The sequence below is a fragment of the Chrysoperla carnea genome, chromosome 4 (genome assembly GCF_905475395.1).
Source record: "Chrysoperla carnea chromosome 4, inChrCarn1.1, whole genome shotgun sequence".
Classification (NCBI taxonomy): domain Eukaryota; kingdom Metazoa; phylum Arthropoda; class Insecta; order Neuroptera; family Chrysopidae; genus Chrysoperla; species Chrysoperla carnea.
This window is the reverse complement of record NC_058340.1, coordinates 56,253,600-56,397,778: the sequence shown is the minus strand read 5'-3', so window position 1 is coordinate 56,397,778 and position 144,179 is coordinate 56,253,600. Positions and strand designations below refer to the sequence as shown.

The 144,179-nt window shown below is 29.8% G+C and overlaps 8 protein-coding genes across 16 annotated transcripts; 3 read left to right on the top strand and 5 right to left on the bottom strand.

Moving 5' to 3' along the window:
- Positions 1–50,217: 50,217 nt before the first annotated feature.
- LOC123297784 (serine/arginine repetitive matrix protein 2) lies at positions 50,218–87,413 on the top strand. Of its 4 annotated transcripts, XM_044879565.1 has the most exons (17): positions 50,218–50,312; positions 50,380–50,719; positions 51,551–54,396; positions 54,493–59,671; positions 60,536–60,777; positions 60,934–61,045; positions 61,110–61,229; positions 61,622–61,780; positions 61,847–62,019; positions 77,484–77,588; positions 77,656–77,731; positions 78,170–78,280; positions 84,327–84,383; positions 84,639–84,747; positions 85,046–85,178; positions 86,383–86,534; positions 86,744–87,413. In XM_044879565.1, exons 1-17 carry the CDS (start codon positions 50,250–50,252, stop codon positions 86,868–86,870), a joined length of 10,104 nt encoding a protein of 3,367 aa, XP_044735500.1. In that variant the 5' UTR covers positions 50,218–50,249; the 3' UTR covers positions 86,871–87,413. The 4 variants fall into 4 exon arrangements, with proteins under 4 accessions (XP_044735500.1, XP_044735499.1, XP_044735501.1 ...); XM_044879564.1 differs by having other exon boundaries at positions 51,551–59,671; XM_044879566.1 differs by lacking the exon at positions 78,170–78,280 and having other exon boundaries at positions 51,551–59,671.
- Positions 87,414–87,745: 332 nt separating this feature from the next.
- On the bottom strand, positions 87,746–90,362 carry LOC123297785 (telomerase Cajal body protein 1 homolog). The gene is made up of 3 exons (XM_044879568.1): positions 89,504–90,362; positions 88,654–88,931; positions 87,746–88,549 (listed from the first exon to the last, which is right to left on the bottom strand). The coding sequence occupies exons 1-3, from the start codon at positions 90,256–90,258 to the stop codon at positions 88,002–88,004; spliced, it is 1,581 nt and encodes a 526-aa protein (XP_044735503.1). The 5' UTR covers positions 90,259–90,362; the 3' UTR covers positions 87,746–88,001.
- A 3,944-nt stretch (positions 90,363–94,306) lies between these two features.
- LOC123297686 (lysosomal-associated transmembrane protein 4A) lies at positions 94,307–99,853 on the bottom strand. Of its 4 annotated transcripts, none has more exons than XM_044879437.1 (7): positions 99,753–99,853; positions 99,281–99,411; positions 97,331–97,532; positions 96,838–96,976; positions 95,981–96,146; positions 94,936–95,215; positions 94,307–94,630 (listed from the first exon to the last, which is right to left on the bottom strand). In XM_044879437.1, the coding sequence occupies exons 2-7, from the start codon at positions 99,395–99,397 to the stop codon at positions 94,422–94,424; spliced, it is 1,113 nt and encodes a 370-aa protein (XP_044735372.1). In that variant the 5' UTR covers positions 99,398–99,411; positions 99,753–99,853; the 3' UTR covers positions 94,307–94,421. The 4 variants fall into 4 exon arrangements, with proteins under 4 accessions (XP_044735372.1, XP_044735374.1, XP_044735373.1 ...); XM_044879439.1 differs by having other exon boundaries at positions 95,981–96,137; XM_044879438.1 differs by having other exon boundaries at positions 96,838–96,973.
- Positions 99,854–104,413: 4,560 nt separating this feature from the next.
- On the bottom strand, positions 104,414–110,900 carry LOC123297414 (kelch-like protein 18). Its single transcript, XM_044879062.1, has 8 exons — positions 110,672–110,900; positions 109,542–109,672; positions 109,319–109,459; positions 107,758–108,114; positions 107,064–107,200; positions 106,362–106,751; positions 106,081–106,300; positions 104,414–105,974 (listed from the first exon to the last, which is right to left on the bottom strand). The coding sequence occupies exons 1-8, from the start codon at positions 110,810–110,812 to the stop codon at positions 105,755–105,757; spliced, it is 1,737 nt and encodes a 578-aa protein (XP_044734997.1). The 5' UTR covers positions 110,813–110,900; the 3' UTR covers positions 104,414–105,754.
- Positions 110,901–111,845: 945 nt separating this feature from the next.
- Positions 111,846–117,953, top strand: LOC123297367 (eukaryotic translation initiation factor 3 subunit L). The gene is made up of 4 exons (XM_044878999.1): positions 111,846–112,005; positions 112,340–112,609; positions 116,070–117,029; positions 117,541–117,953. The coding sequence occupies exons 1-4, from the start codon at positions 111,979–111,981 to the stop codon at positions 117,931–117,933; spliced, it is 1,650 nt and encodes a 549-aa protein (XP_044734934.1). The 5' UTR covers positions 111,846–111,978; the 3' UTR covers positions 117,934–117,953.
- Positions 117,954–118,037: 84 nt separating this feature from the next.
- LOC123298813 (pentatricopeptide repeat-containing protein 1, mitochondrial) lies at positions 118,038–122,915 on the bottom strand. Its single transcript, XM_044880910.1, has 6 exons — positions 122,888–122,915; positions 120,513–122,125; positions 119,363–119,493; positions 119,119–119,293; positions 118,562–118,793; positions 118,038–118,051 (listed from the first exon to the last, which is right to left on the bottom strand). Exons 1-6 carry the CDS (start codon positions 122,913–122,915, stop codon positions 118,038–118,040), a joined length of 2,193 nt encoding a protein of 730 aa, XP_044736845.1.
- A 348-nt stretch (positions 122,916–123,263) lies between these two features.
- On the top strand, positions 123,264–140,393 carry LOC123297228 (DNA topoisomerase 2). Of its 3 annotated transcripts, none has more exons than XM_044878809.1 (18): positions 123,264–123,399; positions 124,316–124,547; positions 125,627–125,859; positions 127,510–127,800; positions 129,057–129,188; positions 129,650–129,820; positions 130,311–130,842; positions 131,710–131,952; positions 132,908–133,442; positions 133,503–133,853; positions 134,917–135,219; positions 135,902–136,111; positions 136,189–136,325; positions 137,113–137,375; positions 137,467–137,490; positions 138,185–138,346; positions 138,706–138,892; positions 139,345–140,393. In XM_044878809.1, the coding sequence occupies exons 1-18, from the start codon at positions 123,295–123,297 to the stop codon at positions 139,965–139,967; spliced, it is 4,734 nt and encodes a 1,577-aa protein (XP_044734744.1). In that variant the 5' UTR covers positions 123,264–123,294; the 3' UTR covers positions 139,968–140,393. The 3 variants fall into 3 exon arrangements, with proteins under 3 accessions (XP_044734744.1, XP_044734745.1, XP_044734746.1); XM_044878811.1 differs by lacking the exon at positions 123,264–123,399 and adding an exon at positions 123,802–123,920; XM_044878810.1 differs by lacking the exon at positions 137,467–137,490.
- Positions 140,394–142,078: 1,685 nt separating this feature from the next.
- Positions 142,079–143,103, bottom strand: LOC123298258 (mitochondrial inner membrane protease ATP23 homolog). Its single transcript, XM_044880215.1, has one exon. It carries the CDS (start codon positions 143,035–143,037, stop codon positions 142,252–142,254), a length of 786 nt encoding a protein of 261 aa, XP_044736150.1. The 5' UTR covers positions 143,038–143,103; the 3' UTR covers positions 142,079–142,251.
- Between the last annotated feature and the right edge of the window lie 1,076 nt (positions 143,104–144,179).

Here is a 144,179-nt window from a genome sequence, read left to right as displayed (position 1 = left end):
TAAAATTCGGGTCTGATAGAGCAAAATAAAATTTTTTGGATTTTGATGACGTCATAGAGTTCAAAATTTCGATTTTTTGACAACACAAGCAAATTTTATCCGATTTGGTTGGAATTTTTTTTGAAACCCACTAATTTTGGGTCATTCTTTTCAGCTGTGATGTCAGTTTTTCGCTATTTATCACTAATGTGCTTAATTCCGGAACCAGGACACCACATTCTTGAAACCAATTAGAGCTAGGATAATTTTCATCACAAATTTGAAAAGTATGACCCAAATTTAGTAGGATTACATACTTTGTTTATCAAAATTGGATAAAATTCGTGTCTGATAGAGCAAAATAAAATTTTTTGGATTTTGATGACGTCATAGAGTTCAAAATTTCGATTTTTTGACAACACAAGCAAATTTTATCCGATTTGGTTGGAATTTTTTTTGAAACCCACTAATTTTGGGTCATTCTTTTCAGCTGTGATGTCAGTTTTTCGCTATTTATCACTAATGTGCTTAATTCCGGAACCAGGACACCACATTCTTGAAACCAATTAGAGCTAGGATAATTTTCATCACAAATTTGAAAAGTATGACCCAAATTTAGTAGGATTACATACTTTGTTTATCAAAATTGGATAAAATTCGTGTCTGATAGAGCAAAATAAAATTTTTTGGATTTTGATGACGTCATAGAGTTCAAAATTTCGATTTTTTGACAACACAAGCAAATTTTATCCGATTTGGTTGGAATTTTTTTTGAAACCCACTAATTTTGGGTCATTCTTTTCAGCTGTGATGTCAGTTTTTCGCTATTTATCACTAATGTGCTTAATTCCGGAACCAGGACACCACATTCTTGAAACCAATTAGAGCTAGGATAATTTTCATCACAAATTTGAAAAGTATGACCCAAATTTAGTAGGATTACATACTTCGTTTATCAAAATTGGATAAAATTCGGGTCTGATAGTATGTTACATAGTACTTCTACCCTGTATATATGTAATATATATCAAGGTATACTAAGTTTAGACCAAAAATTATAGGTGTTCATGAAATTACCTAATTACTAATTAGTCCATTTCCTATCGATATCTAGAGCTATTTACAAAATATCGAAAAGTGCAAATTTTGTTTTATTATTTAGCTTTTGATATTTCGAAAACCAAGGAAAATATCGAAAAATTTTATTCTTGTTTGTCGTCTAAATTAATGAAGTTTAAACAAAAGTTGAAAATAAGGTACAAATAATTTCAACCCTAAATATAAAACTGCCTTGGTTCTCGTACTATTTTAATTAAATGTAATCAGAAATATTCTTCAATCGTTTCAAGGAAAATAAAGTAAGATGTTCAGTTAGAAAGTTGTTGATCTGATCTTTTAGACAGTCTTACCAGCTACAATTTGTTTTTAAATTCATTTGCTATGATTAGATGCATATTTTAATAAGTGGTCTGTACTGCAAGTGTGTGTTTTATGTGGTGACAACCTGATAACGCAATTAATTATATTAATTAAAACTATTTATTATTATCAATAAATTTTAATATGTGATTTATTTTAATTGATTCAAATAATAATATTAGAAAGGATCGTACATACTTTTAATGAGAAAGTGGTTCTTCGTGATGCTGATCAAATCGGCCTAAAATTAGTTTCGACGACAGGGAATTACATCGTCTTTTGGCGATTAAAGTTCAGATCTCCATCAAGTATTTTGTTTAGTGTTGTTATCCCGTATTATTACCTATTCTAAAATAGAATTCCGAAGGAAAACATTCAAAAAGGAATAAAATAACATTTTCTTGGGATCTTTCTTGAAACATAGTTCTTGAAACACTATCGATCAAGTTACATTTCAAACAAACAAAAATAAGATCAAAATCGGTTCATCCTTTTAATAGCTATAATGCCACAGACTAACACACATATACTCAGATACGCAGGATAAACTCATAACAAACAATGGCAGGTTAAACTCCTACAAAACACTTCTAAATTTATAAACAAATCTTTTATATCCCTCATGAATCCCCTATCTCTCGTCAAAATATAAGGGAAGACCTTCGATTTCAGAGCTCACATGAATTTTTTGTTTTGTTTTGTTTCCTTAACAAAATTTTCAAAGCCCCGAAAGCATGGTCTTAAAAGCTGAAAAAATCTATACCATAATATCTGGAAATCTATTGATTTTTGTGTATCATTCCCATTATAATTCTTATCTCACATGACGAAAGTGGGATTTATTAAAAAATTTTATTTAAAAACATCAGATTAATTGGAGTAGTCAACTTGGCCGAAAATTATTTAGACGCGTAGTTTTCGCAATAAAAATTGCCATATTCGATTTTAAGAAAAATGTGTAATTTTGCCAATCTCTGAGGGAATTCGCTTTGCTAACGCACCTCCTACGCTACGATTTTTTTTTAATTTCAATGTTCAAATCATAATGGGGTGATTATCGCAGACTGTATTCAAATAGGGTATTATCGTAAGTCAAAAATAAATCATGAAATTTGAAAAAAGTTAAAATTTATGTAAAAATATACTTAAATATTCTGATTTCGAGTCATAAAAGCACATTTTTCTTTTAAATATTAAAATTAAAAATCGTAATTTTTAAACTGTATATCACGTGACCTAAAACGCGGGTAAGCCCTGCTGTGATGTCATAGCGGTATGAGTCATAGACCATCAGTTAGTTCAGTGTAGACAGTTGAGTATAATATATACATAGATTCATATTTATATTATAATCAGATGTCTATGAATATATCTGTCAAACTTATTTGTGGTATTTCGTATAGTGATACCCATATTACGTCATCAAATTGGATGCCCGCGTTTTTGACAGTTTAAAAAAGGTTTAAAATTTAATTTAACTTTTTGGCAAGAAAGCGTGTGTATTTTTCCGAAATAAATTTTAGGTGGCTTTTTATTAGCAAAATCAACATTTTGAAGTACTTTTTCAAAAATAGTGGAATACCCTATTATCTTTTTTTACAGACTGTATTCAAATTTTTAAGTTAACTGAGGTAGGATGTTTTCGGTACTTAAACCGTTTAATTAAAAATTAACTAATAATTAGTTGGTACATGAAAAAGTGTCATTTCTTGTTTGAATAAATTAACAATTTTTTTTTTGCAAATTATAAGTAGGTGAAAAAACAAGTTCACGACCGTACCACACATTATGAATCAATAGACAGATAGACTTTGTTCTTCACTGGTGACCGATCATTTTGACTTAATCACTAAAAGATACACATATACATATATACAGGAGATGCCACCTACATTTTGATACTAAAGCGTTGGCGATATACTTTATATTTTTTTAGAGTAACTTTTTTTTTTATAGATTTATAAAAATCAATCATTAAAAAAACAAATTTTACTCTAGTTTTTAAAATTATTGACCTCCAATCACAATCACTATTTACTTATATAATTTAATATTAACGTCAATAATAATAAAAAATCTATGTGTGTTTTAAATTTGACCTAAAACAATAATTTTTAATATTAATTATAAAGAAAGTTTTGATATTAATTATGAGGGGGTTCATAAGTGAATATACAATTTTAAAAAGTATCAGTACGGGGTATTGATTGGTAGCGAGTTCTATCGATTTTTAAACTATCTGAATTTAGTTCTATTGATTTTCACGAAGATCGAACTCACAATGTAATATTTATAAACAATTTCATTATTTCAATTATTTGTGAATATTACTAAAATAATGTCTACTTTTGGTGTTGGTGCAGAGAATTTGGTTTTAGCATTGCAACTAATGCTTAGCTTAGGTAACTAATATTTAAACCAATATATAAAGCTGAAGAATTTGTTTGTTTGGTTGAAAGTGCTAATCTCAGGAACTACAGCTTTGAATTTCAAAACTGTTTTGGTGTTGGATAGCCTATTTATCGAGGAAGGCTTTAAGCTAAATTATACCACGCACTTAGCAGTTACCCAGAAAACTACTGAATGGATTTTAATGAAACTTTAAAATATTATTGGTTCTATCAGAATATCACATGGGCTACAATTTTATAAACATAGCAGATACCCACCTGCTTCGCTGGGCGATTTGACGCTAGCCCAAGATGTTATATAACCTATAGACTTCCTCGATACATGGGCTATGAAACACTAAAAGAATTTTTCAATTCGAGCCAATATTTCTTAAGATTAACGCGTTCAACCAAACAAACTCTTTAGCTTTATAATACAAGCAAAGATTATGCAAATATGCGTGTGTACAATTGATCAAAAAAGAATTCCTATAAATACCATAAAGCACTTTATCTATTATCTATGAATATCCTCAAGATTTTCACATAAAGGAGTCTCATACGGAGATCGAAAGGTCTGGTAACATTGAATGATGTAGGTAAAATTTATTAGTTCTATTTATAAAAAAAGACTATTTTTTTAAATACCCACACATTTGAATAATAAATTATTTTTTATAAATACAAATTGTCAGATCTATTAAGCTAACCGAGAATAATCAAATATATGCGATATTATTCAGCTTTTTCTTTCTATTAGCAAAGATTATAAAGCTTCAAAATAACAATTTTTTAATGTTCAAATTGAATACAATTTGAATAACCAGCCCATTTGAACTTTAACTTCTTTATTACTTTCTCAACCCGGTTTGTTCTTAATTAGCAGTTATATCTATATTTTTAATTCTTTCTTCTTTCCGTATATTTAACAAGAATCTTTGCACTTTATTTTGGGTGCTAGATAATTTATTTTCGTTAGCTTGAGTTAAAGCTCATGTTTGGAACCCATAAATTAAAGTTGACAGGATACATCTTTGTAAAACTTGCAATTTTATGGGTTGTCAAGTGGTTGCGCTTAACTATCTTCTTATAAGTGACCAATATCTTTTCCAATTGAACGTAATTCTTCTGTGCGTTTCTTGCGCTTGTCTGTCCCAGGTAGATGCACTCATTCACGTATTTCATTATTTGATTATTCAATAATATAGGCTGCTTCAGCGAATTTGGCATGACCTTTGTTTTCAATGGATTCATTTATAGTGCTCTCATTTTACTGGACTTGCTCAAATTTAGCCTCAATCAATTTATCAATCCTCAAAAAAGCAGACAAAATTGTCTTGAATATTTCGCTTCATTATGGGCTAACGATGGACCACCAGAGAGACGGGCGAACTGATTAAATGAACAGACATTTAGAAATGGACTAAAAATACTTGTACTTAAATTTGGTTTCTGTCATCAAAATTTCTTAGCATGTCACCCTCTTCCCCGCTTGTCTTACATATACACACTGTTATGAAAGATCCCTCATGTATCACAAATACGCACGGTTAAAATTGACTCAAAGTATATCAAAACTTTCGTTTCTCAGATCACGTCTATAACAAAAGCCATCCACATCATTATTTTTAATCTATATTAATTTAAACTACATTCAAATATATTACATAAAATTAATTTTATGATGTGGGTGGAGTCGTTTACTTCGTTCTTATCCAAGCCACGACAGTGTGATTACCGGCTCCATTAAATATTTTTGTTCACACTTCCGCAACGTCTTAGCCAGTAGTCCAAGCAAGTAAAGGCGCTTTAGATCACTCGGCTACTGGCCGGTTTCTGATTTTATTAGCTTAATGGATCTAAAAATTTACATGACTTAGAAAAGAACAACAGTCAGATACATTACATAAACATTGTAACAGTGATATCACACCACTAATAATATCTACATAAAGTTTTAAGTGTTTTCTTAAACACCACCACCGCATAAAATAACAATATTACTACTCAATAATTTCATTCAACAAATTTTAAAAAAATTTGTCAGATGTAATTTGAAAAAAATAGATAAATTTTATGTGCGGAGGTTTAATTACATCCATCCTAAAAAAAACAAACCAAATCATACTTTGAGTTGAGAGATTCCGCCTTTTTTAAATATTTTTTAATTCATAAATCACATCAATATAATTTTGACATATTATTTTTTTTTTTTGACCGGAAAATCAAATTTCTTTCAATATAAATCGTCTGTATCACCTGTTGTTATTGAAGACTAATTAAAGCCTTCAGGGTCACTATTAATTTATTATGAATTTTTAATCAAAGCATAACATTTTTATATATACCTACAAAATTTTTGGTGTAATTAAAGTATAATGAACTTAATGCGTAATATGACATAAGATATGAAAATTTAAATTTGACTCTAATTTAGGAATGCAAATGATTAAAGGATGTTATTGGGGCATTTTTTGATTTTAAATAAGAATAAAATAGATATTAAAAAAAGGTTAGAAAACCTAGTTTTTAAAAAGCGAACTTAAATAAAATTAAAAAAAAAAAAAGATAAAAAATTTTACAAAGTTGAATATAGCCCCGATTCCCAAATTTTCGTAGTAACTGCTCTTACCAGCAGATCAAAATTACTCCTGAAAATTTAAAATGGAGAGGCTAACGACGCGTAGGTTTTCTATTTAGAAAATCAGTTTTTCCTTCAAAAAAATTAGTTATCAGCTTTTTTTACTTGAAAATGCGTTAGCTAAACGAACGAATTAACTTCAAACCAAAAAATTGACATGATTTTGCTCATTTCGTTTTCTTAAACGATTTTATAGCATGAAATTTGACCAACGTATGGTAATTTTAAATGTTGATTTTGGATGACAAATGATTTTTAGCGAAAAAGTCGAAAACCATACATTTACCGTAAAACATAACATTGGAAAACTAAAGACCATAGAAAAATAAAGAATATCACAGTATCAGCAAATCCTAAACTACATTTTTGAGGCCTTCTTCAGACGAAGAAGCTCCCCAAGGTTTAGAGTCTAGTACAAGACCGGATTTAGAATGGATCAGTTTAGAGGCTCTATCAATTCGAAAAAATCAAAAAATTTTCTTATTGTTTGTCAATTCACCTTTAATCCAATAGAAACCAAATTTTTTACCGAAAGATTTCATTTCTTTTAAATAACATTTGAATTGCCCACGTTATGCTAAAACTCACTCAGTACAGGTTAAAATGTTATGAGTGTGTTATTGTTTTGTAAAGACTAGAAATGGTTCTGAGTTTGTTTAAAATGGAATTGCAAATCGATTGTAAATGAGCAAGGCTAAGAATAAACTTTTGAAATGTATCATACATGCTGTCTAGCTTCAGTTCACTTATACCTAAACAGTTTGAAGAGCCTGAACCAAATGTTGGTCCCAAGGCCTCCGAATGATAAATCAAGCCCTGGCTTAGTAATTTTTGGTACATGCAGGCTATTAATTGATTTACTCTTGTTATGCGACTAATACGGCACTTAATTTATTGGAGGGTAACACAATGAAACCTGAAGCATATATAGGCGCTCTTGTTTTGCCAATTTTGAAATAATAGAGAATAAGAGAATATTAAATAAATTTTAAACATCCTGAGATCATCAATAAAAAAAAAAAAACAATCACATTAAAATCACCTTACACCACTGTGATCTAGCGTTTGTAAAACTCCTTGAATGCACCATGTTTGACAATAAAAATGATTTGAATTTTAAATGAATCTATAACATATGTGATTTCTTAGAATTTATTTATAAAATTGTAATTACAATTATCACCATAATTAAGTTTTTACCATTTTTGTAAATTATAGAAAGTGAAAAAAAAAAACTTGGTCAAGTGCGATTTGATATATACTTTAAAGTATTTTAAGTCAACGAACTAAAATATATGGCTAAATAGAATTGTGTGTGTTAGAGTAGATCTAGAAAAATAGATAAACTCTTCAAAATTTAGGTACATGTATCATTTAAATTGTTTTTACTTTTCTAAATTCTGAATAACTTACTTTAAAGCAGAAAACTTTATCTTTTTGAAAGCCACTTAAATTTTTTTTTTGGATCTAACGTGGTGAAGTCGAGTAATAAATAAAATATCTAGGTACATTCAATTTAGAAAATTTCTACTATTTGTTTTAACTCTTTAAAAATCAATAGATAATAAAAATCTGAAAATTGCACCTCATTTTTTCATCCCTTCGACATTTGCAACCCTTTTTTAAGATTTGTTTCTGGATAATGAGTAAAAGGGGATAAATTTTAAATCGAAATTAACACTTAAACTTAACAATATAATCAATCGCTAATTGGATTCGTTAGAATGCTAATTTTATGCCATTTGTGCTAATATCGTATCTGACTGGAATCACGCGTAAAGGTGTGCATAATGGAAAAACCACCTTTAATGCACATTAATTCTTGTGGAAATCCATGTGACAAATGGCAAATGATCTGTACTCAGTATCATTCGTTACTCGGCCGTAAATATGTGAAAAATTGCTGTAGGATTAAATTCATATGTAAACGCAAAAAAGCATAAAATAAGCTTTACAATTAACCCAATTTCATGGCGATTGGTATTATTTCTTAGGGTTTAGTTTCGATTTAAAGCTTCTCCTTTTAAAAATAAATCCTCTGTTATAGAAGCGATAAGTATGAAAAAATCTTTGAAATACATACCTACGCCATAATTGTGTTGGTTTTTTAAACTCTTCTAATTTATAAAAAATAATGAACACATAAACACTGACATTCAACACTTGTTACACAGGGTATTTCAACAATTAATTGAGTCAGTTGTTTCTTTTCACTTGTTATATAATATGTTTAGTAATAATAACCTTTAAATTTTATTTAACGATTCTAATAAAATGTCATTCTTCTCAATACCCTATATCAAACGTCCTATGGCCTCTGTTCGCTACCTCAAACATGTTGAATTTTTGAACGTTCTATGGCCTCTGTTTTTTGATACAAAGTAATTCTTCTTGTTCCTCATCCCTTGTTTAAGCTCTAAAACGCCCTTTAATTATAGCTCACTCCCCCTTCTTTTTTGAGTTATCGCGTTGATAGACAGCGACGTTTGGATTTATAAAACGGGAAAAGGAATGCTCTTTGTCAATAAAAGTATAAAAATTTTAGATACAAGAAGAATCACTTTTCAAGGTTTCAACAGGGTTTTCGTCTCGTACAATAAAATTAAAAATCCTTTTTAACCTTTTTCAACCTAATCTTTTTTACAATGGACCATAATAATTTATATTTTTAAAATCTTTTAAATATAATAATAAAATCTGTTAGAAAGGGCGATTTTAATAGAAAAAATGCAATGACAGAATCCAAGCTGGTACTGGTCATTTGAATACTCAAAATATAGATGTTTTTAAGGAAGTCCTTTCGTTTGGGAGAAGTAAATTGTGCATTTTTTTTTTTAATTAACATTGGCGACGAAAGAATTTCCTTAATTCAATAAAATAAGTATTTGACTTCTTAAAAAGAACTTCTCAGTAAGAAAACCAACTTCAAAAGAAAAACTTTCCCAAAAATAACAATAATTTTAACTACATTATATTATCGTTATTTTTTTACTTTTTAGTGCATATTAATTTGTTTTGGAATAGTTTTTCTTTTGAAGTCGATTTTCTTCGAAAAGTTTTTTTTTTATTTTGTGATTTTTAGTGAATCTGAAGTACACTAACTAATTTGTCACTAAAAAAAGAACCATCGAAATCGGTTGGCTTGATATTGAGTTATTCGTCCTCTTTGAGTTATTCGTTTTCTCATGGATGCCGTTGTCAGAACTAGACCAAAATAAATTGGGAACACACGGGAAGCATCAGCTTTTAAATAGATAAAAAATCATCAAAATCGGTTCACTCAGTCGAAAGTTCTGATGTAAAACACGTAAAAAACAGTCGAATTGAGAACCTCCTCGTTTTTTGTTTGAAGTCGGGTAAAAATATGGCTTATCTCCTACCAGAAACAATTTAGCTATATGCAATAGTTTTTTTAAGCCTGCTGCATTATTTGAAAGCATAAAATTTCGCATTCCGCTTTAAAAACTGCATTCTCTATTTTGAGTGTTTAAAAGGACAGACTGTATTATTATTCCCTTTATAATAGGGTATTCCACTATTTTTGAAAAAGTACTTCAAAAACTTAAATTAAATTTTAAACCTTTTTTAAACTGTCAAAAACGCGGGCATCCAATTTGTTGACGTAATATGAGTATCACTACACGAAATAACACAAATAAGTTTGACAGATATGTTCATAGACATCTGATTATAATAAATATAAATACTTATTATCTATGGATATATTATACTCAGGTGTCTTCACTGAACTAACTGATGGTCTATGACTCATACCGCTATGACATCACACCCCCGTTTTAGGTCACGTGATATACAGTTTAAAAATTACGATTTTTAATTTTAATATTTTAAAAGAAAATGTGCTTTTATGACTCGAAACCAGAATATTTAAGAATATTTTTACATAAATTTTAACTTTTTTCAAATTTCATGATTTATTTTTGACTAACGATAATACCCTATTGTTTTTTTTGTTAAAATCGCCCGACCTATGTATTGTATATCATTATACACTACAGTAAAACTGTAAAACAATATTCATAAAATTGAAATGAAATGCAGTTCACATATATTAACTACACATAATAATAAAAGAAGGTGTACTTAGTATTTATACATACATGTGTGGTAGTTACTTAGTTAAGCCTAGAGTTCTTTCTTCATCTTCTTTGGGTGAGAGTTTGTTGTTATATATGTTTATGACCACGGACCACGGTGGTGATGTCGACCAGCGGTCAATTCAGTCTTCATTCCGGCGCGATTCCAACCACAACAACGAACATATTATTATTATTTCACTCTTGAGAGACTTCATTTATAATTATTTAAATATTCTTTTAAAACATTCATATATATAAATATTTATTTATTTCAAAAATATTAGTTTTTTTTTTTGCTTAGTTTTGCATGTTTTTCTAATTAAGTTTTAAATGTGATTTTGTGCCATTTAAATTTGAAAAAAAAAATTCGATATACCAAAATTTTAATTAAAATTTAAAATTATTGTGTAAAATTATTGTAAATTTGTTCGTTTTTTCTGTTTTTGTTTTGTTTTTTCAAAAGGTAATTTTTGGATGTTTATTTAATATTTGCTTTATTTTAATTTAAGGCTTAATTTTATTAATTTAACTTGTTTTTACAATTCCATGATTTCATGAAAAAAAATCCTGATTTTATGACGAAAATCGATCGAAAGTATCCCCAATATTTTTTTAATTTAAAGGTTTTGTTTCGCTATTTCCTGGATTTATTATTGAGATGCACTTATATTTAAAAACAGTTATTTAAGTAAACCTTCTTTTCTCGAAGTTTCATTTTTTAAAATCCCTTTTCTGTTCTCTTAAATACTCTGCTCTGTGCTTTGAGCAACGGATCAATCATAAATTGCCTGACTCAATTTTCAAGATTTCATACCGTTTTACACTTTCATTGAACCCTTCCTTGCTCTTAAAATCCTCTTACCTTCCGTTAATCTCCCTTTTTGAATGAGAATCTCTCTTGTAGGTAAAAATAGTTCACGGATTTGAGCACCAATTTTCATTTGTGACATGAAAAAATTAAATACCATACCACCAGCTTCCCCGTCCAATTTGTGTCAAACATTAGAAGGGTCCTCCTCTCCTCTTTAATGCGAAATATAAAGAGTGACGTATAAGGAATATAATTTAGTTTGGGGAAAAAACAAAAATAACATGGTAAGATATATATTTTTCGTACTTCGAAAACGCCACTGTTGGGAGGTGTGACATTTTTCTCTTAGTACAATTTTTGCTTAAGGTATTTCCAGCATGGTATCTGCAGTTCCTATGCTAAAGCTATGGTTAAAATTTTTTTCGACATAATTTAACGAAAAATTAAATTTAAGAATTTAATAATGCTTACTATTAATTCCCAAAGTTTCATAAATTTTGACCGTTTAAAATGGGAAATAATTATGCCAACGTCCCAATTTCGATCAATTTACGTCAAAATTAATATCTCGAAAGTGAAAATTAATTTCTAAATTTTTTTTTTAGAATTTTATTGTATAAACATTTTTTTCTACTTTTTCTTCAATATATAATAATATCATAAAAAATAGTTGGAGAGACCGGACATTTTACATGCTTTAAATGGGACATGATCCTCAAAATCGCGAACTTTGTCTTTAAATATCTCGCGATCTAAACGGCCAAAAATTATGAAAGTTTAGGAATTCATAAATAAAGCTATTATAAACCCGAGAAAAAAAATTCGGCTAAATCTGTCGAAAAGTGATTTCATGCTGGAACTACCTTAAGAAATATTTGATTTATGTTGCATTTTTTGTGAATCTCGTTTATGTGCTTCTTTTGAAACTAATTTTGACGAGCTTTAAGAATTGACTTAACTTAATTGTTAACAAAAACGATTTTTATTTTCGAAACGAAAATTTTTTGACAATTTTAGCGAATGAATTGTGCAAGGAAAAAAGTGGATTTAGTAGCTTTTAAAATTTTATGATTGGTTATATTTGCCTTGCGGACATGTATAGAAGTGGTGTAAACGTATTTTAAGCTCTACAAAAAAGAGGAGTATCCCAATCATTTGACTAACTGTGCTCCTGTTTATGGTATTTCAAATCCCAAACAAATAAACCGATTTCAATACAGTTTTCTTAATTTGAAGACTAATTCAAGCATTATTTCTTTTCCTTAAAGGTGGGAGCGCAAATTATTGATTCAAACATATCTCCTTATTACATAAACTGGATGTACCCAACTCTTCCACCATCATTATATGCAGATTGTACTTTTCTAAAGTTGCCTTTTTTACGTCGACGATTGTTAAAATTGTATCTATCATAGCTAAAAAATGTTTAGCCGTGGTATATTGGCATTTTGAATGGACTGCTGGAATTTAGGACTACTGTAATATTTAGTTGTAACCAAAGAGTATAAGATAGAGTAGGTCGCATATACCGACACGAATGCCATCTGGTATTATGGTCCTGTAAATACTAATGTATTTACAACAGAATCAGTGTTATTACGTACATGATATTACGATATTATTACACAGAGCAGAGTGGCGCAAGGAAGCGCGCTGGACTCTTAGCCCAGAGGTCCTTAGATGAAGCTACGCTTTGCTAACAGAATTATGGGAATAGGAAAACAAATTTATGGAGGGGGAAGAGCATTTATGACTGAACCCAATCCTTAGAAACGTTGAAACTCGTCTACTCTTTTTTGTCACTGTCAGTAATGGAAACCTTTTTCTCTATCTTATACTCTTTGGTTGTAACCCAATTAGTTCACTTCTGTCCACTACACTGTCCATTCGTACACGATAACTCAAAGTGAAAAGATATTGCGTGTTTTAAATTTTAACAATCTTTTCTATACCTAATGAGTGACTTCGAGTACGTGATGCAGTAAAATCGAATAATTGGTGATGTATACATGGTGGTCTGAACTATAACAGTAGTACTTCATGAAGTGTTATATAACGTTAAAAAATGACAAAATCTCAATACTACTATAGGTGGGAAAGCATACTTTTCAAGAACCAGGGTGCTTAAATTTTAGAAAAAGGGTTTTTATTGTAAATATTATCAAAACCGGCTGCTTAGAAAAAGTTTTATTTTGGCAATTAATGGCCAAAGCATGACACATTGGATTACGTTATTGTTTTCAATAAAGTGAGTGGTGCTAGAGCTTTTTATTTCGAAAGAGGGCGCACCACTATCTCTACCACTGGTTTTCTCTGCCGATTATCTTATAAGCAAACGTTTTCACAATATTCACAAATTAACATTTTTCTTTCAAAATTTTCAACATCTTGTATCTAGAAAAGGACGTTTTCCGTCAGTAAGAGTATTGCGAAATTTTATTTATTTTATCGTTATCTACATTTTAATGAAATCTTCCTGTTATAACTTAAACCACTCTGTATATTATATATTATTATTAAATCCCTAATACAATCATGGAAATGTTTTTGGTGCTTGGTGCTTATACGTTCTAAAGCGTGAAACCGCGATTCAAACATTCATCCTTAGTTTTTTTTTGAGTATTTAAACAATTAATTGTGTTGGTTATTATTTTTGCTTGATTAATTTTTAAAGTAAAAATCAATTCATTCCATTACTCCATTCCAAACAGTCCATTATCCCCTTTTTAAGAAAATCTTTACAAAAGATCGTAAACAATTGTTAGGAAGTAAAATAATTAAATAAAATCTATATTACAAATTTTTTTTTTTTCATTTTAAATATGATTATCACCGTCTGAATGTCTAGACTTTTTGTTAAGTACATCTCATCTATGTACAAAAAAGATTTATGTGTTTTGCTGGAGAAAGGTTTTATATAGAATTATTATAAATAAATTGAAATTATAGCAATGAAAAAAAACTAGCAACTTGTTAAAGTTGTGAACATTGATTTAAAAAATTATTTATTAATGTGACAAATAAAATTGTTTATTTATTTTTATTAATTAATGTCTAATTTTTTTGTAAATTGTTGGATAAGTCATAGAATACATTTTAATTAAAAAAAAAAAATGAATCAACTCGAAATGATTTCGGGTACAATAGTTTTGTTCGGATTCAATAGTATGGTTTTTCTAAATCTGTATTAACTATTGGCAAAATAAATATTTCCGAATCACTTATTATTATAGGCGAACATAGCCTCTTCGTTTAAAAGAAATTTTGGCTAATAATAGTATGAGAAAGTACTGAACATAAAGGGTAAAAAATTAAAAAGTTTTAAAATTATTTAAAAACGTAGAGTACTTAAAAAAAACTGTCTAGGTTGATTCATTGTAGACAATCTTAACGATTTAACGTCATCCGACAAATTTTTCTCGTTATGCTGATCGGCTTTTGTTTAATCCGAAATGTATCGTTTAGTTAAATTACAATGTGAAATAAATTTTCATTTTTCACGACGTTTTGTAGCATGGAAAACTAATGAATCGACTCGAAATAAAACAATGGTCCGATAATAGTTTCCAAGAAAATAGTTAAAATTAAAAAAATAAAAGGTTTTATACTTGTACTATTTTTAATATTTATCATTACATATATTTTCTACAAATATTTTTACATTTATTTGCTATTTTTATTGATAATTTGCTAAAAACTAAAGTCTTTTTAAAAACAAGTGAAAACAAGCAATTGACTGAGTTAATTGTTAAAATACACATACATACATATCACACATACATAACTAATATTCCCATATAATACTACATACTATATAAGTTGTGCCTAATTTGCGCTCTCACGGGTAAACAGTGATGTTTACGAAAAAATGTTTCAACCAAAAGTTGTTTATTGTTTTGTAAGGAACATTTTTTACATTTAAACTTTTATTCTATCTCTAACGGTTTACAAGATGGGTCCTACGGACCCAAGACCCAATTGATCTATGTTGCTCATTTACGAATTCGACATTCATTTACGAAGTACCTTCCTTTTTAATAAGGACTTCACATTTCTGTCCGAGCAGTGAGATTTCTCTATCAGTGATTAAAAAAATTTTGTAAAAATAGAGGATGTCGAATTGGCCCTATTACTCATAAAAATGTAGAACTCGACTTGATACCATGACAAAATTTGAAAGTGAAATTAAAATTGATTAAAGAAGTTATAAGCAATCAAAGATTGCATTCAAAGGTTGCCCATCTCCTTTTAGCAAAACAAAGTTTTATATGTAATTACCCACGTCGATACCCACGTATGACGTCACTAATGAGTATCTTTATCTTTGTTTAATTAGGAATTTTAAACGTTCATATCTTGTATACTATGAAATATTTTTAAAAACCAATTTCACTTTTCTATTCGTGAAGTGAGAATTCTTCATCAGTGATTAAAAATATTTAGTCATCATCCCAATTCAATTCTGATCCGTGAAAATGAATGCGTTTCTATACTTTTCTAGTTTTCATTTAATTTGATTAAAAGTGTACATCATAAACGGAACTTTTAGTTTTATTTTCATTCTTTTTTTTTGCAAACAATGCAGCCAGGCTTGGTACTGGACTTTTAAATTTGTATGATACAGCAATGAACTTGTTTTTAATAAATATTTTCTATAAGTTAAGACCATGTTTATACGTATTGTGTGTACCTGTATAAAAATGTATTTGTGTATGTTAAAGATTGAAGATAGTATGATGTCACGATTTTAAACCCTTTTAAGCTTCATTAATCTCCTTTACTAAATATATAAAAATAGTTGCAATATCGTCTCTTAAACGTCTTAATCCTTATGAATATTGATGAATGGGTAGCACGCTTTTTTCATTCGAGCATAATATCTTCGATTAAATTAATCGTTCTATGACGAAATTGCCCAAGGTAAATTTGTCCCATCAGACATCATAAACTAAAAAAAGTGTTTTCCAACTTTTTTTTTAAATCTTTATTTACGAATACTAATTCATAGTATGAAGTTTATCGGTTAAAGCTTACTTCTTTTTTTAACATTCAGTTCTACACAAGTTGTGCGGTTCGTTCTACCAATTTATTACAGTTCTAAGTTATCTTCATATTTACACTGAGCAAATTTATTAAAGGAACAAAATTTTTACATATAATCTTCTATATTTAAACGAATAAATTCTTGTATATTTAACAATTATTAATTTAACCAAATTTTCAATTTTCGATATTTTGAAAACACTCCAAAAATTTCCACCGGCATGTTATGGAGAAATTTATGAAAACATATCATCCATCTTACCGTTTTCCCATAAGACCAATGTTAAATATGCCTACTTTTGAAGTCATTTATTTATATTAATAATCGGGCAACCTCCATAAAATTTTCAGAATTCATTCAGACTTCAACTTCAGAGTCCAACTTCATATAAACAAGTGAAAACAAACAATTGACTGAGTTAATTTTTGAAATACCATGTATAGACTGTGTTGATGACGCAAACGTTTGTTTTTTGACGTCTCGTAAGTACCTAAAGAAAGATATCCACTCTTAGATAGCCACACATTCATAATTGATGTTTCCGTATAATATATACTATATAATTTGTACCTAATTTGCGCCCTCGCGCTTAAACAGTCATGTTTACAAAAAATGTTTCAAACAAAAGTTGTTTACTAAGGAACATTTTTTATCCAAGACCCAAATGACGTATGTTGCTCATTTACGAACTCGGCCTGACTTTTTACGTTTTAAATACGCTATAAAAATTTTAGCTTGAAACCTCTTTTCCTTTTTGAGTTTGTGTGCTTACAGATAGACAACCGGAAATGGACTAATTAGGTGAAACTATGAAAACCTATACCAAAATTTTGTTGGTAGCATCAATAGTTTTAAGCGTTACATATTAGACTAAACTTAATATACTATGATTTACTGTGATATTTCATATATACATGGTATAAAAAGTCAAGCCTTTTATCCAAAATTGCCCTGGCACTCGTACATTCATAATCCATTTTTACTAACTTATAAGCGTTTCTAAGCGTTAGTCTTGTGGTGATCCCAACAAATTTTTTAATATTTTGTAATTTGATAATATTGTAATCAGAAATTTGAAAACAATACGATTAATTATTTATGAAATGATGTAAATGCCAACATTTTGATTCTTATATTATTTTATAGTGTTTTGAAATGCCATATAAATATCGTTTTGTGCATTGTAAAACAAATGTCATCATCGCATCTCGTTTCTCGTAGTCGTATCGAATGAGACAATAAATTTACCTGAATTCACCTGTATTAGCTATAAGTCTGTCAGTCTGTGAAGAATACATTTTATTGTTTGTATATTTGTGGTTTAACCAGTTTTAAAGGATTTTTTTTTTGTATATTTTTCTCACAATCACATTCAAATGTATACACAAGAAATGTAAATAAAATGTAACCAAAATAGAGATTAAACATCTTACAATATATTTAACTGAATCATGCAACTTCTATTTATAAATTACTAGTTATGCGGTGATTCACAGCTTTGCTGAATGGTAAACCTTCATTTTTTTGGTAAAACCTAATTACTATACCAAAAACTTAACCCTTGAGCTAACAACGGTACTCACATATACCACTTTTTAACACTTTTATTTTCCACAATGAAACACAAATAAAACAAGTAATTGCCTGAGTTAATTGTTGAAATACCCTGTATAGAAAGTGTTTTCAAGAGTTTTTTTCTGTTTTTCGGGAATGTTTTACAAGACCACTAGTTGAAGTTAGTTATTATATAGTTTTGGAGAAAACGGGCATCAGGCCAATGGCAGTTTTGTCCTAATTTGTGCCCTCAGAGGTAAACAATGATATTTACAAAAAAATTACAAAGGTTGTTTATTTTTTTATAAGAAACATTTTTTACATTTAAACTTTTGTTCTCTAACAGACTGGCCTATTTTGCTCATTTAAGAACTCACTTTATACGTTCTGAGTACACTATAAAAATTTCAGCTTGATATCTCTTTTCGTTTTTGAGTTATCGTGTCCACAGAGTGACAGGCATACAGACAACCGGAAACGGTCTCTTTAGGTGATTTTATGAACACCTATTTCAAACTTGGGACTAAACTTAATATACCTTGATATATATTGATGTACATGGGTATAAATTTGAAAATGAATGATAATTATTATTTAAAATTTGTAATGGCTTTTTGAGAAAAATACAAATTTAAAAAAGTTACTTTAGTAACTAAATTTACTACCGCCCTAGTGCAGGAATTAATTCATTATCAAACTAGGGCGGTAAGTGAGAATAGACAAATGAATCTCTGCCTGAATACTGTATGCCTATGACTTATATACCTATATTATACGAAATAGAATTTCTTGAGATTTTGAAACATAGACTGTTAAAGTGGCTGGTTAGATGTTATAACAATTAACACGTCTGCGAAGAGCGCTTCGGGCTTAAATTGGTAGTATATCAAAACAGTTAATTAAAGGTTTGTAAATATGTTAAATTTATTTTATTTTAACTTTAATTTCTTTACAATTAAGCTAACTTTGTTTAGATTTACTAAATTAAATATAACTATATAGAAAAATGTATATCAATAAAGTTATTATGAATTTACTCTTATCGATTATTGGATCTATTTTTAAGATATAATGATATATTTTTTTAAATAAAAAACATTAATTTTGTGCACAAAATACAAATTGATAGATTGTGCACTTTTTTTTGGTTTTACCTCCTAACCAGCAAACAAATCCAAACGTACGATAAGGAACAAGGTTCCAAAAATATTTGAAACCTAGTACAATTTATGGTTAATTTTTGGAACCACCAAGTGACGAACATCGATATACACTTATTTCTTAATTCTTATTCCTTACTTCAAACCAAAAAAGAAATTTCATTATTTTATTCTTCCTTGCGCTTCCACATTTTATTATCAGATTCCTAAATGAGTAATCCGATAACTTTCAAACGATCGAACAATGTTGTTTGGAGATACAATAGCACCACCAACAATATACTGAGTTTTTTTAAATTACTAAAATGGAAAATCCATTTTTCTGTTCTTCCTAGCGCTTAGAAACTTTTACAATTTATCGGACTCCAAAGTAATAATAATAAATAATAACTTGCACACGATTGAATTACGTTAAGATAGATTTCATAATACCTATTTAGATAAGATCTTAAAATTATGGAATCCATTCTTTGACATTTTCAGGTTTTCGTGGAAACACCCTTGGAAACAAGTTTTGATGGACACTGCTGTACAAACATTATGAATTTTTTATTGACTATTTATTTCGGTCAATTATAACCAATAATTTTTAAAAAAATCCACAAAAGCTCTTGTTTATTTAGTTTACAATTTCCGAGTATTAAAAAATAATTTATTTTTGTTTCTTATATAATTTATGCGATTCTCATTCTTGTTTTTAAATAAATTATAGATTTAAAAAAAAAACACACACACACAAATTAAAAATTATTTTAACTAGATTTTCCAGAATTTTCTCAAGAAGCAGATTAACAAGAATATATCTATTTTTATGATAAATGAATCCTTGACTAATTTTTTCGTCACGGTCGCGTTGTTATTAAAAAATTATGTACTTTTTAAATTAAATGACAGATATTCATCAGTTCCTTAGTAAGTGCACAATATTTACTTTTCTTTTTACAATGGATTACTCATTTAGGAATCAGATAATAGAATGTGGAAGCGCAAGGAAGAATAAAATAATTTCTTTTTTGGTTTGCAGTAATACATTTGGTTTTTTTTTTAAATTTTGTAAATTTCACTTGTTATAAAATTTGATGTATAATAATTTTTTTATCAAAAAACCGCTCATCAAGTGATACCAAGTTTACTTCCTCACTATTTTTTTAAGTAAAAAAACCCATGCGCGACATACCTTACTCACTAACGTCATATTACCCCTTCATTATATATTTCTTATTAAAATAAGCTTTTTATTGAAATGAGATTTCTCATTTTATTTCCAGTTTTTCGAAAACAACAAATATCTATATAAAAGAGGGATAAGATTGGTTGGAAAGTTCAGACCTTCGAAAGGTACATCTCTGACACTAACTCATCCTACATACCGATTTCCAACTACTAAAATTCAGCTTAACTAAATTTTAAAGCCATAAAAACTGCGAAAAAACATATTATTTCGACATAAAAAAGGAAGAGACTGGAAAGTTGTCCACCACAATATACTGACTTTTAGCCCTCTAACTCAATTTGGGGGTTGTTTTGGAGTTTAAAGCCATAAATACGTCGAATAAAGGAGTAAACAACACTATATAATATATAGGTACCGAACTCATCTGAATAAACTGGAGATGTTCATAATATACAGAATGTTCGATTTACATCTAGGCATATCAATATTACGAATATGACAGAATACATGCGCTAAGCAATGCATCTAAGTAAGAGGTATTATAGGTGTTATATGAAATTGCTAAACTGGCTTGTATCGTTGCTTATCTGCTGTAGTTCATCTTTTCAACTTAGAAACTCCCACTCTCCAAGCGTCTTGCACCTATCTCAACGCATATCAAAGCTTCAACACATGTATATAATACCTCTCATTTAAATACATTGCTTAACGCATGTATTCAGTCATACTCGTAATATTTATATGCCTAGATGTAAATCGAACCTTCTGTTTATTAGACACCTCCAAAAATCCATAAATTGTGTTCCGGGGTCAACTAGTCGCTGACCGCTTCGATACAACTCATAAGTCTTTATTTTCGGGGGAAATATGGCTAAAAATACAATGTTTTTTTAAACAGAAAAAAAGGTGTCGTAAACTACATCGTTAACCAGATTGTGTTAGTTCATACGACATATAAGGAATGTAATTTGAGATATAAATATATAACGCGCATAACATAACAAAACATAACACTAGAATAATTATGCTAAAAACCTGAATTGCAACAAGAAGATGAGTTGTTTTCGAAGGTTATAACTGAACCATATTTATAATATGTTATTTAAATACTACCTATTATTAAATAAACTGTTTTAATATACTTAATTTTACATACCTTTACCAGTTACCTACACTGTTTGCCTGCCTCAGTGAATTCTTATGCGCTATGTTTTTTTTAAACAAAACACTAAACACTGCTGTTTTAAGAAAAAAAACAACAGAAAAATGATGTTATTTAACATACAGCGTGGGTCATTTTAAACAATAGGATATTCCACAATTTTTGAAAAAGTACTTCAAAATGTTGATTTTGCTAATAAAAAGACATCAAAAATTTATTTCGGAAAAATACACACGCTTTCTTGCCAAAAACTTAAATTAAATTTTAAACCTTTGTCAAACTGTTAAAAACGCGGGCATTCAATTTGATGACGTAATATGGGTATCACTATACGAAATAACACAAATAACTTTGATAGACATTATTCATAGATATCTGATTATAATAAATATAAATACTTATTATCTATGTATACATTATACCCAGCTGTCTATACTGAACTAACTGATGGTCTATGACTCATACCGCTTTATTTTTGACTAACGATAATACCCTATTATCACTAATAGCTCGTTTTCTAGTTAACCAATCAAAAAATAACCTGAACAAAAGTTGCCGAGCATGATGGGGCACATCATGTTCTAACATCAGATTGAACGTTATTTTTCGGGTTTCTTTAATAGCCAATTTGGATCCCAAACAGTAAGAGATAGAACAACACTTTAAATCAGAAAGTTGATTCTCATAAAAAACTAACATTTTTTAAACTAACCTAAATCATTGTTTCGAAAACCATTAACTCTCGGAGGAAATGTGGCTAAAAATATGTCATTATTGCATTTAATCGATAGAAAACATGCTAACTACGCTAAAATACTTTAACCAAAAGTTGCCAAGGACACTAGAGAACATTCGCCTAACCCATGCCTTTGACCTACAATTATCGATAAATTTGAATAACATATTTTTAGGTCGCATTTCTTCCGAAAGCTAATGACGTCCTAATTATAAGAACAATTTCCTTATGAGTAATTCAGTATAAGCAGAGTATTTAAATAGTAACTCTGTTGGTTGCTATTTTCACGCGTTTAAAAACAATCTTAGCATACTTAAAGATTCGATTGTAGAGTAAATCTAAAAAATGCATACCTCAGTATACTGAACTTGAAAATTAAATATCAACAAAAATTTGACATTGAAACTTTTCTCAATTCGCTCCGAGCGTGAATTTCGTTTCCATGACAACGATACACTACTTTAATTATAGAATTAATGGATGCATATATAATTGTGTGGATTGCATTGAAAACTTACATTTAAAATTTAATATTCTTGTTTCACAAATTTAAATAAATAATTACGATAATTAACATTTGAAAAATAATATTTGTACAATTTGATTTCTTATTTTCACAATTTTTAATGCATTAAGTTTAATTAATTAGTGTTTTTCAATCATTTTAATTTGACAGTTTCTATATCATTAACATGTAAATAATTGCAAATTAGTCATAACAGCCCACTTTATCTCCAAAATTTTTCACTTAAAGCGCTGGCATCGATTTTATTATCCCTACCATGACTACGCACACAACGAATAGTAGAGATTATGAACAAATGATAAGAAATTACAAGCTTAAATAATTTCGACACTGTTTGTATAATAAATCCACTTCAATATTTTTATTAGATTCAAATTTTCAAATGATTTTTATCAAATTTTGAATAGATTTTTATCAAATGGAGAAGGTTATCAATTCGACTGTATTTTTCAATTCAAAAATTTTTATCGAATGTCAAATTCTTCGAAAAATTACAAAATTCCGAAAACAACCCGAAAATTGAATAAAAAAAGAACGATAGGTCTCGTGGTACATCCGATAGGAATTATGTTCTTTTCGTGCAAATAACTGCAGGTATTAGTAATGAATTATAAATATATAAGTTTTGTGGTACGCTACCTTGCAGATTTAGTGTAATTAGTTTCTTTTAATTGTTTTTTTTTCTCTCTCGATACTTTTTGCATTACTGTGCGTTAGTAATTTTAGGTTTAATTTTTTTTTTCACTTTCTCTCGCATGATACCTTCTGCATACCTGTGCATTGGTAGTTCTGAAAATTTAAAGTATTTATTTAAGAAGTCAAATACTTGTTTTATTGTACTTAAACTCTATATACTTTATAAAATAATTGTAATATTTGTTTAAAAAAGACATACTTCTGATTTACTAGTCAATCCAATATGTGCGTACATTACCCAAAATTTAATTGATCAGGATATTTAATATGATATATTGACAGATTGTCAATATGTCATATAAAATACATATTGGCAGATTGTAGAATGTTTTTGCATATTCTCAAAATTCATGGCAAACTGAATCGATTATTTTTTGTGGTTTTATCTTCCAACCAGCAAACAAATCATAACGTGCGATAAGGAACATAATTCCAATAAGTTCTCAATATCTATAGAACGGTCGATATAACACATTAATAGAGTAGGTCCACTCATATCATAATTAGAAAAAAAAAATCGTACAAAAAAAAACTATCTAGACACAACCTTTTTAAAACAAAAGAATTTCATGTAACAAATGAAACAGAATTCTTATCACCAAAAACAAGACACAGAAATATGTTATAGTTTAAATGACCCTCAAGATATACTTACCCATACCATACTATATTTAAAATATTTTAAATAATGTTATCACTTAAATAATTTAAAACTATAAACAATATAAAATTAAAACTATTGTTTTATAAAAGAATATTTTTCCATACAATTAAATTACTTAGGTACTACATACAGAGAGAAATGTTTTTAAAAACAGTAAACTGAATCATTTTAATTTATTCCATTCTTAATTAATTATTTTACCTAATTAATAACAATAAATACGTTACTCAGTCATTTATATTTAAAATAATAAACTATTAAAGACTTTAAAAGTGATTGTTTTAGGTCAGTTTATTTTATTATTTTTATTTTTATTATTATACACTACGCTAGATGGTTACATCAAAGATTTATATATTTTTTATTGGGTTATAGATATTTTGTTTTCGTTTATTGTTGTATAAAATGAAATCTGTTGAAAAATCAATAATACCATCGAGGATTGGCAGAATATACTTTACATCATCTTCGTCATCAAAAAACCTTCACAACTTAAGGGAACTCAGGCGTCGATAACTGTAGGGTTCTGCCTTATCAATATCAATACATAGTATAAAACAAAGTCGCTTCCGTCTGTTTGTCCCTAATCCCTATGTATGCTTAAATCTTTAAAACTACGCAACGGATTTTTTATAATAGATAGAGTGATTTAAGAGGACGGTTTTTATGTATAATACATGCATGATATAATAGAGTAAGGGGTTGAAAAGGATGTACTTCAAAAACTTTAAAAGTTGTGCATCGATTAAGCTCAAATATTGACAAGCTATTTTTAACCTTTGGTGGGATGGAAAGATGGAGCGACAAAATTAGGATGAATAATCGAATTTTTTTCAATTATACCCAAATGGGATATCAAATAAAAGAGCATGACGTGTACATTACAAAACTGTAACCCCTACGCAAAGGTACATGGGGAAGGGGTGAAAGTGGGAATGTTGCCTAAAAAAAGCGTTTAGTTCACAGCTAGTCATTGATATAAGGTTGAAAATAGCAAAGTAAATTTAGCAAAATGAGCTTTTTGCCCATTTTTAAAAACGCCGTTATTTTGCTTAATTGTAGTATTGGTTTTGGAGATTTTAAAACCAATCAAAAGTGTCATCCTATCTGCTGTTTTGCACCAAGGCTCAATCTTTCAGACCTAATTGGAAGAGAGATTTAAAATTCAAATAACTGATATAGGTTCATATTCTTATCTATCTGCTATGTATTACGATATAGCCTTATCCAAACACCTTCCCGGTATTTATTTAATTTTTGAGACTAAGGGCCTCGCCGTAATTGGTGCTACGAGATCGAATCTTGATGCAAAACATCAGATAGGACTAAATCTTTCCAGTCTACTTTTTTCTAAATCCAGTTTTTAACATAGCTACGTATATTTATAGTTATTATGACCATTAGACAGAGTATAATCATGAAAATTGTACAAAAATAATATTTTTTGGTTGTCTAAAAGGAATTTTTGTTTAATAAAACTACATGAGTATTTAATTTAAGAAAAAAAAATGTTTTATTACACTCTCTAATTAACTGTTGTTTTTATTATAACGTTTATTCATGAAATCATTCGAGCATATTTTTTCATTGACTGTGCGAATGCCAATTAATCGGATATAAATACATTTGAATAGTCCACCATTTATTTCATAGATTTTAATTTGTTGGTACGGAACCCTCAAAGGCATTTTGTAGTGAACCGAATTTGTGTATCTAAACTATCCTCGCATCCACTTGAACACAAAAAGTTTCATCAAAATCGGTCCATCCGTTTAGGAGGAGTTCAATTACAAACGCGCGATGAAGTGAGCGCCATCATTTTTGTTCGCTCAAAAAGTGCTCAACGTGCCAAACGAACCTTTCACTTCAAAAAACGCATCTAGAGTTACAATATATATCAGGAAATAATATCATTATTCGAAATCTATCACAAATATTACTTATGCCGAATAAAAAACCGTGGAAAATTCTTCGTCTATAAAAAATAAGTATGCCAAATTTTTTTTGTACACACATTAGAAAAAAAATTGTTTTTAGGAATTTTTTTTTTTATTATTAAATTAAATTATTAAAACATAATTTGATATGATTATGATCTTAGATCATATGATATTATTAACTAATAATAATTATAATAATTATAAAATGTTTTTAATTAATAAACAATTTAAGTTATCTACCTACCTGATGTAAATATATAAATTGCTAATAAGATATAATTATTATTAAATCTATAAAAATATGCTATGTAAACAAATTACTTTTTTTTTATGCTATTTATTATAAACTATATCCCTAAGGCGTCTTTATTCATCTGGATTCTCTATAATTCTATTCATTTAATTCGTTAATCCCTACCTACTTTACTATAGATTCGATGTAGGATTCGATAAAATTTGAAATATGTGTTTGGTTAATACGTTCGGTATAGGAATTTTGAATTGATTATTCGCAATTAATGTATTATATATTTATGGTTGCGGAAGTAATTAGTTTACCAGATTAAATACATGAATTAATAGAGTATTATCGTTAGTCAAAAATAAATCATGAAATTTTAAAAAAGTTAAAATTTATGTAAAAATATACTTAAATATTCTGATTTCGAGTCATAAAAGCACATTTTTCTTTTAAAATATTAAAATTAAAAATCGTAATTTTTAAACTGTATATCACGTGACCTAAAACGCGGGTAAGCCCTGCTGTAATGTCATAGCGGTATGAGTCATAGATAATCAATTAGTTCATTGTAGACAGCTGGGTATAATATATACATAGATAATAAGTACTTATATTTATTATAATCAGATGTCTATGAATATATCTGTCAAACTTATTTGTGTTATTTCGTATATTGATACCCATATTACGTCATCAAATTGGATGCCCGCGTTTTTGACAGTTTAAAAAAGGTTTAAAATTTAATTTAAGTTTTGGCAAGAAAGCGTGTGTATTTTTCCGAAATAAATTTTTGGGTGCTTTTTATTAGCAAAATCAACATTTTGAAGTACTTTTTCAAAAATAGTGGAATAAGCTATTGAAATGAAATTTTGACACGTTTTTTAACTTTTATAAACATTTAATCGATAATATAACAAAATATCTATCTATGAATGTTCTGTATTTCCCGGAAGTTCTCTTACAAGTACATTATGTATTTATGCTTTATTTTTAAATGTATAAAATACAATATTTATTTATAATTATTATAGTATTATAACAGTATACATAATATTTACCTGACTAAGCAAAAATTATCAAAATACATGAAGACATTTATGGCGCCTAAATGATATGAATTCTATCATTTATTATGAATATAATCACGTATTTTGTTTAATAAGAAAACATATTTGTATCATATCTCATTAGTGAATTTTAATCAGTATAGTCATCATTCAAAATATATTTATAAACATTATTGACTATTGATCTAAATATTAGAATTTGTTTGTGTTGTATTCATTATTATCCTATTCCGCCCGTAATGAGCATTTTTTCCCAATTTAGACAAGTCGTGAAGTTCAAATAATTTTGAGTTGAGTGATACTAAATTGACTCTTTAACGATGTACGAACGTCAGGGCCATTTTGCATAAAAAACTTGTTGTTTATTTTTATATGAAGTTGGACTAAATCTAAATAAATTAAAAAATTTTTATTGGTGGTTGTCCGATTATTTAAATAAATAAATACCTTCAAAAGTGGGTATATTTAACATTGGCCATATGGGCAAACAATAGATGGATGATATGTTTTCATAAATTTCTCCAAAACTAGTCGGTGGCCAAAAAAACCATTTAAATTATAGTTAAAACCTTAATGAAATATTGAAAACAAATAAAACCGTTGTGCTCGATTAATTAAGGATGTAGGAGTACGGTAGTAGGGATAAAAATTTTATAAAAATATATATTTTCAATTTTGAAGGCATTAACTTGAAAATATAAAACGAAAAGTAAGAATACAATTTCTCGATATCTGGAGTAATTTTCAAAATATCGAAAGTTGAAAATTTTGTTTGATTATTTTGCTTTCAATATTTCGAAAACCAAGGCAGATATCGAAAAATTTTATTTTTCGTCTACATTCGTGAAGTTATAACAAAATTTATCATCAAAGTTGAAAATAAGGTACAAATAATTTCATCCACAAGTCTAAACTTGCCTTGGTGCTCGTACTACTTACCCAAAAAAATGAGTGTACGAAAATATTCGAAACTTACGTTTCAAATTTTGAGGGTGGATTCTGTTAGAACTTATATGTCAATAGTTTATTACACATCCAGAGAGCAAAAGTAAATAATGTCTCAGATCTCATGTTTCTTTGCCCGAGGCGAAGCCGATGGTGACAAACAGGAGATCTGAGACATTTTTTACTTGATCTCGTGATGTGTATACTATTTTTCTTCCCGGCGGAGGCAGAAAACGGCTTAACTTCGTTTTGCACAGCGGGACGAAAGTTGACACTTTCTGCACGGAGGTGAGAAAATATTTTTTACCATATCAGGTAGAAGGAAGTATTAGGCCAAAAAGTAGATCAAACTAATCATGAATGTTTGTGTTTTTATTCATAGATAGACAAAAGATAGCTTTTGGTGAGATATTTCTAATATAATTATTGATAAAGTAAATGAAATTTTATTTGTTTCAGAATTAATGTCTTCTTTTCTTAACTGTAAAGAATTAAAGATTCAGTATCCTTTGTATTCAAACAATAAGTTCATAAAAAATAATACCTATTAAATAAAATTAATAGATAAATATTCTCTAATGACCATGAATTTTAAAATAAATGACTTGAATAAAAACGATGGTTTTAAAAAAGACCCAGATACTTTTTAATTTATTTAATAAATATATTTTGATTATACTTTAATGTTGTCACTCAATAAATAATAATTCAAATAACGGGTGATTTGAAATGATTGATTGTCTACTAAGAGTTAGAACTTTAAAGTTAAATTTAACAATTTATGCACGAGATATCATAAAAATGATTTACTTAACGTATACTACATGATTTTCGTTGTATCATATCTTCAACATGAGTCAACATTTCTCGTTTGTAAGAAATTTTATAGTAAACACAAACAGTACCATTCTGACACAATGTTCAATAATTTCAACTCTTCAATGCTTTTGAATGAGAGATGATCGATGGTTAATTTGAAGAAAAAAGATTTGGTTAATTTTTTTCCCACTTTGTCACTTACCTGGTAACTTAGAGACTCATAAAAACGATAATATAATTGTATTTACGTCAACGGTTCACCATACTGTTAGATTTAAGGTACATTACTTTGCGTATGAGACTTTGGCTTTTCAAAATTTAGTTATTTTTTTAACCGGAATATGGGAACAACTTACTCACTAATAACCGATGTTTTAGTTTGAGTATGATTTATAAAAAAATATGCAATGGCCAACTTGTAAACAGAGAATCGGAAGAATCAATTTTTTTTTCTTTTTTCGCAAATTTTTCAACATAATTTTACGTTTCATGGTCAGAACAAGGTATTAACACCAATTAATGTGTGTGTGTGTACGTACTTACGTGCGTGGTCATTTTTTTCGAGATCGTTATCGTGAGAACTTAAAGTATTATCGACTGCGATTGGTGTCGATCAAAGCGTATTAACGGCAAAATGATCCAAAAGAAATTTCACTACAGTCAGTCGAGTCGGTTAAGTTTTTTATTTTTATAACTTTTTATTATACTGGAAAGTTATTTGTGTGGACTTCAAGGGTCGCACCGGACCCACCCACGGCTTGTTTCTTTTTAATTTATTTGCAAAGAAAACCATATTAGCGACCAGTCTTCAGCTTGCCTGCATTCTGATAAAATACTCGTGTAAATATGTCGAGAAACTACAGAATGATTTAAGGAGTCGTTCATTAATTATTTAAGCATTTTGAAGATGAGTTTAAATTTATTAATTTGCTTATGTTGAGGAGAGGAAATGGTTAAAGCCATTCTTACGTAAGATTTTATTAGTTGAAATTGAATATTAGAAATAATATATGAACAGTCACTCAGTCTCTGTGCTAAAGAAAAAAAATCTTTAATTTTCGTCAAACTGTGAGTGAGAATCTTACATAAGAAGGGGGTGGGGGGTTCGAGAAAGGGGGAGTTCTTATGTATGCTTACATGGAGTAGGGGGATCAAAAATCGTCAAAATTAAGGCGGCCCCTAAGATACATTATACTCTAGAAACTTTATCTTACCCCTATACCTTTGATAATAATAATCTCAACTTTTTGTAATCTCTCTGTAATAATTTGTTTGTTTGTTATGTGATTGTCCTATGGATATAATATCATACCTGTATTATTATTATGATATGTGTGAATTGTCTATACCTATATCTATAATATTAGATATTATAACCTTTAACTAACGCCTAATAGTACACATATACATAACATATGTATGTATACCTTACAAAAAAAAAACTTTATTTAAATTCAAAAAGCAGCTGGATATAAAAAAATTAATTTTATAATATATCAAATTATAATAATTGAAAATAATTGAAAATAAATTCTTTCATTCAATTTATTGTATATATGCTATATGAAACAAATCTTTATATATTTAAGGAGGTTATTTAATCAATCAAGTAATTATGAAACGTGTATGTATAGATAAAGAGTGGATCACAATATCCTTACTTGCTTATAAGCCTTCAAATATATAAAAATTTTGTATTTTATTTCAATTTTTACGATTTCACATCTCTTTCATCCAAAAAAATTGATAATTTATTGTATTTAGCAAAATGTAGGTATAAAAGAAGAATAAAGTGTATAAAGGTGGCATCTTGTCTCTTTCCTGTCTGTTAGCATATTGTCTTCCCTTTCTGTTCTAGGTTACTGACTAGATTCCCTGCGAGCAGCTACTGCTCACGATTGTTTTGGAGAATCTGCGATTTGCTTACTCACCATCCACCTTCCATTATTATTCTCTTATCAGTAGTAATAATCTATCTATATTCAATATGCGTTGAATGTCCTTCAATCGAGCATGTGTATTTTTTGATTTCTCTCAATCCCTGTGGTCAATCAGACCAATGATCAAGCTTCTTTATTATCTTAAATTCTAATAACCGTAATATTAGGTATAAAAACCTGAAATTCGACTAGTTATGATTGCAAAGAATTAATAGTTCAGCAAAAAATTCTTTTAACTGTCTTTTGGCAAATTATATATATTTATTAGAATGCTGAATCCAAAAATAGTATTCATTTCCTTCTATCACGGCAGATTTTCATGCAAAACTAATTTAAAATGCTAAAAATCGGAAATTAACTAAAAGGATGTGTGTAGGAATGATGCGATTGTCAATAGAGGATAATCGTGATGTCAAATTGACCACATTAATTATAAAAGTGTAAAACTAAACTTGATACCCTGACAAAATTTTAAAGTGAAATTAAGATTGATTAAAAAACGAAAAAGTTATAAGCAATCAAAGATTTCATTCAAAGGTTGCCCATCTCGTTTTAGCAAAATAAACTTTTACATGTAATCTCTATGGCGATACCCACCCAGTGGGTATCTTCCTCTTTGTTTAATTAAGAATTTTAAACATTCATACCTTGCATACTAAAAAAAATTATTAAAAACCAACTTCACTTTTCTATTTGTGAAGTGAGAATTCTTCATCTGAAGTGATAAAAAAATTTAGTCCGATACCCTATTTACCTTGTTTGTCTTCCAAACAAGTTTACCCTTTTTTATCTTTAAATCATTTTCTTCTTCTTCTTGAGGCTTCTCCGGGCAAGTATTCGCTTTCCATCTTCTGTTTGATCACAAACTACTGTGGATTATCACCCCATATGGGCTATCACAAACTAATTAGGTATCGTTAATTTGTTCGGATAATTAATTCCTCTAATCCCTTTAAATTCCTCGATTTTTCAAATAAGTTTTGTAAAAAAACCCTGACTTTATCCAGTTTCAGTATGTAAAAATCTATTAGAAGCAGACCTGTGTTACAGATATAAAGAAAAAACACAAATACCTCCTCAATCTTTCGAATTGAACCTCCTTAATAAATATAAATACAGTTATTTTATTGCATGTTACACAAAAATCTATATCACCAAAATTTTTTTCGAAAATATCCACTTGTTCTTATTTGTGATATATATTACTTTGATACCAGACATTAACATGTCACATAAAATTGCTAACACTCCAAATGATTGATATTACTCAATCACAGTGATGATGAATTTCAAATTAAAAATGAGTCATTTTAACAACTATGCCACAATATTAAAAATATTCATAAGGTAGTTATTATTATCAAATTTTTGATTAGGTATTAGGTTATTTTATTAATGTGATGTATCATTATCTATTAAATCGTTTCCATAATATTATGCGTTCATAAATTTCCATTATTATTATTAAGACATAAATATGATTTTAAATTAGTTAATGTTTATTATAAACAATAAAATTCCTAAATCTAGGGCCAGATTTCAGCGGCAGTAAGAACTATAAAGATTGCCGGGGCTGAAATATAAGTTTAAGATTCCTTGTCTTCTACAATGCCTCTGTAACTCCTCAATTTTTTCATTCTGGCAACAATTATGGTATGAATATACAGTATACTCGCGATAATCCGGCCCCTGTCTAATCCGGCACCCCTTGTAATCAGAGATAACTATAACGGTAATTTCAATGCAGATTTATTATAAATACATGTATTCTTCCTGGCTGAAATTAGAAAATGATTGAAATCTTATCACTTTTATATGTAATTTCTCGGATTACAAAGTAGATATACTTTTTCCAAAAATTTCCGTACTACAGGGGGTTTGTGGCAGTACTCTATAATCCGACAAATTCAATAATTCGATATCACATTGCAAAACGTTTGTCGGATTACTGTGGGTCCACTGTATCACATAACTTCCATACTTTTGAACTTAATCGTTAATATTCAAAATCTGAAAAACATCTGTGCTAGTAATTTACAATTGCCTGGCTTTGGACTAACCCTGCTCCCCACCCAAAAAAAATTTTCGCCATTTTACCCGACTGTCAAGGAATCGTTATGCTTTTCGACTGTATCTTGTTTGTATGTAGGTATATTTGTGTGTATATTTCTTTATAAAGTGGTATCTTCGAAACGGCTGGGTGGATTTCGATAGTTAAAGTATCGTTATATTCGTCATAAAAACCCAAATGTCTTTAGATAGGTGTTAACCCGCTTGCGTTAAATAAGATCTGAAAAGAAAGAAACATGTCCCAGTAGTTAGCCATAGCAATTTTAACAGTCCTATTAAAATCTAGAGCAACTCAAATCTTCCCAATAATGAGCCCCCACTATGAAAGTCGCTATCTAAACCACTGGACTTGTTTCTTTTTTCAGATTTTATTAAACCCAGTCGGGTTTTTGATTTATTAAATTATTTATTATTTCATTTAAACTCTATAGGCAATCCAAAAGTAAACGCACGGTTGATACCAGCAACAGATGTTTTCCAGACTTTTGCATGCTCAATAAAATGCAATAACATGGAAGTTATGAGATATGTTTATAGTAAATAAACTAAAAGACATTTTTTTGAAGGTGTAAATAAAATAAATGACGTATTTTTATTTTATATATATTATTATAATACATCTTATAACACAATCAGTAAAAATAAAAAACCTTCTGTGTTTTATGCAAAACACCTCGCAATATTATGTAAAAACAAAAGACAATATTTATATTTTGCATTTGCATTAAATCTAAGTAACAAGTACTTACTACTACTGCATACAATTATTTATTATTCATAATGACAATAGGCGTTGTTGATTATTTACAGTAGAGTTCCTAAGAGTTCATTCAAATCTTTATGAACACCTGGAAAACACTGGTTTTCTAGAGTCGGAAACTGTTTCTCCTTCGTCATCATTTTCGTTTGGCTATGCAGATTTAGGTTTTGGTATGACACAATCTTGACGACGCTTGGTCCTACTGTTATCGATCTTCAGCCACAAATTTCAAAGTATGGCACAATCACCTCATCCTCATATAAATAACGGAAATTATCAATGAAAACATAAGGAAAAATCTTATATAATAGGAGCCCCAATTTTGAAGCAATTCTTTCACGTTACTAGCCATATGCGTTACTGGCTGTTTTTTTTCATTATACTTCACTTCGAGGACAGGCTTAGGCTTGCATTTGTGCATCTAGCGCAAATGTCGACAGCGCCTTCCAACAACTCGTCGCTATCCGTTATTTTGTCAAATCTGATTCTTAGTATTTAATTGCAAATTATCACGGGTCAAATAATTATTGCTTAGTATGCAAGTTTCCTCTTATATTATACAGGGTTGTTCAACTAGATGTTGTCAAGTGAAGGGAAGGATTTAGTACAAAAAGATGCTACGACTTAAATGGGTGTGATGACTATAGAATATAATATTATAGTATATTGTACTACTGTGCCCAAAAAATAAAGTGACATTGTATTTATTTTGAAAATTTTTTATTTATTCTTTCAAATCAATTTCATCCCCTTCAAAGTAATCCCCTCCCGATGCAATGCACTTATGCCAACGGATTTTCCAATCTTCGAAACACTGGTTGTAGTCACTTTCCGGGATTGCCTTCAGTTCATTTTTCGCTACGGCTTGAATCTCCTCTATCGTATCAAAACGGTGTCCCTGGAGCGGTCTTTTGAGCTTGCTGAACAGCCAGAAGTCCCACGGCGCCAGATCAGGTGAATACGATGGTTGCGGAACGATATGAGTTGAGTTTTTGACGAAATAATCATGAATTATGAGTGCAGTATGGGATGGTGCATTATCGTGGAGTAAAAATGTTGTGTACTATATGCCCATAGCGAAACAACAGCCTTAGGAATGTATTATTCATATTATTCATGTGGGCAATGCCCCATGACTCAGAATTGTACTAAATAGTTCGAGTTCTAAAACTTATTTATGACCAGTGGTGATTACATTTAAAGTATCTATAACTCAATTGTAATAAATGTAAAATATAAAAGTTACAGGTAACTTTTATGTATAGTACTACAAATAAATAAATATAAAAAAGTTAAAAAATCAGTTGCGGTTAAATAATAAAGATTTTTTGTTTCAGATGTATTATAAAATGTTATAAATTGGATTGTAAATAACCTCCTACATGTATATAATTATTATAAAACTTTGTAACTAATGCATATTATATAAATTATAATGCACGGTAAAAGCTTAAATCAAATTTAGACAAAAACCATTTGTTAAGATAAAAAGTGGTCATACATCATGTAAAGCTTTTTATACCATGATATCTTTCTGTACTTACATGATGTAAAAAACAAACGAATGCGTAATCAACACTGCTTATACATATTATTTCAACAATTTACTCAGTCAATTGTTTGTTTTCACTTGTTAGTAATGTTTTTTTATCCTCCCTTACCCTGAGTAACAACACGAAGCCATTCGTATTAACGCCTCTCCACTTTTGTGTAGTAAAGAGAGGTAAAATGTACAAGTTACAGAGGAAAATGTAATGAATCAGTTGATTACTTTATTTTTATACCATGTATATAAAATATATCAAGGTATACTAAGTTTACTCCCAAGTTTGTAACGTTTAAAAATATTGATGCTATGAACAAAATTTTGTTATAGGTGTTCAATTAGTCTAATTAGTCCATTTACGATTGTCTGTCTGTCTACTCAAAAACGAAAAGAGATATCAAGCTGAAATTAATTATATCGTGCTTAAGACATAAAAAGTGAGGTCAAGTTCGTAAATGAGCAACATAGATGAATTGGGTCTAGGGTCCGTAGGACCTATCTTATAAACCGTTAGAGAAACAGAAGTTCAAATATAAAAAATGTTCCTTATACAAAAATAAACAACTTTTGTGTTAAACATTTTTTCGTTAACATAACTGTTTACCCGTGAGAGCACATAATATACGCAAATTGCAGAATTATATGGATATATAAGTTATAAGTGTGTGGCATGTACGTATGTGTAATGTGACAGAGTAATCAACACTGTCTATACATGGTATTTCAACAATTAACTCAGTTAATTGTTTGTTTTCACTTGTTTTTATTGCAAATAAATTTTATGAATGAAATTTTCATAAAAATTATATTTCGTTACATGCATATAAACAGATATTTATTAATGGTAATTATTTAGATACATAAGTAAAATAGTATTGGTATATTAGATGTCTAGTCAAATGATGTTTTACCTTAAACTGATTAAACCTACGACATTTACAAATACGTACTAACTAGACAGACAGACATTACCCATATTATTGTAGAAAACAAACATTTTAATAATTTTATTAATAATGTAAAAATGATCACATAATCACTATTTATAGAATCAAATAATTACTTTTATTATATTTTCTTCAAACAGTTCTTTTGATTGTCTCCAAATGCATTTGAAGGAAACTATGTTTAAGATATTGATTATGTGTCATATAAAAAGGAACTAAGGCGTTCACGGGTTTTTATTGCAGGAATTGCAAATTAGTTGTTCAATTTTTTGTAAAGCTGAAATTGCAGAAGACGAAATTATTGAAAATATAGATGGTGGCATCGATATCACGTTTGAGGAAATATAATAACACCATTCTTCCAAACTTGTGGTAATTGTCATATATTCCTAAATAATGAACGTAAAATATCTTTTTTCATTGAGTAAAACAATTTTCACAATAAAATGTGAACAAGGAATGAAATGCGAAAAAAGCCAGATTAAAATGGCTATATCTCGATCAAACTAGAAAAGCTTTTCAGTATACTATTTAAAAAGAGTTTTAAATTTTGTCTTTTTTTTTCCTTTTTGTTTCAACTGTTTTGGCATGAAAATATCATTAATTAATTTTGAAAAATATTAATCCGATGGAAAGTTTAATTCTTCACAAAAAGTTTCATTTAAAATTTCTCGGAAGTTTGCTTAGTTTACGAGATATTTGGGAAAAATCAAAAAGGATACTTTTTCACCCCTATCTTCAATTTCCATTCTACCAATATCCACTCTACTCTTCCAATAACCCATTGAATATTTCCTGCTGTGAACGTCTAGTTATTTATGTCCTGTTTTGTAAGACATAATCAATACCCTATTTAAGTAATGGGGATGTACAAGGGTTTAAATAAGCAAATCAGGTATGGCAAAATTTGATTTTTTTTAAGGGTGTGTCAGCATTATTAAAGATCATATTCCCTTGCATGGCAGAAACCTCCTGATAGAGCATGAAAAGGAATAATTTTTAACTCGTTCAAAACATTTTCAAAAAAATTTTTTTTTTTTAATTTTACTTGAACGTATTAATTCTTAATAAGATGGACTCAATAATTTAGCTGACGCTCAAAAATAAAAGAGCGTACAAGATTAACTTTAATAAAATAATAAATAAATGAATTTGCTATAGTAAAATATATGAAAAAGAGTTTTAATCATTAAGTTATTTTGTTTCTCTTTCTATGTAACGATACGTTTTGAAAGCCCTTATATAACTTGAAATATAGCGAAAAATTTTTGGATCGGGCCCCCAAATTTGGTTTTGGTCTGGGGCCTTTTCAGTTCTACTTCTTTTGCTATAAAGGAGTAGTGTAGTATACACCACCAGATACCAATAATAATGGCCTTTAAAAAATATTTCCTTTTGTGATTTCGTCACTTCCAAAAAAAGGAAACTCAATATCACAAAAAGTAAAAATAATGATTAAATTTAATACCATACTTATTGTAATTCATAAACGCAATCAATCAACTCAAATAACCTTTAAAAAAGTGTATTAAAAATTATTAATTAATTAACAACTCACTTAATTTAACAAATTATCATTAATAAAATGAGTACACGATAACTGGTTACAGATATTATTTAAAAAAATTAATAATAAATTAGATCTTGTCATCATTTAAAACGATGTATTGATTTATATAATTACATAAAAATAATTATTATTAATCAAACCTTCTGTTTAATTTTTAATATCAAATAACTACTGTATTTATTGTGAGAAATCATATTTTTGTTTATGCAAGGTCATTTACATTCATGTAATATAAATTGCGTTTATATCGTAATATAAAACTTATTAAAAAATTAATTATCAGAAAAAAGACGAGATACACGATGTAACAACTTAGCAAACTTTTCTATTGAATTCTAAGGCTTATAGAGTTATGCTATATATCGAGAATTTTCGAAATCGCTACGAACAAAGAAGCATTTGTTGATCAACCAGGTAGAATTAAACTCTCTTTAATGAATATATAGAATAGTATCAAAATTTTTGAATTGTTAGTTTATTATCAAAATTATTCTAACTTGCCAGAGCAACTTCATCTCTAATAAACGTGTGAATTATCGAATTTTTTACCACTTTATTCGAGAATCCTGCTTATGAAGACATTCCGTGCCGATTTTAATTGGAACCGTTTTATAGGTCACTTTATAGGCATAGAATGTTATACAGATGTAATGTTTCGTCATAATTATGATTGTTAATTATAATTTAGGTTGGCTGTATTTGAATATATTATTTTTGGCTTGTTTTGGCAACCAAAAATATTAAAGAAAACACTTAAATTAAAAATATAAACAATAAAAATTTGTTAAATCACTGAAGATTTCGCTCGCTTTAAACACAATAATCCAAAATTTTTACAAAATAAATAAATATATCAACGCATTTTATAATCGTTCTATAATCTTTTTATTCAATGAAAATGATCAGCTGATGAAGGTTCAATATCTGAATTTGCTCGGTATTTTTTGAGTTAAAAAGACACAAATTTTATCACTGATATAAGAATCGTTTAAAATGTACTTTATTTCGTTAACTACAATAAACGCCAATAGATACGTCCCGCAGCGTCATATTTTGAAGTTTATGTGTCTGTTTTTCCTGAAAACGAGTTTTTTTTTTTAATGAAACCAAGCTAGATCAATTTTTCGCCCCAAAAAATTTCTGCATACTGAATTTCTGAATTTTATGAAAATCGTCGGAGCCGTTTCCAAGATTGCTACTTATAATACTTCCTTTACTTATAGTAAAAGGAAGTCATAAGTCAGTTTCATAATTTCTAGTATTGTTGTTTGATCATATTTATCCAAACTGTACGGCGATTATAATTTCATAATTTCGAGCGAACGAAAAGTGTTCCGATTACTAGACGTTTCCGATTATTGAGACTCGACTGTATTAATCTGTTAAATTAACGGATATGCTTGATTCACCACTACGATAACCTCCTCATAATTTTCTAGAATTAGAACAACGATAATAATTCTTCTTACGCAATATTTGCGTGTGCTCAAATAACAAATTATTATCAGACTAGCGTGGTAATAAATACGGTGTGTTATTAGTTGTGTTAAAAGTTTAATAATTAAAATTGATAAACAAGTGCATTTAATTTTTTAATAATTATAATTATATATCACCGAGAATTGCCAGGATGACAAGAATAAATCAGATAAATCTTTTAAGGTCAACCATAAAAGATGACAACATTGATAAATTGATGAAAAATTAAAAATGGTGCTCACCTATATCTATCTATTAAAACATGATGTCATATTCGTATTATTATTAAATGAACATATAAATGACTTCCATTAGATTTAGTATAACAACTGGCAACGTCATGAAAAAGTGGGTTTAAGGTCGGCTCTAAATTTTGTATATATCTTATTGAAATTAGTTAGGGCTGAAGTAGGGCTAACATCTGAGAGCGGTTACTTCACAACTCTCTAGTGTGTTAGACGGGTAGTTGTAGACTAGGAGGGAGTTAGTCGGAGGATGGGGCGTAGGTTGTAAAATGAAATATTTTCAATCTCATCAGTTACATAAAATTAACATTTCCCTAAGTTTTCGAATGAACAGAATTATTAGAGACCCATATTGAAGTAATTATTAGAAATATGACCGTCTTCGATCTTAACGACTGAGGGGGTAAGTCTATGAACAGGAAAAGATATAACATGGTGAAAGGAAAGAAATTAACAAAGCTGGTTGCCTTACAACAGGCTGAAAGCAATTCAAACTTGATTACAAGGTCAATTTGGTTGACCCATCCTTGTTTATTGGTTCATTGACCTCAACAAATGGAAAATATATTGTCCTTGCGCTTTCTGGCAGATTATCCCCATGAAGTGAAATGATGTATATTCGGTTTGACCAATATAATGGAACATGAAGTAAGAAAAACTAAAATAGAGCTTTATTCGGTCAGTTTCAATAATTACGACTGAAGTAAATGAAAAGAGCCAGAATTTTTAGAAGGTAGATAAGGTTTAGAGGACGGTCACTTAGAATTTTCTATTTGGAGATACATAAACTTTTTTTGATAGGTATATTTAAAATTTTTTACAATCCTTTTGTAGCAATTTTTTGTTGTTGGTGGTGTATTTTTCATCTATGCCTGCAGGAGACTTTATCAAGTATTGAAATCAAATATGCAAATAAAAAACAATAAAAAAAAGTTACTTCTACATAAATCTTATGAAACGTTTAACCTCTAATTTTAAATAATGACACTTCAATTATAAACAATATACATGACATGTGTATGCTATCATGTGTGTAGGTGAGCTTATTAAATTTGAATACCTATAAAATAACAAATATGATCCGAAAGAAAAAATCGTTGCAAATAAGTTACACGAGAATTTATCATTAAGTATACTAGCGTTAGACCATTAAGTACATGGACTGAGCGTCAAACGATTTAAAGTGTACCAACATCTGAGGTAATTGCTTGGGTCAAATTCATCATGGCGGCGGTGTGGAAATGTCAATACAAAGTGTTGTTGTCATACTTGTCATAGTAAATTAATAAATGTATTTTTTTGATAAATGTCCCTAACTGACCCAAGCAATTACCTCACACCTCTTTGACACACCTCTCAAACTACGGAAGATAGGTGATTCTCAGTTTATGTACTTAATGTCTAAAATACTAGCTGTTACCCACCTGCTGATCAATTCCAAGCCTACAGGTCTTATAAGTGTTTTCCACTTATCATATTGTTTTCCATTTTTATTTATCATTCCCTTGAGAATATTGTTATTATTTACAGCTTGTTTATTATTTTAATAAAAATGTGCTAACTAAAAGCTTGCTTCCAAAAATCTTAGCTGAGAAAACTAACTGAGATATTCGGTTTTCGGCTGCTTGAAGGGATGGAAATTATATTAACTATAAACCTAAAAGTGTATGTACACCAAAATATGGTGGAAGCGATGGGAAAATATCAATTTAATATTACAACGATTCCACTTCCACTATATTAATATTATTTTTATGTCACATGTTCTATTTTCAGCCTATTTACACATATCCTCCCATTTTCAGCCCTTTATCTCACCCATAAGTACCTTAATTTTCCAATACGTGCCGTTAATTTTCAAATTTTCGAAAAATTCACATTTAAGGTGATATTTTTCGGTTAAACCTATCCACCAAATTGGACTGTAATGATTTTACATCGAAGTTTCAGTTCTTATTAACATTGTATTTCAATAGTTTATTATTATTTATAACTGATAAAATAATAATAAATTATAAAAATTAAAAAATTGAGCAAAAAATTTTCAACAAATTACCATACATATTGATCATACACATGAGTTAACACTAACTACTTCAACAGTCAATTGATTAAAACATTTTGTTGATGTATTCAATCAAATAAAAAAAAATTATAATAAATATAAATGATATACTGTAAAGAATCCGTGAATTAAAAAAAATTAAAAAAATAATCAATAAATTATCAAGAATTTTCTTTCTATTTAACATTAATAATAATAATAATCAAATAAAAATCATTGACTTACAAAATATATTTTAAAGAGATGGTCACAAACGGTATATATAAGATGTATACACAAGGTATACTAAGTTTAGTTCCAACTTTGTAACGCTTAAAATTTTGATGCTACGAACCAAATTTTGGTATAGGTGTTCATAAAATCCATTTCTGAATGTCTGTCAACACGATAATTCAAAAACGAAAAGAGATATCAAGCTGAAATTCAAAAGCTGAAAAAGTGTAAGGACGTAAAAAAGTTGAGTTCGTAAATGAGCAACGTAGGTCAATTCGGTCTTATTGTAAACCATTAGAGGTAGAACAAAAGTTTAAATGTAAAAAAGGTTCCTTATAAAAAACTAACAACTTTTGTTTGAAACATTTTTTCATAAACAGCACTATTTACCCGTGAGGTTGCAAATTATATTAGAACATTATATAGTATGTGTTATGTATCATATGGGAATTTCAGTTATGCGTGTGTGACCCCACAGTCGTGTTATATATACACTACTATGGCTATGTAAGAGTGGCTATTTTTCTTTATTTACATGAAATAAAAAAACAAAAGATTGCGTAATCAATCACCTATACATGCGGATTTCGGCATTCAACGCGTAATCACTTAATTAAAACATGCGGAAAAATCGTAAACTTAAACTTTTTCAACACCCCCCAAATTACGTATTTCTGTTCTTTACATGCTCCGAGTTTGTTTTAAGATTCTTTGTAATGTGAATGTGTATTGTTTGCATTGTCTCATTTATTATTATTTAATTCTATTTTTTGTTCCAAACATTTCTGAAATCTGTTAGTCACCACACATATACAATATTAAAAAAGGGGTGAATGCACTTTGTACGATAATTCTTTGTATTTTATAAGTCTATATAAGAAAACAATAATATTAATCTATCAAAAAAACTAAAAAAAAAACCATACATAACTTAATTCATGATATCGTTAGAATAAAAATTTTGACAACTTGTTTTTATAATAAATAATAAATGTTCAAATCTTAATTTTAACAATCATAATCAAATATTGGCACAAATTTTTTTATAATATAGACCTTCTTAAGGATGCACGAGCGCCAAGGCAATTTTAAGGCCTTGGCTATTATAAAAAGCTTGATTTTTTTATATGAACTTGGACTATCACTAATGTGCTTAATTCCGGGACCAGGACACCACATTCTTGAAAACTATTAAAGCTAGGTTAATTTTGATCACAAATTTGAAAAATATGACCGAAATTTAGTAGGATTACATACTTCATTTATCAAAGTTGGATAAAATTTGGGTCTGATAGAGCAAAATTAAATTTTTTGGATTTTGGTGACGTCATAGAGTTCAAAATTTTGATTTTTTGACAACACAAGCAAATTTTATTCGATCTTATTGGAATTTTTTTTGAAACCCACTAATTTTGGGTCATTCTTTTCAGCTGTGATGTCAGTTTTTCGCTAGCTATCACTAATGTGCTTAATTCCGGGACCAGGACTCCACATTCTTGAAAATATAATAGCTAGGTTAATTTTGATCACAAATTTGAAAAATATGACCCAAATTTAGTAGGATTACATACTTCGTTTATCAAAATTGGATAAAATTCGGGTCTGATAGAGCAAAATTAAATTTTTTGGATTTTGATGACGTCATAGAGTTCAAAATTTTGATTTTTTGACAACACAAGCAAATTTTATCCGATCTTGTTGGAATTTTTTTTGAAATCCACTAATTTTGGGTCATTCTTTTCAGCTGTGATGTCATTTTTTCGCTAGCTATCACTAATGTGCTTAATTCCGGGACCAGGACACCACATTCTTGAAAGCTATTAAAGCTAGGTTAATTTTGAGCACAAATTTGAAAACTATGACCCAAATTTAGTAGGATTACATACTTGGTTTATCAAAATTGGATAAAATTTGTATGTAATACATCAAAATTAAATTTTTTTTATTCTGATGACGTCATGAAGTTAATAAATTCGATTTTTTTTGATAATACAGGCAAATTTGTTCCAATCTAATTGAAATTTTTGTTGAAAACCACTAGTTTTGGGTCATTCTTTTCAGCTACGATGTCGCTAGCTATCACTTATATGCTTAATTCCGGGACCAGAAGTAGAAATTCTTGAACCTTATTAGAGTTAGGTTAATTTTTATCACAAATTTGAAAAGTATAACACAAATTTAGTAGGATTACATACTTGGTTTATCAAAATTGCCAATATGGTACTTTTTGATACCTTTTAATGAACAGTGAATATATTAATAATAATTATAATTTTAATCCAATTTTTTTTTTTTTTTTGATTTGGTTTGTATTACTTTGTATTATTTATTCGATTTTGGAGGTTAATCAGTTCCTTATTCAAAATACCCCAGTATCATTTCGGAGAGTAATGAGTTCCTTGTTTTGCTCGGAAATGTAGGTAGAGAGAAATCCATACTTTAATTTGATAAGTACTCTATCATTTGAAAAAACTTAAAAAGTTTAATTATTATATTATTATGGCGACTCTCCTCCATTTTGCCTTTACTCTTATGTTAAATACTATCAGTATACGAATTTTAAACAAAATTGTTAGAGCCGATCCCGATATATATAAGGCGCAACCTAAATACTTGCCACCGGTGCTATTTACCCTCGTTACGGACCTGCTAATACTATAACTATAATATGTGTAGCTTAAAAATTTCTAAAAAAATTGAAAATGTAAATAAAATGCATTTGGCTATTATTTAAATATCTATTACATATTCTATTATAACACCTATGTCCGCACGAAGCTAAATCGTTTTGTTAGATAAGCATTCAGACAAATAATTTTAACTTGTTATCTAAGATAGTTTTATGTTTTTATAATTTATTGCTCATAATTATGTATAAATAAAATATTGTTCTTACACTTCATACAATACCTAAGAGAAAGAAATTTTATCTAGTAAATATGTAAAAGAATCTGGATTGCCTCAAGATAGACACAACACTTTCAGTATCCCACACGGAGTTTTAAATCAAGATGAGAGGAATAAATCATAATTGTCAAAATATCTATACGGTAATATAAATAACGAAAGTTCGAAATTATAAACTTGAAATCAGAAACAAAAAATCATAATTTTTTTAAGAGATATAAATGAAAATATGCACGAATTGCTATAGTTAGTTGTTTTTAGGCTTTGACGCTAAAAATAGAAGCACTACAAATTTGAAGCGTTGTTCTATGTATATGCAGCTTCCTTGTACTTTTGTAAAATATCTGTCTTATATTTTGTAAAACGAAAAAAACCTTAACTGCAGTGCGGTCGATGAAATTCTAATCAATAGGTTACTTTCGGTAGTGAAATATAAATGATGAAATCTGATAAAAATTCAAATGTATGTAGAAATTTACTTAAATATTCTGATTTTGAGTCATAAAAGCATATTATTTTTTTATTATATTAAAATTAAAAGTCATAATTTTTAATCTGTATATCACGTGATCTAAAACACGAGCCGCCATGATGTGACATCATATAGGCAAAAATAATATGCATTAATTACTAATTTCATAGTAATTGTAGGTTATGTTACTATCAACTTATTTATACATAGAATAATTACATACACGACTGTCGTTTTTACAAATATTACATCTCCAAAATGGTTGACCGCGTTTTTGCGAGAGTAAAAAAGGTTCGAAATTTAATTCTATTTTATGGCAAGAAAGCGTATTTTATTTTGCCGAAATTAATTTTTTGTGGCTTTTTAATAGAAAAATAAACATTTTGAAAAACTTTTTCAAACAAAGTAGAATACTCTATTGATAGAAGATCATAAACTCAAATTTTAACTTCCAACAAAAATGAGAGATGTATTGACTTCTCATTTTGTACCTGTGAATCTGCCTGTGGCATCGTTGCTACAAATGAATCGATTTCAATTTTTTTTTTGTTTTAATGTTTATAAAAATTTTTGCCAAAATCCAATATACTCAACGTCTGTATGTTCATGGCTTCTCGCATTTCTAAATTTTAGCACTGATAGTTACGCGGTAAAAGTAAAAAATTATTGTATATCCGCCTCTTCTAACATCACTACTCAAACTCTAATATCCCAAAAACAACTTTAATATCCGCAAAATCCATAACATCTTCTTTAATCCATCAGCTTCAAGCATTTTCAACTTAATTCGTAGTTCGATATATTTTGCATAGTTCGATATGTATTTGTCACTAATACCTAGCTGCTTCCATTAAAATGGAACATTTGTTTTCCAAGGCAGGACAGTGGCGCAGCAGATTTTCCAATTTTAATTATTCACTCTGCCTAGACGATGACGGGGAAGTTTTGCATGCTTAAATTTTCCTCGTAACATCACTATACTTTGCGTTTCTACACGACTTATCGCTACCTTTGATCAAACCGTGTTTAAAGATGTGTTAGTTTCATCAGACGCTAGCGCATTTACATTTTATTCCAGGAGAATGATTATAACAACTTCGTTTTTATGTCAATGCTATTCGAATAACAACAAATCAAAAAATTACAAATAATTTAAGAATCAGGTTATTTTATTGATTGACATAATCAATACTTGAATAGTAATGTCAATATAATCGAATCTTAAAATTACTTGAAAAGTTTCAATTTTATACAATAAATCATTTCATTTTATTACAAATGATTATTATGTAAGTCAAGAAATTATATAGATGTGATGGTAGATGAGTCATTTACAATCTATTGGTTGACTATTAAATAAATTATAGAGAATAACCATATCAAGAATATATTTTATTTATTTAAACATAAATATAAATGTTTTTCTTTTATTTAAAGTAAAATTATTGTATATTTCTTATTTAAGTTAAACCAGTTTTTGGTTTTTTTTATATGACTTTTTTTTTTAAATAAATAATAATGTCCCTATTTTAGTACCAAATATAGAAATAAAAAAATAAATTATAATAATATTTATTTGTCACATTTACAAATACAAATAAAACAGGTGAATTCCATCTTTTATAATATGACTAAAAGTACAGATAATCACGCCAGAATGCTCGATTTTATCCTCAGACCATGAAGTTACATAGACTGAGCGTCAAACGATTTGAAGCGTGCCAACGTCTGAGATAATTGCTTGGGTCAAATCCATCATGACAGCGGTGTAGAAATGTCAAAACAAAGAAATTGTTGTCATACTTGTCATTGTAGATTCGTAAGAAAAAATGTAAAGTAATACGTGATAAGTATTTTTTAAGACAAAAAGCGAAAAAGTTCAATGAAATCACGATGGTTTATGTAAAATATTTAGTGATATGAAAATTTGACATTCAATGTATGATTTTTTGATAAATGTCCGTAACTGACCTAAGCAATTACCTCAGTTATTGGCACACTTCTCATTGTACGGAAAGGTAGGCGATACTCAGTCTATGTACTTAATGGTCTAAGATTTTTTCCTAGAGCATACCAACACTTAACGGTTATAGGATAAGAAATCCTACAACTTTTATATGATTTTCTGTGCTCCTTTGTGTGGCGTCAAATTGTCAAAGTTGTCAACTTGTTGCCAGAGCTTGCGCAATCAAGCGAAAAGAGAGTTTGTTCAATCAACTTTCCTATACACTTTGTAAAATCATGGTAGTTTTTATACGATGAGTGTTTTCAATTATATTTCCCTAAAAAGGTGAATATTTCGATAAACGTTATGATATCTCTTAGTAACATGGGGATCTCTAATGATACCACTTGTAGATCCTGTATGGAAGATGACTAAACCTCTATATATGTTATTTTTATCTGCAGGGCGTCAGATTCAGAATGTTCGGGTTCGAAACCTTGGATTCATCAATCCTGGGAGGAATCCCAATGGAGAAGCTGTGGGCTTTCTAGCGCCTCGTACCCGAAAACATCTCGTCTTCGGGTGACAAGTCTTTCTCAAGGAAGGCACAGAGGATTTTTAGTCTAGTTGCTAGGGACCCTTGCGGAACCCCTCTTTTTTATTACTGTTATTACTGAGTTTTAACCATTCCGTTGCCTTTTTCTATCGTTTTTATACGACCTTTTTCCATTACCTTGGGCATAAGTATTTTCCCAAAAACGGTTGACTTCATGAACCGCCTACTCTTTTATATTGGCGTTGGATATCTTATTGGAATCACATTCAGTTTAAGTATCCAATCAATAATGATTGAGTGCCTTGACATTCTTCGGGGAAAGTAGAATAGTTGCATGAAACTCGAAGCGGCTCTGTAAATCGTTTGTAATTAAAGGTTGTCCATGGAGATAATTAAAAATTGCAAATCATACTATACGAAGTAACAAAAAACATTTTTTAAATATCAAGAGTATTTTGAGCTCATGGCTTATGTAATCACAATAATATAATTATTTTAAATTCGAAAGACAACATATTTATTTGATCAAGGTGAACAATATTGTGCACAAACACACACACATATGCACAGACGTCTTTTAAGAGATGTAGGTGCGCTAATGGTTATATTCTGTATGTGGTACGGTGTAAACCTAACAACCTAATTGACCGTAAATGGTATATAACCAAATACGGTGTTATTTTTTTTATTTCAAGTAAACTTCAATTTCATCAACATATATTTTTACTAACTGAAAATGACTTGAATGAATAAAAAGAGATTAACTCTTTTGATCATTGTTGTAATTTATATATTATTATGCAATAAATTATCAATCAAACAACAAGTTGTTTTAACATTTAAAAAAAACTAAGAGGTTGACATGTTTTTAATTCTGTAATATTTTTGGTATTGATATTTCAATTGCCTAAAAGTTACGAAAAGTACAAAAACTTATAATGGAATATTCGATAATAATCATAGATAAAATAATAGTAATAATTTACTACTCTCTATCTGTTCAAATTTTTGCTACCATTTTACGGATAATGATTTTTTAAATCAAATAATACGCAAAATTCTCGTTAAGTGTATTATATGTACTATTGTACCTATCCAAAATGGATTGCATAGCTTTTCTCACTCCATGTGGGTTTCAAGGATATTGTGCCTCGGACGTGAGTTAAGCTCGCTGCGCCACTGCCTCAGATGTTGGCACCCTCTTGCTGCATAAAAAGATAGGCGATGCTCAGTCTATGTGCTATAATACCAATGATTTAAATTAAAAAGTTACGCCTTCGATGAAAAATAATTTTATGAACCCCTAATTGTCACACACAATCATAGACTTATACTAAATATAAATGTAGAACAGCAAATTTAATAAACAGTCGACGTCTATAATTAAAAATTGTCATACGAACGCCGCGGCAAGTTACTCGGACGCAAATGTCCTTTCTGGGCATAGTAAAACTCTCCCTCCTGAAAAGTTTTACTATGCCCAGAAAGGACATTTGCATCCGAGTAACTTGCCGCGGCGTTCGTATGACAATTAGTATGGTTAGTATGCGCGCCGTAACTTTTTTGATGGTTTAGATAATAACGATAAGTTACGATAATTCAGCGAATCAAAGATACTCTATAAAGAAACACAGTAAAAGAAAGAATCTTAAAACACTATGTCTTGACGAAAACACTAACATCACTAAATATGCACGTTTAGCTGCGGATTCCAATAATCACGAAGTCAAAATTATTTGACGGCACGTCTAAACCTCATTTAGCATTTCTTTAAAAAAAATGACACGTTGATATATAAAGGTTTTCCAGCCCAGGTTTATATCATTATATTACCCAAGTTATATGTGAATATATACTCTATATTTTGAAATATTATATTACCATTTAGCGATCTATATTTCATTAGTCTGTGGATGGAGCACAGAATTTCAACAGTAAAAGCAATAATAACAATAAGAGTTTTTAATTTGCGCTGAATTCGAAAACGTTTTTTTCTTTAAAAAAAAATTTAAGCTAAATAATTTGCTTGATCCAATTCACCGCATACATCATTCAATGAAAAGTGAAAATGACAATTTCGTGTATTTGATCTTTTTCAAAAATTCACCTTTCCAAAAAAACCGTGAACGAGTCCATTCATATGTCAGTTGTTTGCAAAAAAACCTTAATCTTAGTTCCGGCCGGCTTTATCCATCTGTTTTTGAAAGTCTGATTAACTTTAGAACTTTCCATTACTCAAACCGGATTAATGGCATAATAAATGGCATTCATAGAAAAAAATGTCATCAAGGAAAATTTATTGATTGTGTGGGCTTTATATTTACATTTTTCATCACTAACTTATTTATCAATGTTTTTCATGCGACCACGTTTTGAATATTTAATTAGATATTGCACAATTTATAAAACCATTGAATTAAAATACAATTTTTTTCATTTACAGTAAAGTGGACTCCAAAAACAAAAATGGCTACCGAAGTTACGGGTGATATCACCCAAATAACAGATGAAGATCTCCTACGACGCATGGTATATATAAAAAAATAGATTACATTCAAAACAAACAAAAATAAGCTACAACGATATTTTGTTTCAGTGGCAACAAGCAGAAGATTTTTCGCGTAAAAAAGAAATTCGAGCTCATATGTATAAAATTCGTGAACAAAGATTAAAAGATTTTTATACATCCGGTGAAGTATTACGCGATGTGCAACGTTCAAACAGTTCACCGGGATTACGAGAAGGAACTCCTACGGATGGCATTGGGAAATCGAACACGACTCAAAGTTATACTAAGACAACACAATATACTCGAGGAGGCGAATCTGGTCTGACACATGCTGATTCATTAACCGATCAAAGTTTCCTCTCATTAAAAAGCAAAGAAATTCGTGATTCAGAATCACCCACACGGGATATATCATATCGAACACAAGGTAATTAGGAAGACATAATGTAACAATCGATTGAATTAACTGTTTGAATAACTTGTACTTATATATTTAATCTTTATCAATAAATGCAATATATAAATAGCTACCCTGCGACAATGCATAATTTATTACTTTCACTGATATATGTTTGTCTAATACCACCAAGAATGGGTTAAAGTCCTTAAAGGATCAATTTCGCCGCAAATTTTATAATATGCTTCCTTGTAATATTTACGTTCAATCATGAATTCCAATATTTTATTAGGAATATTCAGAATAATAAAAAATATCCAATTAGATGTCAGATAACATGAAGTCCCCCATCAACCTCTGCACTATTGTTATAGTTATTTTTTGATTGGTTAATTACAAAACTTGCTATTGGCTATAGCAGATTAAAATGGTCCACCCTGTATACTTCAGAGTTAATTAAGATATTTGGTTTATATTGAATTATTTATGCACAATTTGCTCTTTTTCACATGATAATATTAAACAGGAAAACGCACACAACTTAATTAATAGACCCAAAAAAACTTGTAGCGAATACTTTTCAACTGGTGGGCGAAAAGAGTAATTATCAGATACGTCGAAAATCAAAGATAAATGATTACACTAAAACATTTTTCTACAGTCAAAATTCCTAATCGATAATATAAAAAAAATACAACTTTTTTTACACATATTTGTCTTAGATCGAAAGGGAACCGAATTATACCGCTTTTTTATATTCCAATCCGTTTTCGAAAAAATTACCTGGAAGCTTTCTAGAAAATCGTTCTGTTAATTAGGATTATGATAACAGTAAAATGTTAACTCTTTCTTAATTTTTAGACATTGTCCGTCAAGGTGATCATGATTGGAAAATTCTCACATCAAAAGAAACAAGTGAAGATGGTAAATCACATTTAGAATCTCTAATTGCAACAACAGCAGGAACACGTGAAATTGATGGAGGCACAAATAAATTTGCTGCATTAAAAGAGGAAAGTAAATTCGAAAAAAACGATGGCGATGAAAATAATTTTTCACGAACTGTTGGTGGCAGTTCAAAAAGCGTAGCCCAGGAACATTTTGTTAGTGGAGATGATAATAATTATCGAACAAGTTCTAGTAAAACAACCTCATCAAGTTCGCATGTTGTCAAACACTTTTCAACGAAATCCGATGAACCACAGATAACATATGACAGGGAGTCAAATTTTGGAGATGATTATGATGAACGAAAATCTACTAGAGAAGAAAGTCGTACCAATTACTCAACAAATCGACAAGTCATTGACAATAGTGAAACCGATCATTTATATCGAAAAAATAATCGTTATCAAGATGAAAGTTATACTAACAGAAATGATTCCTCAAATTATCGCCAATATAAACAAGACACATCTGAAACAAATCGTAAAATTATTGATACAAATACATCACAATTTCAGCATGATACAACCACCGATAAAACAGTTGAAAAAGATGGTACAGTTGTTCAGCGTGTTGTTAAAATTTATAAATCTAATGATCCAAACTTACCAGAATATGCTAAAACTAATATTGTAGACGGAACAACTAAAATTGTAACTGAAACACGTACCATGCCCGATGGAAGTTCCGTTACAAAAACTAAATATGAAACAGTCGGTTCAAAAGCATCTTCAGATATATCTTGTGCTCAATCGAACAAAACATCAGAAAATCGACGACAAACGGAGGAAAGAACTTCAAAGAAATATGATAGCCGTGATACCACTTCATTAAGAAGTAACAAGGAAATTGATGAGAAAACTTCTCGAAAGTATCAACAAAATGAAAACGATTTGATTGATAATAATATTAAATCCACAGTTCGAATTACACGAACTCAATATGAAGACGAAGTTGATGATCGGTCTACGAGAAATAATCTTCGCAAATCAGATGAAACTTCAACTACAGATAATGTTCAAATTAAAACATCAGTTCAAAGTCACCACATCGATAATACTAGCTCTAATGATCAAAACACAGAATTTATAAATGTTGAAAGAACAGTGGATCATAGGAAATCACCGGATAAGTATACTTCGTCAAAACGAGAACCGGAATCGAGCCCGCCTGGTGACGAAACCAAAGTTTCTAAAGAGCATTACAAAACAACCTATCAACAAGAATTTACAAATAAAAAAATTTCGGTGGAGGTTAGTCCACAACACGATGCATTCGCAAGATCTTTGCGCACAACTCCTGATCGTACTTCACCAAATCGAAGTACAAAATCTCCATCGCGTCAAGATAGATACGGTTCGAGTGATACATTTACTCGAAGTCAGACTGATATAACAACAACACGGCGCACAACAAGTCCTCAAAAAGATTCGCGTTCAAGTCCAACACGAAAGCCATCATCAAAAGAAAGTTCTCCATCGTCTCGACAAAGTCCTGATCGTAAACCAGATAGATATCGAGAAAGTCCCGAGCGATCTATGTATCCAAGTCGCATAAATGAACAAAAAACTGTCACTAGTGAAACTAAGAGATACACTAAAACGTCAAAAACATCGCCAAGTCCTGAACGGAAGGAAGATTCACCAAGAGAAAGTATTTACACCACTGATTATTGTACTGATACAATTAAAAAACGTAAACAAATTACAGATCGAGAATCACCTGACCGAACCAGAAAATCGCCAAGATCAGAATCCCCATTAAAGTATTCTCGAGATAAAACCAGTCCCGCAAAATCTCCATCAAAATCTCGTTCGAGTCCAACCAAAGACTTTCCATCTAAAACCCCATCCTCCAGAGAATCAAGCCCAAACACTGATACATTTACTCGACCACGAAAAACAAGCCCATCTAAAGAAACTCGAGAATCAAGTCCAAATACAGACACATTTACTCGTCCAAGAAAGACAAGCCCATCCAAAGATTTTTCAAAAGAGCCTAGCACAAATACGGATACATTTACTCGAAGAGGAAAATCAAGCCCTACAAAAGAACAACCTAAAGAGTCTAGCCCAAACACGGACACATTTACACGACCTAGAAAATCAAGTCCTTCCAGAAACGACAAAAATTCAGAACCTAAAAACTATCGCCCGCAACCAGATGCTGATGAAGATGATATCGGAATCAAAACAATAGAATCATCCAGAAATACTGAAGCCACACAAGAAACTGTAACTACTACAGTTGATACGAAACGCAGGACATCTGGGGGCATTTTGAAGAACACAAAAAGACCATCAGAAGATAAACCTGAACCAGAGCCATATCAGGAAACAACAATAATTACAACTGATATTAATTATGTGTTACCAAATACTCAAATTATAACCGATTTGGATTCAAATGAAACCATAACAATTACTATACAACCTGAAGAACGTCCTTCAACCTTAAACTTAGAAGAGACGAACTACATAAACGAATTAATACTAAATGAACGAAATATGGAAATTAGAAATCAAACTACCGCTTATTCTCCTGAACCAAAACCCATCCCGGGTAAGGATGCCCTAATTTCACCAAATCCTGATGAATCAGCTCCGTGTGAATTTTTGGTTTCTCCAAAAGAACCAGAGCCAAAATCAAGTGGTCCGGTGTCACCAAAAAAAGATCGCCCACTACGTCGAAAAGATACGTATGCAGATAAATGCGCTGAATTGCTTGGTTTAGTGAGTACTAAAAAGGATAGTACAGAAATTGTTGAGACAAGCAAGACAATTAAAACGAAAGTAGAAAACACAACGGATTTTATTACAAATGAAAAACAGAATATTGAAAAGACAACTAGTGAAAAGGAAGTTCAACGCCAATCTCCAAAGACCAGCCCTGAACGAAAATCACCATCTAAAAAATCCCCAAGTAAAGAAGTTCCAGATAAAAGCAAAAAAGGGCCAGAAGTTCAAGAATTCCCAGCACAGCGTCGATCACCTACAAGTAGCCCTGAACGAAAATCACCTTCTAAAACACCAGACATTTCTAAAAAATCCCCAAGCAAAGAAGTCCCAGATAAAACTACAAAAGGACCCACCGTACAAGAATTTCCTGCACAACGTCGATCCCCTACAAGCAGTCCTGAACGAAAATCACCATCCAAAACGCCTAACGTTTCTAAAAAAAGTCCAAGTAGAGAATCTCCGGATAAATCTTCTAAGGGGTCAATACAAGAATTTCCAGCACAGCGACGATCTCCGACGAGTAGTCCTGAACGAAAATCACCTTCTAAAACATTTGATGTTTCAAAAAAATCTCCAAGTCCAGATAAAGGACCAACAGTACAAGAATTTCCTGCACAACGACGATCACCTACGAGCAGTCCCGAAAGAAAAACATCAAGAAACATTCCAGACGACAAAATTTCTCCTATAGCTAATAAACAACCCAACGAACCGTATAAAAAGACAAACTTACAAGAATTTCCTGCTCAAAAACGTTCACCTGAAAGTAGCCCAGATAGAAAAACATCGACCAATCAAGAAATAAACGTCACAACTACAAACATTACAAGAAAATCCAGTCTCAAAAAACCGAAGGATACTAATGAAGCTGCTCCTACAAACAAACAATACCCAACGCGTCCTTATGATGCCAGTCCAGATCGAAAAACTTCAGAATATTCCTCATGTGACGAAACTACAGTGGTTAATAGAAAATCCAGTCTAAAAAAAACAAAGATTCAAGATACAGTGAGGAAATCGCCAACAAAAGAAACTCCAAATGCACGTCAAACACCTGACAGTAGTCCAGATAGACAATCGCCCCAAAGAAAATCAAGTTTGAAAAAACCAAAAACATCTGTTACAGAGTTTATATTAAATGAGCAAATGATTATTGAACAAAATTCAAAAGAGGCTGCTAAGAAAATTTATAAGTCTGAAGATATTACAGATGAAAGTGACACAGACAGTGATAATGAAGGTGGCGATATAAGTGAAAGCGAATCTTATAAGTATATAAAAAATATCGAATCAGAATATTTCCCAGAAAATGGAATTGAAACAGTTCTCACAACAAAACAAACAACAGATTTCAATGAAACTGATTTTATCACAGCAACAGTAACAACCGAAACAGTCACTAGTAAAATTGATAAAGAGATAAAACGTCCATCAACACCATCTAAAATACCTACGAAAAAAACACCTGATTCAAGTCCAGATCGTAAAACTAATCGCAAAACACCTACAAATGCTACGAGTCCTGATCGAAAAACAACAACTTATAATTTAATTCGTAATGAACGAATTCAAAGTAAACAATCACCTGAATCTAGCCCTGATAGAAAATCAACTAAAAAAATTCCCGTAAAATCTCCTCAAACAACAGAAAAGAAAACACCAGCTACGAAACCTTTGACAAAACAAAGTTCAAATAAAGAAATTCCTGCAAGATCAGCTCAACCAAGTCCTGATAGAAAACCTGTATCAAAAACTCCAAGCCGTTCATCAATTAAAACACCCGAACAATTAGCTAGTGGAAAAAGCTCACCTACTAAGTTTTCAAAATCTCCAAGTGATACTAAACGACCATCTATTTCATCGCCCACTCCAAAAGCGACAAGTGTGAGTCCAAAAACAACTAAAACTACACCAAGTAAACCTTTACCAAGAAGACATACTGATGAAAGTTTAACGGGTAAAACTCCTACTAAATCGCAACCCAAAACTAAAGGTACTGTTCGAACTGTTACGTCGACAAAAATAACAAAAACTACATCTGTTTCTCCAGTATTGAAAAAAACGATGAGTAATATCGACAATAAACCCAAGAAGAAACAACCAAACAAAGCTACGACAGAAACTGAATCTGAAAATGAAGAATATTCCGATATCGAATTAAACGAAGATGGATCTTTAATAACAAATGTATCCATTTTAGATGCAGAAGAATTTACCAACGACACTACTACGGTTCAAAATCACAAAACTGTTATCTCCGAAACCAAAACATACACAAGTGATTTGAAAATTAATAGAAACGGTTCACAAAAATCTCCCGTTACAATTAAAATAAAACCAGAAGAAAATACAACGTCCAAACGACCATCGACTCCAAGTAATAAGATTCCTGTACGTAAAACACCCTTAAATAAAAAGAAGCCAGACATTAAAATTGCAACAAAAACTATCACTTTGACAGATACAAATACTGAGCAAATTGTTATAGACATTCAACAATCAAAATCATCCAGAGAACCTTCATCTGAACATGTTTGGCCATGTCCAGTTCCAAACGATACAGATACTGGTAAACCAAGATATCCAGATAATGTTTGCGAACCAGATGATCAAAATACAAAGAAATTCAAAGTAACAGATATCCCATTAACTGAAGGCGAGGATGTTGATTTCAATCAAAGTAAAATAACAGATGTTACAGATGAATATCCAGAAAATTATATACCAAAATCAATTCGAATCACGGATGTTGATAAAGTACAAGAAACTGATGAAAGTTTATTAAGTGTATCTGATAAAGTTTCTAAATTTTTACATACTGCAGAAAAATTGACGAAAACTTCAAAGAAAGATACATCAACGCCAGCTCCAAAAGTAACTCGACCAGAATTAATAATTGACGACGAAACACTTATATCAGATGAATGTTTATTAAGCGTTTCTGATAAAGTTAATAAATTCTTAACAACAGCTGAACAATTGACAACTACTACTATAACCTCAACTGAAAGACCAAAATCACCAAGATGTCGTAATTACGAAGATAATGAAGAAAATTACATTGTGGACGAAACTGATGAATGTCTTTTGAGTGTTACAGATAAAGTCAATCGTTTTACTACAACTGTTGAACAAGTTGCTAGTAATAAACGATCTTCTGATTCGAAACCAGCTCCAAAAGTGGAACGTCCAGATATAATAGACGTAAATGAAGAATTACGAGAAGATGAATGTTTACTAAGCGTTTCAGATAAAGTTAATAAATTTTTAACTACTGCTGAACAATTAACTACTACTACTACTACAACTAAAACAACTAGCTCAACTCAAAAAGAAACTGAACCCAAATATAAACCACAAGAAAAAGAACCCACTACGATGCGGCAAGAACCAAAACGACAATCACCTATTCGTCGTCCACCTCTGGTTACTGAATCCGAAGTTACTACGAAAACAACAACTCTTACTAAGCAATTACCAAATGAAAATGAAAGTCCCAAAAAAATATACGAAACTCCCAAAGCACCACGAAGTAGTGAGGCTGTCCGTAAAGCAAAGGCAATCTTTGAAAACATAAATAACACACAACAAGAAAATGTGAATAAACGAAATGTAAAAACTTGGGAAACGAAAAAAGTGTCTACAAAAGATGAATCTACAAAACTTACGGACATTGGGGTATATAAAAAACAAGTTGACGATAAAAAAGATGAAGTAGTTTCAATGCGAAAAGAATCTTTACCAAAAACAGAAATTACTGTGCAACGTAAGGAATCTTTGCCAAAAACCGAAATTACTTCTCAGCGTAAAGAATCTTTATCAAAAACTACTAAAAATATCCAAGAGGATACATCGCTCAAGAGTACGAAGTTAATTTTGAATAAACCTAGTTCTACTGTTCCAACAAGTCTGGATGAAAAACCGGAATCACCTGTTGAAAAGTATAAAAAACTAATTAGTAGTAAAAATGAAGTAAATGATTATAAACGACCAGTTACGCCTAAATTTGAAACAAAACGTCCTAGTAGCCCACAAAAACCACAAGTGAACGGTACGGTTAAAGAAGATATAGAACTTACCAAGAAAAAGCATACACCTATTCAGGAAACTAAGCCCAGGCAACGTTCTATTAGTCCTTTAAAAGATACAACACCGAGAAAATCAATCGAGGAACCGGTTATTACTAAGAAAGAAATCTCTCAATTAGAAGAAGTTAGTACTACAAAACAAACTAAATTCGGCGTCGTATTAAAACGAACGGATTCAGGACGAACAATCATGACGACAGAGCAACGAAGGCGTAGTATGTCAACAGATCCCAAAGATCCAAATCATCAACCTTGTATTGAAGATATTGAAGACTTGGGTTTGTTAGAACAGATGTTAGAAAAAGTAAGTGGTTATGAACAACGTCGTAGAATTCGAGCACAAATTAGAGTAGTCAAAAAGTTAATTCAAGAAGGTAAAATAAGCAGTTCCACAACCACAAAACGAACTACAGTTTCACCTATTAGGAAATCACCTGAACGGAAAATATTAACATCCAAAGTAGAAAACACTCCTCGACAGGAATCAACGGAATACAATGAAAAGTCATACATGCGTCAAACACTCACCTCGGAGAAAAAAGTGAATAAAGTTACGGATGAAGATGTATTACAAGGATCCACAACACGAACGTCTATAGATAATACAACTACCAATTTCAACAAAAAAATGCGCAGTCCTAGTCCAAAACAAAGATCACCAAGTCCACAATATCGTACACCAAAAGTAACAGACTATTCGCAACCAACGGCAGCGTGGACTTCGAGAACCACAACCAGTACAACTACTAATATTATAAAGAAAGCACGTAGCCCTAGTCCAAAACAACGATCACCAAGTCCAAGCCAACAAAATCGACCTTCAAAAGTAATAGATTATTCACAACCAACTGCAGCCTGGTCATTAAAATCCACAAATAGTCGAACGGATTTCAAGAAAATTGTACCAAAACAAAAACCACAAACAGACGAACAACCTGAATGGGTAACACAGAAAATATTACGAAAAGTAGATAGAAATAATACTCAAACAACAACACAAACAAATCAAAGGCGTGTGACCACATTAAGCGAATTAAAATCAAAAAAAGATGTTCCTAAAGAATATGAATCTAGTCCATCAACAAAAGACATTGAACCTACGGAATGTATTACATCTAGTTATGGTGTAGGTCCCACTGATGAAATTGGTCGACCACTTTTTGGTCTCAAAGCACTAAGACATCAATCCTCATTTAATGAAAAAACACAAGGTACGTTAAAAATCTTCTAAATAAAATTAAAATACCGGTATTCCGAACAAACTCAAGTGTTTGTAGCCCTTTAAAGCAAAATAACATACGGTTAATTCATATGAATTTGATATCGTTAAAAAGATAATTTTTTAATTAAGAGAATAGAAACATGAGTTAAATTAATTACCAAATGTCTTTCATTAGAATAAAATCATCGCTAACTCTAAAACGGCTCAATTTTCAATTTTCAATTGTCTGTGAAATCGTAGCTCCTATACGGAGGAACCTATTTTTATTTTTTATTTTTGGAAGGTAATTTAATGGAAAGTGTTCTTCTATATTTCAAGAAAATTGATTCAGTTTAGAAAGAGCTACAAGGAAATAATCGCATTTGTCGGAGATTTTTTAGTTTTGTAAATTTCACTTGTAGTAACATAGATTATGTGTAAAATTTTAAGTTGTTCGAACAAACGATGATATAGTTTCACTTAAGGTAGTACGAGCGCCAAGGCAAGGTTAAACTTGTGGTTGAAATTATTTCCTACTTATTCAGTCATATATTTATCTAAATAATCGGTCATACCGCAACCCCCCCCCCACCTAAAATTTTCAGAATTGATTTAGACTTAGTTCAACTTCATATAAAAAAAATCAAGTCTTTTATCCAAAATTGCCCTGGCGCTAGTACATCCCGAATTATCTAAGACTGACCAAAAATAATCAGCCCAAAAATGGAAATAAATAAAATTATCAATACTGCAACTGACTTATTTTATCACGTAGTTATTCTAACAGAAGCCACTGATACATATTGTACAATAAATGCGTTACATAAAAACAAATAATATATATTATTTTATTAATTATTTTTACTTGATACAGTACGTGGAACAGTGGTATCAAGTTCATATTATTCTGAAAATGGATCTGAGCCTGTAGGCGAGGTCACCGTAACACAATATTCATCAGATCCAAATGAACTAGGTATAGACACCTCAAGGAATAAACAACGTTTACATGGTCTAGCTGCAATAACAACAACGCAAAAGTTTGGCAGAAATTCACCGGCTGCTGTTAGTAACACGCGAACTACTCCATTAAAAGCAATCACCACCGGAAATAAGGTAATATTTTAAATAATAATGTCTGTAATTATTATTTTAAAAGGATATCTACCGTCTGAATCTAACAGTGAAACTTATTTCATTATTAATAAGGTATTCCGTTTCTTAATTGTTCTCATTATGTAAATAATCTATTAAAAATTTTATTTTTTCCAGGAGACTGAAAATAATGACATAACAAACGATGTAATTAGTAAAACAGTGACATCACGGATAACGAGACGTGGATCTGTAAAGGAAATGTCTAAAAAGTTCATTGAAAATGCAGGTAATTTTATTTTATTTTGAAACAAAATGTTGTAGATTATAAACTAATTTTATAATTTTTGCAGTCGAATCAGTACAAACCGAACGAAAATCTTCATATCCGAAAGCTGGTCTAATATTAAGAACATCAAGTTTTAAAGAACAAATTGCGGGCAGTGATTTTGATAGTCGAGCTTCAACGCCAGGTAAAATGCTCAAAAATGTCTCAACTTCTCAATTAACAAATTAAGGATGTACGGGTGCCAGGGCAATTTTGGATAAAAGGCCAGGATAATTTTTTTTATATGTAGTTGGACTAAGTTTAAATCAATTCTCAATTTTTCGTCTACATTCATGAAGACAGTCGACAGTTTAGACCACAAGTCTAAACTTGCCTTGGCACTCGTATTATCTTAACGGTTAAAATAGTAACTAATATTAGGATTTGTTTTACATCTTCGTAAAACAAATCCTTCGTAAAACTTCGTATAAGCACACTATAAGTATAATTTGAATTTTTTTTAAAACCCAATTTCATTCTGGAACTTAAGAGTAAAAGTAAAAACCACGTAATTAAATTTTTTAATTTTTATTCTAGGTATGAATGAATTTAGTAAAACAATCAGCTTAGAGTCAATGGAATCAGCTAACGAATCAAAAACTACTCGACGGACTGATAGTAAAACTTTCCTAAATTCACAAACAAGAGTTACTGGTGTACAGGATGTAATAAGTCGTATGAAAAATTCTACTAATGGTAAATCTCCAGATAATATTTTTGGTTCGATTTGATTAAATTCTAATTTTTTTCTTGTAATTATAGATAGTGAACCTGGTGAATGTGCCGATGATGCTGAAGCTCGAGCATTATTAAATAAATTTTTAGGAGCACAAGTTTTAATGACTGGTATGGAATCCATGATGGGTAAACAACAGCAATCAACGACGGTTGAACGGCGTAGTATTGTAACGTCTTCAAAATCAACGTCTAAACAGGTAAGAGTATTATTATATCTTAGATCCTGCCTACTAGAAATAGGTTAATGAAGTTGTCAAAAGTAAGATCCTACTTTTTAACCCCTCACGCTAAAAGAAGGGTGTTATATGTTTAACCGCTATGTGTGTCTGCCTGAGGTACCGTAGCACTTAAACGAGTGGACCGATTTGAATGCGCTTTTTTTGTTTGAAAGTTAATTTGAAAGTTTGAGAGAGTGTTCTTACCTACGTTTCAAGAAAATCTGAGAGGGGAGGGGGAGTCAGGAGGTTTTTTAAATTTTGCAAATTTCACTTGTATTACCTTAATATTAATAATTTCTTTAAATAAGTTAATTTAAAAATAAGATTGTCTTTACCATTTGTGATATAAATTTTTAAAATTACATTATCATAAAAAAATTTCAAAATTACAATCGATTCAATATTTTCAACGTGATTAAATGCGTTGTTTGATTTGGCTAATTTATAAACTCATATAATTTGTATACACAAAATAACGTTTTATTATTCTTTAATTATCGATATAAACTAGTTCTTCCTAATGGAAAATATTTCAAAAATGGTGTCAATTTATTTTTAGCTGCCATTCGTTTGATTATTAGTAATTTAGTTTGTGTTTGAATGTACCTACAGTCTTACGTTTTTTAATACTTACGTGTTAGGTTATAGCGTGTTCGAAACTGACACTTTTTTTTCCTAAAACTTAATGGTTGATAGTTATTCATTTTTTTCTAACTGATCTACAAATTTTTACATACAATTACAGACAAAATTGATACTAGGGGTTTATTTAGTGACTCTTTTATTAAAATCATTTTCCCTGAGCAAAATGAAAGCGTTTTCGTCAAAAGGTAAAAGTTCTTTAAAGTGAAAGAATCATAATTATGGCGAAGCCGTACAACTGAAATTCCCATATAACACAAACTATAAAATATGCGTCTAATTTGCACCCTCACGTGTAAACAGTGGTGTTTACGAAAAAATGTTTCAAACAAAAGTTGTCTCTAACGGTTTACAAGATCCAATTGAATGTTGCTCATTTACGAACTTGACCTCAATTTTTACGTCCTGAGCTTATTAGGTGATTTTATGAACACCTATACCAAAATTTTGTTGGTAGCATTAATATTTTTGAGTGTTACAAACTTGGGACTAAACTTAGTATACCTTGTATATTACATATATACATGGTATAAAAAAATGTGTTGTTATAGCTAATTAAATATTAGTTCATTTTGGTACACCCTCTATTTTGTATAGGAAGTTAATATTCGTACTAACATACTAACTAACGTATAACGTTGAATGTTAACGATATCTATAAATAATTTTTTTTATGATTATATGTATACAAATGTTTTTTTTTTTTTAAGTATAGTTTTTATATTATTACAAACAGTGCATGCAATAACGTTTTTAAAACAGTCAAAAACAAAGAAGTCCTTATAAGGTATCATGAGTTAAATTCACAGGTGGGCTAACAAATAACCCAAACTTTTTGTATAGTAGTTTGACTGTGTAGTTTATGGTATTTTATTAAATTGATTAGTGTAAATAACTCTAGGTAGTCGATTTTCACTTAATTCTAATCCTGTTGATTTTAAAATTTAATCCTGCTTTTTAAGCATTTGAAATGTAAGTGCAAGGCTGCTTGATCAGCAGTGTTTACACCCATTTGGAAGCATGACCATTGTGCTGCCATTTATCAGAAAACCAACTTATCGAAAATATTCACTTTCAAGTATTTCTATTAAGTTCTAAATATCTAATTCTGGCGACTTTTCGGTGCCAGGCATTTAAAAAACATCATTTTTCTTCCTCATCGCAATCTACACAGGAGAGGTCATTTGTAATCCGTTATTTTTTGAGGTTGTTCGTGTATATTTTTTGTTTATATGTCTAAGTGAAGGGATGGTTTTTCCCGAAGAGATAATAGATAAAATCTAGTATATTTATCGATAGATGGCTTCCACGTGATCAAATTAATCGTTCAACAAAGTCTTATGGCAATGTATAAGTTATTTCGTCTTTCGTAGCAAGAATATTATTTTACTGCTTATGATCAATGGTAAGACAAATTTCAACGTAAAATTTCTCTTTTTGTGTTAGTTTTCGCCGGTTTTATTCTTGGCTTCTGCTAACTTTTAATAATATTATAACACATTTTGATAGGGTTATAATAAATTTTAAGGTAAATTTTTATGAAAGTATTCAAATATGTCGTTAAGGGGAAAATGATCCCCTTCATATACGTTAAAATGATCTCTATTTTGTGTGTGAAATTATAATACGTAAAATGATTCCATATCATTCGGCGGGTCTTGAATGTCTTGCTTTAGATGATTTTAACAGTGATTTTTGCTTCCATACTAATCGTTGATGCAATGTAAAAGAACAATTAATATTTTATGCGAACCGTTGTCAGTAAAATGATTCCTTTTGGGAAATATTGAATAGTTCTAAAAATTTGAACAAATCAAAAGAAATTGGGATGTCAATATCGCAATATTTAATAAAGAAACAAAAATTATTTCGACGTTTTACATACTTCGGATAGTTTGGCTGTAAATTACATTTTTTCTAGGGGGATCACTATAAGACACTTTTCCCTAGTATTTCAATGCAAAACATAATTCTCCTAATGATAATAAATTAGTGTATAATATCAGTATTAGCGATTTCTTGAAGGTTAAATATATTTTAATGAAGTTGTATTAAAATGAAAAAGTAATATTCGCAGAATTTACTACTATGTTAAAAAATAAAATCTGAATAGATTACACGTATATAACTTAAAAATAGATCTATCATACTATAACATTATTCTTCCAATGCAAATGTTTTAATAACTTGTTAAACATACATTAATATTTAAAATCGTTTTTGAGTAGCATCACCATAAATTTTAATTTTAGATCGTCAGTATATACTCGTATAAAAGCCATGCTAGCGCGTAAGTAAGAAAAATTAGTTGAGTGCAATTTTTGAATCCAGAGCCCAATTTTCAAAGTCTATCTCCGATATCTTCAATTTTCTAAACGTATAAGCGAAAAAATGCCTGGATAGAAAATATTGAAAATCAATGCTTGCATCATTTATTATAAATTAAAAGAATTTAAAAAACCAACACAATTATTTATTTTGTTTTCGAAAACATTCAAAAGTATTTTCTTTTATTTTTTTTATTTTACGAAAATGTTTCACGAGTCCACTAGTTGAAGCTACTTGCAAATTTTCAAAGCTCTATCTTTTATAGTTTTAAAGAAAATGGACACCTATGTTTTGGTCTAATTTCTGCCCTCACGGATAAACAATGATGTTTACAAAAACATGTTTCAAACAAAAGTTATTTATTTTTTTATAAGGAATATTATTCATACTTAAACTTTTCTTATATCTCTATTGGTTTACAAGATGGGTCCTACGGGCCCAAGACCCAATTGACCTATGTTGCTAATTTATGAACTCAACTTCACTTTCTTGTCCTACGTACGCCATTAAAATTTGATGATGTTGAAAGTAATGAACAATTATTTTCTATGATTTTGCCTGTAATAAGAAAATTCCATTTTACCAATAATTATATCCTCCTACAAACCTCGATTTTCTTCAATACAACTACTATATAGTTCCAGCAAAAGTAAATAGTTTCGTCTTTGAGCATTCTTAATTTTCGTGTGGAAAATTTTTGCAGGATCCCGTTTAAAACATGCTCTTGCACGTAAAAGTGCAGGTTGCCGGTGGATAACCCGGTAGGATATTGTTTAAACAAATTTTTTTTAAACAAATAAGTAATATTGACCTAATCGCTTTGGAAAAAATTTTACCATATAATTGGGGTCAAAATTAATAAACCACTTCAGCCGGATGGCCCAAGCTCTAACTGAAAGCAAGAAGAACAACATATCATACAATCAACCATAATAAAATTCTCTCTCGAAAACGTTGCGAGCTCCTATACTATAAGGAGCGTCGATATAGTCAGTCATTAATCCCAGGTATTAGCATTATAAATCCCTTTGTGTAATTTATTTGATTTTGAATGTTATAACCTTTAGAATAGAATAACCTTTAAAAATATAATTAATTTTTCTATTAATAAATTATATTTTCTACATTTGTCAAATAAAACAAAACAATTATTGAATTATTTTTCCCTTGGAAATTTTTTTTTTGTGTTCAAAAAACGCATAAAAAATTCCGTTTTGGAATTTTGTTTCGTAATATAAAAATTTTGGCATTCTATATTTATTAATGATATTTTTAGAGGAAAATGTAAATGATCTTTGTTTCTTACATTTTTTTTCAAAAAAAGTGGAGAAAAATTTAATTAAGATAAAAACAAACAATGAACTGAGTTAATTGTTGAAATATCTTGTATAGAAAGTGTTAAATGTCAGTACTTGCATTATTTTTTATAAATTAGAAGAAAACCAACACAATTATTTCGGCCAAAAGGGCTTTTTTTCGGTTTTCGAAAATTTCAAAAGTTTTTGAAAGTATTTTCTAGGGTCTTTTTTTTTCGTTTTTCGAGAATCTTTCACAAGACCACTATTTGAAACTACCTACCAATTTTCGACTGCCTATCTTTTCTAGTTTTGGAGAAAATGGACACCAAATTTTGTCTTAATTTGCGCCCTCGCGGGTAAATAATGATTTTTACTAAGAAATGTTTCAAACAAAAGTTGTTTATTTTTCTATAAAAACGTTTTTTACATTTAAATTTCTGTTCTATCTCTAACGGTTTACAAGACCCAATTGACCTATGTAGCTCATTTACGAACTCAAACTCAAAAATTGAATAAATAATAAAATTATTTTATTATTCTGTATTTCATTATTTTATCCAAGTCATTAAAAACAACACTCTGTATGAAGCGTTGAATTTAACTATAAACTTTTGTGACATCATTTACAGCTTATTTTGTCTTTAATTATTTACAAATTTAATTGTTTTTTAAATGGATGGATGAGCGGGAAGTATGCAAAAACAATTAAATATGGAAATAATTAAAGCTTTTTAACCGACGAATAAAAACGAAGGAGGTTCTTTAGTGAACCCAATTTTTTTTATACGTAGCCACGCTTAACTTTTTACAAAGTGATCCGATTTCGATCATTCTTTTTGTATTAGGATATATTTCGAAGTTGGTATCATATAAATTAAAAATAATTTTTTTAATCGACTACAAATGAGGTGGAGGTTTTATGGTCGATTGTATGTATTTTATTTTTAACCCTCGACGCAAAAGGAGGAGTGTGTATGCCAGTAGCAACGTAGCTACTAAACGGATGAACCTATTTTGATTTTTCTGTTTGTCTAAATGTTAATTTATTGGAGAGTGTTCCTAGCTATGTATTAGGGGTTTTTTAAATGTTCTAAGTTTCACTTGTTAATGTGTGTTCATCGATTTCTCCACCAATTGTGGATCGATTTAGAATATTTATTTGTTTGAAATAGTATACTTTCGAGGTTGTCCTATAATTGTTTCATCAAAATCGGTTAAATAGTTTTTAAGATAGGGTCATATGGACTAATACGTGTTAGTGGCTTTGTTTATTACGTAGAAATGTATATCTAAACTCACTAAAGAGCATTTACATTCAAAGCGTTAGTGCTGGTAAGATAATTATTATTGATTGGAGTCTAAAATTATTTTTTACTCTTTTTGTATATTTTTTAGAGTTGATTCTATTTTTACAAACAATTTTTATATGAAATCCATCAAAGTGTATTGTCCTTTAGAAAAAAAGATGAATAAGTCTTTTGTTTAAGTCGTTGTTCTCGGTAATCATGTGTAATAGTAAACTTTTATACGACTGCAATTAATGAGGAAATAATTTTCCCAACAAATGATTTTTTGAAGAAACAATAACACAACATGTAACGTTTATGTTTTCATTAGGGAGTACCAAGGCGTATGCACATAACATACACATACATAGGTGTTCGTAAAGTATGTTTTGCAAAATAATCTAAACATAATAGAGTGTCTAATTTTGGATGCCACGACGCGCGATATACAATAACGATGTTTAAAGCGTCTGTTAATTTCCTAAATATATTTAGTCGTCGTTATACGGCACTCAGTCAACATCTTCATGAATGTTATTTCAAAAAAAAAAAATTCATTTAAGAAAAAAAATTTTTAATTAATGAAATATTTTTGGTACTAATTAATAAATGATTCCATAGATATTTCACAAGACAACACTTAAATAAAATGTGCTTTTTTGTTTAAAAAAAATACAAAAAGGAAAACAGTTAACTTTATGTGCTTTAAGTTTAAAAAAAAATTAATAAATTAATAATTTTATTAATTTAAATTAATTAATAAATTAATAAACTTAATTAAGAATATTAAAAGTGATAATTAGTTAATAGTTTAAAAAAAAAAAAATTAATTTTAAGGTAAGACTTTTCATATTGAATTTTTTTTAAAAATGAGAAATAATGAGAAAAATTATTGAACAAAAAAAAAAAAGGAATGAAGTCAATAGCCGATTAATTGACCTATGAACTGATATGAATGAGAAATCTTTTTAGATACAACAGTCTAAATATAAATTATTGGCAACTGTTGAAACGAACCTGATTTGGTTAGATGCGTTGAACGTAGCCAAATTTAGTATGAAACAAAATTTATTTACTTTTCAACATATTTTTAATTATATAAAATTTTTTTAATTTTTCTTGTCAATTTTTAATATTTATCTTTTTAATGAAAATTTTCATTTATAATAAAGAATTTTGTCGTATTTTATACAGGGTGTTTCAAAATAGCACGGAACCATTTTAGTGAACATCTCCCAATTTTTCGCCTTTAGGGGTTTTTGTATAGAGCTCGATCAAGTTTCTGACAATCGGATCCCGGAAGCTATAGAAACAGTTTCTCTGAATTTCATATTGTTAAATTAATATCTATAAGGTCTCTTATTTCGGTAACAGATTAATTTGAGTCATATATTTTAGATAAACTTTTTTAATCACAAAATAATGCCGTACGATTCTAAAACACCCAGTATATAAAATTGTTTCATGCAAGAGATAACGGACAAGCTAACATAGACAAGAAAAACATGAAATCTAGAACATATGTTCCTTAACGGGGTAAGAAAAGGTGCACTAAAAACGATTTTTCGAAATTCATCCACTAAATGGGTTAAAGAAGGGTATGCGAGTTTGTATCTTTTCATATAAATACTTTTGAAATTTTTCTCAAATAGAAAAGTCCATAAATGCCGTAGTGCCAAAGTGAATTATTAATTTTTGAAAATTTTTTAGACATTCTTTTCAATTAAGCGAATTTGAATATAACACCATGTCATTAAGGAAAATTTTGCTCCAAAAAGACATGCAAATATAGGAATGTGACATCACATTGTGGAGAACTTTGGGAATATGGCCAGTTTTCTAAAATTTTCCAAAAATTCAATGACATCCTTTAAATGGATTTTTAGGTACATTTTAAAGGTCCGTCGATGATCATATGTTTAAATTTGATAAAGTATATGCATTTCACACGAGATTTTCTGATTAAAAATACATTCAGAATTTTATCTATACATTGTCCCAGTGACCGTATAACCTTATTTTTGTAAATAACGATGATCAGTTTTAAGTGACTGATAATCACATATAAACTAAATCATTTTCGAGATCAGTTAATCTTTTTCTATTGTATTCACACTTGATAAAAGGAGATAATATCAACAAAAATGTACTTTTTTCAGAAATATTTTTAAAAAAAGGCAATAAACGGAGCAATGAACCAGTTTAGAATAATGCGCAACATACAAACATGATGTTAATAGCACTTTTTCTATTTGGCTCATATCTTAGAACATTAAGTACATAGACTGAGCATCGCCTCTCTTTCCGTACAGTGAGAAGTGTGCCAACATCTGAGGTAATTGCATGCATGGGTCAGTTAGGGACATTTATCAAAAAAATACATTTATTAAAGGAATATAAGGATATTTATCAAAAAAACACACATTAAATGTTAAATTTTCATATTAAAAAATGTTTTACATAAAGCATCGTGATTTCACTGAACTTTTTCGCTTTTCTGACAAGTATGACAACAACACTTTGTTTTGACATTTCTAACCATGATGAATTTGACCCAAGCAATTACCTCAGTTGTTGGCACACTTTAAATCGTTTGACGCTTACTCCACGTACTTAATAGTCTGAGGCTCATATAAACATGATTTTTATTTCTATTGTTTGAAAGTTAAGAAAGTTCTTAAAATCGAAAGACTCTAGATTTGGAACTAATTTGGAATTATTGTTTTGAAATCAAAAAATTATTGGAAAAACGACAAAAAAACGAATTTGTTATCTTTACTATCGTGATCGCACTTGCATGCGTAATCGTATTTCACGCGTGACAGATGTTAATGCATTCCACGTGATGGGAGGCTGCATTGTGCATCAAAACTTGTGGTTGCCCGCGTTGGTTACGGCATTGCCTTGCGCGTGAAAGGGGAGTAATTGTGTGGGTGTTTACAAAATAATTTATATCTAAAGGCAACTGTTTTAACATCTTTGTAATTGTAAATAAATACTTTGAAAAATACCTTTACCTGTCTCTATTTTAATATCATTAATTTAACAGTCATTAGCCAAATGACCTATCTACTCACAGTATCAACTGGCAAATGCTACAATTTTTTTTTACACACATTTACAACTTGAATTAAAAAGTTTTTAAAAGTTTTTTTTTTCACAAGTTTGTTTTGAAATTACTGACCCACAACTCTCTGAAAGAAAGTAATTCTGCGCAGAGCCAAATAGTACAAATCAAATCAAAGCGATTTTATGACGTATAGTCACAAAAACAAAAGAAATCTATGAATTTTATAAATAAAATCTCACAAATGTAAGTGACATTAAAAGTTGATAAATCATTTCTAAAAATAATTCTTACACTTAAAATAGTCTCGATGAAAGAAAAAAAAATGGATAAATCTATAATAGTTTTTCTTTTTTATTTGGGCATTATTTGCGTTGTTTTTTTCAAGTACACAACGCAATTAATTTTGTACTTTGAATAATATATTAAGTAGTAAAAATAGATTCATTTTTTATTTTTTGAATTTTTTATTATTATTGTAAATACGTATATAAAATTCTTGAGAAAACATTTCACCTTTATTTATTTTCAAATATAAATTGTGATGATTTAAATGATCTACGAGAGTACTTTACGTTAACGAAAACAAAAATAAACATTTTATGTGCAATGTCCAGGCAAAATATCACCTTTATTTTAACTAACAATATCAACTTTTGTTTCTTTTTAATAAAGATTAATCTATCTCGTTGCTTTTAACAATTTTATGTTTTATCTACAAGTTTAAGTTAACTTGTGTATGCCACGTGTACGTAAATTAATATGTAAATAAATCTAGGAAGTTGATTTTTACTTACTACTAAACGGCATTTCGTAGAACTGCACATTATAATATGAACCTAAACAATTCTAATGACTATAATAACAGTCTGGCGAACGCTTAACAATGTTTTTACAGTGGTGTCAGGATCAAAGGCTAAAATTGTCCACCTGTACATTTATCATAATATAATTTTAAACAAAGTATAATTAAATTATTATTTGATTGCCAAAAGTCACGTGGTCTGAAACGCTCCATCGACCAATCAAACCAGAGTAACGTCAAAAATATTGACATTTTTCTAAATTACTGTTTTGTTTCTACATTTTGTATGATTCACGATAATAACAATGTTATTAGAAACGACAGTCATTCAGATTTTACTGAATTATTTTTATCCGAATCTAGTTCTTCGGTATTTCGAAAAATTTGCCGGGGCCTTCAAACTAAAATTTTAGTCTACTCTGATAATTTTGATTTACGCTCACTTAGATACAAAATCAATTTTTAATTTTAACAATTTAAATCAGTTTAACAATATTCTTTTAAATCGTAGCTGTAGACTGAATCTGATCATTGTTTATATCAGAACTGATAAATGGCGTCCATATTTGTACATGTTTTAAGACGAGACAAATCGTCTACAGTGCAGAGAGAGGGTATGGTTTCGTAATTAACAATCTTACGAAACTTCGTGAGTTTGGGGCGTACTCAACGTGGAAGACGGAAATCATGTCAATTAAACTACCCATTGAAAAAATATTGAATGCAAGATAAATAAATATAATAAGAGAGAATAATAGTGTCCTACAAAAATATTGGTCTGTTTGGCGTGACCTCCACCCCCAATATGGCGGAAAAACGAGGGTTTGCAAATTTATCAACAACCAGCCCATTTTTACAGAAATGTTTCATAATTATTTTGAATGCTCATACTGGCAGTATGAGCACAAATTTCATGAGCCGTTTTCTCATACCCACGCCTAAAACATGCCAATTTAACGACTATATGCTTAACGCCCAAAAATTCTGCAGTAATATTTGTCTTAATTTTAAAGTGTGGGGATGAAGGAAGTGTACTAACGCAATTAGTCTAAGAAAGTAGTTCAAAATTAATTATTAAAAACATTTATTTTGGTAATTTACTTTGTCCGCCAAGTATTTTGACAGTTGAAAAACAAAAAATGACTAATTAATCCCTTAAATTCCTTAATGTCAACGTATCATATACCTGTCAAACTTTGAGCACATGATTTTAGTGAATATTATAAAGTAAAATTCCATTTTTATATTTTTATGTCCATATACACACTAGAAAGTAAAGTGTAATTTTCTCAAATGAATCAAGCCAATGGGACAGTCTAAAGTCTTTGAAATTTGAGAATATCTCTAAGGAAATGATTATTTAAAGTTTTTTGAAACCAAGTTAGTACTACCTCCAGAAAAACGATTTTCCGAGGATTGCGTTATGGAAAATTAAATTTGTTGAACTTTTCTGTTAATTAGACTTTTTTTTTCGAGAAGTTTGATGAAAGTCCCATATTTCTAGCATGTATAGAACAGAAAATGATTATTTTTGGGTGGTTTTTCACGCGCTCTCTTAATAATTAACAATCAACCAATTTCAATCAAATTTTTGCGGGATGTTGTTGAGTAAGCATTACACTACAAATAAAAATTTTATTCATTTTAAAAATCTGATTTTTTTCATAAACTTTTTGAGAGATGAAAATTGAAAAATCGCGTTTTTTTCAAATTTTACGAATTTTTACTTAAAAACTGGAGGGTTAGAGCAAAATGTCTAGGAACATTTTGTGTTAATTTTTACCCCCAATATCAATAAACAATATCCTATTTTCCATGCGAAAATTATTCATGCTCAATGAAAGATTTTACCGAGTCTAAAATCCGCCTGTGTACTTGTATGTATTTAGAAATATAAGTAAGGCTTTATACACACTAGAAGTCAAGTAACGTATTCTGGTTCTGCAAAATGCTTGCCAGTGGCAACATCGAATGTTCTCGAAACTCCCAATCTCATGTAATGTTTGGAATGTGTCCATACTCCGTTACTCAGGGCTCCCTGATGGGGAGATTTATCGCTTATTGGGCGATTTTTTCATGGATACGCTTAGGCGCTTTTCATTCCTCAGTACAGCAACGATTTAAAAGTATAAAACCGTTACAAAAGATATTATTTTCAATTCATATCCTTGAGTAACGCATTGATTCTGATCTGATATTGATATTGATTGATGATATATTATAAAAGAGTATAAAAAAATTTATTTTGGTTCTTAAAAAATCAATTTCAAATTACGCTGTAAAATGTTTATTGGGCGACTGTTAAGAATATTTTGCAACTTTCGATTACAGATGAGACGATTTGAATAAAAAATTTCTGGCAAACCTGCCGGTACCCGGCAAACTTCAGTGTATTTTGCAACTTTCGATTACAGATGAGACGATTTGAATAAAAAATTTCTGGCAAACCTGCCGGTACCCGGCAAACTTCAGTGTTGCCTCCGCAAGCATTCGAAGGAAACTGAATACGCTAATAGTCACTTAATGTACTATGACCATTTGCTTCCTAGTGTGTATAATGTCTTTATACATCTCATATAGGAAATTCAAAGTAAAATCATTTTTAATTAAATTTAAACATAATCAAAATCCAAACAGATGTTTATGTTGATTAAACAACAAGTTTAAAAATTATTATTATTATTATATATTAGTTAATTTGGCTTCAATCAATATATATTTATTTGGCAAATGTTTATTTGATGAATTAGCATACATCTCATTGGGCTTAGTGAGTAGTGAGTACCGGGGCAGACGTACGGGCGGATTTAATGATGATTGAATGTCTTTAACATTTAAAAAAAACTTTGAACACATAAAAAAAATCATATATTTTTATACTTTAACAACGCTCAAGGGCAATTTATAAATAATAATAAAATACACATCAAATTTTCATTTTACATTTGATTAATTTTCTAAGAAATTATCAATTTTAGCAAATTTTCTTGAGTAGGTATTTTTTAATGTTCTACTTCAATTAATTAGTTCAGAATATTGCACTAATTGTTACAGGAATAACAAGATACATAAAAAGATGTATAAGGCAATCTAGTATAATTAATTTTATTGCTAACTCACTAGCTTGATACCCGCCCGCTTCACTGGACTTAAAAGTAAAAACCACCGCTTTATAGCCCCACCTCTCTTGATCTCACCTATCTCCCTTCCACAACACTTGAAGAGATTGTTTTACGCAGCTAAAAGATATGTACAGTTTTCAATTTTTTAAATTGTTAAATAATCATAATTCATTGAGTATATCAGAAAAAGTATCCATGAATTGTTTGACATTGACTATTTTAAATTTTTACAGAATTCTTTAATTTATGGTTCAAAATGATGATCATAGATCTGCTTATGTATATGTATTATATAAGAAAATCAGTTATGTATGTATGACATGTATGTATGTGTAATGTGACAGTGTAATCATCACTGCCTATACATGGTATTGCAACAATTAACTCAGTCAATTGTTTGTTTTCACTTGTTTAGTATTAATATTGCGATTTATTAAAGAAAATAAACTAACTTTTAATATTTTATTACAAGTTTTTTTATCAAATTAAATATTTTGTTTTTAAAACCCCCAAAACACCTTTTCGATTTCACTGAGCCCCACCATTTCCCTGAGATAAAAATAAAACTCTATTTCTAATAGAAAATTTAATGATTTGTACGTCAAGAAGAAAATATAATTTTCAAAATGACGTCAAGTCAAATTATACATAAATAAAATTTAAAAAATATTGTATAAACATACAATATTCAAAAATATATTATACGTTTTAATAATTGAAAATTTCCGCAATATTTTTAGATAAACAGAGAAAGATGAAAAATGATAGCAAAAACTTATCTTTAAAAAAAAATTTACTAGATGATAGATTTATATTTCACTTTTCAAGGTCAGATTTTCTTATTTTGTAATTTGCGTAAAAATACATAACATATACTACGATTTGAGATTTTAGTTCCAATGTTATGATTATTTTTTCAAGGTTTTTTCCACTAGAAAATTATGTTACCAGAACAATAATTTTACTCCTTTTTTTTAAACCTAACGATTAACGAACCATTGCAAAAATGAGTTTCTATATAAATTCTAACGCCACATTGTAAAATAATTTGAACATTTAATAGTTTTGATATCCTAAATTAACCTTTTCATAAATGTGTTAACCGTTATTCTTTAAATAGGGCTAAGTCAGTGGCGGATTAAAGGGATGGCAAACGTCCAGTTGCCCATTGGGGCTCCACCTAGGGTATCACATAGGGGACCCAAAAAATTTATACACGACAAGAGGGCACAAAGTCCATTAAGGGGGAATAAAAAAAGGTTTTTTGTACGAAAGAACACCACAAAAGCCCTATTTATAGATTGTGCCTTTTTCCTTAAATCCGCCACTGGACTAGCTATTCTAGTCTATTTGCACAAACTCATTTTCTAGAGTAATTATGATCCAATACGAAAATTGGATCTAACTGAAGATTAAGCGAGTAAAAAAGCAAAAACCGCTCTAGTTTTTGGAAAGTTTCATGAAAAGCGCTCATTATTTTCATACTTCCCCCTCAAAAAAAATTACCACGAATCATCCCGTTGCTGCCAAAGTCTACATCTACGTGCCATTGCTTCGAATATAAACGATAAGTCGAAGAGTGTTGAAATTTTGTATTTAGGATTTTTGTAACATATTGATGTCTATCTTCCTTTTCGTTAATACTTCTTATAATACTTATAAGAAGCGGATATCTATGAATTGCAGGTTTCAACGTTTCTGAACAGTTTTGGCGCTTACTCGCTTAAAACTCATACGGAAAGAAAAGCCAAAATGTCGAAATCTGGCAGGTATTCTGATTGAGAGTTTTCACGCTTACCCACAAGGACTATATTATTAATAATAATGCTATAATCTTTATACAATTTAATTAATCACTTTTCTTGATTGAAAATTCTTTGAAACGCAATTCAACAATATTTAAAACAGAATGAATAGTGACCATCTTTGTGACGCCAGACATCCACTGACATCGATTATTAACGATAACATGTCATAGATCTGATTGTCGACATCGTTTATATTCGTAACACTAAATTTTATTGTTTTAAATACCTTAATGTGTATATGTAATACGTCCTTAAAATGTTTTTTTATTCATAAAACTAATAATAATGTAGAAGTCGTAAATGCTAAAATGTCGAAAATGGTTGTCAATGAGTGTATCTTGTTCTAGTGTCTCAATAAGAAAACTATTATTATAAATAGACGAATAATTAAATGTGATTTATTACATTCATCTGTCATTTTTTTTACAATGACTAAAATGTTTATAGTATTCTATATTATAACAAAAAGTATATAGTTCTGTAAATAAATTAAAAAAATAAAAATAAAACTCCTTAAGGCATTTATTAAATTCCGGGACTGATCAAACCCATTTTCGGAAAAACGGAGTTAGTAGTCAATTTACTACTTAAGTCCCACGCATAAATAAGCTATTGCTTGTGTTGTGTTCCTTTGAAAATGGCATTATTCTACTAAGAGCGATTTAATATTTTATTACTTACCATCAGCGCCGAACCAAGGGTGGAGCAAGTGGAGCGGGCGCTCCAGGCCAGAGGTTGCAAGATGCGCCAAAATGACAAATGCGAAAAACAATTTCGCATTTTAAGTGTTGATTATTGAAATACAAGTTAATTTTGAAAAAAAGACGCTTAAAGACGATCTCGCTCTACCTTGATTTGGGGGTAGAGCTGGCGCTACTTACCATCAAGAAATGTGAGCATAAGCAACTAACTTTAATCTACGAAAGGTTGCAAAACACTTCTGATAGCCAAAAATGTTGTATAGCAATTTGTACATTTCTGCACTATTTGATATACTTGTACTATTTTGTTTTTAGTATTTACATTATTTAGTTGTAAACTTCTATCTAAGTTTATTAATTTTCAAATTGTCATATTCATTTTCCAGGAATCAAATACTCCACAAGTAAGTTCATCAATAAGCCATTTCACACGTCCAGTCACATTAGCTGATATTGAAAATATTTGGGACGAGAGTATACTCAGACTTTTGGTAAGAATTTTTCCACAATTTCACTAAATTTAAAAACCTATTAACATAACAGAATTTTCTGCAATAGTTAACAACAAGTACAAGTTACGAAGAACGTCGAATAATTCGTGCAAGACTTCGACAAGTTATGGCTGAACAAGAAGGTAAATACTTTATGCTGTTTGTAATTTTCCTTTCAACACAAATACAAATTATCTTTATGAGACAAACATCTTTCATCTAAATTAAAAAACATATAACTTGAGATTTTTTTATAACAATCATGTGATTAAAAAAAGTCTCAAGTTTTCAATTTTTGTTTTTCATACGCTTCATTTACACGTCCAAATTTTCATTACACACACACACTGATTAATTGGCATTTAAATGTGTTTCAAAGCTTTAAATTAAATTAAGGCGGAAAATAATATCGTTAGGATAATTTTTGAATGAAAAATCAATTAATAAATAAGCAGTTTGATATAAAGTTTTGAAACAAACCAAAATTGGGATAGTTTTATTTATCGCTATATTTCATAATAACAAAAATACATACATGTATACCTATCTCTCTCTCTCTCTCTATGTATGTTCACATGAAGCATGTGCAAACATCGTGGCTAGCATGGTTGCTGAAACAAAAGCAACAGAACTATCCGGGATGGATGGCACAACGAACACAACATCAACAACCAATCGTCATAGTATTCAGGGTGAGTCCCTCTTATTGCCACTACTAAAGGAACTTCTAGATAAGCAACAGCAACAACCACAAAATATTTCTGTGGCACCACAAAATACCACAACAATACTTAGAACTAACTCAAGTCAGAGTAGTGACGAAAGTGGGCAAACAAGTACGGCTATTGAAGATTCCGGTACGGAATCGGGTGAGGATCTGCGTTTATTAGCCGCTGGTATCTGTGATTCAATTGAACAACAACGCACACAAAATGATAATAGGCCTACAACAACTGCAGAACCGTTAGGTCCCGGATTACTATCTGAAGTACTTTCAGCATTAAATCGTTTACAAACCTCTTTACAATCTGATTCACAAGAAGTAATCGATCCAACTCGTAAACTTGGGTTACTACAATTAGTAACACGTTTACAGGCTAGTTTAGTCCCAACAACAGTTTTACCCCCCGTCACAACGGAAGTAAAACCTGTTGAAAAATCATCCAATCAATCACGTTTTGCAAAACGTAAAGATCGAAAAAATCGTCATACTGTTGGAGTCAGTAGTGAAGAATTGGCAGACGCTAGACGGTTAATGGAGGAAATGGTACTACGTGATACGCTAACAAATGCACATACTCCCGAAGATATTGCTACTCCACCTGAATTTGGATATGCCATTCAAAAACAAAAATCAGATGGCAGTGTTATACCACCGCTTAGCGGTAGTAATTTAATCAAACCTCAATATAAACCTGTTAGTTTTAATACTAGTGCGAAACCATTTCAATCAGAAAGTAGTTATGCGCCTAATGTTACAACATCTGAAGATCCTTATCAAAATCACGAGTTCCCACCACCAATTGAACCACTTCCTCCTTCATATCAAATAGGTCCTCCAGCATCGTCAATAGAATACAACGAATCAAAAAATATCTCCGACGAAAAAGCTCAAGTGATTCAAGAAATTCAAAAAGCTGCATTAGTCAAACAAACTAGTCTCTTATCAGAGCAAAATGAAGATGAAACATTTGAAACAAAACTTGACGATGATGAACCGCCTACCGACAATTACACTACACAAGATCATCACCACGAGCCAGAGATAAATGAAGATGTGTCATCAGTTCAAAGGCTTTTACACATTGCACAAGACATTCCCAACAAACCATTAAATCGTTTTAACAACAAAAAATTACGAATGAAACGTGCTAACACAATTGATATCCCTAAACCCATAAATTTTTATCAAAATGATGATGATAGTGATTCTTCTATTCCAGAATATGACGGAAAAGATTCTGCAACAATCAGAAAAAATAATTATTTAGCTCTACGTGGTCCTATACGGGTGTCAAATAATGCATCTAAAAATACAATAGTTCCTAGTTTTGAAGCAAAAACTGAAAACGATAAAAAATTTTTAGCTTTTATTAAAAAACATGAAAATGACACGAATAATCATAAAGTAACCTCATGGATGGGGGGAATAAATAATACACAAGATCATTCTGCACAACCAAAGAATCATTATCTCCAAGCACAAAATTGGAATAATGCATTTGGAAATATAAAGACAATTTTTGAAAATAATTCAGATAACAGTCGATCATCCAGCACAACATCAAATTCTGCTCGCAAATTTTGGCAAACGACCGATGATTTCGCTATGAATAAAAAAAATTTTCATCAGCAGGTTAATAATAATCAAAAACCAATTAATAATACGCAAAATATAAAAAACTTGTTTGAACAAAAACAAGAACAGCCAAAATTACCTTGGACTGCAACAAATCATCAAGAAGTGATAACTGGATCCGTTAAAATTGATCCACATGCAACTTCAGGAGATCAACTTTCGGTTACAAATGTATCGCAACGATACATTCCAAAACCTATACCGGTCAATAAATTTTCACATGCTCCAATGTCTGCTTTTAAACCAATTCCAAAACGTGCACCTCAACCAGTACAACAACCGCCTCCACCGAAAACTCCTCAATTTTCTCCGCCTGTAAATGTAACACCTCCACGCTATGTAACACCGGGAACTGCACAATCTTGGACCTATGCATCACCAAAACCTGTTTCACCATCAAATAATGACTCCCACACAGAATATAATCAAAATATTAAATCAAAAATTCCTGAATTAGCTGAGCAATTTATACACCCCCATTCAAAATCACCAACAAACATTGTACCATGGGCTGTGAATTCTAATCCAAATGAGAAAAGAGTTCTTGCTTTAGCAGCTTCTAAATTTGAACAACCTAAAATTCATTTGCGGCAGGATGAACCTCCAAAAGTGATACACCGAGAAAAAGTTTATGTTCCTCCGATAATTAAAGATGTTATGTCGGGCCCAACTACACATATTGACAAACGATATTCGATGCATGAAGTACCGTATTATGATGAAAATTTAACATCCCCAAAATTGGTTCAAAAGTTCGAGCATAACAAACCACGTAAATTAAGTGAGGATTATCAAGATAATAACTCTACTAATTTGCTAAAATCCTACAACTATCAACCAAATAACGAATTTGCCAATAGTTTTGAGCCAATACAATACCAAACAAAGACTCAGCCTATCTATCAACATCAAAATGGGGTTAATTATGACCTAGACACAGATGACTATTCGCAAGAGGTTACAAACATTCAAATGAAAAATGAACCTCAAAATTACTATGAAACTAAACCTCCAGCATCAGATAGTCAAGTAAATACTCAGATCAATTCTCAAGAACCTCTAAAAATATTCGATTTTCCAAGTCCTGAACCTGAGCCTGAAAAACCGAATGAACCTGAAATATCTGAAAATTCTGATTTAACCTCATTAAGTATGACTGAATACAAAGCTGTTAGTAAAGTTATGAAAGGTCCAGTAGCCCAAAGTGCTGTAACTGTATCACAAAACACACCGAAACGACGGGAAGAAGAAATGCAAATGGCAAATAACTTAAAGAGTTCCTTGCAAAATTTCAAAAAACAAGATGATAATTTAGATCAGAAAAGTAAACAACCTACTACTCAATCGAAAATTGAGAAAATTTCATCACCAAAGACACATAGACGTAGTTTAAGTAATGAACGTCATAAACGATCAAATTCAATTGGCCGTAAATTAGACCGACAAGATTCTAAAGAGAAAAAGAAGGAAAAAGTTCAAAATTATATTAAAAGAGAAGAGAAAATAGTCAAACCAAATGTACAACTTACAACAGCAACCTTTAAAAAATTAAATGAAAGAGGTTTACCTTATGAGGAACCAAAAATTCAAGGAAGCGCATTTCGGCGATTATCTGCCGATAGTGTTATAAAGAAGGATAACGAAATACATAAAATGTACGAAAATCCTTTATATTCACCGACCACAACTAGATCAAATAATATGTTTGCGGCAAAATATGAATTTCAGAAACCCGCTCCACCTAAAGTTCAACCTAAGGAATCTCCTCAATCTAAACCTTCGTATCATATAAATCCTATTCCCAAATACACGCCTAAACAAGAGCCACAAACAAATAAACTATTTCAAGAAAATAAATCAGTTCCCACATATCCTTCTAATCAACCTATTCAAACAAGACCTCAAAATAATCAAACAAGACCCTATCCAGATAAAAATTACGTGGGTTATAGCTCACAATGTGTCGTATCTAATAAACAGTATAATGTACCTCCTGTAGAGCCTGTTAGACCTACATTAGCATCTACTAATCAACGTCAACTCTCAACAGAGTCTATAGAATATAATGAACAGGGGGAAAGTGTAGTTACATCAAAATTACAAATTCCTGTTACCAAAGATAAATTTTTACCACAATTAATACCAATTGATAAATCTCAACCACCTAAAATCCCATCACCAACAAATTTACACCACCATAGATCAGATGTTTCATGGCAGCATATTCCCCAACATCAAATACCTTTAAATAAACCACCTTCACCTCGAGGTTCACCTCGCAGTCGTTACTTATTACAAAAAGCAAAATCTAGTCATAATCTGGCTGTGCCTACAAAACAATTTGAAGCTGGTATTACCAAAGATGAACTTGTTCAGAAGAAAAAAACAGTTGAAGCATACTTTTCTAGTTCAAAATCACCGAATACTTTAACAAAAACATCCTCACAAACCTCGATGATTGAAAAGAAACCAACAAATCATAGTACAATTAATCGAAGTCGTATGTCTGAAAGAATTTCAACACAATCGAATAATTTTAGTGGTGGTATGGCTTTATCACGAAGTCGAACTATGCCACAAGTAGTATTCAGTGATATTCCATTACTTGATGAAAGTAATGTTGACGAAGCCTTTGAAAACTTATTCAATGAAACAATCTCATAATTTTTTGAATGTCAAACAAATGACATTATACAAAAAATTTATACTTGAACCCATTCCATGAAGATTTCTAGTCAGATAGTGTGAACATACTTATATTTTAGAAAAAACAATCAAGATTTAAAATTGTATAGATGTTATTTAGTTTGTAATAGAAACGAAATAATTAAGAAAAAAATGACGAATTTATATCAAGACCAATAATTTTGGAAAAAAAACAGCTTTAATCACGACAATTTTTTGTGAGTGGAATTATTTCACTGAACGAGACATGAGATTTTGTGTTTACTACCATTTAAATAATTTACTTTTTTGTGTGTGACCCAAAAATTACCCAAATATGCTCTGCGCCAAAAAAAAATTAAATTACTTTTACTAACATAGAATTTCCAAAAGAAATTTTTTTTAGTCTAGCTATCAGGAATTAGATTTTTTTCAGACCTGATGATTATTTTTTAAATATTTTTTTTGAATATGATTGATTTTTGAAACAATCAAAATGAATTAGAAAATGCATGCATGTTGCTTAGTTTTATTTTTTTTGTTAAATGTTTTAAAAATTTATATTAGCAGAATTTTAAATTCAAAAACTTTTAAATGCTTTTCTGATAAAAAAAAGAATCGGAAATAAAACCTTTAATCACGACCAATCATCAATAATTATTTTGCTGCCTTTAAACTGGGACCCAATTATCGTCTTACCACAACCAACTTAAACAAAAAAATTCAGTGACAGGATTAGGATTATATAACTCCTAAACGACACTTGTTATCGTTAGAGAACTTTAATGGAATATAATTGATCCTCCATGTAGTGGTGTATTAGCGCCCAAATTATTCATCAAAATCGAACGAACAGTCTCGTAATGACCTTAAGATCGCATCTTATCATCTGTATTATGCTGAAATAGCGATAATGGATTACAATTTCTCGATGTTAACGTCGGCTTTATATATTTTAAATCTTTCGGAATGATCGTAGTCGTCTAAAATGCTTAGACCCCCCTCTCTTGAACGCCTTATTTCGATTGAAAACTTGTATTTCTGATAAACTTGATACATTTTTTGGTGCTTTCCAAATTACAAATTCTCGATACTTTTTTATCAGATACCTTTTTTTACATTAATCTTGCCTGTTATACTTTTTCAAGCAATTAAATTTGAAATTCTGCTTTTATTAAATGAAAAAAGTTTGAAATTTTGTTGTGAAAATAAAAAAACGTGTCCTTGCACATAATTAATATACTTTGTAAATATCTCTAATATTTCAAATTTTATTTAATACTTTTCACCAACACAATATTTATTTCCCAAAGTACAACAGACGTACCTTTTTTAATGTTTTCTTTTGTATATTAATTTTCACTTGCCTCAAAAAAATAAAATTATCCACTACTATGAATGCGATATGATAAAATGTTTTTCTTTTTGTTCGCCGTATTGTTTTTAATAATTTTTGCTTTTTTTTGTATTTATTTAAATTAAAATTTTCTGTAGTATCTAGTTGCATTAAAATGTCTGCAGAATGCGCTGAACTAACTTTTATAAATACAAAAATAGAATTAGAAAATAATTTTTTTGTACATAAAATGTTTGATGAAAAATAGTCGGTGGAAAACATGATATCTTATCGCATAACATAGAAAAGTATTAAATAAAAATGAAAATGATATCAATTTTATAAATTTTAATTTGGTCATTTTTTTAATTATTTTCAGAGCAAGTTGAGACAACCAAAAAAACGGTACAAGAAGGACCCACAACTACTACTGAAGGTAAGACAAACATATAAATATGCTAGCTAATCCGGTAAACGTTCTTCTGTCCTTCCTGGTAAAAAATATCAGCACGTATTGACCACCTCCATCTAAAGTTGGTTTATTTTTCATTTTTCGAATGAAATATCAATTGTTCTATTAAAATGTTGCTTTACAATACAACTTGAGACAAGGAAAAATAACAAACTGGTATTGATGAATAATATTTAGATTGTTCTAAAATAATAATTTTTGCCTTTCTTCCTTTTTCAGTTACTACCACTCGCATTACAACTCAACGTTCAAAACCAGTGTCTCCATTTCAAAAATTCCGACAGCTAGACAAACAAAATAGTTTGTCTTCGTCATCGTCGGCTCCAAAGTAAGTTTAAATTCATGCACATTAAGTATATATTTTTAAAATAAAAACATTTCTAAATTAAAAAGAACAAATAAATATATTACCTTAGGTGATGGGAAAGTCATTAGTGCTTTAAATAATGAATGTCTCAGCTAACATTCCAAAATTTTCGAAACTATTATAACTAATGCACGCTTCAACTAAGAATGTTATACGCTAGAAAATAGTTTGTTATTTATATTTTATAAACAATAATAAAGACCTATCTCCTAAACTTTTTTTATTCTAAGCAATTCTCGTATTTATGCTTGCCCGATAGTTCTCCTATGACACCAGGTGGAGCTGGTGGCCAGCCTCTGTTTAAATTCACTGATCCTACGCTAAGAAACAGCGCTTCGACTGTCAAAGATCGTCTACTGTACTGGTGCCAAGTGAAGACTAAGGAATACAAGGTAGTAGAGGCCCGTTCCGAAACCATGATTTTTTTTTGTACTGTTTGTGTCCATTTAAAATTTTTGATATATACATTGGCATGTATGCAGGCTTTCATATGGCTACTACACACATCGCATCGATATCAAATCTATATTTCATTAAAAAATTTCATTTTGATTGTTTATGATGCTTGCATGAAATAGCTTCTACTTCTAATTTTGGCTTAAGCATATACTAACGTTATTTTAAAAGGTTGCCACAGGCATTATATTATTATATTCTTTATTATGTAGCAAACAATCTGTTTTACATTGTTGGACAAGTTAAAACTATGGATATAAACTAATAATGATGAAGCAGTTATTCTTTTATCTTTTTTCTATATATATTTTCATTTCTTATATTTCCAAAAAAAAGCGGCTATTCGTAATCATTGGCCGTGGTTATCAAATATTCCACACTGTTTCGATACCTTCCGCTAACTTTAAGAATTTTAATGAAGACATTAATGAAGATAATAATAAGTTCATTAACTTTATACAGGATGGATTTTTTAACTTAATATTTGCAAAAAATTTAAGGAAGAAATTTGAAAAAATTCTCAATGATTTCGTGTTTAAATAAGAAATACTTCTTCACATTCTACGAATTTTCTCGCAAAAAATAACAGTTCTCGCATAAGAAATTTAAGCAAATATATGTTATTTTTAGTTCATATAAAAAAAATATATTTTTCGGATAAAAGTTATGGTTCTTCCCTATAAAATACGAATTCTTTCAAAAATAGAGGGTTCCATTTGAAAAATGAAGTTGACCATTTAACATGCATTTGATATTAATCGAGGCTTTCAAATAAACAAACTTTTTTTGAAACTTTTTATTTTTTTTTTGCAAATTTTAAGTTAAAAAAGACATCCTGTATATGTGTTACCTTTTTTTATTAATATAATAGAAAAATATTAATAACAACACCTTATAAGTAGTAGGTATATGATTGATCTTTTCTTAGCTCAAAAATATACCCAAAGACTATTTCTTGAATTCTAAACTCAAGACTAGTTTCTTGAGGACTAAATCGTAAGTTGTAATAATAATCTAAGAATTGACGCCTGTGGCTACTTTTAATATCTAATTTGTTGTTTTAGCAAATAAGTTGCTTTATTTGGTTATTTGTAATATTTAATCGAAAAACATCTGAAAATACAATTTTAATTATTCCAGAACGTTCAAATAGAAAATTTTTCAACAAGCTGGGCAGATGGATTAGCATTTTGTGCCTTAATTCATCATTTCCGACCGGACGCATTTGATTATGATGCTTTAACACCTCAACAGCGTCGTCATAATTTTGCACTCGCTTTTCGAGTAGCCGAGTAAGTACAATTATAAAATATCCATATTTCAAAACATTAATAATTTATCATCACGTCCAAAACAAAAAGTATATAAACAAATTGAATCACAGACAAGTTGGATTTGGAATATCAATAGTAATCAGAACATTAAAGTTGATCCAGTTGGACGTTTCGTCTCTTTTTATTAACTTCTTCAGCAACATTAATAATTTATATTTATTTTACAGTGAGATAGCAGGAATCGCACCGCTTTTGGACGTTGAAGACATGGTAATGATGCGAAAGCCCGATTGGAAATGTGTATTCACTTATGTACAAAGCATATATCGCCGATTTAAAGACGAAGAAATTTAAAAAAAGATTTCAATTTTATATTTTATGTAAAAATTTTGACGTGTTTTTTTTTTTGTACTTTTATATGTTTTGTATTTTGCGAATAAGGCTATTATAAAACGACATAAATCTTCTATACTGCTCAGCTCATAAAAGTTTACTCACTCTGAGTATACTTATTTTCTATTGTTTAATATTTTTGAACATGCGCGCAAATGTAACAAACAAACTATACGTATTTTATATAATTATTGCTTATTTATTAACTATTATTGTTGTATATTTAGGAAAAAAATTGTTTTCTTCAGTTTTACTGTAACTTAATTTATCACTGGAGAAAAACCCAAAAGAAATGAATATGATTCCTTTCTAACCCATTTGACATCACCCGTGTCAAATTAAATTTTATGACTTTATAATTATTAAGTTTCAATTCTGCTTTCTTGACAAAAAAAAAACTATTTACAATTTTTCTGTTATATATCCCCCTTCTCCTTAAAGCTTTACAAGTGTATAATTACTTATAAATAATATATTAAAAAAGTTATATTTTGTATAAAAAAAAAACAACAAACAAATAACAAATTACTTTAAAAAAATATTTTTTATTAATCAAATATATAGCCAGCTTCAAATATTTTATTTACAGTGTAGAATTTTATTGATTTCTGTTTTTAGAACGTGTCTTGTATTCATTTTTTAAAAACGTTGAAAAATATTCATTATATATTTGTTAAAAAAAATAAAAAAATCTAACAATTTATAAAATATTGTTTTATTAAAATTCATCTTTTAACTTTAATTTACAGCTAATTCGTTAGAAATGAGGAAATTTTTTATATTTTAATTTTCTTATTCAACAGTTAACTTCTAGGTATGTATAAAAATATAAGAAAAACAATTGTTTGAAAATTGACTTAAGATACCTCAAATTATTACACTCTTGACTCTATTCTTTAGGCAAATTGTCCAAATTTTGCCATAATAATATTTACAATACAAAGTACATAGAATGTCAGATAGTGATAGAAAAAAATAAATAACTTTTTGCAGTCATTCATTTGAATTTTCCTCGTGTTTAGAAATGAACTTCTTTGTGGATGACTAGCCACTTAAACTTGGTTAAATTAATAACAAAATTTTAAATTAAGTTTATACTGTTTCCGCTTCATCGACTTTACCTAGCCACCACAATTTTACAGAATTTTCAATATTTTTAATTTCAAATAAATCATCATCAATATATTCCTTATGAGTATTAAAAAAATGATGTTGTCCGGAGCCAGTTGCAATAATTGGCCAATATGGATGTACACTTATCGAATTAACACTATCATCATGTACGGGTATTTCATACTCCTTAAATTTCGAACTTCTCTCAAAACTATTTTCTAATAAATTCCATATTCGTACAAAACCATTTGTACCAGCTGAAAAAATTAACGAGCCACATGGTGAAATATCAAAATATATACGTTGATTTGTATCCGATAAACGATATACACTGAATAATGGCCTTCCTGGTGATCTTAAATCCCAACATATTAGTTCGTTATCTTTACGTGCACCACTGTATAAGCATGTACCATCTGGTGAAAATTTTAAATGTGTTATACCTCCAAAGTGCCCGGTCAACTTTTTAATTGTACGTATTGTACCTAAACGATCATCTACTAGTTCAATTGTTTTATTCCAAGATCCTGTAAGAATAATAGTATATCATTTTAGTGATTTAGCACAACAAAATTAATTAAATTACTATTACTATTAACATACTAAAAATAAAAAATATAAAATGAAATACCTAAAGCAATTTGTCCAGTTTGTGAAAAATTTGTTGCAATACATGTAACTGGGTAGCTTAATTTATAATATGTAGAATCTCTACCAGGACGATCCACGTTAAATGTTCTTAAAGCTTTACGGTAACCACAATAAATTTGCTGACCATCTGTGGAAAAATTGACAGATAAGGCAGCCTCAACTTCATCAACCAAATCGTATCCACGATATGTGCAACGCAATTGTCCGGTAAATGCGTCCCACAATTGTACTGGTGCGTGTTGGCAAGACGTTAACCAACTGTAAATGAATTTTTCATATTAAATTATTAAAATAATATGAATTATGTATTAAACTAATTATTTACATTAAGGACCTCTAGTTGAAGCTACGTACAAATTTTCAACTCCCTATCTTTTATAGTTTTGGAAAAAATGGACACAACAAAGTTTTGTTCTAAGTTGTTTCAACACGGGCGAAACAGTAATGTTAAATTTCGAGTAACTTTTTTTAGTAACATTTTGTCAACTTTTAAAAACAAAGGGTAGTTTACCCAAAAAAAAAAAAAAAGTGATACCAATTTTTGGCTACCCTGTACATTATTTAGAAGTTTTAAATATTCCTACATACTTTTCATAATAAGCAAAACTTCTTATAAAGAATGACTTTTTTTCTTAAAATGCATAATAAGGAAATTTACCTCTATCTTATAAGTATAGTTACCTCTATCCGGGAACACACTGTATTTTGCCGCCAAAATGTTATATTTAGTTTTACTTTACCTGTACCAAAGAATACAGATTATGTATCTGTAATCTTTTGAAAATATCTTACTATACTAATTTAAAATAATAAAAGTTAAAAAAAAGTACCAACACGTTGCTGGATCTTGGCTGTCCATTCCTGGATACCAGCAAAAATCGTACAACAAGGCATTTTCGGGAATTTTCAAGACTGGTTTTAATTTAATACTTGGTGTGCTTGTATTCAAACTAGCCATATTATAAAAAGTTGTTGGCAATTCAATTACTGCCATTCCATCACCACGAACCGCATATAATAGACACGTACCATCAGGGGACCATTTACATCCTCGTATATAATTCTGTTGATCATCGTTCGGATACTCGATATAACCAATTTGATTAAAATTTTTTCTGTTCTCTAAATTATACTGAGGCAAATAAAGACTACTGCTAATAAGTTCTTCATTGTGTTCTTCGATAGAAGTTTTTTCATTAATTTCTAATGCAGAATTTTCATTATCTTGGTTTTCAGAAACATTTGCTTTGTCATTTTCGAACCCTTTACAACCCTTATGCTCCATTTCAATGTTATTTTCAAATTTGTTAGACTCACTATCCAAATCCATGACTTTTTCATTATTTAATGACCCTGTATTTAATTTTTCTACACTTACAATTTCAGTTTTAAGAATTATTTTATCAACATTTTCTAACTCTTCATAAGCCATTTGCTCTACTTCACTGTTATTTTCAATTTTATTAGATTCATTGGGCAAATCATTATTTTGTTCATTGTCTAGAGGATCTTTACTTAGTTTTTCTATATTTGCAGTTTCAGTTTTAAAATCTATTTGACCACCATTCGTTTCATCCACTTCCATTTTAATTTGCAATTATAGGATAAGATAAAAGGGGGACGTATAATTGAAACTTTGATTGATGCAGATGTATCAGAAGAATCAAAAATTTAAGATACAATTTTCAAAATAACTATTTGTTTATTTTAAAAGAATTAGGTTATGTTTTACTGACAAATACATAGACTATGGAGGGTAGAGATACATAGACATACAAAAGCTAACGTAATTTGGCCGAACAAAATTATCAATTAAGGATGGTTGTGTGGGTATAGCACTTGCCTAGGATACAAAAGTACGGAGGTTCGTATCCTGGAGGGGTTAGAATGTTAAATTTTAAACTAAATTTTTTCTGATGTTAAATTTTTCCACTCTTTTTATAATTTAAATTATCTTTATAACCCGCCCACTTATCATAAATAACGTCAGTTATACATATGTCATAAATCACTATTCTGTCAGGAGGTGGGAATTAAAATAATCATAAATAAATCATTTAAAATCATGTTCTCCTGTTACAAAATATAAAAAATTTGCACAAAAATAGCTTGGTTCCGCTAAATTTAAAAGTTTTTAATAGGAGAACATGTCATAAAGTTTATCTCACTCATATTCTCCTATTACAAAATATTAAAATTTGTATTTATAATAAAAAATCGATCGTTAAGAACAAAAAATTTGAAATTTTTTAACAGGAGAACATGTTATATATTTTATCCCACTTTTTTTTTATGACATATTCGCCTATTACAAAAAGTTAAAAAAATACTTATTTTGCTTGCTTTTTTGTTTGTACATGCTAAAATTTATTCTTGTTAAATGAAATTTTTTAAGATTTTGTAATAGGAGAATATGTTTCACAAAAAAAAAAAAATTAATTATTTAGTCCCACTTTCCTACTTATGTCATAAATCACTCTTCTGTCAGGGGGTGGGAATTAAAATAACATAAAATATACCTCGCTCTCTTACTTATTTGTCGCTTTTGGTTCTCACAACAATTATCTAAAAAAAAAAAACATTATCTCGGTATAATAACTTTAATAATTAAAAGATAAGAGGGACAATGCTACATACGAACCAAGGTACTCTGTAACCGTAGGCGACTTTGCTAGCCACTACTCCACCCTTGACATGTAAGACTTATAAATAATGTAATATAGATACCTTATACTCACCTTTTTTCAATAAACCTTTTTTTCTTAAACTTAGTATTTATTTTATTAATTGTATTGAGCCATAATTTGTGGAATTCCATAATGATTAATAATAAAAACACAATTTTTATTTGCTAAATTCCGCTTTTTGAATTATTTATTTATTGAAAATAATTGTTAACGATCGTTTCATCTTCTTATTAGTTATTAAGAAATTATCAAAACAATAAAAACTCATAAAAATTGTGTTTTTATTATTAATTAGTATTTTTTTTTTTTACTGACCTTTTTTTATTAAGCTTACAATAAAAAGCGTGTTTGGTGAATGATGCAGTGGAAATGTTTGAAATAAACTTATGAAACAACTCACTCGCGTTCGTTCTTATTACTTCAGAGTGAACTTTGTGATCGAAAGCGTGCCCAAAATATTGCAGTGCCATTGGTTCGCCATTCCTGACATATACAATGATTATTTCAGGTCCCTCAAGTTTTCATGATACTTACGAAATTCAGACTGGCTCCCTGGCTATTACAATGGATGCTATCGTCTTGCCGGTTTTGAATAAACAAATTTTTCTCTTATCTCATAAAATAAATAATGATGTATTGCTTCTGAAATTAATAACTTAAAAAAATGATGGTTTTTAAGAAAATAAAACACCTCAAATAAAACTATATTGAAAATATTTTATTTAAAAAAAAAAAAGATTCCATTCATATATTTAATTTGAAAACAAATTAGCATATCAAATTTGTGGTAAAATAATCACAGTAACACAAAAATTGAATAAAATAAATAATATCTATAACTACAAATTTTCAAAATGGTTAAAACATAAATTGAGTTCACTTAAATAATATAGATAATTTAAAAACATCTACGAAAACCCATTTTTATTAAAATAAAATAATTTTAAAATGTTATCAAGATATTAAGATTGTTTTTGTTTTCAATATTGCATCTTCATAATACTTTAGTACATAATAATTAATGTCTTATCATATCTTATCTGTGACCTTTTCTCTGAATAATTACTAAAAAATGACACAAACTAACTGAGATGCCGTAATTTTAATCAGAATATCGTATCAGTAATTGTGCGTATGTAACTTTTCATCATTTTAAAGTAATTTTACAGAAATAAGGCAACAAATAATATATCAACATCCCTTAAAGTGTTAAAAATTAAAGTTTGAATACAAACGCAATCAAGGTGCCCCCCTCAACGTCTACATGCATGACAGGCATAAGTTCTTCTGACAGAGAAAATTAAAATCAAATAATTTTCTTTGTTGCAAGAACATCACGCAATGCGCGCAATGCGTTATGTAAGTAAGTGAGCGCAGGTTTTTAATGGCCAATTAATCAAGCTGGCGATTAAAATGGTGTTAAGAAATTTCCAGATCTCCCTTACTCTTCTTTGAATACGGGGCTTTGAGAATAACATAAAATGAATGCCAACTGACAGTAAAACGAAATGGAATATCATTATTAAAGTAAATGGATGCCATGATGAAACAATCTTAAAACCAATGACACTGGCATAAATTATTCTTTTAAAAAATTATTTGTCAACCAATCAAACTCAAGTGATTTCAAGACAAAATTGCTATTGGATGTAAAGACTCCGAAATTGCCATTTCTTGAAAATTTTGTATTCAAATTTTTTCATTTTAAACACTAATCAGAAAAAAAATACAAGGGATGGAAATTTTAATAAAAAAATAATAATAATTTCAAAACAAACAAAAATCTTCTAACTTCTAAAAATGTTATATGATTAATTTGTATATTAATTAAAAATGCATTTTTATATTAATTATTGCAACCAAGAAAGCACAATAAATGAAAACTTATTGTTGATTAATTAACATGATTTAAATTTCGAAAGTAAGTACTCAAGAATGATCAGTATAATATATCATATTTTGAAAATCCTTAAATATACAACATCCTATTATTTAGCCCCTGTATTAGACCAAATCATTTATTTGTTTCAATATTCCATAAGATAATAATAGCATGGAAGTAAGAATAAAAGTGGAATCGACTATACTGTGTGTTTTTTAAATCATTTTCCACAGTACATCAATTAGTGTGAGAGAGAGAGAGAGTACATATACATTAAGCAATGTGAATAAGATGTATGAAAGAAGACATATAATAGTATCTTTTTTATACACATTGCTTAATGTGTATACTGCGGGTACTTTCTCACACGGATTCTCAACCAAATCACTCATTAGGTGTTTTAAATGCAATTTTCATTAAACTTGACAAGTTGTCAATTATACGTCCCGTCCAATAAGAATTTTTAGAGAATTTTTAATTTGAAAAGCCGAAGCAAAGCTGATCTTTACCTTTATAATACACCTCATGGTGAGAGCATCATGATTTTTACAATGATAAAAATGGTGACTGGACGTAATCACTTAAAAATAACTTTTTTATATTTCATATAGATTAGATTCGCCCCATTGGAGTAAAGTAGGATATGGTAGCCATATTTCATTCTAATATACTTCATCCTCGTTATGTTCTTACTTCCATGACTTTCACAATGAATTAAAATTTCTTTTAAATAAATATACATATTTGTCAATAGATGTATAAATTCTTATTTTAAAATTTGTGCAAAAAATACTTTGCAGTTTTAAACAATTCTAAATTTATTATATAATTTTATTTTACAATTTAGAAAAAATTGGACATTTCGTAAATAGTTAACACTAAATTCATTTTATTTTTAAAATATTTTCACCGAGAAATTATGCATTTGCATTAATAATTACTTTCTAATCAGCTGCAAACGAATATCATCAGCTTTCTTTTAAATTACAATTTCCATTTTTTTTAAAACTTCATGTGTAAAAATTAAAAAAAGAAAATAAATTTATTGAAAAAAAATTGTATAATTCAAATGATGGCACAGAAATATTTTCATTAAAAACAATCCGCCCATAAGAAAAATTTGCGCAAGTTTGTTAGAAATATTTTTTAAATTCTTTGAATATTTCATATTTTACAAACTTATTTTACTTGTTGTTCAACGGGTGGCACTGCATCAGTTACACCATAATCACCAGATGCAACAGCCTGGGGAATGGTAACGGTAGTAATCTGATTTGTAAATGTAGGGCTAGTTGCTGAGGTTGTAGTAATAACTGCTTGCGTTTGATGTGACACATTAGATATCGGCAATGTGGCGGCGGCGGCATTAGCGGTCTCCTGATTAGATTCTATTACACAAACAAGATTTGTAAGTACTAAAATAAGTTTACAATAAATTTAAACAGTAAATATTTGAAGCCTCATTTTACGTATATTTCACTCCCAATTCTTTAGGTTTAACGGAAAATAAATTTCTAAGAACAAGCAAATCTGAGGTTCATTCATCGTACTAATAAGGGTCAATAAGTTCTACACTTTTTACTTGTATTCGCTTTATAGACAGACTTTTAACCTAACAAAATTTAAACTTTTAATTATACTGTTTGATTCGCGGCAGAGAAAATGTAGCAAAGTTTCGTGTTTTTGAACTTACCAATATTTGTTGTAGTTTGAGATTCACCAACTCCAGTTGCACCAACAGCAGTAGAAAGAATTTCTGCTTGTGCAGCAACTGCAGCTTGATACGATGGTGGTGGTGTTTGTTTGCATGCAGCTTCATAATCTGGCAATAGTGATGAATAGTCTGGTTCCATTGGTGGCATACGATCAGTTGGAATATCACCAGGCATTATATAATGTATTGCACTACGTAAAGCTTGTTGGCGTAATGTTAAATACTTATAACAACGCCAGACAATTCCAATACAATATGCCTAAAATTAAAGCAAAAAAAATTCAGAATAGTTTATATCTTATAAAAAAAATTAGTTACTAAAGATTTTACGATAATCAGCATCCAATAAAGACAGGATGCCGAGTTGTTAAGGTTATGGTCTCGCTATAGGCATAGTGTCAGAAAATTAAAGTTCAATTAAACTTAATTAAAGTTCAGATAATTAACATGGAGAGCATAGGACGATGCCACAGACAGATAGACAGACACACACACATAGCGGTCAAACTTATAATACCCTTTTTTTTTGGTTTGAGGAATGCCACGTCAAGTTATTCAGTTTTATTGTTGAACTAAAACGATTATGGTACTCTTACATCAATGTTCTTATTGATGGTTGAAGAAAGATATGATATCACACTTCGTACACTATATATTGCATGGGAAATAGCTGAATGGTACATTAGAGTTAAAAATAACCATTATTTCATGACAAGCATGTGTACTATTATACCGTGCATATAGTCCAAAATACTTTTACAATATTGTAGGGAGACAAACACCTTAAAGATAAAAATTTCCCGTTAATTACAAATCCTAAAGAATTGAATATACTAATGTCCATGTTTTACCAAGACATCCGCAGAAAACGCGATTTTATAAAAATCTATATGGCAGTCAAAAATTGTGAAGTTTTAAAAAAACCGAGTGCGAAATAGCGACCAATATTGGCTTTATATTTATTACCTGAGTCTAAAAATAAAATGTGAGTAATTTTAAGTTAAATACAATTTGTAATACATACCTTAATAACCATTGATAAAACAAAAGCAAATAACACTACAAGTGATAAACATTGAGGACTCAATTGAAGTAAATAGTTACGGAATGGTAACTGCCATGTTTCAGCAACCAAACGATGCATTGAACGCATATAACATGCGTAACCAGTAGCTGTTAATCTGTAAAGACTTTGTAACATAAATAAAACAGTCAAGAAAAAAGGTGAAGGGATTTATAACAAAATATATAACGTGTGTGAGAAACAGATCTAACGTTAGATATCAATAAATTACTTAATGGAAAATTATTTTTTCACAATTATTTAAGTATACGAGCAACTACATAATGATTAGTATAAAAGTATTAGTAAAAAATTAATATAAAAGCGTTAGTATCATCAAACTTAGGAATCATCGACTAAACAGTGGTAGATCCACCCATATGGGCATGATCACCTAAATAGACTTATGATTTAATAAAATTTAAAAATCGCTTGAAATAGATTGTCTATTGTTTCTAATTTCAGACTAAACCCCCATCTGATAATTTTTTGGGGGAAACATTTTTTTGTTTGTTTAAAAATTCGTTTCAAAGCATGTAGATTCCAAAAATCGGCAGAAGAAACCAATTTAAGTAGGTACCCCTATATTAGATTCCGTTATCAATGAACCTAATGAATAATAAATATTTTCTTTCATTCATTTTTATATAAAATCCGATCGAGCCCCTTATTTTAATAATTGTTTTAGAGTTAGATTAAATAATTGTTAGTGTGATATTATTCTTATTTATTGAATTATAATGAATTATTATATTATTCGATTAAATAACATGCAATCATATTCTCACTCACTGCATAATTGATTACAAGATACTCACGTGCTTACAGCAAAATCGAACAATTGTAAACAGAAGAATGGTAACAATGGTGTCGCCTTTCCTTTAATTGCACCATAGACAAGTAGTAAATTAAACGTTAAAGTAAACATTGTTACTAGTCCGGCCATATCCAAATCAGCTGAAAAAATAATACCATAAATAGTACACCCATAAAAAAATGATTAACATACGAACAAGTTTTGATTGTCAAGATTATATTTTGCATGCAAAAGAGCAGTTACGTTATGTTATGTTTTTATGATTCCACTTAACGAATTTGTACTCTGTTCAATTCATATCGAAGCGAAGAGCGTAGCGCGATTAGGGACAGAACTGTATAATGAACTCTATTAAATTATGACGTTACAACCGCCACTAAACAAACTGTTTAGAATATTTAAATTTAAAATAATTTTCAAAAGCAATATTTTTTTTACATTACACAAAAAGAAATTGTTTTTCGGAGTTTTATAAACAAATAATTATTACTTACTATAATACAAACCATGATCACGATGATGACGGCCAGGTATTGATGGATCAACTTTGCTCAAGGGAGTTGGTAAATCTTCAATAGTATTCTCATCGGAAATAATATTAGTTTCCCCATATTCAGAGCCAACACGACCTTCATCCAATAAATTATGATTGCGGAATATAACTGCTAGTGCCGATAATATCAGTACATGTAAAATCTAAAATTAATTTTTCCGAAAATTAGTATTAATTCATTTTTTCCAACCAACTCCTCTATACAACCCAACAAACTCAACCCAATCAAATCGTAATTACAAAAAAATTCGAGGTCTATAAAATTTTACGTCTATTTTTTCCGATAACCGTTCTACCTCAATGAATCAGAGTAACAAAATTTAAGTACCTCAAATCATCTGACCTAATTACACGAAAAATAGGTCCGAAAATATTGGTAGGGGAGCTGGTAACAGAATTTTTCACACAGTTTGTACAATTTCACCAAAGGCGAAAATTATTTTTAACGATTAATTAAAGTAAAAAAAAAAATGAGAAAATATATATCTTAAATTGGAAGGTTTCTGTGGATGCTATTGATGGTTATTCGCACAAATTAAAATAAATTAAGTTATTCACACTTCTCATAGATTTGGATACATGGCTTGCGAAAAAAAAAAAGTAAATTAAAATAATATACAGAGAATCATAAGTTGCCCCAAATCTCTGAAGAATTCGATGCACCTCCAACGAGATATGTCTTCGCTAATTATAGTTTTTAATTTCTCGAATATTAAATTTTGTACTTTAGGACTTAAAAGCTAATTTTTCTGTAAATATCAGTTATAGAAAAAAAATGGTCATACGTTTTTCCTAATATTCATCGAGAAATTCTCAACATTATAAACGCTAATTAACGAAATATATCATTTTATTGGTACATAAGATCAAAAAATTTCTGATTACGTTTCAAGATTAATATATTTTATTAACTATGTTAAGGTAAACAATCAAAATGAAACATTAGTTTGACCTTAGATGTACAAAAAGAAAAATTAATCATCACTTGTTTAGTAAAAATTTTAATGAGTCTTTTTATATTCCCGTCCCTGTATATAGCTTGGAAAAACGAATTATTTTCAAAGAAAGTTGCTTAGTTTTTAGTAGTCAATTATTTTAAGTGCCAAGTAAAACTGTTATTTTGCATTGTAAATTTTAATTTTACGAAAATTTCACATAGAAAAATACCTTTAGCGAATATAGTTAAAAACCATTTTGAGCCCAATAAAACCAAAATTTAAGTTGAAATTTAGTACTTGGATTTATATAAGACCTGTGTTTTTGAAATATATAAGACTTTTTCGTTAAAAGTCATCCGAGAAAAAGGGTTGTTTTTAAAATATTCGGCTGTTTTCATTCTTGAATATCAACATGCAAGGGCTATAAATATTTATCGTAGCAAAATAAATTAGTATCAATAGCAAATCGCTCTAATTACCTATGTGGTGAAATTTTAACAGCTTGGTATCGAACTAACAAATTAGCTAAGAAAAACCGAGATCTCCGAGTGAATTAAAATTTTTACCAGGTACTCTTTTACGTATTATGTAGCACCTCAAAGGATTTTTGAAGATACAAAAATGGAAGCAGTGATAGAATAAACGTAAAAATTTACAACAAAATTATTTTCATCAGCGTTTGGTGGGGGGGGGGTCGGTTTCAGAGATTGATAAATTTTTTAAATACTAAGCTGTAGTAAATTGTAACATTGACTATCGGATCGGATCGGAATTGAAAATTTAACTAAAAATTTTTAATTAGATAATAATCGTTTTTAAACGCCAAAATCAATTCTCATTAGGTAATATTAAATCTACTGTTGCAACAATGCAAAAGAAACGGACTAAAATTAGAATCCTCCTTCGGCTTGAAATCCAAATCGGCTTAAAAATACAAAAATTATAATACATACCAAATGCCACATTCCAAGAATAATTGTCGCAGTTCGAACATGAAGACAGAACAAACATCTCCATTCGCTGCTAATAGCTGGCCCCGACTTTAATCGCATTGTAATCATCCTAAACATCGACCTTCAAAAAGCTGGAAAAAGAAAATTCAAAAACAAGTTTATACGATTTTTAAAAAATTTTTATTTTTATTATACATCATTTCGTCAACATATTTACAAAAATTGATAAATGGGTATCATAATTATTGAATTATGAAATATATATTAATTTCAAATATAAAATGTCAAAACTATTGGAAAAAGAAATGGATGACTAGTGATGTTATTATTTTTATTTTTTTGTTATGATAATTTATGCGATGTTATAGATTCACATAAAAAGTTTTATTTATTAAGTTTGATTAAGTAAGTAATTAGCCAGTATATGCGAAAAATTTTATATAATAAATACAAATAATTATTATTTTCTCACCTTTAAAAATTATATCAACACACATATGTTTTGCTTGGTTGCAGTATTGTTATTCAACTGATCCATAATTTTTACATATTTTTATACACATACCGTATTTTATAGAGAATAGTTTTGCACTCCAGTGATACTAAAAAGTTTTAAACTTTAAATTTAGTGTATCAAGAGTGTATCATTAATTTGAATTCGGCTGTATTGTATTTCCTCCTTGATTTTACGAAAAATACTAACATCCATCTTTAATTTTAAGATTAATTAGTACAATTTTTATTTTATAAATTATTAATTTTTTTTACTGCGATGATAGGTGCAATATAAAATATATACTGATTTCGTGATATTTATTTATTATTCATTGGACAATCAAATCGACGCCATCGCTTCCAGTGCATAATTTTGGCATTCAAAGGGGCTGTTATGTCTAATTTTCAATTGTTTACATGTAAATGGAATAGAAATATTAAATTAAAATTATTGATAAATAACAATTAAACTTCTTAGAAATTGTGAAAATAAGAGACGAAATTGCATCCGTATCCCTATCCCTATATTTTATAAATGTGAAGTAAGGGTGTTTGTTTGTTACGCTTTCACGCAAAAATTAGCGAATGGATTTGAATGAAACTGTACAACAATATAGCTCATACATCAGAATAACACATGAGCTATAATTTCTAAAGATATGATTATTATTTTGTACCATAAATTAAAGGTTTCTGTAAAAATTTAATAGTTAATGTCAAACAATTTATGTTCGTCTCTTCTGAAATACTACTGAATTATGACCTATTTTATACTTAAAAATTTAAAGCTGCACATATAAGCTGTGTATTCTTTGGAGTGTTAATTAAGGAAGGGGGATAAGTGAGATCAAGGGATGAGGAGGCTATAAATCAGTGGTTTTTACTTTTAAGTTCAGTGAAGCGGGCGACATATAATTACTTATTTAAATTTGTTAGAAAATATTAAATTTTCGATTCTGTAATTCATAGAATTATATGCCCATCCATACTATGATATTAATAAAGTAGTGTATCGCTACCATGGAATCGCCTCCAATAAAACTCATGCACGATGTAAATATAAATTTGATGATAAAAAAGGCAAACAATTATCCAATATTTTAAATAAATTTATTCACTCTGTGGTCTAAATGTAATATTTGAAGAAGCATATTTTTATGAAAAGAGGAGGTACTCCTGATCACGTAAAACCATTCGAATTAACCGTCGGCCCTTTGATCAAATCATTCATATTTGGATTGAGTTACCATATAATCTCTAGAAATTCTGGTAGGGCTTAATTATGCATGGCCTAAAGACTTTTTTTTCACGAAAATTATCGTAAAGGGATCTTTTTCACAGAGCCATGAAAATTTTTGACTATACAGTTTAGCTTAACATTGGTTATCATTCTATTAGAGGGTTTATCAAAAATATAATAGAAATAATACCCAACACTCGATAAAACGGAGTCTCTTGTCTAATACTTGTCACATTACTCATAAAAATATAGGCTTCAATACCATTACAAAATTTGAAAGTTAAATTAAAATTAATTAAAAAAGATTTTTGGCCGTCTTTATCTTGCAAAACAGAGTTTAAATGTAATTTCTATGGTGATACTCAACAATGGCGTCACTTTTAAAATATCTCTCTGTTTAATTAGAAGTTTTAAACGTTCATATTTTACGTACTTCTAAAAATTTTCAAAAACATCACTTTTCTGTCCGTCCAGTGAGAATTCTTCACTTTATTTTTATTGAAAAAAATTGTATTTTAAATTATTTTTAAAAAGACGATTAATAAATAAAGAAGGTTTATTTAACTACGGAATTCTGAAAAAGAATCAATATGATTTAATACAAGACGATAAAAATTTAATTGTATTTTTTAATATCACAACAAATACATAAGTAATTTTTTTTTATAAACAAAATTTTATTATAAATCTTTATTTAAAACAGTGGTTATTAACTAAACTTTATTTGTATGACGCATAAATCACGTAACGATTTGAAATTTGAATAATTTTTTACAATTGATTTGTTGAAAAAATGGAAAGATCGCATTTAAGTTTTATAAAAAATCTGTTTTTATTTGTTCATAATAATTTGAAAGTTACATACAGTTTTAAGAAACTTTTCAAAACGGAAAACGCCGAAGAAAAAATTTTCGTAAAACATCAAGTGACGTTATAATTTTATTTATGTATGTATATTATTATACATAGGCTTTTGTATTGTAACATTTTTATGTCGCAAACATAGCATACTACGCCTAAATAACGTTTGTAATCTGTGAATTCTTTTGTATATTTTATTCATTTTAATTAACTTATATTTAATTATATATAGCTTTTAAAAGTTTGTTTGATGGGGCTCAATATTATTTAAGATGAAATGAAATAAAATTTAAAAATTGATGATTATTTTTTATTCAACAACCCAATTAATTTTAATATTTTTTCTTCAGATTCTTAAAGCATAAGTCAGGGAGATTTATTTTCGTGTTGAATTTGTAGTTCAGACTTACGCTTTAAAAGGTCTAAATTTTAAATTGTTGCGTGATTTATGCACCACTCTTCATTTATTATTTAAATATTATCAATTTATATAATATATAATACATATTTAAATTTTTTAGGAAATATGAAAATAAATATTTGTATATACAAAACCACTGATTTAAATATTTAGTTACAAGTATATAAATAATTATTAGTTATCGATAAATTAGAGTTTTAAATTTCATTTATTACTAATAATTCATATATATATATATAATTTGTCTCTAATATATATTTTGTTACTACAAAAATATTTTGAATTTTTTTTTAAATATAAAATATTTAATAGGAATCAAATTACGAAAAAAAATTTACAAATTGTCAATAAAGATAATTTTCATTAATAGACCACAAGCCCAAGCTGAAATTTTTCGGATGAAATGACCCACCAGGAAACATGTTGAAAAAGATGCTCTTATATGTAAAAGTATTTAAAGCGAATAACATAAATTCCGTATAGAAATAACCACGTAGGGCTCTGGAAATTGACGGGAGATCAAAAATTTTTTTAAACTTCCGGTACCAAAGTAGCCGGATTTATTTCTGTACGACATCAATGTAATTCGCTTCGAATACCTATGCAGAGTTCGTATCCACCAACGCCGTACATATTTGCTGGTGCAGGGGTGAGATACCAATGGATGTGACATTCATATTCTCACCTGTACTCACCTGTACCGCGCAAAACAAACGCTATGGTGCTTAAAGTTACTTTTACATAAATGAGCATCTTTTTCAACATGATTCCTGGCGGGTCATTTCATCCGAAAAATTTCAACATGGACTTGTGGTCTATGAATTATATTGTTAAGTTTTCTATTAAATTGCAAATTCGGATATGATTAAAATTTGACAAGAATAATTTGATTAAAGAAAATTCAAGTGCAATTAATAAAACTGCACAAGATTGGCAATATTTTAAAGTAGTTAAAGACTTTTTTTAATAAATTAGTTTGTACTATAAATATATTAAACTGAACAACCGTCGATCATGTCGTTGAGTGCCACCAGTACAGAATCATGTATGAGTTTAAACATTACTAAGCTATAAAGATAAGACTGCATTCCGGTGGTAAAAGTTGTATTAAATTACGCTGACACAGCTCTATGAATAATTCATTCGTGTAATAATTTAAGGTTTCTAAATAAATATCTAAATTTCCTCATGTGAGTTACTTTAATCAATGAAGTCTTATTAACTTTAAAAATCAATTTTCGTTTCGTTTATTAATTGAAGATAAAAAAAAACGCAAAGCGTAAATTTATTCAAGTCTTTCCCTGATTATTTAACAGTCTCTATTTGTATTTTTTATTTATTTAATATACCTATTCGATATGATGTTTTGAGAAGCTATTCATTTACTCGATGTATCGATGTATTTTCTTAAAACCTTGAACCAATGGTAACAAAGATTAACGGGTGGGCAAAGGAGTCGTTGCCAATAAATAGGGCACCACAATGGAGCACTAAGTTCATTAACGAAGCCTAAAAAAAACGACACTGGCCATTTTTTTTCCCTTAAATCTGCAGGGGTTGACTACAAATTTTTTGCTATGTTAGTAAAAGTACTCGATGTTGAGAAAACATCGATTTTTCTAGGCTATACATCGGAAAACATCGATGCATAGTTCCGATGCATTACATCGAATAAAAACATCGATTTATTTTTTCAGTGGACACCATTAAGAAGAATTTTTCATTTTTTAATCAATTAAGTTGACTTTCAATCATTTTTGGGAAAAATGCCCCGCCTCTTGGCCCGGCCCTTGTTCTTCCCTACAAGCGTTCCAATTGGTAAATATTAATTTTATTATTTCTTCTTCAATAATAATTTTTTAAAAAGAAGTTCAGTTTATTTACATTTTCCTATTATACTTTGATCTTTTCAACTACTATAAACAAATAGCATTTGGAGACTTTCACAATTTATATCTTGAAAATTAAGCATTAGACTAAAAAATCACAAGAGTTTTTCTTTGATTAAAATTGTTCAAAAGATTCAAAAATATTTATTTTCATTGATAGTCGAATAAACAAAAAATGAGATAAATAATTAAAAACTATTATTAAAAAAATTATAAAAATTGCGAATCAATTATTTAAGTTAAATCGTATTTTATGGAATAATCGAAGATAAAATTATTATTAAAATTTGAAGAAAAAAAAAATCGCTGAATAGTCTTTCCACTATTAGCCCATGAGCTAGTAACACCTGAATGTCGTCCGCTGCCAAAAACTTGGCATAGACATATGTTGTAGATCATACCAGAACCACATTTTTCTTTATGATTTCCAACCCTCGAGTGGGATATTTATAATTTAACAGTTATTTAATTTGTTTCTTTATTATTGTTAACAAATTATGACCAGACTCAATTTACAATTATTTTTTAATTAATTTATTTAAAATATTGACCAATTTACCATACTAAAAAAATACCATATTAAATGGTACTGCGTAAAAGCCTCTGTTTCATCAAATGTTTTTACCTTAAATTTTGTGAAATAAGTGACTTTCGATCTAGAAAGTAGCGTGCAAACTTGAGGGTGAAATGTTATTGTCTGTCTGTCAGTAACCGAGGAGATCATATTTTTTGCTATTCTATATGAGTGATTATTGAATAACTAATAAAGGATACAGGGAAAGAATATGCGATGTCACAAATTTTGGCAATTTTAATTAGCCTTGAAAATTGATATTTTTGAGTTTTCAAAACATTAAGACTATATAATTCGAAAAAGGCAAACTTAACGACAGAATAGTAAGATAACTTTTTTGCGTAAAATTATCCAAAAAACTTCATTTATTTTGTGGACATTGCATGTTTTTTGCATGTAATTTCTAAGTTAACTCAGGTTTTTTAAATTTTCGTCTAACTAAATAAATATTTTCTTTTTCTTTTGTACTTCACAATATTAATAAATATATTTCAAAAGTAAATTAATGCATTTTTACTTTAATTTATGCACAAAAGTACATTTTCAGGAGATTTAAAACCGTTTATTGCAAATATCTCAAGTTCAATGCTTGTGTGACAGCATATTTTTTCCCTGTGCCCTTCAAATACAAAAATCATTTTGCTACTCAATAATTGCCATTAAATCTAAGCCCTATTTTCCTGAATACAATTCAGATAAGATTAAGTAGTAACGGTTTGACTTTCACAATAATTGGTTGATTAATCATATTTAGTATTTTTATTCCAGAAAGATGAAAATAAAAAAGAGGTTATCTTCGGCGGCATTGTGTTTTTCGTAAATTATGTAATAATATTTTTGTTTTATTAAATTATTTATACTAAATACTAGTTTTAGTACCACATTCTAAATTTGTTATTGAACAAACAACGACTGAGTTAATAAAGAATGCATTAAAGCTTAGTTTACACACAAACTTTCATTTGTGTAACAAAAAATGAAAAAAATAAAAATCTCAACTTAAATATGTTGTTGAAATAACCCCAACACCAACGCCACCTTCATGAGCACACATTGGTTCCACATATTTCCATGTATCAGCAACTGGATCATAAACTTCAACACTCACTAAATTCGTAAGACCGTCGTATCCACCTACAGCCCATAATTTACCTAGATTTGCAGTTAACGCTACACGACTTCGTTGCGCATTCATTGGTGATACAAACGACCAACTATAACATTAAAAAAAAAAAACTGTTTTGAAAGTTGATTTAGAAAAATGAATAATGAATATAAAATAATTTCTTCACAAAAAAAATAAATAAATAAATAAATTACCTGTCTTTTGTAGGATCATAAACTTCCACAGTTTGTAAAAATGACGTGCCATCATATCCACCACAAGCATATAACTTTCCACCTAGTGCTGCAACTCCAAGGCGACATCTACGCGTTAACATAGGTTTCATTTCAGTCCAACTATCGGTACCTGGATCATACCGTTCAACAGAATTAAATATTGATAAACCATCATGACCTCCTAGTGCATACACGTAACCTACAAAATAATATCCATTTTGAGTAACATAAATAGCTAACGTCATCGCATGATGTTCTACCTTGAAATGCTACAACAGCACCAGCACTACGTGATTTATTCATCGACGCCACCATTGTCCATTTATCAGTTTTCGGACAATACTTTTCAACGGAATTTAATGATGTAATACCATCATAGCCACCACAAACATAAATTACTTTACCTAATGCTGTTGCACCTAATGCACTACGTTTACAATGCATGGGTGATACTTTTGACCATACTTTATGTAATGGATCCAATACTTCAACGGTAGATAAACGTTCCAAACCGTTATAACCACCACATGCATATAATTTACCATGTAATACGGCAACACCTAAACGCGATCGTAACATTGACATTGATTGTGCCGTTTGCCATTTACCTGTTGTTGGATCATAACTTTCAACAGTACATAATGAATCGCCTAAAATCAAAGAAGATGATACATTAAACTTAAAAAGCTCTTCTTGCAGCACATAGATGTGGATGATATGCAAATTATAAAAAGGGAGTAATTTTTAGGAACTGAGAATTATAATGAAGATTTTTTCAATGTTTTACTAGATGAAAGCAAAAATAGGTTCGATTAAGAGTTAAACATGTACTACAAGATTGAAGATTAAATCTGATTAAAATCATTATAGTTTAACTCAGATGAAAAGCCCAGTGAATTGAATTTAATTCAGTTATTGTAATCAATCGAATACATCTTAATTAGAAAAAGCGAAAATTTTACCATTTTTCGTTAATCCACCAACAACAAATATTTGTCCCGTAGCTGTATCACAGGATCTAGGTCGCGTACGAAAACTTTGTAATAGAGATCGACGTTCAGGTAACAAATGATACACTCTGGCTTCATCCAGCAAATCTCTACGAAAAATAATATTCACCATGTTCAATGACTTCTATAATTTCATTTCACTTGAAAAGAAGTTTTACTGTAATTAACACTTAAAATTTGACCTTTGGTTTACGATAAAAATATAAAATTAATAATAAATCTTTGAATAATCTTCCGGTAAATACCGACAGCTTATTCAGTTTAAACAGAAGTAAAATTTACAAAATTTAAAAACCCCTGACAAATGCGGCATTTCTATCCTTGTCCTCCTTTTCCTCTCTCCAAATGTGCCTATTTTCTTGAAGTTAAAACACTCTCAATTTAATTACCTTTCAAAAAATCAAAAATCAAAATCGGTTCATTCGCTTAGGAGCTAAAGACGATGCTAAAAACAGACAAAAATCTATACGTATGTTAGAACCTGTTCAAACATGCATTGACGGAGATCTTTCGTAATGAATGTGCTTTATGTACTATTCATTGGATTCTTTTCTAATCAAATAAAAATTAAAGCTAATTACAGCAAAATCTGGTGATTCGCACTACAAAGTATATAACATATTGTTCCAGAAATTGTATTACTAACCGACATTTATGTGAAGATCGAATTAATTCTTCGGTAGCAACACGATCCGTTAAATATAAAGGTGTTAACAATGGTAATCGAACTTGTGATAACAACACCGGTAGATCTTCAGATCGGCCATCTCGATGTTTCACCCAACGCATAATTGCCTCAAAAACTTGTTCTTCGCTATCAACAGCCAAAGCATCTCGTTTTATTAACGATAGTAACTCTTTTAAAGTTAAATTTAAATATTCTTCCGATTGTGAAACTTCATGAAAATATTGTTCAATATATTTATCCGCTGCATCATACAAATTATTACACGCCAAAGTATCAGCAAATTGACGAAATCCCAATACATTTTGTGGATGGAATCTATAAAAGATATGAGCAAACATAAATTTTTCAATTACTCAAGTTATATTTGATGTTTAATTTAAGGAGTTGATCACCGATTTTTTATAATCAAAGTAGTTTTGATGATCAAAATAATATGACATTTGCTACTATTGTTCAATACATCCCTAGAAATTGTTATATGGCTGAGTAAATTTTTTACTAATGGTTCAATTTCATTTTTGAAGCTTATTATGAAAATTAAATTTGGTACCAATTTATCTGTGTATCAGAACTAGAATATAAACCAGTTTTTTTCTATAGCGGCATGATTAACAATATCCGTGGAACCACAGTTTGATTATTGATAAATGGTAAGTGACATAGCAGATTAAAGAACTACTGAAAACGGGTCCACTTCCTGCTTTAATTAGTACTAATTATTACCGTCAGTTGGCGGGGTTGCAACTTTCAGTTATCATATCATTTTTTTGATTGGATTAATAACTCATGTATCACTAACTCGATCCCATTAAAGGCATGGCCAACCCCTGGATCAGTAAAGAAAGGCAATCAGAAGGCATACCAAAAACCCGCAGATCCGTGGTAACTCGACTTCATTAAAGGGGCTAAAGGAATGGCTAATCCGTGGTAAATGAACACACTCAATATTATAATTCAAAATCGATAATATTATTTCAAAATCGTGTCGGGTTTATACCCCCCCCCCCTCCATACGGATTATTAATATGTCATTTAATACAGCTGAACTTCAAAATATATGGTTAAAAATCTCAAAAAAGAGGAAAACGATAAAAAAACCACCCTCTCTCTAGACGAAATCCTGGACCCACTACTGATTCGCATATTAGCTTAATTCATTCGAAATTAATTTTTTTACAATGAAATACAGCATTTAATTCTAGTATCCATAGGAATATGAGAAATTTTACAACGATTCAACATTAAATAATGGCAATATATGTAATTTCAAATGTAGACTTTAAAAGTCGATTACTTGAAAACTAAATCGAAAATTGGTACTCTTCATTTTAGATTTGTTTTACTACGTTTAACAATATTCCATCGTAAAATCGTAGCGCTATGGATATCGTAATAATCCCCTTCATGACTTTTGAAACGAAGAGTAACCGATGGCTAATTCAACAATTTTATATTCCCCGCTGGAGTGAAATCGGGAATATTAATTTTTATAGCTATAATTATTTCAAAATCTTCTAACCTTTGACGTAAAAAATTGGCACAAGCATCACGTACTTTTTCTAATTGTAAAAATGCTGCTCCAACCATTATACTTTGAACGTTAGTCTTATTTAAAACTACTATACCTGAGTATGCAAAATTTATTAAAGCTTCCAAAGCACTAAAAAAAAAAAAAAAAAAAAAAAAAACTTTTTAGTTTCAATGAAAATATATTAAATTAAAATAAATAAGAATAAACTTACATTGACTCAATACTATGAATTGTAATCTCAGTCATTTTACTTTCAATCATATCATGTGTAAACATTGCATAGAAATATGGAATTGTGGCAGCAAGTACAATTTTATGAGCAGAAAATGAATGACCATCCACCTTAAATGAATTTAGAAATTGCTTGTGATAGTAATAATACAACAAAAATATGTAAAACGTAAAAAAAAATTCGAAGAAAGTGGCAATCTACACACACTCTCAAAAGGGAACTGGGGGGGGGGGGGCAGTAGAATGAAACAGAGATGCTTCTGTAATCTTGAAAATTTTAAGTTATTCAGTCTGTACCAAAATTCGTACAGGCTGAATAACGAATGCAGATATTTCTGTAGATATATTGGGCTCAACGCTGCCACCGACCAAATCGCTAAACAATAATATCGATGGAAACATAAAATAATAGTAAATAAAAAAAACTTAACGTAAAGAAAACCGACTTCAAAAGAAAAACTTTTCCAAAATAAATTAATATGCACTAAAAAGTAAAAAAATAACGATAATATGATGTAGTTAAAATTATTGTTATTTTTGGTATCAGCCAAGGAAACACTCTGGCAGAACATTTTACTACTATATTAGCTTGGCTGACACCGACTCCAAAAATAACAATAATTTTAACTACATCATATTATCGTTCTTTTTTTACTTTTTAATGCATATTAATTTATTTTGGAAAAGTTTTTCTTTTGAAGTCGGTTTTCTTTTTGTTAAAAGTATTTTTAATTTTGTGATTTTTAGTGAATCTGAAGTGCACTAATTAATTTATCACTAAAAAAAAGGATCATCGAAATCGGTTGGCGTGATATTGAGTTATTCGTCCTCTTGTCGTGCATATTCCCGCTTATTCTTTGGTTTAGTTGTTTGGTAAATTCCAACGATCTTTCATCCAATGAGTCAGTTTCAAGTTTAAAGGGCAAAAAAAGTCGGTCGTTGGTTACTTAATACAATTAGCCGTAGGCACTGATACCTTAAATCTTTTTAAGCCATAGTTAATTGAAAATAAAGTTTTTTTTTAAAATATTTTATACGTTAATCATAGCCGATTTGTTTTGAATAAAGTTCATTTTACAAAATTTACGATTACTTGATAATAGTACATACTTTCAAAATAACATCACATAATTTTCCTTGACGTCGAATTTCTTCCATATGTCGAAAACCAGATGAATATGATTCTGTTTCTTGAAATATAACACAATCATTGAACTCAACAGCTACCATATTCTTATAATCTGTATCCATTTTCTTTCTTCTTATAAAGATTACTTAATTCCAAAAATAAGTATGTATCTCTTACTATTAAACTATTTTATTATAAAAATGAAACAAGTTTATTGACCATTGTCGTTTCAATAGTAATTTTATATAAAATAGAAAAATAAGTTTTGTTTTGATAATTAAGCACTTAAAAATTTTTTCTATTGACAATTTCAGAAATGAATTTTATATTACCCCCACTTTATTATTGTTTATTATTACAGAGACCACCAAACTTTTTTGATAAGGCTGAGAAACACTAAAAAAATTGTAGTATAAAACAAAATTTAAATAAAAAATAATTTTTGAGAGACAAGCTTTTATGGTACTAATAAGTATAAAATAATTGTTTAACACATGACTATTTGTATAAGCTGAACGAGCTCAATTTAAATTATAGGGATGATTCGGAGCTTGCTTTTACGAATAGTCATGTATAAGTGGCTCATAAGAAAAATTATTTTTTACTTTTTAGTAGAGACAATAAAAAAGAATTGTCTTTAAAAGTATTTTTTATTTAAATTTTTAGTTTTAAGCTAAAAAACGTATGTATATGAAATATGGTGGAAGCGATGGGAAAATCTGATTATACTTACCATAAAAATGCATCAATTTGGAGGGTGAAACTTAATAAATTTTTAATTATTTCAGATAAAGATTTTCAGAACAAATATAAATCTATACAAATATATATCTTTATTTCTTGAGAACTTCACGCTCCTTTACTTGTAATATTTTATACACTTTATTTGCAAAATTTTTTGTGATGTATCGTACGATAGATACTGATGATTATTACGTCGGAATCGAAATATCAGTATTTTTTATATATATTTTTCTAATATGCGCTCTATTTGATTTCAAGTCCTTTGAGTAATCTCATGATAGCTAATCAATCTAGTTTTATAGGAAATAATCTCTAATCCAGCTGAATATTCATTACAAAAAATCCATTTAATAAGTTTATAATATTTTTTAAAAACCCGCTCGATAAAAGCCTTAGCTAGTTCATTCTTATTTCGTATGATAGCAGTAGCGCCACAGATGTGCATTGCCGACATCATGGTAAATGTCGGCTAAATTTTTATATTTAGAAAATATTAAAAATAATTATTTAAAGAACAGTATAAGTTTGTGAAAGTGTTCTTAAAATGTATTCAAATGACGAATACGAACAGGTAATAAATTTGCTTTAAATTTAGATTTATGATTTTTTGTTTATTTAGAGACTACACATTTGAACATGTGGTAAAAGTTTTCATTTGATCCCATTCTAAAATTATTATTGAATTAAAATCACTTAAATATGTATATAAGTTTTTTTGTTTGTCAAAAACATTAAAAATTTGGTATATTTCATTCACCTCATACCTAACCTTTTGAGAATGGAATAATTATCTGTAATACAGAATCCATGTTAGATATGAACATATTGTACCCTAACTTTTGCACATATAAAATGTATGATGTATGATCTATCAAAAATGTCTAAAATGAAAATTACTTTTGCAGGGGTATGGGTTTAGTTCGTACGATACGGACTATGAAGCCCATACAGGAGATCCACATTTAGACCTGGAATATGATCGACAACATTATAGAATGCCTGAAGTGGTTAAAAAATTTTTAATATACTTCCGTAACGCAATTAATGAAGGAATGATGTTCGAAATTCAAAATATGTACGAAAATTCCATTCCAAAGCTTACCCAAGAGTATTTTGAAAAACGTCCATGGCCTGATGATGAACTCGTTGCAGAATTATTAGTTGAAAAAGATCCAGTAAGTATAGATATCTATAAAGTGGCTCTAAAAAGGGCATCTTAGATCATTTTGTGAGAAAAATGTATGTCGAACATTCTCACTTTAGTCCATTGAAATGTTACAATTTTAGGGCCAAACTGAACATTTTTGGGGAGGACGCGATTTTATTTGTGGAACATGTAGGGGGGGTCAATACAACCTTAACCCCAAGTTTGTGGGGTTGGCGCCCTTGTCCCCCGCCCGCCATCTTAAAAAAGGGGTGGAAACATATTTTTAGCTGTATCTTGTAAACTATTGATTTCTTAAAAAATTTGTTAAGGCATAATATGTAGCAAATCTTCGTGGTTACAATTTTGTTTATGTGACTTTTTGCGATAAACTTAAAATTTTAAAAGTTATGAGCAAAGAAGTGACAAAATTTTGTCAAAAATTTCTTTTTATGCTTATTAACTTTTTTTCCTGTCATTTTATCATAAAATTAGGTCAGAACAATATTATAGAGAATACGTTTATGAACATTTCCCCGCAAATTTTATTAATTTTTGTTAATTTTTAACATAGTTACAGCGCTCCAATATCTTCTACTTAAACATATTATTAATAAGATTTTAAAATAGAATAGCTAGCTATCCCATTCTACTCTTCTTCGATGGTCCAGGTTGTCGTTTAGATTCTCGAAGTTGTGGCTTAGATTCTCCAGGCTGTGGCTCAGATTGTAATTCAACATCGAATGTGAATGTTTGAGGAATGACAGGAGTTAAAGTTGGAGTCATCGTTGGTAATTCTTCTTCAAATTCATTTTCTTCCATTAATTTTGTTAATTCCATAATATTGGTACACGTTTCTCCAGAGCAATGGAGGCACACTGCGGAGCATTTGAGCCCTGCTTTTCTGCAGCCGCACATGCTTCCACAGTTTCCTTTGCATCTGCAGAAAATTAATTTCATAAGTTCCGGGGGCGCTGGAGGCTTCGAACTTTGGACTGGCATCCAAATGTTTCCATGCTTTTTCCAGCCCCAATCTTCAGGATTATTGTATTTTCCAAGCCATGATTGAACCTGGTGATACACTCGGAGACTGTGGAAACGGGCTGCATCCTGTGTTGGCGGAAGCGATGATAAACTAAATGAATTTTTTGCTACTGTTTTGGAGAATCGTTTGTATCTCATGGTGTCTAGAGAATCGTCCTTGTTGCCACCGTATAAAGAAACGAGAAAACGTTCGCCAACTACACTGAGCAAAGCCGGATCTACTTTGTCATTGAGGAATAGCGCTGTACCACCTGCTAGTTCAGGATGTTTTTCCAGGATTTTTATGAATTTTATTTTGCCCATATTATAGGCGGCTGATGTTGTGTCACATCCTGAAAAAGCATGGAGAAACAGTAAATTGTCTGCTATGATATCTCCATACATAAAGGCTGAAGGGCTGTGTAACTGGTCAGATGAACGGCCTTTTGAAGGTTTTAAATAGAAGATATTTGACCTTTTCCTCCCTAATGCCGTGAGCAACACAAGGATGTCGATGTCCTCTGCTACGATAGTTACCAAATCGCAAGATTGAGATGCAGCAAGTGCAGTAGAGACAATGACACTATCTGCATCTGCTTCAGCCTGGTCAATATTAAAACCTACCTCTGTCAGAGTACTCTTTAATAGGTCTATGAAATTTGATTTGTTTTTCTCATTATTAAATATGTTACATATTAAAAAACGAGAGTGAGGTAAACATGTTGTTTTAGCTGAGTTATCATATGCATTGATAAACCCGGTCAACTTTGGAGCGCTGTAACTACGTTAAAAATTAACAAATATTAATAAAATTTGCGGGGAAATGTTCATAAACGTATTCTCTATAATAGTGCTCTGACCTAATTTTATGATAAAATGACAAGAAAATAAGTTATTAAACAAAAAAATTTTTGACAAAATTTTGTCACTTTTTTGCTCATAACTTTTTAAATTTTAAGTTTATTGCAAAAAATTACCTAGACAAAATTGTAGCCACGACAATTTGCTACAAATTATGCCTTTACAAATTTTTGGAGAAATCAATAGTTTACAAGATACAGCTAAAAATATGTTTCCACCCCTTTTTTCAAGATGGCGGGCGGGGGACAAGGGCGCCAACCCCACAAACTTGGGGTTAAGGTTGTATTGACCCCCCCTACATGTTCCACAAATAAAATCGCGTCCTCCCAAAAATGTTCAGTCAATGTAACATTTCAATGGACTACTTCTTATAAATAAATAACACAGGTCTGCAAAAAAAAAAAATTTTTTGTCAGCTGCATGTGATATTTTTACTAAATTATATTTTTTAGAATGCGTTGATTTCAGAACTGATGGCCATTTTTTTCTATCACGTAAGGTTTTTTTTGCAAATTCAAACACAAAAAATTGGTAAAAGCACTCGTTTATTAAAAATTATACAGTAGCCTGCAAGCATAGTGACATCCCATCCTCCTTGATACCGTCTTTCGATATCGTGGACATCCTGATGAAACCGCTCCCCCTATTCTTCAATGTAAGCTCCCAGGTTTTCAGGAAAATACTCTTATGTGGCAAAAACTTTCGCACTACACACTTGAACGATACCCAAGCTTCTTTTTCCTTCTCAATCATACTTTCCACAAAAAGGGTGGCAGTTAAAAGCCTTCTTATATCGGGGCCAGTGAAAACTCCCTCTTTCAACTTTGCTTCAGACAGCTTCGAGAATTTTGTACATAGATATTTAAAACAGTGTCCATCCTTTTGCAGTGATTTTACAAATTGTTTCATTAACCCCAATTTGATATGGAGAGGTGACAAGAAAACTTTTTCTGGCGGCACCAAAGTAGTATTGATAACATTTTTCTCCCAAGGTTTTAAAGTTTCTCGAGGTGGCCAATCACTTTTAGTCCAATGCTGATCTCTGGCTCTACTATCCCATAAGCATAAGAAATTAAGAAGCAAGGGTATTTAGTATAGCCTGCCTGCTGACCCAAAAGCATCGTGAGTATTTTGAAGTTCTCCATCCATCCATTGATGGTCCTGATATTTGATTCTTTCCAGGGTAATGGTCAAATTGTTATAGTTAGTTTTCTTTTATATGCACAGAATACGCCATTAGAAGCGAAGCTAATTTATTTTTATTGTGCAACAATACTACTTTAAGACTAGTTTTATATAATATTTCTATAAAATACTATATAATACTACTTTAAGACTAGTTTATGATGTTACTAATATCTATGAAAACCTGAAGATGTTTTGGATAGTTTTCCTGTTTTTGGGAGGTCAAAATCTATAAGAAAATGTAAAAAAATCTCATGCAGTTTTTTAGTCGCAGACCTGAGTTATAATATACATTTTCATTTTTACTGACAATTCGATTTTGTTTCGGGCATAATTTCAAAAACCTAATTTATTATAAAAATTCCAAATATCTTTCATTTTAAATAATGAAAATTGTAACAATTTATTAAATTATTTTCTAGGTCTTTATGATCTTGTATCGGGAATTATACTTCCGTCATATTTATGCCCGTATTCAAGGAGGACCATCATTAGAACAACGATTCAATTCCTTCTATAATTATTGCGATTTATTCAACTATATTTTGAGTGCTGAAGAACCAGTCTCATTGGAATTACCCGATCAATGGCTATGGGAATTAGTTGATGAATTTGTTTATCAATTTCAATCATTCGTACAATTTCGTGCTCGTTTAAGTAAAAAATCCGAAAATGAAATTGAACAATTAAATAACCATCATAAAGTATGGAATGTTCTTTGCGTTTTGAATGTATTACATTCATTGGTTGAAAAATCGAATATTAAGCGTCAACTAGAAGTATACGCTAGCGGTGGTGATCCAGATTCTGTAGCTGGTGAATTTGGACGACATTCCTTATACAAAATGTTAGGATATTTTTCACTTGTTGGACTTCTACGTTTACACTCCTTGCTCGGTGATTACTATCAGGCGATCAAAGTTCTTGAAAATATTGAGTTACATAAGAAATCACAATATTCGCACGTACCCGCATGTCAAATATCAACAAGTTATTATGTAGGCTTTGCTTACATGATGATGAGACGTTATTCGGACGCTATACGTACATTTAGCTCAATCTTATTGTACATACAACGTACAAAACAATTATTTAGCTCTCGTAGCTATCAAAATGATCAAATTAATAAGCAAACAGATCAAATGTATCACTTGCTCGCCATTTGTTTAGTTTTACATCCACAATGTATCGATGAATCAATTCAACAAGTTTTACGTGAGAAGAACTATCATGAGAAAATGTATAAAATGCAATATGGTGATTTGGATGAATTTGAAAATTGTTTTGTATTTGCATGTCCTAAATTTTTGTCACCATGTCCACCACCTGCTGATGAACCACCAGAGGATTATGTAAAAGAAGCGATTAAACATCAAACACAGGTATGATTTTAAATCCACTTTAATTCCTAGTTAATTTTGTTCATTTCTTTTACAATGTAAGCATCATTAAAAATGCATTTTCTTAGGATTATCTTGAAAATGCGAAGATTTATTGTTTATACTTATTGACGTCCTTTTTAATTTTTTACAAAAACTTATGGTGCCAATCAATTATTATCATGAAATAATCTTCAACTGAATCTTTGAGTCTGTTCAGTGAGCTTTATATTCCACAATTGCATGTCTTATTCATCGCAGATTTCGCTCTGAACAGATTCGCAAAGGGAGGAGTTTTGACACCGAACCCCTCTCCTGCCCATAAAAAAACAATTTCGGATCTTACTGTCAATCGGGTAACAATAATACAAATAAACAATATCGGTATTACATATGATGGAGAATACATGTTTACTGATGATGGTTGCATTATAATTGAAATACTTATCACAAAAATGAATTGTTATTTTCAAATTCTGCGAATTCTCATTAATAGTCTTATTCTTAAATCTAGGTGTTTATGGATGAAGTTCAACAACAAAAAATGTTGCCAACAATTCGTAGTTATCTGAAATTGTACACGACATTACCATTAAGTAAATTAGCGACCTTCATGAGTCAAGGACGTGCTGCCGATTCATCTAAATGGGATATTAACAAAGAAGTGAAAGCATTAACAATTCATTTGCTTTGCTTTAAACATAAAATGAAGAATATTGTGTGGACAAAAGGTGCATCCGGTTTAGAAGGAAAGTTTCAATCTGGTTCGGAATTGGATTTCTATATTGATAATGATATGATACATATTGCCGATACTAAAGTTGCATCACGATATGGTGATTTCTTTATACGAAAAATATTAAAATTTGAGGATTTAAATCGAAAATTACATCATATGAAAATTTAAATTACATAACTATCTGTGTATCCAAAAAAAATTTTTTTTGTATTAGTATTAAAGAAATCTGGAATTTTTGAAATTTTTGTCATTTTTTTTTAACAAATAAAGTTTTAACCAATGACCTCTGAAATTATAACTTAGCCAACTTTTTTTATATTTTTATACCCTGTATATGTGAAATAAATATCAAGGTATACTAATTTTAGTCCCAAGTTTGTAAGGCGTTATTATATCTCAACAATGAAACGGTCAATAAATTTGATTTTTTTTTAACTCAGAGCAAATACAGCAATGTTCAGTTAGTTTTTTGAAAATATTTGACGGTCAGTTTTTTAAACACACTTCTATGCTCTCAATGTTAATTATCCGAAATTTAATTCAGTTTTGTTCGAGCTAGTGACGGTCAATCGATTTCCAATTTTTATGTTAATTTTATTATAACATTCTTTAGTAAGCATAAAAAAAAACTAGAATTTTCTAACACTGCCCAATGCCCATACCGAGACAACAACCTTATACCCGAGCTTTCATTTCGGATTTTATTTAATTGTTGGAAAGAAATTAGGATAGGGAATTAATTAATTAATTAAAAAGGCAATAATAATTTCAATAAGAAAAATTTAATAACGTATTTTTGTTGATGTTTTTACTTTAAATCGTGATAAACGTCTAGGTTTGAAATGTGCATTTGGATCCTTAAAATCTTTACTATTTGTTGTATTTAAAGTTGTACGAAATTGTTCCCATGGATGCGCTTCTTCAACTTCATCAATTTTCACTTGTGTTTTCCATGTTTGATAGCGGGCATTAAAAAGCTTAAAACCACTTTGAAAATAACCTTCTTGAGATAAATCTACGTGATGCGTCTAAAATTATTAAACAACAGGTATTTAATAATCAAAAAATGTAATTGTTTAAATAAACTGGATATACCAAAATTAGCAATTGCCTAAAGTAACATGAGGGGATCTGAATAAAAAGAAGAAGAATCGAGGATCCAAAGATCAGGGCAGAGAATTTGGTAATCAGTTACTGATAGATTTCCCCATAAGATATTATATTTCTAAAGATTTGTTTGGGGATGAGCCTTAACCGAATATCTGCTCGTTTCCTTCTCATGTATAAGAAGGAAACCGTCTGTTATAGTTCCTAAATCATAGCGAAAGAAATATTTTGTTTATAAATACTTACTTTTTCCCTTAACATCTTTAAACATTTCCTTCGAAATTCTAATAAATGTTCCATAAATTTTTTATTTGGTTGAATTTCTTTCTTCAAACATAATTCCATTATATACATCACGTAACCAAAATCGTTTCTATAACATGCTTGTTGTAACATTGCACCAAGAATTTCACTATTTATTCTGAAAACATTTGAATACAAACTATAAATAATTAAAATTGTTTAAAAATGATAAGGAATGATTTAATACCGATATTCTTCGACTTCCATCAGGGATAATAAACGTTTGGCTTCATCACGATTTTTACATCCAATTGCTAAAACTCCATATGTAATTAAATTCGGTCTGTAGCCCGCTTCATCAATCATTTGCAGAACGTCCTAGATATAAATATATATTAATACTTAATCCATCTCATCATCAATTTTATAAAGTCTAGGAATTGTTTTATCAAAGGTGAAATCGAAAATTAATGGTATGTCGGTATGTCTGTTACCAAGCTGGAGCCTTCAATTTTCAACCGATTTTTCTCAAACTCGGTACATAGGTTCAGTTTGGTCATAATTCCAGACGATTTTTTCCCTAGGCCTTTTTTCAAGGGTACTTCGCTCTAGGCCAAAACAGGATTTTTGGGGTTTTCTCAAAAACGGTTCTAACGATTTCGTTTAAACTAAGCACAAGGCTAGACCTTAAGGTATTCCTAGGATTGGTATAAGCCACATATCCGGAAAATTCGAGAAGGCCCACACCCTAGGGAAAACCTTTCCAAATACACGAAAATAGGATTTTCTATGAAGAGGCTGAGGAGACAGCAGTAAAACTTCGTATCAGAGTTTATATCAACAAGGTCCTAGATTTGATATAACTCCCCTCTGGGACCCCTCCCTCCTGTAGCCGTGAAGCAGGAAGGAATGAAATCGTCAAAAGTGGTCAAATCAACCCTACCCAAAATTGATCAAATATTATTTAAAATGTCTTTTTAAGTAACTTTTGTAACTTGGTAATCTTTGCTTAACCTCACCCTTACCAAACTACATCCTTCTAAATATTATATTAAATCCAATAAATACCTAAGCTTGTTCCTCATTACTTGTTTTTAAATAATTCTTACAATTGGCTGCTTTCAATAAAAATATTACAATAATAATCAATTTTACAATATAATAAAATCTTGTCCGATGTTTCGGACTGTTTATTTCATCTCCTTAGGAGTTCAATTTCCATAAATCTGTTCCGAGTGAAAGTCTGCATCGCGAAATGAGTAACTGCTAAATTTCAAGTCAATCGGGTGTATAGTTTTAGAGATACCGAGATGAGTCAGTCAGTCAGTGGTATTTCGCTCCAATATATTTAAAAAATAAAATTTAAATTTTTTATAAAATAAAAAAATTATAATTACCTTTCCTCCTTCATGATCAAATCTCATGCTACGTTTTTTAATTAACATATTATAAAAATCCACATCCGGTTTAATTTTCATTATCTTCATGGTTGCCATTAATTGTTTTTCCGCTGATTTTGTTGGTGGAATACAATTTAATAATTGTGTAAACGTTCTAATATCCGGTTGTATTCCATACGTTTGCATTTCCATAAGAAATCCATTTGCGCCACCCAATAATAGTAAACGATCTTCTGGCTTTTTTACTTCATTTAAAGCGATAATATTTCCTAAACTTGGTTGTTTCGCTAATAAATTCGGTCGATTTTCTTTTATATCTGTTATGCATGTTTGGGAAGATTTATTTGATTCCAAAGATTTATAATTATTATCTATTAGTTGATCCGATTTATCTAAATTTTGATTTTCCAATAAGTTTTCAACAATTTCTTGTTTGTTTAAAATTTTATCCAAAGACCCATCAATTTTTTCATTTTCTGAATTATCTAATAAATCTTGATTAATTTGGGAAGAATTATTTGATTCTAGTAGTTGATCGGACTTATCAAAATTTTGATTTTCCATCAATTCTTCAACAATTACTTGTTTGTCTGACTGAATTCCTGGATTGAAAATTCTCTGTAAAGGTTCATTAATTTTAACGTTTTCTAAATTTGGATCGCTTTGCAACTTTCTATTTGATGAAAGGGTAATACTTTGAGTATCACTTAATAAAAATTTATTCGAATCTTCAAGTTTTATCGTTTCTGAATTTTCAATCATGTTTAATATTATTTTATTCGCTTCATCTTGATTTCCTAGACCACAATCTCGTACCGATCTTAACATTAAATTAAAGCTATAAATATTTGGTTGGATATTTTTCTGTAACATTTTACGCCAAACAACTAATGCATATCGAAATCCATCAGTTTCGCTACTAACGCATGCTTGTAATAAAAAATTCATCGTATCACTTTTGATTTTAAAATTTCTGGTGATCATTTCATCTACAATACTAAAAGCACGCGGTAAGTCACCCAAACGTCCAAATGCCTTAATCATTGCATTGTAATTGGAATCATTTGGGTAATAATTTTGATCGATAATTAATTGTTGAAGTTTTATTGCACGACTTAAACCGTCTTCTTTCCATGGACTATTAGCACATGCATTGAATAACCCTGTATACGCGCCTGGATGTACTTTTAATCCACGTTTTTTCATATTATTAAATAATTCAAAAGCTTTTTTTGTATAGCCAGCTCGACCACAAGCTCCAATTAATAAACTATAAATATAACTTTCTGGTTTAACGCGATCTTCTTTTAACATACGTATTTCTAGGACATTTAAGGCTTCTTTTAGTTGATTTTGTTTTAAAAAGTTTTTTATTATATCTGCATATTGTTTAGTTGTTAATTTTTTATGAAATGGTTTAAATTCTTCTCTATCTTTTTCAATTTGATCACCTTCATCATGATCAAACTTGTCCTCGTTGATAAATATTTTTTTGGATAAAGATCCAAATTTATTAGGATCATTATGAGGATGTGAAATTAAATCTCTTGCAATCAAATTTTCTGTTTTGCTATTTTCTGTACATTTATAATTTGTAGTAAAATAATTTGAACAACATAATATATCATTTTGTAAGTATTTTTTGGGTAAATTGGTGTTTGAGAGTCCTTTAAGACTAAAAAATGTATTTATTAATTTTATTCGATTCATAACTTTTTTTTAAATAAATTCGTATTTTTATCGAGGTTAAAATTAACCTCAAACTATATAGAAACTTAGAGAAAGCAAAATATTGTAAATCTAAAGGTTTTTTTTATTGTTTGCATATACAGTGGAACCTTTTTAAGCCGTTAATTAAGTCGTAATCCTCAGTAAGTCTAAAAAAATGCTGTGTTCTCTTCCGCTGAGCCCCTAAATTCGCAGTATCTCGAATTATTTAGACTTTGTAACTCGAACAAATTCTTATTTCCCTGTGGAATATTGATAGTACATATTTATTCTCTGTAACTCGAATTTCTAGAAGCAGACTCCGTAAGTCTTATAGTTAGGAAAGTATAATGATGTCGTAGATAGTAAAATATAATCGCGTCTTTCTAAGTCAAAATTTTAGCAATTAAATCCTCTGTACCTCGAACTATCCTTGTTAAGTATAATAACGTTATCTTAATTATAAGGAATCAATCTCGCAATTGATTCCTTATTACTCAGCCCAATACAGAGAAAGTTGAGGTTCGCAATTAAATAAAACTTTTAAAATTATACTATGCATTTATGTTACTTTATAATACTAGCTTGGCCCGTGCGGACTTCCGCTCCAATAGTTACCGTATTCCTTTTTTAAAAATATCTGGCAATGCCCTGAATTATACTACAGCTTTTTGAATTTTCTAATAGTAGCATTTCGAAAACGAATTCATTAGGGTTTTATCGACTTTTTCGTCGGCCATTCCTATTTACAATACTATTATTCTAAAACTGATCATACATTATATGAAATTTTATCAGCTTGTGATGTATGTGTTCCGAAAAATCAAAGAAAATTTGCAGATCTACATCAGAGACTATATCAGTAATTTACCGATGTATTCTCTGTCTACATCTTCCCGCGATAATATTTAGAATCTTCTCGAATAGTTTTTAATTATTAAAACAAATTTCAATTATTTATGGACGCCTCAATATTATAAGCTGGCTTATAAATAGTGTGCTCCTTTTTGCCTTGTTCTAATATTTATGGAATTTATTTTTATTTTAGAATATGGATTTTTGAAAGTAAATTATGCGAAAAACGCTTTTAACCACTGGTATCATATCTTATGGTGGTTTGTCACTTTTATACTTGAAGCGAAGCAGATTCATTCGAAATTTGAATTTTACATATTATGTACGTTAAAATTTCTTGATTTATTATTATTCTTATATAAGTATTATCGAAGATAATAAATGAGAACTCTAGGATATTTCGAAATAAATTTCGATTTTTGTCCCAATTTCCTAGATCAGTTTTTTGTATTTTATAAATACGTATTTCGACTACCATGTAGTCATCATCAGTAAGAATTAGCTAATCGTGATTACTCTTATTATGAATGTTAAATAAAAATAAAATACAAAAAACTGATCTAGGGGCAAAAATCGAAATTTATTATTCTTATAGCCTACCGGCTTAACAGCCTTTTGATGATTTGCTACTTAATCAACATGATTTGTAATTTTCCCGTACAAATATTTACACAAGCGCAAATGAAAAAATGCGCGAATAATAACCACTATTCTATATTCATAAGTTTTGAGCTGATGTTTTAGTTCGGTGGATTTTTTTATTCTGTGTATTCCGGTTTTGATGCTGAGTGTGTTGTGAAGAAAGTGTTATTTTAAACATTATTTAATATACAAATTTAGGAAGTAAGGATTAAAGAATCATTTTTTAATTTAAAGAAAAATAATAACATTTATTTTTTTTAACATAATATAAATTTTTTTATTATATTATCATAATTAGACAGTATGAAAACCGTTATTGTTTTGTAAACAAGATACAATATTACCGCCATTTTGAAATAAATGTATAATTGATTATTTTCATAGTTTTTCAAGGTACTAATTATAATTATAATCTGTAGAAAAATATTATAAAAATGGATAATTTCGTAAAAAAATTTATGCCTTTGTAAATTTGAATTGAAATTCGTTAAAAGATAAACTATCAGTCGAATGCGTCAAAAGTTGCGCAGATCCATATTTTTGAAGGTTGAATAATTCTAAAATATTTTGTTGTTGATAAATTTATTTTGGTTTAGAATTCACACCGCAAAATGAGTAACATCGCAAATGGGGGTGGAGATCCAGCTCCACCGAAAAAGGGCGGCGGAGGTTCGATTGAGAAAATGTATCAGAAAAAATCACAATTGGAGCATATTTTATTGAGACCCGATACGTACATTGGTTCTGTTGAGCGAGTTGAAGAACTGCAATGGATTTATGATACCGAACAAGAGAGGATGGTTCAGAAACAAATATCATTTGTACCAGGTAAAGAAAAAGAAAATCAACTGAAATGCTTCAATGTAAGCAGGGCCGGATTAACCTTCAACGGGGCCCTAGGCAACCATCAATTTGGGGGCCCTTTTTTTTCACGTCCGTTCCCTTTTTTTTCGATTAAAAAATACAAACTTATATCTTTCATAAAAATTTTATTGTCACAATGTAATAATATCAATAAAATTACTATCTACATTTTAAACATGTCGTTTTCTACATTTGTTTTCGGCAAATTCATCAATTATTTCATCAATTTCGATTTTGTTCAACAAATCTGACTCAATACAAAGTATACCTAACATCTCGAGTCGCGTTGTAGCTATTTCAGCAGCTTTGATTCTTTTTAATTGAGAGAAGGATCGTTCGGCAGAACAATTTGTGGTCATTAATGTTAAAAAAATCCGAAGAGCTATTTCTGTGTTAGGAAATACATCGGCTAATTGATCTTCCATTAGAATCTTATACAAATGACTATGAGTTTTTCGTGCAACAGTGTATCTGGAGTTCACGTAACTTTGGAATTGTTTCATTTCAATGAAAAATTCTTCCAAATCTCTAGAAAAACGAACTAAGTTATTTATAGCTTCGTGGAGGTCTCCATCACTTAGAGAAAAGTTGATGAGAAATGCAAATCTCTCTGAAACTTCCATATACACTTTCGTACGTCGTTTGATTTCAAAATTAAAAACAACCAGTGTACATTTTGAGATAATTATTTTTTAATATTCAATATACTCTCCTTTCACTTCGATACACTTCTTTGCACGCTCATAGAATTTGTCAAATGAGTCGGAAATGTCCTTCTTAGGAACCTTGTCTAGTTCGTCGGTCGTTGCCTTTTGAATGCGGTCAATTGAGATTTATTTATTTGAGTAAAATTCATTTTCAGTTCTGATTATATTTTTCTTTCACTCTCTAGAATTTTATGTTTGTAAGAAAATTTTAGAAGTCTCAGTCATTTTCCGGGGGCCCCCTATAAACAGGGGCCCTAGGCAACAGCCTATTCTGCCTACTTGTTAATCCGGCCCTGAATATAAGAGTTAATTACTACTTTATAATTTTGTCTTTAGGCTTGTATAAAATTTTTGATGAAATATTGGTAAATGCTGCTGATAATAAACAGCGTGATCCTAAAATGGATATGATTAAAATTGACATAAATCAAGAAGAAAATTTGGTTTCTGTTTGGAATAATGGAAAAGGTATTCCCGTAGTAATGCACAAAGAGGAGAAGATGTATGTTCCAACTATGATTTTTGGACATTTGTTAACTTCTTCAAATTATAATGACGACGAAGATAAAGTAAGAATTGTCTATTTTTTATGCTTACAGTTGATCAATGGTTGTGTATAGTTTAATTTACGCTTTTCCAAAATATTCATCTTTATTTTCTTCACTCAAACTCAAAACGAAGCTTTATAATTAAAAACCTAAAAAAAAATGCAAGGAAGTTTGTGGGACAAATTCCCAGGAAAATAATTCATATCAAATTTTGCTCGGTCATGATTTCGTTTTTTATTTAATTTTTGTTTTATGTTGATTTTACCATTTTAAAGTTCTTATTGCAAAATTTAAAAATAGTACTCAACATTTTTTCCAAAGTTTGTTACTTTGTCAGCTCAAAAGTCTGAAAGTATAGAAATGGATATTAAGGATCGCGCAAAATGATACTTTTGATACTTAATTTTTGGGTATATTCATGTAAATTTTAAATATGAATTTTTATAACTTGAGCGCGTATATGTTTGACCATCAGTTTGTCTATTGCTTTTAGGCTAGAAAAAAAGCTTCTGAAAGGAGACTTTTTGATTTAACTATCTTCATATGCTAACATATTCGAAACTAGGAATTTAAAGGAAAGCATTTTTAGGATATTTTTTGCTTAAAATGAGTTATACTGTTAGTATCGGGAGTTAAAAAATCAAAACTTTTTAACTGTGCAAAGAGCTGATATTCTCATCTTCAGGGTCCAAAATCTTAAGCTTTTATAATTTAACAGTGTGTTTTTTTACCAAGAACGTTTTGCGAAATTTTCTTACCAAGTTTTAATTTTGATGTAGCCCGGGAATACATACTTGAAACTTCGTGAGTGGCTTCCTTTTATCATGCAGAATTTTCAAATGAGCATGATAACGTCATATTTAAGATATCGGCCTGAAAAAACACAGCAAAGAATTTGTCGGACACTATAATCACTTGATAATAGGAATAATGGAACAACGTCAAGTCGAGCTCGATGGATAAAGCGGTTTTCGTAGAATCAAGCGTACCTTCCATTCAGCAGGAGGTGGCTCGCTTCTTGTAAGGTTTAAACAGGAGAACGAATTTTTCCGAAGTATATCCGAAGCGTTGAGCGTAACATACGTACTACCATGGATCGTACCGTATCTGGGATTATGATAAGCTCAGGTGTTTACCCACGTCGCTTGATGGTGAAAGACAGATAACGCTTCTTCGATACACTAATGGAAACCACTCCAATTTTGCTGTTAAGACGATGACACAATATTCTAGCATGTGTCCACAGAATATAGACGGGAGATATTCGACTATAATATCCTTAGTTAGATCACCACGGATATGTTGCCCCGCGACGAGCATCAAACACGTATCGCCGTTTTACGCCAGCGGAATCTGTCAATGGTAAAAAGATTTGTGCCACCACTTCCTCCTCACAGTATAAAGTCTAACCGATGAACATATTAATGGCTTCCAGTTTTTGCACAGGGGGCGAGAAGAGATTTGCATACGTTTTGATTGCCCTCCTTAATATCATTAATACATTTGCTTCGTGGCTGAATTTACCCCCATTTAACCCAATTGTCTCAAAAAGAAGAAACATTGGTGTACTACCATTTGTTGAAGTTAGTTACTTGATAGTGTAAAAATCGTTAACTTCATGAACCAAAATTTAATATTATTAATTTTTATTAATACTTTTTGTTTGTTAAGGTAACTGGTGGTCGTAATGGTTACGGTGCAAAATTATGTAACATATTCAGTAATAAATTTGTGGTGGAAACATCAAGTGAAGAATTTGGTTATTGTTTTAAACAAACGTGGACAAATAATATGACGAAGACTACCGAACCGAAAATAAAGGCTTGTGTAGGAAACGATTATACAAAAATAACATTTTCACCAGATTTAACAAAATTCAAGATGGAAAAATTGGAGGATGATATTGTTTTACTTATGTCTAGGCGTGCATATGATGTTGCTGCATCAACTAGAGGTGTTAAGGTATGATTATTTTTATTAATTATAATTTTTAATATTGGTAATTTAATTTATAATCGTGCAAACAGTTAAATCAAGGTACAAATAATATTGAATATTCATGTATTTTTTTAATATTTTTAATTCATTGTTTACCGTTATAACAAAGTAAAAAATATAAATACTGCTTAAAAATACTGTATTTAAGTGTAAGCAAATATTTAAAATACATTATAATTTTGAGATATTTAAACGCAGTTTTTTGGCGCTCTCTGTTGATGATGTGTAAGTACGTGATCTGTCAATTTTTGATAGTTCGATGTATAATTTACACTAAAAAAATGTATTTACAACACAGAATTTACACTCGTTATTATTAAGTTTTCTAATAAAAAGCCGTAGAATAGTATAATTTAATGAAATACCATATAAAATGTAAGTAATTAATATCATACAGTATGCCAACAAATTTGACAAGCCCGTACTTTGATGTCACGTCCGTATAAAAATTTTAATTTCCGTTTCAGAAATTTTTAAATGCCCTCTCTGAATTTATACTTTTATTAATTAATTATAAGTGATTAGAAAAATATTAATTACTAAAATAATGGTTTAGTTGAAATGTCCAGTTGAACTTCCAAATTACAGTTACGGAAGAAAAATATTTGAACCAAATTTAAATTTCATGAATATTCCCTATTGTAGCTGTCGAATCAATATTCGGAATCAAAGGTTTAAAAAAAATTTCATTCGAAGATTGCTTATGAATTTTGAAAAAACTAATGTCGAAACTTCTTCATCTGAAGTGATAAAAAAAAATTTTGTTCGATCTCCTATTGGTTGACAAATGTCAAACTTATTCAATGTTTACCTACCGGAATAAACGATGGCGCTATAGTAGCTCTTTTGATGAGATATTTCTGATTGAACAACGGCTGCTTCGGAATTTAAGATCATCAATCATTTGAGTGTGCCATGGGGGACGAATGAAACACCCCCCCCCCTCCAGAGACGACCAGTACTTAAGAAGACCGTATGATTCCAGCTCGTCAAAATTTACTTCTTGTCAATTATAATATCAGATAACAATAACTAGAAAGTCAGTATACCCATATACAAAAGCTCGAATGAGCAAAATCGACCTTTTGGAATAAACGTTAAAATACAAAAATGTTTTTTACTAAGAATGCAAAAACATTTTGTCAAGCATACATTTTTAGAGCTACTTTTAATATTTTAGACCATCAACAAAAATATTTAATTGTAACAATGGTTTCTAGGTGTATTTAAACGGAAAAAAATTACCAATCAACAACTTTAAAGCTTATATTGATCTTTACTTAAAAGGTAAAGAAGATGACACAAGCCAACCATTAAAAGTAATTTATGAAACTGTGAACGAGCGTTGGGAGGTAAGAACAATATTTTACTAATAATTTTAAAAAATCGATTCCTTTCGGTCAGTATATTGCATTAGAAATAAATTTTATCATATTTTCACCATATTTAAAAAATGAAGTAGATTTTTATTTAAAAATCGGAGGAAAAGTTGCTATGGGACATCGTGATTGCTTGGTCCACTCTACTTCCTAGATCATAAATCAGAATAACACATAGGCTATAATTTATAAATAAAGTAAAATAATTTGGTTTCATAATAAAAAGCAACATATTTCGAGTGTTCTGCATGAGGGGGGGGAGTTGAAATCATCCTTCGTAGTATACGGGTTATTCCTTATAACACGCCTACTTCTAACCTGCAATTTTCTTTGCTGAAAACCCATTATAAAATTTTCTGTGGGAAAATATTTTCTATCCGAAAATTTCATTAATAATAATCATAGTTTTACTTTTCTTTAATATTCTTCAATAGGTGGCTGTAACAATATCTGACAAAGGTTTCCAACAAGTATCGTTTGTAAACAGTATTGCAACCACAAAAGGTGGCCGACATGTGGATAATGTCACCGATGGTATCGTAAAACAGTTAATTGAAGTTTTGAAGAAGAAAAATAAAGGTGGTGTACAAATCAAACCTTTCCAGGTTAGTTTCGAAATCAAAATTTCGTACTTTTGAAAAAAATTATGTTATTGTTATAATTTAAATTGGAAACTAATAAATATCACGAATTGAGACAATTTAAATATTTTCTCGGATTTTAGGCCATATTTTTTAATATTCGAACCAAAAAGAGGAGGAGAGAAGTTTCATCGCTGTGTGTGTGTATGTGTCTGTCTGTCTTTCTGTGGCATCGTAGCTCCTGAACTAATGAATCGATTTTGATTTGTTTGTTTGTGTGAAAGGTAATTTAAAAGAGAGTGTTCGTAGCTGTGTTTCAAGTGCGAATTTAGTGTTCCGTACCCGAAACAACTAAAAAAGAGGCAATAATCTTCAAAATCGATTCAGTTTGGTGAAGATAACTATCTATAATTTGCAAAATAATAGCGAAATTAAAAAAATTTTTGCAAATATAAATTAATCCGAAACAGTAAAATAATTTCATTTATTTAGAGATTTGTAATTACTTCTTTAGGTAAAAAATCACATGTGGGTGTTTATAAATTGTTTAATCGTAAATCCAACATTCGATTCTCAAACAAAAGAAAACATGACCTTACAAGCGAAAAGCTTTGGTTCAAAATGTACCTTATCTGAAAAATTTATCGCAGCTGTAGCAAAAAGTGGTATTGTAGAATCAGTATTATCATGGGCTAAATTTAAAGCACAAAATGAATTAGCCAAAACCAGTGGTAAGAAGAATGTCAAACTAAAGGGTATTCCAAAATTAGAGGATGCAAACGAAGCTGGTACTAAGAACGCATACAAATGTACATTAATATTAACGGAAGGAGATTCAGCCAAATCATTGGTTGTATCTGGTTTTGCTGTTATTGGACGTGATTATTATGGTGTATTTCCGTTACGTGGTAAGCTGTTAAATGTACGCGAAGCAACGCATAAACAAATTTTAGAGAATGCTGAAATTAATAATATTATTAAAATATTGGGTTTACAATATAAAAAAAAATATAATTCACCAGAAGATTTGAAAACTTTACGTTATGGTAAATAATATTTTTATTTTTGCATATACAGCGATCCATTAAAATTGAATACAAAACGAGAATTTTAAAATGAGCTTTTTTTAATAGATCTTTTTCATTAAAAACAGAAATGCTTTTTGATAATTTTTTATGAAAATATAGGTCGAGTAGAGCCTGTAACTCAAAAATTACAATATTTGATTTTAAAACGATTTTTTTTGGCTCCACCGCACACGTGATCTGTGATGCCAATCCGACAAGCAATGATAATAAAACAGTGTCTACAGTTGTATTAATATATCACTATTATCAACTTTAAATGACGTCAAACCAACTTTCGTGTAACATCGTTTGTTTCCGGATTGTTTTCGTTAATTTGAATTTTAATGATTTTCATTGCCTGTTTTCCCGGTCATATGGCTTCAAAAAAATCGGGGAAAAAATTAGCCCATTTATCAAGACTTATTTTCATTTAAAAAAAAGAAAAATAAAATATGAAAAAGGTCTATTGTATCCTATGAGCATTCGCACAGATATATACACTATTACAACGCGATGAAAATGTTGCGTCGAAAATTTGTAAAATTCTTACTAGTTTATATCGAGATGTAGCGAATTCTACTTTTTTTTAAATAAGCCTTTTCCCCTTTAACGCCTCTCAATTTATTTAATCCCTGAACTATTTCCGGTTCATTTCCTCTACCCCTCTGGTCATTGTCTAAAACTTTGAGAAAGTTTCGAATATAAAAAATATAGATTCTATCTTCATTCCTTTCGACATCTCGACAGTAATAGCAATTAACAATATTTCCGTGGATCAATTTGTTTAAGGTTTATAACATTTAACAATTCTCAACAAATTTTTATAAATTGCATTTTCTTTTCAAGGTAAACTCATGATAATGACAGATCAGGATCAGGATGGATCACATATTAAAGGATTATTAATTAATTTTATTCATCATAATTGGCCAGAATTATTGCAGCAAGAATTTTTAGAAGAATTTATTACACCAATTGTAAAAGTAACTAAAAGTAATCGAGAATTATCATTTTATTCGTTACCAGAATTTGAGGAATGGCAACGCGATACACCAAACTCCAAATCTTGGAAAGTAAAGTACTACAAAGGTGTGGAATTTAAAAATTTTTATGACTTATTATTTTTACTTTATTATATTATAAATATAATAAAGTATTGTGATCGAAAAAAAAAATCGATATCGGAGTTTCAACGGAAATACACGTTTTGCGGGTCTCTGATCCCAAAAAAGTGGTTTTTAAAAAATGTTGCGCCCGTCGGTATGTCGGTATGTCTGTTACCAAGCTGGAGCCTTCAATTTTCAACCGATTTTTCTCAAACTCGGTACATAGGTTCAGTTTGGTCATAATTCCAGACGATTTTTTCATTTTTTCCCTACGCCTTTTTTTAAGGGTACTTCTCTCCCGGGCAAAACAGAATTTTTGGGGTTTTCTCAAAAACGGCTCTAACGATTTCGATTAAACTGGGCACAAGGTTAGATCTTAAGGTGTTCCTAGGATTGCTATAAGCCACATATCCGGGAAAATTCGAGAAGGCCCACATCTTTGGGAAAAATTTTTTTTTGGGGTTTTCTCAAAAACGGCTCAAACGATTTTGATTAAACTAGGCACAAGGCTAGAACTTAAGGTGTTCCTAGGATTGGTATAAGCCACATATCCGGGAAAATTCGAGAAGGCCCACACTCTTGGGAAAAACTTTTTTTTGGGGCAGGGTTTACCCGCGTTTTAGGTCACGTGATTTACAGTTTATAAATTACGATTTTAAATTTTAATATTTTAAAAGAAAAATGTGCTTTTATGACTCGAAATCAGAATATTTAAGTATATTTTAACTTTTTTCAAATTTCATGATTTATTTTTGACCAACGATAATACCCTATTGATGCAACATCCACTCTTGGAGAATCTACATTTTGCGGTGATTTTTATAGAAATTAAACACCAAGAAATTTTTTCCAATCTTCTTTGTTTTTCAATCTATTTACAACTATCTTAAAGACAATAGACAGCAAATATCTTAACAACTGTTAATTACTATTTAAAGGTTTGGGTACTTCCACATCAAAGGAAGCAAAAGAATATTTCACAAACATGTTAAGACATCGTATTAAATTCAAATATGAAGGTCCAAATGATGATTTCGCTATAACACTTGCATTCAGTAAAAAATGTATTGAAAATCGTAAAGAATGGTTAACTGATCATATGGTCGAAAGTCGTCGACGTAAAGAAATGGGTCTTACTGAAAGATATTTATACAACAAGGATACAAAAGAAATAACATATGCACAATTTATTAACATGGAATTGATTTTGTTCTCGAATGCGGATAATGTACGTTCAATTCCATCATTAGTGGATGGTTTGAAACCAGGACAACGTAAAGTATTATTTACATGTATTAAACGTAACGATAAACGTGAAGTAAAAGTTGCACAATTGGCTGGTAGTGTTGCCGAATTAAGTGCATACCATCATGGTGAAGTCAGTTTATGTATGACAATTGTTAATTTAGCACAAAATTTCGTTGGATCTAACAATATTAATTTACTTATGCCCAATGGTCAATTTGGTACAAGGTAAGTTTTGTTATTTTATATTAACCAAAGGAAGCAAAATTTAATTTTTAATTTTTTTAGATTAAACGGTGGTAAGGATGCGGCAAGTCCCCGTTATATTTTCACAAAGATGAGTGATTTAACACGTTTAATATTTAATCCACATGACGATCCACTATTACAACATGAATATGATGATAATCAAAAAATCGAACCTGTCTGGTATATACCAATACTACCAATGGTCTTGGTAAATGGTGCTGATGGTATTGGTACTGGATGGATGACCAAAATACCAAATTATAACCCACGTGATATTGTTAAGAATTTACGTTTAATGTTAGATGGTGAAGAACCAAAAAATATGACACCATGGTATAAAAATTTTACTGGTACTATTGATGATTGTGGTGATCAACGATATGTTGTTAGGTAAGTAACCATGCCCATAATGAAAATATTAACCTGACAAAATTTGGCTACCAAGTCTCAGCCAGTCTTAATTTAACATTGTTTTAAGCTTAGATTTCAGTTATTGGTCCAAGCTTGGATATCTTCGTCCAAGCTTGGGTGCAAGAGAAAATAAAATTTTTAATTTCAATCGCTTGCCTCGATTTTTACGATATCATGTTTAGTTTTTACTCTGATAGACTCCTATGATAATTTGACGATTTTTATGTATAGTATGACGTAATGTCATAAGGCGAAATTCCACTGACGCTATACTGAACGACATGTGACTTGATATTTGTTGCCAAGTGTTGTTCATTACAAGCGTGCGAAAATAGTTTACACCGTTATAACAAAGTAAAAAATATAAATACTGCTTAAAAATGCTGTATTTAAGTGTAAAAAATCTCTTTTTAGATTTGTACAAAATAGTTTGTCACGAGTGAGGTTTGAATCAGTATATGTGTTTGCTGTGAATAGGGCGCTTTTACTCTCACAGCCGCATTTACTATTACTGTAAAATAAAAAAACATAAATATAAATGAACAACAAACTTGGTTCATTAGCCGTAACTAAGGCTTATTCAAAGTCTGGCAAATCAAGATTTTATTTATTAGTCTTTAATGGTTCATTAAAGTTTGGTGGAGGCTTAGGCAATGATTGGAACAAGTCTGAATTGTCCACGGCTAGCCCAATTATAAAACGGTTTATACATTTCCAGTTTTACTGTAGCAGACAAGCAGACAATTACGCAATAAGATGAGATAGTTAAATTAAATAATAACTCTTGATTTGATTCAATAGGGCAGCTTATATTTAGTTTATATTTTTACTAAAGCTAATATTTATATATTTATATATATTTGTTTGCAAAAATCTGGCAGCGATTAAGTGGATACTTGACCACTACTAGCGCCCAATGAGTGTGACTTCTTTGATTCAGCGGATTCGTTCACTTGTGTATAACAGCCTGAAATATTTTAATTTAATCATAAATTAAGACTTTGGATTAATACTATTTTTGTTTTCTGAATTTGATTTTCAGTGGTGAAATAAGTATATTGGACGATGATAAAATTGAAATAACAGAGTTGCCAGTTGGGACATGGACACAAAATTACAAAGAAAATGTTTTAGAACCAATGTTACACGGCAGTGAAAAACAAAAGGCTGTACTAGCTGATTACAAAGAATATAACACAGACACAACTGTACGTATTGTTGTGAAAACATTACCAGGTCAATTAAGAAATTTACAAAGTGAAGGTTTACATAAAGTATTTAAATTGCAATCGTCAATGACTACATCCAGTATGGTTTGTTTTGATGAAATGGGAGTATTACGAAAGTAAGTGATTTTTATTATCTTTGCATAAAATTTTTATACCCAGTATATAGTGTGTCCCCGGATAGAGGTAACTATACTTGTAAATTTTCTTATTTTGCATTTTAAGAAAAAAAGTCATTCTTTATAAGAAGTTTTGCTTATTCTGAAAAGTATATAGGCATATTTAAAACTTCTAAATTATGTACAAGGTAGTCAAAAATTTGAAATCACTATTTTTATTTTTGGTAAAAACAAAATCATCGATACATTTGCTGTTGAAAACGTCCGGCGTAAAAATGTACATTGAAATAATTGAAAAATGAATTTTTATTTTGTTTTGAAAACCTTACTTATGATTAAAAAGTTATTTCATTTATTATATTAAATATTTTTCAATTTCCAAATAAATAAAACAGATTTTTGTTTATAAAAAAAGGCGGCACTTCGATGCCTGCCTATGGGCGGCAAATTCGTAAATCCACCCCTGGCTGTAGTGTAAACAGAATGATTGACAGGTTGTAATTGTTTTGGGTATAGGAATGAAGAACAGATATGCTAACTTAATAATTTTTAACATTATTACCACGGGATTTTTAAAATAGAAATTCTCATCAAAATGTATTTACTCTTTTTATTATTTTCTTGCAAATTCAAATTTAATATTGATTTATAAGAAATTACATTAAATTTTTTTTAATGATAGATTCAACAGCGTAATGGAAATTCTGAAAGAATTTTATACACTACGTTTAAAAATGTACGCAAAACGTAAAGATTATATGGAGGGATGTTTGGAAGCAGAGGCAAAAAGATTGTCTAATCGAGCTCGCTTCATATTAGAAAAATGTGATAGAAAATTAATTGTTGAAAATAAACGGCGGAAAGATATGATTGAAGAACTTGTTAAAGCTGGGTATGTATAATCCTTTGAGTATTTAGCAAACTTGAGATATTTTTTAAGGAATGTACTTATACGCTTTTAAATAACAGCTACGATCCAGATCCAGTTAGAGTGTGGAAGAAAAAACAAGTTAATAATGATGAAGAGGGAGATGATGCTAATGCATCACAAGAGTCACAAGATGAAGATGAGGGAGACGATGAAGAAAAGACTGATGAACAACTTGGTTAGTAAATTAATCTTATATATAACTCTAGCAAGTTCTTTTCTGTCCTACCCTTATCTCCCTTACTCCTTTATTAAATTCCATGATTCATCCTTCATTTTCAGGGTAACCACGGGTTACGGTAATTACGGGAGCTGAGCAAGTGTGCTCTTGGTGACCCTCACGGGTCGACCTAGTAAGAAATAATGACGCAAAAAATTAATTTTATTATGTATTGTCGTGCTTTTAAGAATAATAGAAGCGTGTAAAAATTATATGTATGTATTATATTATAGAATATTGACAATTTAATGAACTCTTATGAAATCTTGAACCAATGAACTCTAATCGCGTGTGCTCTTGGTGTGAAGTTAGCAACACTATTTGTTCGCAGAGACTTAAAATATGATTTCTTACATTCCTTGTTCTCTTTAGCACAAAAACCGAGGTCCTCTTTGTCTTCTTTGTTCCTTTCTTCGTCTAGAGGTTATTGATAACGTTTTTCTATTTCTGGAGATTTACCGATTCTTGAAAATGGAAAGATAATCGCCCCCGCGTTGTTGTGTGATTTTGATCACGAGTTTCTCTACAAGATTATCATCACTACAGTTATTTCGTAAATTTGAACATTGTGGTTTCAAGTGCCTAGATGTATTTATTGTGATTTTTATGCTGAATTCATCTTTTGTGTATTACTAGAGTTACCTTTTTTATCAAGCTTACGCCCTGTAAAGTACCGCATTATGTAAACGCTTGTACTGATTGTTTATAAAAATTTTTAAATATAAAATTTTGTTGATATTTTCAGAAAAAGAATTTCAAGGATCCGAAGGTGTTAAAAATTTCGATTATTTGTTGGGAATGGCAATGTGGATGTTAACTAAAGAAAAGAAGGATCAATTATTAAGAGAACGTGATAATAAATTACATGAATTAAATGTATTAAAAGCAAAAACACCGTCAGATTTATGGCGTGCTGATTTAGATAAATTTTCAGAAGAATTAAATAAAGTTGAAGCAAAAGAACGTAAAGATGAAGAGGGTGAAATTAAAAAACTTAAGGGTGCTAAGGTAATATAAATTATATAATTCTTATATTTATTTTTTTAATATTAAACGAAATAATTTTTTTATTCATAAATTCTATGATTTTATCGGATAGTTAGCCGCAGGAAGTAGTGGAAGGGTTAGTACATTATTTTGAATTATCGATGCGTGTGAATTGTGTTATTTAGATTTTAAAAACATGCAAGTCATTTTCGTTTAATTTTTTTTTTGTTTTCTTCTAAACATCCAAATAATTTTTGTTTTGAGTGCATGGAATGAATATTGCATATCCGAATTGTCCACCTCTCTGAATAGCTTAACCATTCCAAAGGGTGAAGTGTGATAACATTGTTTCACCGCTTTGTTTTCACATTGCTTTTGGTTTTAAGGGTTTCGTTACTATATCATAAAAAAACAAAAACCTTAAATCCGTTCATTTTTAATGAAATCCTTGAATGTATTAAAAAATACATCCTTCTCAGCTGCGAAATTGTGTTTTTTCCACACACACGCTCATAAAAATCAAGATAAAGAAAACATCTGAAATAGTTTTAACGGGAATTATTTCGAACATGATTCGTCAACTAAAGTGGAGACGAGAAGCATTATTATAGATTTATGGAGTATACAGTTGGTGAAATATTTACCCAAAGAAAAATAATGGAATATTCTTACAAATTAAACATTCGACTTTTATTAATTTATTGTTATTGCTCTTTTAAAAATAGCACATATTTTTTTTTAATTAGAAAAATTTTTTGTTTGTTAAATTGTATTTTTCCATAAAGTAACGAAAATTAAATATTAATAAATACATTTGTTATCATTATTAGGGTAAAGGATCGAAAAAAATTAATTTGGATGATACTTTACCAAGTGCAATTGGTGAACGTGTTAAACCTGTAATTTCTGAAGAAATGTTAAAGAAATTTGCCGCGGCGACGAAAGGAAAGGAAAATAAAGCGAAAAAACAAATGAATATTTCCGGATCAGATGTAAGTATTTTTTATTTGCAGTTTTTATGAGGAAAGTCTTTTTTATGTAACTATTATTCAACTTTTTATATACTCAGATCTATTGAGTTTACACGTGTGGGGATGTAAGTATATCAGTAGGAAACAGAGAAGTGCCGAATGATACGACTTCTCTCATGAAGTAAATCTTTTCATGAATTAGTGGAGTAAATTCTTATAATTAATTTAAGATTGATGGTAAATGGAATCAAAAATTTTCAACACCAATTTTGTTTAGGATTTTATTTATTTGGAGGATTCTCAATATGTTCATTAATAATCTAATATGTGAGAGTTAGAATTAATTATTAATTAATGTAAATTATGTTTCGTTTTTTCAGCCTGATAATGTTGATGAGTTGGATAAATTAGTGGAGAAAAATTCTAAAAAAACATTAGCCTCAAAACTAGCCAAGGGAGCAAGTACTGAAATTACGGATATTGGAGAGAAACCTAAGAAGGGTCGAACTGCTAAACCTAAAGATGGTTTAAAACAAACAACTCTTACCTTTAAGAAAAAAGATGATGGTACGTTCTTTATTAAATTAATAATTTTGCATTTTTTTACTATCATAAATATTATAGATGAAGAAACGAAGGAATAAAGTTCGGGAAATTTGAGCAGTAAGTCGGATTTGAATGCGGTTTTCGGTATTCGATCCGTTAGAGCGTCAGGAAATTTTGTGACCTAGTTTGGTTTGATTTAATTTAAATTTTTTAAATTCCATCCATAAATAACGTCACACCAATTTTACGACTTTTAAAAATTTATTTGATCACGTAGAAGCCATCTATCGACTAATATAATAGATGGATTTAATCATTTTGTACCACTTTCCCCTAATTTGTAAATTAGTAAAGTTTTTTTTTAAAGTAGTTATGTTGTTTCCGTGAATATTGAATTTTGGAAATCTACCATAAAGTCACAATTATACTCACGTGGATATCACTTTAATTAAAAAAGAAAAAAATTGTTATAGATGATGATCCGCCTCCGCCCCCACGTCCTGCAACAGCACGACGAGCGGCAACGAAAGTGAAAAATTATAATTTTGATGAAGATAATTATGATAAGTTCTCTGATGATTCTGGAAATGAAATGTTAGTTGATAATCATGGTATATCAAGTGAACATCAAGTACAAACAGTAACAGCAGATTCTGATAGCGGTAGCGAAACCCCTCCTAAGAATAACGAATCAGCTGAATCATTATTTGATTCATTGGTTGGTAGTAATGCAAATTCGAAAGACAAGAGTTCTGAAGAGAAAAAAGCAGAAAAACGTAAACGTGCTCCTAAAAAGAAAATTGATTCAGATTCAGATGCTTCAATTCAATCAATTGATGACGATTCAAATGATGAAGCTCCGAAAAAACCTGCGCCTAAGAAAAAGAAAAAATTATTTACAGCAGAAAAAGATACAGCACCACCTAAAGAAAAGAAAAAAGCTGCCCCACGTCCCCGGAAACCAAAAAAGAAAGACAGTAGTGATGATGAGTTTGATGTAGATATAATAGAAGCATCACCAGTAATAAATCGACCTGGTCGTGCACGAAAAACAGTAGCTAAATATGCATTAGATTCTGATTCCAATTCAGATTGAAAATAAGTATTAAAAAATATTGATAAGTACAATATGAAATCAAAGTGGACGTAAATTTGTTGAACTTCATGTTTTGAAGTTTTTAATAAAAATGACCACACACTGTGCGAAATCGAATCCAAAAATTTTTTATGAATCAGTTTATTATTATCCAAGGAAATGGTCAAATCACCGAATTTTTATTGTTGCTAGAGTTATATTGAACAGTTTTTCTATAATAATAATTTTAAGCCCTTTCAAATAAAGAAACCAGTGATTATTTATTTTAAAAGTGTTTTACGTCCCAGAATCTCATATCATCATCACATTCGTGTACAAAACGCCCTTATGATGCGCAATGAACTTACTTTTAGTATATTTTATTTAAAATTTTAAATATAAAATAATTTTATGAATTCCCCACGACTTATTGTATAATATCTAAATTTTTTGGCAATTTTAGTTTAGTAGTAGATAAATTTTTTAATTGTGAAATGGAATTATTCTCTGTTCCAAAATAAAATATTTATAAAGGACATAAAAGTTAAGAATTAATTTTTATAATCAATAAAAATAAAACATTCTTTTAATTTTCATATTTGTTGTTTTTATTTGTTTTGCCACTTTCCAACATGAGAAATTCTGTAAATGATTCCACAAGAGCAGCTTTCTCATTTAGCGTTTTTTATCCTGTTGACATATATACCTCATATGAATTATAATCAAGTAAGACACTATTCGAAGTCAATCTTCTATGGAAAATACAATTTTTTCCTCAAATTTGAATATGATCGGGGTTGGGATTGGTGTAAAATTAGGATCAATAGAGAAGTTGCATGTTTTTTTAATTTATTTTTTTTTCTTTTAACTATAAATTCAAACCACAGTGACGTCAATACTTCGCTTTCGTATCGCCATCGCACGATAAATGATAAAAAAACATGAATAATGATAAATGGTTTATCTCTCATTTGGCTTTCACTATATTAAAACGCAAATTTCCATAGAAACATTGGCTCAACGGAGATTAATACGTCTCTACCGTTTTATTAATTCAAAAATATAACTATTTTTTATTAATAATTGATACAAAAATTTAATTATTAATTTTGAAAAAAATTACTTAAATATACTGTAGATGAATTATTCTTTCATTTATATATATATATATGAATTTGTGGTTAAAAAAAATTAACGAAACTTCTCTATTGAACAACTATTCGAAGTCACCTTGAGCTTTTGAAAAATGAACATTTAATTAAGAGACCTTTTGAAATAAATGTGTTGATCAGACCGCGGTCATTACAATTTCTGTTCCTCTCGTAAACATGTTCAAAATTAATTTACTATAGAAAGTATTTTTCAATGTAATTTATGCGTGGATCTTTACCATAAAAAAAGTTATCTTATTTTTCCCAAAAACTGTTTTCGAAATAATTAAATCGAGAGTTACGATTATAATTTTGAAATAAAATCACCTGTTGTTTTGTTTTCTAGATATTAATTTTGACGAATCAAAAAATTGGGAACTTAGGCATAATTATCTCGTGTTTTAAACGGTGAAAATTTCTGAAACTTTGGTATTTAATAGTAAGCCCTATTAAATTCTGTCGAAAAAAATGTTGCCATAGTTTTAGAATAGGAACTGCAAATACTATACTGGCAATATCTTAAGGCAGGCATGGGCGAGTTATTTTAAGCCAAAGTCACCATTGTTATAACTTTATTGGGTGCCATAAACTTAATTGTATGTCCCTTTACTCAAGACCGCATTGCTCATAGAGGAGGAAGCGAGACGGGTATACGAATCTTCTACCTATCTCAGTTTCTCTAATTATAATGAGATAGGTAGAAAAAAAATGTTGTGTCTCTGTCTTACTTGTATTTTTGGTTGTCAGTGTCTTACTCGTATTTTAAATACAGAAGTATGAGTGTCTTCCCTAAGCCACGTTTGCCCATGCATGCCTTAAGGCGCACTAAATCGAATGTTGAGCGAATCGATAATTTCACCGGTCAAAAAAATAAAAGAAAAACATATTTTATTTTTTTATGTATTATTAAAAAGAAATATTTACAATAATTAAACAACAATAAATTACAATTTTCTATACAATTCAATTAACAAAGGATGACCATTTTTTGAACGGCTCAATCTAGGTCTGAACTAAGATGCTTAAAAAAATATCACCAGAGTGGGCTATCCAATTTCAATTGTTTATTCAAAATTTATTTTACCGTTATTTACTTTTACGAGACAAAGTAATGAAGTATCATATTCTAGGAATTATCATTTTTGTTACAAGTACTAAAGATCATAGCCATATAAATATCCTTCTAAGTATGCTTTATGCATATCTAATGATCCTCTACGTATTCGTCGTCCAACAGGTTCTAGATCTGCATAACATTTAGGAAACACTCGTTCAACAGCTGCAATCGCTTCATCTTTCGTCACTTTTCTTACAGCTAATACACTGGCTAATGCTTTCGTTTTTACACAATTTTGATGTTGTGCTCTAATATTTATTAATGATGCATCACCTTGCATCCAAGCACTCATAAAACTACAATGTGCTAAATTCGCTGCACGGATTTCTGTACAAGCTAAATGATCAATATTTGTAAAGTCTACTTTATTGTTACAATAATCAAACATATGAATCATTTCGTGCATTAAGACACCTTGAGTCATTCCTTCACTTTTTGCAACATTTTGGCAAACAACAATTTGATTCATGAGAGGATCGTATCCACCAGTTACAGATATATCGCATACTTCACATGATATATGCCGTCGAATATCAATGGGACAGCCAGAATTCTTTAAGGCTCCCATCATTAATTTGATTATTGGACTATTTTTCACACATGAATATACGTTTCGTTCACATTTTACACGGTCTATGTGTTCATGTCCACCGGCACCAGTTAAAATTTCACCCCAACTTGCTTTATATTTGTTACCACGACGTTCGGGATAGAGATCATAGCCCCATTGTTTCGCTGTTTCATCTGTTAATACATGATCTACATCCACAGGTGTATTTGAGTTATGTGATGGTTCTTCTTTTTCTTTATTCATTTTATTCATTCATTTATATATTGGATAAAATAAATAAAAGGTTATATAAAAAAAATTTAGATTTTGAGGTTCAAACCTTTTTTACCGATAAATTCCTTAAAGATATCGCCATCTGTGGTTTTATTATAATCACTGCATGTACCACTGATAAAAGCGATAACTGTAATATATTTAAAAAAAATTTTATTATGTGCAATTCTCACACGTCCTCCATATACACTTAATATTAAAGATAGTATATTTTCTTCCCTCCGGGCGGAAAAGCATTCACCCCACTATGCTAAACGTAGTTGTAGCTTTTCGCCTCCATCGAGCAGAAAAATAGGATACGCACCACTGGATCAAGTACAGAAAGTTTTTGTTATCATGTTTGTGTAACAATGCACATATGAGATCTAAGACATTCTTTACTTTTGCTCCTTAGATGTGTAATATACAAATTTCTCCCCTCCTGGCGAAAAGCGGCACTTTCCGCCTCCGTCGAGGAGAAAATAGTATGCACACCTCGCAAGCAAGTAAAGAATGCCTCAGATCTCATGTTTATTGGCAAACGTGAGATCAAAAATTAATGTAAAACAGTGAGTTAATGACATTATGAACAGAAATTATATTATGCTTTAGTCAAAAAGACAAATTTTCGAATTCATGTTTGATACTATGTACACTTGTTACTGAAATGACTTTACAAATATCACTAAGGATAATATATGTAATAGCTAATACAATAATGTAATGTGTATTGCATAAATTGTAAACTAATAGATTAATAATTTTCAATGATAAATTTTAGTTAGATTTTTGTATTTTATGTAAACTTCTTTCTAATGAATGCAGAAAATTTGATAGACAGGCTTATTGCTAAATGTCATATAATAAATGTGACATGCATTTCGTAAATAATTTAATTATCATTGAACAAATAAATCATAACTGGTGTAATATGAAATAAATAATTCTCGCTTGAATTAGAAATCAATTTAATCATGGCTAATTTAAATATATATATACCTTACTAAGGACAAAAATTTCTTTTTTCAATAATAATAATTGTAGGTGATTTAAATGAATCGCCCACTATTTTGATTGTGTAGGTTTTTATTCAAAATAAACCTTGAATCTGTAATAGAAATCAATTCGATTATATTTTTTTT

Bases quoted from the DNA above. Each gene is read 5' to 3' on its own strand.
- LOC123297784 (XM_044879564.1), top strand. From the start codon at position 50,250: ATGGCTACCGAAGTTACGGGTGATATCACCCAAATAACAGATGAAGAT. The intron at 60,778-60,933 runs GTAATATTTTAA...TATTTTTTCCAG, and splicing joins CAATCACCACCGGAAATAAG to GAGACTGAAAATAATGACAT. The intron at 61,230-61,621 runs GTAAAATGCTCA...TTTTTATTCTAG, and splicing joins TAGTCGAGCTTCAACGCCAG to GTATGAATGAATTTAGTAAA.
- LOC123297785 (XM_044879568.1), bottom strand. From the start codon at position 90,258: ATGGAAGTGGATGAAACGAATGGTGGTCAAATAGATTTTAAAACTGAA. The intron at 88,932-89,503 runs GTACTTTTTTTT...ATTCATTTACAG, and splicing joins CAAGATCCAGCAACGTGTTG to TTGGTTAACGTCTTGCCAAC. The intron at 88,550-88,653 runs GTATTTCATTTT...TTATTCTTACAG, and splicing joins AACTGGACAAATTGCTTTAG to GATCTTGGAATAAAACAATT.
- LOC123297686 (XM_044879437.1), bottom strand. From the start codon at position 99,397: ATGTTTAGGATGATTACAATGCGATTAAAGTCGGGGCCAGCTATTAGC. The intron at 97,533-99,280 runs GTATGTATTATA...AATTAATTTTAG, and splicing joins TTCTTGGAATGTGGCATTTG to ATTTTACATGTACTGATATT. The intron at 96,147-96,837 runs GTGAGTATCTTG...TATGTTACAAAG, and splicing joins TTCGATTTTGCTGTAAGCAC to TCTTTACAGATTAACAGCTA.
- LOC123297414 (XM_044879062.1), bottom strand. From the start codon at position 110,812: ATGGATACAGATTATAAGAATATGGTAGCTGTTGAGTTCAATGATTGT. The intron at 109,673-110,671 runs GTATGTACTATT...AATTCATTTAAG, and splicing joins TATGTGATGTTATTTTGAAA to GTGGATGGTCATTCATTTTC. The intron at 109,460-109,541 runs GTAAGTTTATTC...TTTTTTTTTTAG, and splicing joins ATTCATAGTATTGAGTCAAT to TGCTTTGGAAGCTTTAATAA.
- LOC123297367 (XM_044878999.1), top strand. From the start codon at position 111,979: ATGTATTCAAATGACGAATACGAACAG. The intron at 112,006-112,339 runs GTAATAAATTTG...TTACTTTTGCAG, and splicing joins CAAATGACGAATACGAACAG to GGGTATGGGTTTAGTTCGTA. The intron at 112,610-116,069 runs GTAAGTATAGAT...ATTATTTTCTAG, and splicing joins TATTAGTTGAAAAAGATCCA to GTCTTTATGATCTTGTATCG.
- LOC123298813 (XM_044880910.1), bottom strand. From the start codon at position 122,915: ATGCTACTATTAGAAAATTCAAAAAGCT. The intron at 119,494-120,512 runs GTAATTATAATT...ATTTATATCTAG, and splicing joins TTGATCATGAAGGAGGAAAG to GACGTTCTGCAAATGATTGA. The intron at 118,794-119,118 runs GTAAGTATTTAT...TAATAATTTTAG, and splicing joins TAAAGATGTTAAGGGAAAAA to ACGCATCACGTAGATTTATC.
- LOC123297228 (XM_044878809.1), top strand. From the start codon at position 123,295: ATGCGAAAAACGCTTTTAACCACTGGTATCATATCTTATGGTGGTTTG. The intron at 131,953-132,907 runs GTGTGGAATTTA...TACTATTTAAAG, and splicing joins GAAAGTAAAGTACTACAAAG to GTTTGGGTACTTCCACATCA. The intron at 138,347-138,705 runs GTAAGTATTTTT...TCGTTTTTTCAG, and splicing joins TGAATATTTCCGGATCAGAT to CCTGATAATGTTGATGAGTT.
- LOC123298258 (XM_044880215.1), bottom strand. From the start codon at position 143,037: ATGAATAAAATGAATAAAGAAAAAGAAGAACCATCACATAACTCAAAT.